Source organism: Equus asinus, chromosome 23 (genome assembly GCF_041296235.1).
Source record: "Equus asinus isolate D_3611 breed Donkey chromosome 23, EquAss-T2T_v2, whole genome shotgun sequence".
Taxonomy (NCBI): domain Eukaryota; kingdom Metazoa; phylum Chordata; class Mammalia; order Perissodactyla; family Equidae; genus Equus; species Equus asinus.
The window spans coordinates 57,662,151-57,799,187 of record NC_091812.1 but is presented as its reverse complement, the minus strand read 5'-3'; the positions used below and the strand labels follow the sequence as shown (position 1 = coordinate 57,799,187).

Sequence of the window (137,037 nt, the reverse complement as noted above, 5' to 3'; positions counted from 1 at the left end):
GAAGTTGAAGAAGCACGGTAGCAAGTAGTAGTCCTTTGACACTCTTGTACTGAAAGTGCTGTTTAACACGAATTTTCTCTGCTCTCATCTCTGTGGTATTTGTATTCTGTACGTGCTGACAGCAGAATCTTCTGCATGGCATAAAAGGAGTTGATGCTTCCAAGTCACAATTAAGAACCTGAATTCCAGTTCTTCACAGAATGGTTAGATGTCCTTGGGCAAGTTATTCAATTTCTCTGAGCTTCCTTTTCTTTATCTGTGAAATGGAAATGTTGAGTGCCTGCTTTTCCCAGGGTCAGATATTTAGGTACCTACTAAACTAGTTTCTTTCCCCTTCTCTCTTTCTTATGAAGAAAGCTTTTTGGAGGTTAACATTATTTCCCTTTAATTTTGAGTGCTGTGGTGTTTATAGTTTGCGTTTTACTGTGCTGTATAACTTCCTCCCATATTCTTTAAATAATTGTTGGTTTCATCAGTGATTTTTTTTTTCCCTTAAATTCTCACAAATGAAAGACATGGGACAAAAGAAGATAAAGATTTTTAAGATTTTAAAAGTATGTTGCCATATTGCCTTCTAGAAGGGTAGTGACAACTTACAGTCCTACCCAGTGTTTCAGGGTTCCCTTCCCACAAACCCTTCCCAAAAATGGGTATTATAATTTTTTTAAAACCTGTAAATCTGCGTGAAATTTTATTTCCTTGTTTTCTGTTATGTTTCTTTGGTTACTAGTCAAGCAGAACATTCTTTCATATGTTCCATTCTCTTCCTGTAATGGATGTTGCTGTTCAGTCTGATGCTAGCCTGCTATTTCTCTTCATGAGTCACCTGATGCTTTGGCCTGGTTACCTAAAGGGGTCTTTAACTTCGAATTCCAGTAACTTTGGTAGAATGTGTCTTATTGTTAGCCATTTCATTAACATTTTTACTGGCATGCAAAATTTCATATGAGATTTGATTTTTTTCTCTTATTTCCAGAAAATTTTCTTAGGTGCTTAAATAGTTGTTCAATTTTATTATTTCAGTTTGTGTCCAGGAATACTCCAATTATGTGTGTATTGGGTCACATGTGGTGTTCTGAATGTAGCGATTCCAAGTAAAGTGAAATTATCCATCTTATCAATTTTTAAGATCATTTTCCTTTGTTTTATGTTGATACTCCTTAGGTTCCAACCAGTAAAGAGATCATTAGCCCATTCAGGGGACCAGTTCCTCTAGTTAGTCCCACCGGCATCCTTCGGGCTCAGCAGCAGGCAGTGCAGATAACAGCTGCCGTTAGGAGTGGGCAGGCTTTTGTTGCTGCCACTTCGGAACAGAAGAAAAACGCATTAGCATGTCCAGCCTCTCAGACCCAGAGGAAAGCCTCAGGAGGTAGAGAAAACCTTTTTTTTTTTTTAAATCATTTATGTAAGAAATGAGATTTTACCTTATTTTTTAAATATTTCCTATGAAGTCCATATGTTACCAATTATAACTGAGTCAACTATACGGAGCTTTACATGAGATCATATGATTAGCATGATATTTAAATCATTTATGTTGTTTGTCCTTAAATGCTAAGCAATAGATGGTACTATTTTGCAAGCCTTCTTACACGGAGCAAGTTGCTTTATAAATTATCTAAATTTGTTCTTCTAGATTATACTGGGGTTGGTTATTGGGATTTTTTTGTGTTTGTATTTTGTTCTCTTCAAGGAAAAAAATATATATATATTGAGCTTATAAAGGACGTGTTGTGAAATTTTGAATCGATGATTAAAATAAACTGATCATCTGAGGCTAATGTCATGAAAATTTACCTTTTTTTTCTGGTTCTTGGAAACTTCTTAGAAAATTCACTTCCATCAAACAGCTTTGATCTGGATGTAGTTCTTTCGAGGGAAAACGCAGCTGCAAAGCCAAGCAGGTCACACGTTCCCGTGAAGAGCATTGCTGCTTCCCCTGGAAAGGTATGATAAACCAAGTGTGGAGACCAGAGTTTCATTTCTAAGACCCGTCGTGTCCTGTCTACATAAGAGCCTCTGGGAAAGTGGTTGTATTCTTCTTTTGGAAGATCCCTAATTCAGATAAACACCGGACTCATTAGAGAGAAATTTCAAAAGTTTTTTTGGTTACCGTTATAGTTATTTTCATTTTATGATGGATGTGTGTCTCTGTGTCACTTTTGGCTCTTTTCGTTATCCTATCCTTGGAAATTTTAGGCATTTGTTTAGCCCTAAGACATGCTATGATTAACCTAAGCTTCCTCCTCAACTGTTTTCAAAAGCAAGTTTCGTATTGGAATATAGCTTTCAAGCTACACCCAGTGAGGGGTGTATGTATGTGATGTGAGAGACAGGCAGGCAGACTGTTAGTAAATAATGTCATCAGTGATGTGATAGCACGACCTTACCTCTTTAGTAATTTTTCTCCTACTTGTGGCAATGACTTTTTTTTTCCTGTTTACCAAATATTCTTTAGCAGAAAACTGCCTGTCAGTTTTTCCCTCCCGAAAATTTCTTTGTGCTACAAGGGAACAACTACTGAGAGGTATAATATTGGCTTTTATCCCCCAAAAGTGAGGCAGATGAACTCATTCTAGAATTCTTATAGTCTTTATAAGTCCTGCAAAAGGAATGCTAAAATTGTTTAAGCTGGGATCGTTTTAATATTGAGTATGCACAAATCCTTCATAAATTTTATTTAAGCCTGAGCATTTTTTTGGGTGAATTGGTAACTGAAAGACACTGGGACGTATATTTGTTTTAAGAAGGGTAGACTGCGCGCTTTCCTCTGTGCTGACCAGAGGACCAGATCTCAGCTCTAAGATTCTGGATCCGGTCACATCCGCCATTACGGTGCACATACAGCGGCGCTGACTCAGCAACCTCGCTTCTCCCTTTTGCGAGTATAAATAATTTTATATCTTGTATGTATTCTACTTTTAAAGAATTGAAAACTTGAAATTATTTTTAATTTAATTCTAACATAGAACTTACCTAAGATAGCTTTACTTCATTCATACACATAGTAGGAATGTTAAACAGAAACACACCTGTTCTTCTTTGCTCTCATCAACGATTCTGTGCTTAAAATGCCGAAATATAAGGCGGCTCGTCGGAAGCGGGCTTTTGTGACATCAGAGTCCTCTTCCAAAGTTCTTGAGGAAGTAAGACAACGCTATGTCAACCTCTTTTTTGAGAAGTATTTGAGAGTTTATAAAACAGAGGATGAGGCTTTTAGCAAGGTCAGTACTGAATACTGTAATTTATCTGAAGGCGCACACACACTTAGTAACCGTTATGATGAATAAGAAACTCATGGGGCACAATTAGCAAATAACTTGATTCATTTTCTCTCCACTGCTTTTGAGAAACAAGGCTGTGGGACCCATTCTTGGAAGATTTTTCTCGTCTTCTTAAGTTGTAAAAATTACCCCGATTGCTTCTGGTGATAAAAACTGTCTTAGTCCCTTGATTTTCATATTAAGATCAGTAGTATATTAATCTGAGTAGTGTCTCCTACCCCATTTATATGGGGCACATACTGTCTGGTGAGCCATAGTCCCCAGCACTCCCTATTGCTTACACCTCCTTATGCTCATTTATGGGCCATGCCTGGTCTCTTGGAGGCACCTGTGTTTGCAATTTCTACTCAAAACCTTTTTTCCAAATTGAAACCTTTCAGATCATTGGCAATAACTGTAGCTCCCACTCCCATGCCTATCTTCAAGAACCCAGGAGGACTGGGTAGATAATAAAGAGTGGTGGGGAGTATGGCTTGCTAGACAGAATAAGTCCCATCTAAAGGAGGAGAGACATTACTCAGCTCCATCTGCTTATTGCAGTTTGGAAATTCAAGTCCAATATTTACAAATTTTCTAGTCTGACAGGAATTTTTATGTTAAAATCTCTATTTTGGACACTGTTAGACAAACGCATGTCTGACCACTAGATTTTGGCCTAGTACTGCCATTCCTCTGCTTGAGGCTGATTCAGGTTGCTCTGGAGGTTATAAAAAGGACCATGGGTAGATGCCAAAAGAGGTGGATTTCAGGTCAATATCAGGAAGACCTTACTAACTGATATGCTGTCCGTAAAGCAGCTGCTTCACAAGGCATTGAGCTGCCACTTGCTAGAAATGTTTGGGATATAAGCTAAGTTGTTGTCATAACAGGAGATTCCTGCCTTAGGAGGAAGGAAGGACTAATTTAAAGATTCTCTTTATTAACAGCTGTATTGAGATATAATTCACATACCCAATAATTCACCCATTTAACATGAACAGTTCAGTGAGTGTATTCACAGAGTTGTGCAACCACTACAATCCATTTTAAAACATTTTCTTCCATGGGGCTGTCCTGGTGGTGTAGTGGTTAAGTTTGCATACTCTGCTTTGGCAGCCTGGGGTTCACAGGTTAAGATCCTGGGTGTGGACCTACACACTGCTCAGCAAGCCATGCTGTGGCAGCATCCCACATACAAAATAGAGGAAGATTGGCATGGATGTTAGCTCAGGGTCAATCTTCCTCACCAAAAAACAAAACAAAAATTTCCATCACCCCGAAAAGATACCCTGTACCCTCTAGCTGTCACTCTCTCAATCCTCCATATCTCCTAACCCTAGGCAACCACTAGTTTACTTTCTGTCTCTATTAATTTGCCTATTCTGGACACTTTATAAAAAAGGAATCATACAATATGTGGTTCTTTTGTGACCAGCTTAATGTTTTCACTCAGCATAATGTTTTCAAGGGTCATCCATGTCATAGCATGTATCATTACTTCCTTTTTATTGCCAAATAATATTTTGTTTTATGGATATACACATTTTATTTATCCATTCATCGGTTAATGGACATTTGGGTTATTTCCATTTGTTGGCTATTATTATTAGTGAACATTTGTACACCAATGGACATTTGTGTACAAGTTTTTGTGTGGACAAATGGTTACATTTCTCTTGAGCGTGTATCTAGGAGTGGAATTTTTGGGTCATAATGCTGATTCTGTATTTAGCTTTTTGAGGAAATACCAAACTGTTTTCTAAAGTGGCTGCACCATTTTACATTCCCACCAGCAATGTATAAAGGTTCCACTTTCTCCACATCCTTGTCAACACTTCTTATTGTCTTTTTGTATAGCCATCTTAGTGGGCGTGAAATGATATCTCATTGTGGTTTTGATTTGCATTTCCCTAACGACTAAAGGTGTTGAACATATTTTCATGTGCTTATTGGCCATTTGCATATCTTCTTGGAGAAATGTCTGTTCAGATCCTTTGTCCATATTTTGAGTTACTTGTGTTTTTATTGTTGAGTTGTAAGAGTTCTTTATATGTTCTGAATACAAGTCTCTTAGCAGAACATTTGCAAATATTTTTTTCTTTTCTGTGGATTGTCTTACTTTCTTGATGGTATCATTTGCAGCACAGAAAGTTTTTCATTTTGATATATTCCAGTTTATCTATTTATCTTTGTTGCTTGTGCTTTTGCTATTGTATCTAAGGAACCAAGGTCACAAAGATTTATTCCTATGTTTCTTTTTTTCTGAATTTTACAGTTTTAGTTCTTACATGTAAGTATATGATCCATTTTGAATAGATTTTTGTAAAAGATGTGAGATAGGAGTCCAAATTCATTCTTTTGAATGTAGATATCCAGTTGTCATAGCACCATTTGTTGAAAAGATTATCTTTCTGCATTTAATTGTCACCTTTGTCAAAAATCAGTTGGCCATAAATATAAATGACCATAAATTCTGGGCTCTGATTCTATTCCCTCGGTCTCCATTTGTATCCTGTGCCGGTACCACACAGTCTTAATTACCGTAGCTCTGGAATAAGTATTGAAATTGGAACTGTGAGTCCTCCAAATTTGTTCTTTTTCAAACTGTTTTGGTCCCTGACATTTCCATCTAACTTTTAGCATAAGCTTCTATTTCTTGCAAAAATCTCCAGTTAGGATTTTGACAGAGATTGCTTTGAATCTGTAGATCAGTTTGTGGAGCGTGGCCATTTCACAGCATTAAGTCTGTGAACCATGAACATGGGACGTCTTTCCATTTATTTAGATCTTTTAGTTCCTGTCAACAGCGTTGCATAGTTTTCAGAGTACAAGTCTTGAACTTTTGTTAAGTGTATTCCTAGGTGTTTTAATCTTTTTAATACTCTTGTAAATGCAATTATTTTTGCAATTTTCTTTTCAGATTGTTCATTGCTAGCATGTAAAAATACAATTGATTTTTTATCTTGTCTCTTGCAACCTTGCTGTGCTTGTTTATTAGTTCTAATAGGTTTTTAGTGAATTCCTTGGGATTTTTTTTTGTTTGTTTAAGATCATATCATCTGCAAGTAGAGATAGTTTTACTTGTTTCTTTCCAATTTGGATACTTTTTATTTCATTTTCTTGCCTAATTTCCCTAGCACAAACTTCCAGTACAATGTTGAATAGAAGTGGTAAGAGCATCCTTGTCTTGTTCCTTCCTTAGAGAGAAAGCTTTCAGTCTTTCTCCATTAAGTACAGCGGTAACTGGGGGGGTTTTTTTAACATGTCCTTTATCAGGTTAAGTTCCCTTCTGTTCCTAGTTTGTGTCTTATATTGGATTTTGTTGAAGGCCTTTTTATTCATCTCTTGAGATGTCAGGTACTTTCTGTCTTTTATTCTATAAATGCTGTATATTACATTGATTGATTTTTTTATGTTAAACTAACCTTGCATTCCTTGGATAAACCCCCCTTGCCATGATGTATAATCTTTTTTTATATGTTGCTGGATTCAGTTTCCTAGAATTTTATTGAGGATTTTAGTGTCTATATTCATCAGGTCTACAGATATTGGTCTATAGTTTTCTTTTTTTAAAACCTAATTTATATTTTTATTTTGATAAAATATGCATGACTTAAAATTTACCATTTTAACCATTTTTAGGTGCATAATTCAGTGGTGTTAAGTACATTCACAGTGTTGTTTAACATCACCACTATCCATTTCCGGAGTTTTTATTTCTTCCCAAACAGAAACTCTGTACCTGTTTTTTTTTTTTTTTTTAAGATTTTTTATTTTTTCCTTTTTCTCCCCAAAGCCCCCTGGTACATAGTTGTATATTCTTCGTTGTGGGTCCTTCTAGTTGTGGCATGTGGGATGCTGCCTCAGCATGGTTTGATGAGCAGTGCCATGTCCGTGCCCAGGATTCGAACCAACAAAACACTGGGCCATCTGCAGTGGAGCGCACGAACTTAACCACTTGGCCACAGGGCCAGCCCCTCTGTACCTGTTAAAGATCAACTCCCCATTCCTCTCTCCTACCAGCCATCCCCTGATAACCTTTATTTTATTTTCTGTCTCTATGAATTTGCCTATTTTAGGTACCTCGTATAAATGAACTCATATGGTATTAGTCCTTTTGTGTCTGACTTCTTTCACTTAGCGTGATGTTTTCAAAGTTCATATATAGTAGCACTTATCAGAATTTCGTTCCTTTTGACAGCTGAATAATATTTCATTATGGGTATATACCACTTTTTTTTGTCTATTCATCTGTTGGTGGATATTGTAGTTTGCTTGTAATAACTTTGTCTTTTTGAGTCTCTGGGTTATATTGACCTCATAGAATGAGATAGAAAGTGTTCCCTCTTATTTTGGGGAAGATTTTGTAAATGGTTGGTATTCTTCTTTAAAAGTTTGAAAGAATTCATCAGTGAGGTCTGGGCTTTGTGGGAATTTTTTTAAATTATTAATTTATATCTTGTTGTAGGTCTATTCTTGAGTCAATTGCAGGAGATTTGTCTTTCTAGGAATTTTTCCCATTTCATCTAAATTTTCTAATATGTTGGCATATAGCTGTTCATAGAAATTCTTTTTATTTCTGTAAGTTCTGTAGTGGTGTCCTCTCTTTCACTTTTGATTTTAGTAATTTTGAGTCTTCTCTCTTTTTTCTTGGTCACTCTAGCTAATGTTTTGTCAATTTTCTTGATCTTTGCAAAAAATCAACCTTTGGTTTTGTTGATTATCTCTATTTTAAAAAATTCTTTATTTCATTTATTTCCACTCTAGTTTTTTAATTATTTCCTTTTTCCTTTATGGGAGATGGGGTGTTTAGTTTGCTATTAAAATTCTAGTTTCTTTCTTTTTTTTTTTTTTTTTAAAGATTGCCACCTGAGCTAACATCTGTTGCCAATGCCAATCTGTTTTTTTTCCTTCTGCTCTCCGAAGTCCCCCAGCACATAGTTGCATATTGTAGTTGTAGGTCCTTCTGGTTGTGCTATGTGGATGCCACCACAGCATGGCCTGATAAGCAGTGCCATGTCCATACCCAGGATCCAAACCAGCAAAATCCTGGGCTGCCGAAACAGACCATGTGAACTTAACCACTGGGCCATGGGGCCAGCCCCAAAATTCTAGTTTTTTAAAATGGAAGGTAAAGTTATTTATTTGAGATCTATTTAATACAGCCATTTACAGTATTAATTTTCCTGTAAGCACTGCTTTAGCTGCATCCCATACATTTTGGTATGTTGTGTTTTCATTTTCATTCATCTCAAAGAATTTGTTAATCTCCTAGTGATTTTCTTCTTTGACCCACTGGTTATTTGATAGTGTGTAATTTAATTTCCACATATTTGTTAATTTCCCAAATTTTCTATTGTTGATTTCTAATCTAATACCATTGGGATCAGAGGACATATTTTGTATGACTTCAGTCCTTTTAAATTTATTGAGGATTGTTTTATGGCCTAATATAAGATCTGTCTATGTGTGCTTGAGAAGAACATGTATTCTGCTCTTGTTATGTGGTGTGTTCTATTGATGTCTATCAGGTACAGTTACTTCATAGTGTTCTTCTGTTTTCTTCATGATCTTCTACTTGTTGAGTCCATTATTGAAAGTAGATTATTGAGGTCTCCAACTCTTATTGTTGAGTTGTTATTTTTCACTTCAATTCTGTAAGTTTTTGCTTTGTGTGTTTTGTTATTAGGTGAATATTCATTTATAATTTTTATGTCTTCCTGATGGATTGACCCTCTTGTCAGTATAAAATGTCTCTACTAACTTGTTTCAAACTCTCTTTTGTCTGATACTAGTATAATCATTCCAACTATCTTTTAGTTACTGCTTACAAAGTATATCTTTCTTCCTTTCAGCCTATTTGGGCTTTGAATCTAAAATGCCTTTGAATTTAAACTGCCTTTTTATTGAAGTATTTAATCTACTTACATTTAATTTAATGACTAATATCTAATAATATAGGGTTTACGTCATCCATTTTTCTATTTGTTTTCTATATATCTTATGTCTTTTTATTTCCTCTATAATTACTGCTTTCTTTTGTGTTAAATAGGTATTTTCGAATGTACCATTTAAATGCCCATGTCATTTGTTTGACTATATATTTTTAGTTATTTTCTCAGTGTTTCCCCTGAGGATTAAAATTATCATCTTGATTTATGACAATCTAGTTCAGATTAAAAGTACCTTAATTTCAATACTATGCAAAAATTTTGCCTCACTGTATCTCCATTTTCTATGCTCTTCTTTATGCCGTTACTGTCATACAGATTGCATCATTATATAGTATAAGCCCATCAACACAATTTTATAATTATTTTTTATGCCATTGTCTTTTAAAATAGAAGAAAAGCATTACAAACAAAAACATTTATTCTCTCTTTTATATTTTCCTATGAAGTTACATTCACCGATGTTCTTTATTTCTTCATGTGAATTCAAATTACCATCTAATGTCCTTTTCAGGCTAAAGTACTCTCTTTAGTATTTCTTATAGGATAGGATCTGCTAGTGATGAATTCCCTTAGATTTTGTTTATCTGGAAATCTTTTAATTTCACTTTCATTTTAAAGAAGAGTTTATCTGGATACAGAATTATTGGTTGACAGTCTTTTTGTTTCAGCACTTTGAGATATCATCCCACTGTTTCCATGGTTTCTGATGAGAAATCAGCTTTTAATCTTACTGAAGCTTCTTTGTACGTGATAAGTCATTTTTCGCTGACTTCTTTTAAGATTTTCCCTTTTGTCTTTGACTTGCATCAATTTGACTATCATATGTCTAGATGTGGCTCTTTGTGAATAAATTCTTCTTGGAGTTTGTTGAGGTTCTTTGATATATAGATTAATATTTTACATAATATTTGGGAAGGTTTTGGCCATTATTCCTTCAAATACTTTTTTCTGCTCCTTTCTCTCCTCTTCCTCTGGGTTTACCATTACACATATGCTGGTATTCTTTATGTTGTCTCACAGGTGTCTGAGCCTCTGTTCATTTTTCTCTCTTTTTTTTTTTTAATTTCTGCTCCTCAGACAATACAGGTTTGCCCTGCTATCTGAAAGTAAAGCATTCCTATGAAACCTTTTGTAAACCAAAGCGGCGTAAAGCTAGGAAGCAATTACCGTTAATTTATATGGGCAAAAACTTTTGAGCATTCCCAGACCCCCAAGAAAACCTGCCAGAATAAATCAAGATAAAGCACAGATGCTCACAAACACAGTTCCAAGCTATAGAGGCTTGACGCTGTGATGTCGAGTGTAGTTCCTGGGGAAGGAGCTTGGTGGCACCCCTCTCACTGCTCATGTGCATGCTGCCTCTGTAACTGTTCCTTGCAAAACAAACACTGAATGCTATCTTTGCTTTTTGCCTTTTTTTGTAAGGCAGTTTCTTTTGGCTAGTGAAAGCAGGAAATAATGTCAGTCTTTCATAAAGCAAAGTGGCGTAAAGTGAACTTTTGGATAGTGCGGGAAACCTGTAATCTCTATTGATCTATCTTCAAGTTCACTGATTATTTGTTCTGATAGCTCAGATCTGTTGGTGAGTCCTTACAGTGAATTGTCAACTTTTGTACTTTTTAACCTCAAAACTTCTAAAAGTTTTCTGTTTTCATACTTTCTCTTTATTGATGTTCTCTATTTGGTGAGATATCATTTTCTTACTTTCCTTTAATTCTTTAGACATAGTTTCCTTAATTTTTTTTTAGTATATTTATAATAACTGATTTAAAGTCTGTGTTTACTAAGTCCAAAATTGGGCCTTTCTCAGGGACATTCTCTCTTGGCTGCTTTTTTCCCCTGGATGTGGTATACTTTCCTGTTTCTTTACATGTCTCATGATTTTTTGTTGAAAATTGTACAGTTAAATAATATAATAATGTGATATAATAATATAAATATAACTGTAATGACTCTAGTGTCAGATACATTATTTTTTTTTTTTTTTTGGTTTTTGTTGTTGTTTTTCTTGTTGCTACTTATTTGTTTAGTGACTTTCCAGGAATAATTCTGTAGATTTTTTATTTCTTCCAGTGTATGGACACTAATTGTATGATAGCATTTTTTCTTTTAAGTTCTTGCTTTAATTTTTTTATTTTAAGGCTGGCTTCATGGGGTCAGTATAATTTAGTGTCAGTATAATTTAGTGGTCAGCCAAGGATTGGCTAGAAAAGTTTCTTAAATGCCTTATCTACATGTCTTCCACCCCTTGCCACAGGAACCCATGTGAGAAGGCATGTCTTCAGGCTTGTTTCAGTTTATAAGACAGCCTTGGCTTTTACTTCCTGCTTGTGCCAGGCTTCAAGGTCAGCCACTAGGGAGTGAATGGGACCTTCTCTTTTCCCGGATCTTTCCTGGGCCACCTTTTAAGCCCCAGGAATATCCCAGAGCTTTTCAAGTTTCCTTATGGTCATCTAGTTCTCCAAGATTTTCTTTTAAATTCCTGGCCAGGTTCTTGTTTGCCCAACTGAAATCATAGCATTGGGTTGCTGCCATAATGCCACCCAGCTGCTGTAGTTTTGATAGGGCTCTGGGGATAGGGTCCCCCGCCATGAGCTGAGCTCTGAGTCAAGTTAAATACCCACAACACCCTGGGACTAGAGATATTCCAGGGAGCTGCTCGTTCTGACAAAATGTTGACAGTGTCCTGGGGATGGTGCCCTTAGTCTAGCTCTACAAGAGGTGTATCCTCTCTGCCAACTTTCTACAGCTATGGTGCCACCAATCTGGGGAGGGAAGGGGTGATGGGAATAGCCTCAAGCTAAAATGGTACAGACCCCGCTATCTTACCAAGGTTCAGTAGTTTCTCTTCCACAATTTTCAGTTTGTTCTGTGGCTTTGGTTAATTTTCAGAGCTTTGAAATAGTTGGTTTTGCCAGTATTTTCATTGTTTTTGTGGGGCAACAAGTTCATGAAGGTTCTCACCCTGCCATTCTGGAAGTCTGTCTCCTCTAGGATTCTATATAGATTAAAGAATAAGGGCAAAACAAAGACAAACAAAAAAGGAACCTCTTACAGAGAAATGTTACCCTTTTTCTTCTAACTTTGTCTTTTTCAGCATCTCTGTCTGTCTTCTCTGCTCCTCCCAGCCCTATGGCTTTCTGTCGGTGATGGTTACTGTAGGGAGAAGAGTCTCGGCGTTGGCATGTGGGCGCACCTGGATTCAGTAACTAGCTCTGCAACAGTAAGCGAGATATTTACCCTTCTTGAGTCTCAGTTTCCTCATGGAAATTGGTGATGATGGCACCCATCCTTGTAGAGTCCTAGTGAAGATTAAGCGAGAAAAAATGAGCTTATACCAAACCTGTACATACTAGGTGCACAATAAATTAGTAATATACTATTTATTGTTGTTATATTCCTTTTGCTTGTATCTCTCACATTTCATCCCTTTTTTCTTTTACTGAGCTACTGTCATAAGTCCTGGTATAAAAATAGTAATTACTTAATGGTTTTAGGAAAGTAACTTATAGAAGAAAGATAATGAAATGAAGACCGTGTCTTCCCTTTGTTGTGTGATCTTAAGCAAATTGTGAGGCCCCTTTAGCCTCAGTTTCCTCACTTTTTAAGTAAGAATAATAGTATGTGCCTCTCCCAATAGGCACATGAAAAGATGCTCATCATCGCTGATCATCAGGGAAATGCAAATCAAAACTACACTAAGATATCACCTTACACCCGTTAGAATGACAAAAATATCTAAAACTAATAGCAACAAATGTTGGAGAGGTTGCGGAGAAAAAGGAACCCTCATACACTGCTGGTGGGAATGCAAACTGGTGCAGCCACTATGGAAAACAGTATGGAGATTCCTCAAAAAACTAAAAATAGAACTACCATACGATCCAGCCATCCCACTACTGGGTATTTATCCAAAGAGCCTGAAGTCAGCAATCCCAAAAGTCCTGTGCACCCCAATGTTTATTGCAGCACTGTTTACAATAGCCAAGACGTGGAAGCAACCTAAGTGCCCATCAACAGACGAATGGATAAAGAAGATGTGGTACATATATACAATGGAATACTACTCAGCTGCAAAACAGAACAAAATCATTCCATTTGCAATAACATGGATGGCCCTTGAGAGAATTATGTTAAGTGAAATAAGCCAGCAAGAGAAGGATAATCTGTGTATGACTCCACTCATATGAGGAATTTAAAATTATGGACTAAGAACAGTTTAGTGGATACCAGGGGAAAGGTGGGGTGGGGGGTGGGCACAAAGGGTGAAGTGGTGCACCTACAACACGACTGACAAACATTAATGTACAACTGAAATTTCACAAGATTGTAACCTATCAATAACTCAATAAAAAAAAAGTAGTATGTGCCTCTGATACGGTAGAGGCTTGCTTTGAGAATCAAATGAGTCCGTGGACACTGTCAACTTCGTATGGGCTTTGCACCGTGCACTCTGTATACATGTACCGTGGTCTTTAGTTTGTGAAGATAGGTATTTGGTTCTTGGGTTGGATTTATGGGATTAAGTTCATTTTTTTCTTTCCTTCTCAAAAAACAGAAATACAACATGTAAAATAAGTTGCTTTTTATATGTGGCACCATTTTTCCCCATCTGTTGAGTTAGATACATATTTATCCATTATATTGCAGATGACATTTATGCATAGACTTTGGATTTAATATTTTCATTTAATTGTTCGCTTTGTGATCTAGGCTAAAATAGAAGAAATGGCTGTTTATGAACGCTGTGGCAGTAAAAATATGTATGTGAACATAGCGATAAATACTCTTAAAAAGCTCAGAAATCAAGGTAATTTCTTTTCAATTAATCAAGTAATAAGGTAAAAACTTGTGATTAACTGACACTGAATGTGTTTTCTTTGTTAGCAGGGTCATTTTTAGATCTTCAATGTTATGTATGTTTTAAATACTCTCTTGAGTAGAATGTGCAGCAGGCATTTTTGGTTGAAAATAACAAATTAGATATGAAATTGGAAATATAAATATAACCTCATTGAATGAGGTTGTCACTGAGATATTTAAATTTGGTTTTAGTTATAAGAGTAACTCACCTCCATGTAGAATAGTAGTTCTCAACTTCTGTTTTTAAATTTTTGTCCCCCTAAGACATCTTTTTAGACATTGTTTTTTCTATTCTCACCCCCCCCCCCCAAATAAAATTAAGTCCTGAGGGATAATATTTGGTCAGGTAAGGTTGAGTCCTGGAGAGCCACATACCGCTGCACTATCTAAGATTTTTTTCATTCCTCAAGAGCAAATTTTGCTCCCCTGGGGGCAATACCACACCACTGAGAATGCATAGCGTAACTCAAATAAAACAGAAAAGCGTTAAACAAAAAAAGCCAAAGATAACTCTCTTCCAGATGTCTTATATAGACCGTTCTATGCGTGTCTATAGAGATGTATGTAATTTTAATGAATCAGTCATTTATATACGTATAGTTGGTCTACCTTTTTTTGCTGAATAAGGTATCATAGAGGTCTGTAGTCAGCTAATTAGAATCCATGTTAACATCTAGATCTATATCATACTTGTTAATGACTACATGATACTCTATTGTCTAGAACCTATACTGTGGATGTTCCATTATGTGGAATCTATCATCTAGATGAACCAAGCACATTTGAGTATTTAGATTGCTTATGTTTTTTTCTACCATGAATTTTGTGATCAGTGTCAGTGTAAACTCTAACATTTCCTCGTTGTCGAGCATATATGGCCTCAGCATAAATTCCTGTGCAGAGAAGCTAGCAGAAGGGTCTGCATGTTGAAAATTGGTAAATATTGTTAACTGCCTCCAGAAAGGGTTTGTCCACTTACATTCCCCACCACTAAGATAGGAGTTGATGTGTTTTTCCTCACAGCTTACTGAACTTTATCATTCATTCTCTTTTGGAGTGCAAAGGTGTAGACCAAAAATAAAGTTAGTCTTTTTTTTTATTACTAAGATGTTGAAGACTGTCTTTTTTTTCCCCTCTGTCTCTTTAAATTCCCTGTTTGCATTCTTCTGTCCCTGTTTTTAATTGGCCTGTTCACTTGGGACTTTTTGCATATCTCCTTCTCCTCAGTTTGTCACTGTGCTTCAACCTTATTGATGAAGTTTTTTATAATGTAGAAGTTATTTACAAAGTATAATCAATCTCTTCCTTTTTGGTTTCTGGATTTTGTGTCATGCTTAGAAAGGCTATTCCAATCTCAAGAATATAAAAATTGATCATCTATGATTTCTTTATGGCGTTTTTAATGTGTAACACTTTAAGTAGACTTACCTACATGTATTAAAATATGCAAGTTCTCTTAGGTTAGTATTTTCATGGTATTTTAGGTTTTCCCTCTTCACATTAAATATAGCACATAGAAACAGAGGTCTAAGTACATATTTTCAATATCCCCAGTGAAAACAGAAATGGTTTGCAAGCTGTTAGAGTTGTGGTAAATCATGGTGCAACTTGTTGACTCAAATTAGACATACTCCATCCACACTTGATCTTAGCCAAAAGGCCGAGAAGCGATAGACATGCTCCATCCAGTATTCAAAAGATATTAGCTTTGGCAAGTATGAAGTCCTGACCTTTTTAGTAGTTCTCTAGATTTAACTTTTTTCTCAACTTGGAATTGGTTGTGAAGATGTTTGGTCTCACATGCTGGGCGCCTGTTTTAAGATAAGAACGAATGTTTACTAAGCCATAGACCTCATTTATATTCTATATGTTTTTATGAAGCAGACAAATTCTTTATCTCAGGAGAAGAATTCTTGTATGTTTTAGGTGTGTCAGGAAGCAGTAATGATAGCAAGACAACTGGATTGAAAAAGAATGAAAAGAAACATGGTAAGCTTACTGGAATCATGATAGACCTTTGTAATTGTTACCTTAAAGGGGGAGTGAATTTGGTATAATGCAATTATTAAACCATTATGTTTCTGAAGGCTCAGCTGCATACCATGCATATTTGTTATCCTTTTAAAAAATTAGTATAAACAGAAGAAAAAGTGGACTTTTATTTAAGCAATATTTAGATTGAATTCATGACTTTTTTTTTTTTTTTTGATGACATATATCCAGTCAAGAAGAGTTTCTCTTGTAAGGTGCTTCTCAAACTTTGCATATGTGGAATTACCTGGGGAATCTTGTTAAAATGCAGATTCTGATTCAGTAAGTCTGCGAACAGCCTCAAAGTCCGAATGTATAACAATCTCCCGGGACAAGAAGCTCGAGCAAAGGAGTTCCTTGAATTTGCTTTCATTTTGAATAAAACTGGGTGGTGGTGCCCCTCCTCTAAGAAAGCCTTAGCTGTAAGAATCCAAACAAAGTAGGTGCTTTTAGAATCTCCTGATACTTCTCATACAGAAGCATTTTTTCTTTTACAAAAGGGTTTGCCCAAGTGTGTCTAGCCAATTCTTCTAGAAGTTTTAATAACAGATTAGAGAAACTTTCTTAAGAATCCATTAGAGGAAGGGATCTGGATCTGGGTTAATGATGTTGGAAAGAGATCCTTGGGCTTGAGCTGTTTTGCCCCTGTGAGAGTCGTCGTGATTCCCGTTGTTTTCTGCTAATAAACTTTTCTGCTGTCCTTATCTGGGTGAGTGGTAAGAATCAATCAGCATGATTTGGAACCAGAAGACCTGGGTCTGTGCATCAGCTGCACTGTGTAACTTTGGTCCTGGGTCCTCACCTTTCTAAGCCTCATTTTCCTCATCTGTAAAAATGGAAGTCAGTATATTTGTCTTTCTGGGCTAATATAAGTTTTAAATCAAAATCCCTAGAGCGGTTTTTGACATGCTTAGTATGCAGCAGCTGTGACTGATAGAATTCTTCCTCTGCCTTCTCTCACCCAACGCACAGGGCATCACGCGGTGCAGGGAACAATACTGATTTCTTTTGTTGTTGAAGGATGTGAAGACTTGGGTTGTTTTAGGCTATTACCTTACTTAATGTTAACCAGAATCCTAGCATTTCGTATCTGACAAGGTTAGGAGACTCAACTCACCACTACTTAAGAAGAAGAAAATGCTATTTAAATTTTATTGAACGACTGTTCTTTTTGTTAGTGCTCACGGGAATTAGTCTCTACGAACGTCTTAAAGACTACCTTCCAACTGAAGAAGAGTTACGTAAAAATAACCACCCCCAACCCGACCCTGACAAACCAGGAAGTATTCTTTTAAACCCAGGCGTGGCAAAAGCTCTTGTCAGTGATGGTAAGCGTATGGGACCGGAAGTTATCCTCTCTACTAAGGATACTAAGACTGGAACCCTAACAGTTATTTCCTTTTCCATGTCATTTCATTTCCATTATCTAAGTACTTGATTTTATTTACATAGTCTATTTTATTAAATCTTCTTAACAACCATTTCAGGTAGGTACTGTTATTACCTCCATTTACGCAAATGAGGCTCAGAGAGGTCAACTAATGTGTCACAGGTCCCTCTGAAAATCTGAACCAATGACTATGGCGTTCCTATTGTTCACCACCACTTACATACATACGCAATGCCATGTTTTGAATACTTCACACCCTTTCATGAGGAATTCTTATAAAAAGATTTATAATTAGCCTTATCATTTTGCATTTTCTCCAAATACTAGGCATAGTTAACATTCATCCCCAAACCCTCCCAAAAAAGAGAAAAATAGGATATTTAACGTCATAACTGTCACATCTTAGGTCCGTTGGAGTTTGAAATGCAGTTCCAGAAATATTTTTCAGTGACTAGAAAATATTTATCTTCATCTTTTTGGTTTTAGAACTTCTCTTGGGATTATCTTCACTATTTGCTTTCCTGTTTTTTTTCTGTAAACCCTCTCAGTGGAAGGCAGTACACTTAGCAGTTAAGAACATGGGTTCTGAAGGAGAAAGTCAGGCAAATGTGGTTTGGATGCTGGATAGGTCATTTAACCTCTCCCAGCCTCAGTTTCCCCATTCTGAGTAATGGGATAATGGCAGCTTCCCCATCAGGTTGTTGTGAGAATCAGTTAAAATAACACATGTGAAGTGCTTGGCCCAGTGCCTGCCTCATGATCACACGTAGACACTCAAGTAAGAGTTACTATCCTCATCATCAGAACCAGTCTGAGGGTTATTAATAAAAGACAGATACTCATAAATGGGTCTAGTGAAAAGCCCAGCTGTACTCTCAATGCCTTAATAAACATACAGATCACTGTATGTCTAAAAGGGATGAAATAATCAGGAAGACATGGGTCCTGTTTCAGGAGCTCCTGTGCCCTGGAGTTGATGACTTAGCAAGTTGGTTGTAGTCCAGCTGTGGTGCTGAAACTCCCTCTAGTGGGGGAGGCAGGAGTCTGCCTGTGTGAGCAGGTGCGGCCCTGGAGCAATCAGCAGGCCACCTCTAAGTATTCCTGTGAGTCATCCTCTATTTCTGTTACTTCAGGTCTCACTGGGCATGTGCTCACTACAGATCAAGAATGCAAGGCAAGACCCTGCGTTCGGGTCCCTTTTTCTTTTCTCTTCCATCTATTCATGAATAATTCTACTTTCAGTTCTGTTTTAGCTTCTAAGAAGATATGTTGTCGATGTGGGAAGATATATGGTGTGGCTCCCGTCGGCAGACATGGCAGGGTGGACCAATGTAACTACCACTTCGGCCGAGTGTCGAGTCGTAAAGGCAGGTATTTGGTAGTTCTGTTTCATTTATTGGACATGCCAGCACCAATGTTATTCAGAGAAAAGTGGAATAAAGTATTCAGTTCAATATCTATTTGTTAAATACAGTCCAGCAGAGAGAAACGGGATGGACGCTGACGTTTCAGTTACAGACACCTGCTTCTGAGCACCACCACTTTCCCGTGCAGCCCACTGGCCCAAGAACTCTCAAAGTTCTGCCTTTTTAAGACCTCTAGTCAATCAGCTGCCTCCTGATGTCACCTGCTTGCCACAGGCCAGCATTGTAATACTTTCTCTGCTAACGGCTTTAGTTCCGTGCCCCCTGCCAGGCACTGAGTGAAGAGCACACTTGCTTCCTTGCCCCGCCAGCCACATCTTCTCCAGCACAGTAGGTTCCCTCCAGTCCATTTGGCTGGGTTTTTTTCCTACTCAAACAAAAAACCTGGGCACCACCATCGTCTCCCTTTTGGACACCCTTTCATCTAAGCAGCATGCACGTCTCATTTTTCTGCCTCACAAATGTATCCCGACCCTGTCTCTTCTCCACCTCTGCTGCCACCACTCAGGTCCGCCTCTGTCCTCAGTTGCTGCGGCGTCCGCCTTCCCAGCCGCCCTGCTTCTACTGTGCCCTTTTCTCTCTCCACCCCCCCTCCCTGTTTTTCACCCAACAAACCCCAGAATGATTTTTTTTACATCACATTTCTGTTCACATCACTCCCTGCTTTAATTAAAACTCTTAGGGACCAGCCTGGTGGTGCAGTGGTTAAGCTTGTGCATTCCGCTTTGGCGGCCCAGGGTTCACCAGTTCGGATCCCGGGTGCGGACCTGTGCAGCACCCATCAAGCCATGCTGTGGCAGGCGTCCCATATATAAAATAGAGGAAGATGGGCATGGATGCTAGCTCAGGGCTGATCTTCCTCAAAAAAACAGAACAACAACAAAATGCCTTTCAATTACTTTGTCGACCCTGCCTAATTTGGCCTCTGCCCCCCTATCTTCTAGTCTTGTTAGCTTCACCCAACACTAGCCAACTTTCTGGAGCTGCCCTACCTCTTTCCCTCTGTTTTTCATGTGGCTGCTTCCTTCTCATCCTTTAGGTCTCTGCTTAGATATTGCCTCCTCACAGCGCTTCCCCAGCCCCACCGTCTAAGATAAGGTCCTCCCGCTTCTGTCACAGCTCCCTGTCTCTTCTTTCATGGCACCTAACGACATTTTGTCATGGTTTAGTAATTTATCTGCCTTCTCCAAAAGACTGTAGGCTTTTGGAGGAACCATCCATCTTTTTTCCTCTCCATTGTCTCCCCAGCACTTGACATAGTACCTAATACATAGGCCGTCAATTAGCATTTGGATAGATGGGTGGACAGATGATTGATGTAGATATAGACATGAATATGGATGATATTGTAATAAATGCAGTGAAGAAAATAAAGCAGGACAAAGGAAATAGAGAGGAAGAGTGGGTACAATTGAATGACAGAATAGATAACGTGAATAATGTAGTAACGTAAATCAGGCGAGTTTGACCTGAGTGTTTAAAGTATGGAGGGCTTAGTTTTGGAGCATCAGGGACTGCGAATTCCGAAGGAGAAGAACAGAGAAGGAAGAGCCTGAAGAAGCATAGCAGACGGACCAGTTGGGCTAACGAGACCACGCAGCGTAATGAACAGAACGGGGACTTAGGCGCCAGCAGACCTGAGATTTGGGGCTGTTTTGCCAACTGCTTTCTCTGAGACATTGGGCAAGTTACCTGAGCTCCCTGAGCTTTTGTTACCATGTTCATAGGATGAGCTTTCTGCGGCAGTTCAGTAAGCTGACCTGTCAGATTCCTGGCATATAACGAATGCTCTGTTAGTACTGGTTCTGTGTCTCCCTTTCTCATCACAGGAGAGGTAAGATAAAGCTCTGTGATGCTAAGATTGGGTGAGTAATAAAAGACAGGTAAAGCAAGAGCCTTCAGCGCCAGCCCGAGAAATTTGCATTTGATCAGTAATGTACAAGTGAACCACTTGAGGAAAGTGATATAATGACAGTGCACTTTGGGAAGATCAGTCTAACCACGTTTTATAGGAAAATTGATGCGGAAACCACTGAAGACAGAGCAGTTTATTAGGGAGCGGTTGGGAGAACATGACCTTGGGCCATAGACAAGAAGGGCTCAGGGCAGGTAAGGGTACAGATGAGATAGGAGATGGGAGTGGGGTAAGAAAAGAGAATTGAAGGCTTGGGATTATTGCCGTGAAAAGGCAAAGTGCCTGGGCAAGGATGCAAAAGAAGGAGGAGTCAGGATTTTGGAGATCCAGCCAAGGTTGGACACAACATCTGTGTTGTGCCTTCAGTCTCCATCACTTGGTAATGTTTCTTGGGTCAGATCCACAACTCAGATACAGAAAAGGAGAAGGTAGTAGTTGGAGCTGGTCATCCAGAAGGCTCTAGCAGAGAGAAAAGGGTAGGGAGTAGATGATGTTGAGAGGATGGTTGAAGTGTAGTCAAAACAGGATAAAGAAGTGACACCAGAGGGGAGCTGAGGGACCATGGCAAATGATGGAGGAAAGAGAGGACGAAGGAGATGAAAGGTGTACAGGACATGGGGTAATTGTAATTCACCTTCAAAATGCAACCCCTAAGGACTCTGCCTCCAGGGTCCATTTTCCTGTTCGTTGTGTGATATCTAAGCAACAGCAGGTCACTTGCACAGTGGAGTCCTTAAAGCTCTTTGAAGGTAGGATAAGACACATGCTTTGGGAGTTAGCCTCCCTGCCTTGTAAACCTGCTTATTTTTATTTTTATTTTTCGGTTGGTTTGCAGTCCGCGGTGGCTTAAATCTCAGTACAGCTGTTGTGAAGATGTCCTTGGATCCCCTGGGTGTCAGGTTGCCAAGGTAGGGCTTGTCACCCAGAGGGCTGCAGCTTTCAGAACCAGAGTTGCTGCCGGCACAGACCTTGGGGATCGATAAGCATTTGAAAGAATTAATTCGCTAATTTTCAGTTGATGACATTTTTATGAGCTTAATTGCTCTTGCAAAAACGTACCGTAGTTCATTTGGCAATGTTTATTTCAGCTTCACGTCCATAACCACAGAGAAAACCTAGAGGGCTTTGTGAAGACTTCTGTCAAGTTCCCACCCCGTGCTGGCACTCACGGTGTTTTTGCTGTGAATTGTGAGGTGGTACGTCAGTCTTAGATCTTATCTTATTGCAGTATTTACAAGCGAATGATGGTGAAATGCTCTGTGTTCTACACCGCACTTTTCTAGACTTCTCTCTCAGTCCCACCTAGCTGTGTGATGTTGTTCACGTATTTTCAGATGAAGTAGTTGAAGCTGAAAACAGGTGAGTGCGCAGAATTCTGTTCTTCGTAAGTGATGGAGCCAGGAGCTGGTCCATGACCCTCTTTTTATTTATTAATTTTTCTTTATATATAACCTGTGGTGGTTCTACTCACCAAATTGCTGATATTATATGCTGGAAAATGTTATGAATACTATATTATCTCCCAAATCAGTATAAAAGCTTTGCTAAAATTTTAAAAACTGTTGTTTATAGAGATAGTAAAATATTGGTAGAGATTTATCTTTCTTTGTATGAGAATCAGTACTAAAAAGGAGAGAAAAAACAGAACTCGGAATCATGGGACCTGGGAAGCTCCACCACTTACCAGCTGTGACTCCTGGGCAAGTCTCCTGGCTCTAATGTGTAAATTACGGGGTTAATCGTAACTCCACAGTGACCGTGAGAATCAGATCCACTAACATACGGGAAAGCGCTTTGTACGTGTCAAACATCCTGCCAACAGTTGTCTTTAACAAGACATACAAAATTAAAATTTTATTCCCTGTAGTATATTTGGAAAGCAGATTTGTAGTGTTTGTTTAATTATAATAAATACAGAAGGGCAGTGTTCAGTTTTCAAGATTAGATCTTCAACTGGACACAATGTAGGCTGCTTCTGGCTTAGATATCAAGCATCCTTGCCATGTTGTCCTCTGCCAGGCCAGGTTCACATAGCTATGTAGGGGTTTTCCTTTTTTCACTCAACGAGTTCTATAACTTCATTGTGTAATGTGGTAGCTGCTAGCCACATGTGGCTATTTAAATTTAAGTAAATTAACATTAAAAATTCAGTTCCTGGGGGCCAGTCTGGTGGCGCAGCAGTTAAGTTCACTCGTTCTGCTTCAGCGGCCCAGGGTTCATTGGTTTGGATCCTGGGTGTGGACACACGCCCTGCTTACCAAGCCATGCTGTGGCAGGCATCCTGCATACAAAGTACAGGAAGATGGGCATGGATGTTAGCTCAGGGCCAATCTTCTTCAGCAAAAAGAGGAGGATTGGTGGCAGATGTTAGCTCAGGGCTAATCTTCCTCAAAAAAAAAAAATTCAGTTCCTCAGTCACACTAGCCATATTTCAATTACACAATAGCCACACGTGGCTAGTAGCTACCACATTGGACAGCACAGAAAGAGAACATGTCAGCATCACAGAGGGTTCTGTTGAATAGCACTGATGTCTAATAAAAATAATTGTAAAGCTAAGCCAAGAAAATGAAATTATTCTACTAGCAGAAATATTACAAACATTAAGGAAGAAATAAAGCTTGGAACATCCTTTACAAGGCTGTCATATCCACAGACTGGCTTTTGTTAGCAAACCGAATGATAGGATTAAATTGTACACTCTAGTTAAGAATATCCCTTTAAGATATCCCAGATGTTAAAAGAGAATATATTTACTCAATATGATATACAAATTTAGTATTTCCCCCTTTGTAGTGCTATACAGCCAAAGGTTTGGAACTTACTCGAGTGACAGTGGTTGACCCCAGCCTCCAGGTGGTCTGTGATACATTCGTGAAACCAGATGAAGAAGTCATTGACTATAACACTAGGTATGCCGTATATAAAGGCGTTTATTTTTGAGACTGTAGAACATTCAACTTATAGTTTATGTGAAGTGTTAGCTGGGGTACTTTTATTGGAGTCTGCTTTCAGCATAGGTTACACTATTTTCCTTTAATTTATTCAAAAACATATTTTATTGAGTCCCTTCTGAAATTACGCAGATAGTATCTTAGGCCTTGGGTTACAACCCTAAATAGGGGACGAGGCCTCAGGCCTCATGGTGTTGAAGTGGTAAGTGGGAGGCCAGAGAGATGGGCAAAAATATTGAATACATTATTTTATTCATTCATTAGTTCAATCATTAATCGGTTCCTTCTGAAAAATGCCATATTATTATTTCCTTAGGTAAGAATTTCTGTGATCTTGTAGACATGTCCCCGAGTATACATAGCTTTGATGTGGCATGCAGAATACTGCTTCAATGCACATTCTGTTTTATTAATCATTATTATTAAGGTATGATATATTTCTGATCCAAACTCTGTGCTAACGTGAGATGGTATGATACAGATATGGGTTTAATTTTTAAAAACCTCCTATGAAACACCATTGATATCACTGATCAATTTAAATTTGTTTCCTAAAGGCGTTTGAGCCATATGACATGATATGTTTATATGTTTATTTTAATGTAAAATCGAAGGCACTGATCTTATTCTGGAGTGAAAATTTAGAAGTGTTTATTACTGGTGTGACTATATTTATTGCTCAATTTTCTTTAAATGACAAACTCTCCAATGGCACTTAAAATATGACTTGTTTTTATATATGTATATATAAACATGACTTGTACACACATATACCATATGTGTCATATACACACATTATATATGATGTATATAATACATTTGATATAATATGTCTATGTCTGTAATTTTAGAACACAATAAAGCAAGGTGGCCATGTAAATTAAAAGTTGTTTTGATGATAAATATTGAGAATAATTATAGAGAATTCTGTTAACAACATTCTTTTAACCTAAATTCCCTCACAGTTCAGAAAAATTGTTGTAGTCATGAAAACAGTAAAGGCTGCAGTTCTCAGAAAATGTATTTTATGTACTAATCTCTCTCCTGACCTCATTTGATTTTTTTTCCTACTCATTTTGGCTATATCCTAACAGCCTCATCTATTGTACTTTTTGTTTCAGCTTTATTGAGGTACAACTAACAAATATAACAATACTATATTTAAAGTTATTTTACTCTTACTGGTTTAATTGCATCTTCCCTAACTCCTTTTTGGAACAAGTCAGGAAATACTTTGGTAATTATTGATAGTTCATAGTGGCAAAATGATAACTGAAGGGCTTGCATTATAAATAAAAGAACGTTTGAACCTTAAAAAAAAAAATGGTTTCAATGCATTGTGCTTTGTGTGTGTGTGTGTGAGGAAGACTGGCTCTGAGCTGACATCTGTGCCAATCTTCCTCTACTTTATGTGGGACGCTGCCACAGCGTGGCTCTATGAGTGCTGCTAGGTCTGCGCCCAGGATCTGAACTCACAAACCCTGGGCCCCCAAAGCAGAGCCTGTGAACTTAACCACTATGCCACTTGGCAGGCCTCATGTTGCATTTTTTAAAAAAATGTTGAAAATAAACCCAAGTACTCCATCCATGATAATTTCCTCTTAATCCAAATATGTGATTAACTATGTATCATATGCCCTAACTAAGCCAGATGATGCAATCGGGTATCTTTTGCTCCTTACAGGAGACAATAATATCAACATGTAGTTTAAGTTGAAAATATCTTTGCATTATTTTGATCTCTTGCTTTTCTCGTAAATTGCAGTGAAACGCTGCAAGAGTCATGTTTCTGAACACTTATTTAGTAGTGCTCCAGGAAAGCCACTGGAATAGTCAGTTTCTTGCATGTATTTTCATTGGGTTCTCATAAAACATTAAGATTCCTAATTAACCCTACTTTACAGATGAGAAGATAGAAACCAGAAGGTTAAATAACTTGCTGAAAAGTCAAATATATTAAACGGCAGAGTCATCACACAGGTCAAACTTAGGTCATCGCCTGGGGCTCCATCTGCTCTGCATGCTGCCCACAGTCCATCTTCAGGCTTCCGTAATGGGAGATAGGCAACTTAATTGTACTTGACAAAACTCAGATTATACAGAGATCAGAGTTCAAAAGGAACTCTATGAACTTGTAGTAATGTCTCCCCCTCAGCCTCACATTATTGATCCAAACTATGTTTTACTCGGTTACCATGATAATAATGGGGTAAGTTGTAGTAATGGGGTAGTTGATGTCATACAAGTAAGTCATACAAGTAAGATCTTTGTTTTCTTCAGCAAATGTTTGTCATGTTTGGTCAGTCATGGTTTCTAACTGATGACATCCACTGAGTTACATTCTTTACTTATACGCGTTATGTGTCTTATTGGGGTAGGTTTTCTGGAGTGGGGGAAGTTGCCTTGAGGAACACTAAAACATCAATCCGTGATGTGCAAGCCGTCTTGTTGAACCTGTTCAGTGCCAACCCTGTACTAATTGGACATAGCTTTGAACACAGTCTGTATGCTCTTAAGGTAAAGAATTATTGGCTCCTGTTTTTGCAAAACTATATGTGTTGTATTGGTAGTCATTATCATTGTGTTATCATTGATGCTTAATTTGCCCTATTAACCAAGAAGACAAGAATTGTTGTCTGTGCTGATGACATGTCCAGTTGTCACACACCAGAAGCAGGAGAAGATCTCTAAAACCATTTGGCTCATCCAGATTAGAAGGATCTGATTCTTCTGCTGATGCAGTCCATCAGCAATTAGGATAAAACCAAAATCACTGTTTAGACAAACTTTTAATATTCAAATGAGTAAGACTAAGTTTAGTTAATAGATTATTTTATTCACATACTTGGAGATACTTTTTCACATTAAATTGGGTAGCGCTTTATAGGCAGGCTCAAAATCAAATGTCATGTTCATTTTCTTGGCCTGATAGACTTAAAAATCTTCCCCTTAATATACTCCAGATTAAAATTGTCTATTTCTTGCTCTGTGTTTTAGAACAGGAGTCAGCACACTATGGCCCATGCCAGCCACCTGTTTTTACAAATATTTTCATTGGAACAAAGCCACCGCATCCATTCATTTATGTATTTTCTGTAGCTGCTTTCACACTACGATGGCCTTGTTGATTGGTTGTGACACAGACTGTGTGCCCTGCAAGCCTACAATATTCACAGTCTGGCTCTTTAAGAAAGAATTTGGTGGCCCTTTCTGTTCTAGAACGGTCCTATGGATTAGGACTTTCTATTCAATATTTTCACTATCCACTATGGTAGACACTATCCACATGGGGCTGTCGAGCACGTGAAATATGTCTTAAGTGACTAAGATTTTTAATTTTTCTTAAATAGCCATAGGTGGCTCGTGCCTACCATGTTGCACAGCACAGCTCTAAAACTTTGGCGACCTTTACTGAGTATTGTTTCGGTCACCCCTAGGACTTACCTTCATGCAGAGAAGGGCTGGTTCTACTTCAGTGCAAGAATACAGGTCAGGCCATTTATTTTCATAGGTGACGGCCAGCCTTTTTTTCTGTAGAGCTGGTATCCAAAGTATAGATAGCTGTTTCAAATAGCAGTGTTGTCTCTGCAGGTGACAGATAAGACTGGAATGTGCTTCCATCCAGATCCTACCAAACTATGGGAAAAGAGGGCTGAGGACATAAGCTTTCTGTAAGAAAGGGTCTCAGGGATGTACTTCTGTCACCTCAGAGACATTACGTCTCAAACTGAACCTGTCATCCTCACTTTCCTCTCATTTTCCAGGAACCATTCTGTTTTGCCTCTCACACCAGGAAATTTCAAACCATTGCATTTCTCCATTCCTTGCCATTAGTTTGTTTCTTCGGCCCGATAACTCATGGATTTTCCTATTTTTCTCTATTTCCATTACTGCCTTCTTTTATTTACTCAATACCCTGCAGCCAGGAACTGGTGGCTAGGTGGAGGTTGACACATTAAATGACAATTTAAAGTGTTTATGGATATGCAGAGTAGGTGCTAAACATTAAATTTCAAGTTCCTCAGTTCTCCATCAGTGTTTAAATTACTCTTGTCCTGAGGCTAATCTTTAATGCTTTTTCAAAATGCAGCTCTCCTAATGAGGACTCCAGCTGACACCTGACTTTCTAGGCTCTGGGTTATCTGACCCCTCTCCCCCCATCTATTGTACATATTTCCCGCTTTATCAGACTGCAGTCAAGATGTAGTCACCTTCTTCCCTGTGTAAGCACAGGAGATGTGGACTTTGGGACTGCGCCCTTGCCTGTGCAACTTCCCGGAGATAGACAACTAAACCACTGAAACGTGTTAGGACCGAAACGTGAGAGCTTTGCCCCCATCAGCTGAGCCACCAGTGGGAGTTGCCTGGCTCAAGTCTGTTGGAACCTCCCTGCAACCCTGCTGCCCCTTGGTGGTGTCTCACGGTAGGAAGGTGGATCCGGAAGTCAGACTGCATAGATTTACTTTCCGTTTTAGTCTACTAACTCAGCTTAGGCAACTTTCTTAAACTCTCAAAGCCTCAGTTTCCTTGGCTGTAGAAAGGGACAATAAGATACCTTCCTCATTAGGTCACTCTGCCAGTTGTAGTGGGATAACCCAGGTAAAGTGCTCAGTTACTGATTGATCGCGACTGCCCTGTTACTTGCTGTTGTCGCGTAGTTACTGCAGCTACAGTTATGGTTGCTGCTCTCAGTATCCTTACGCTTTGCAAGAATTTCTGATAGGTTTCTCTCTTTCATTTGACAGTTAATTCATACGTCAGTCGTGGACACCACAGTTCTGTTTCCTCATCGGCTGGGCTTGCCTCACAAGAGATCCCTTAAGAGTCTAGTGGCTGACTACCTGCAGAGAATCATTCAGGAGGATGGTAAGAGCCGCTTGCTCGTGATTAATATCAGGATCCTAAGTCTGACTTGACTGAACGAACCGAGAGCTCCATGGTTAAGGTCTGCTGTCTGAAATGCTTAGGGTAGGTTCCCTCTGTGGGTTTTCTCCTAGGATGAAGAACCCTAAAGCACCTGCTTGTGTAAAAAGCATTACATGCCCACTACCTGGGATAGTCTGGGCTGTTCCACAGGCATCAAAACAGCTCTGACACTGAGAATGGTGCCCAGACAATCGTTCAGCAGGTTGCCTAGCCTTTGGATTCATGTGTAACACTTTTGTTGGCGGGAGATCTAACTCCATTCCAAATTTTGCTGACTACCACTTTTCATAGGTGCTTTTCCTTAAACCAAATGAGATTCTAAAATTGATTGGGTCAAGGTTATCTCATGCAGAGTGAAGAGAGTGTGTGTGTGTGTGTTGTGTTAGGAGACGCATAGCTCAAATTTAATAGATTTATTATGCATGCACTTGCTTTATACCGCATTAACATATCTCATTCTCAGAACCTTTTGTTTCTTTTTGGTTTTTCTGATGAAAAATACCCAACATTAAACAAGTGAATCAAGTACAGCCAGCAACTACCCTGTTAGTAGCATTGCCATGTGCACAAGTTACCAGCGTCTGGTTTGGAGTGGAGGTTCGTTACTCCATACATTTGTGCATAGCCATAGGGGCCCCTGTTCTGCACAAGACAGAAGAGAAAGTTAATTTTGAGCATGTTAAAATTATAATGCTATATGTTTCTAAAGATACTTACGATATGGGATGGTCCTGTATCATGTCATTAATTGCACACAATTCAGATTTTACCCCATGGTCTTTATTCTTTCATTCTGTGTCTATTAGACACTAATACCATCTTGCAGAGGGTCTATAATTTACATTATCTGCTTCGTTAAAAAATATCCATATCTCAAAGAATTCCCGCAAAATTCTATTATGAAATTTGTAATGTGTTCTATTGAAAATAATCTTGAATTATGGCCGCAAAAATATTTCACCTAACAAAAAAATAGACTATATAAAACAAAATCTTCCAAAAATTATATCATACCATCGTTTCTTCAGAATAACACAAATAAAGAAAAATAGGATACCATTTTAGAAGTGTTGACCATATGACTTTATTCACTTAATCTCAGACATTATTTATTATTCTCACCAGAACTGTAGGCTTTATATTTTGGGTAAATTTCATCTACTTTTTAAAACCATGTAATTTTGTACCTAAGGTCATTTATTTGCTTAGAGAGGAGTACTTTTTCTGGCATCCCCTCTTTCTGGCTTCTTGCCTGTCTGTGTCCTTTAGTGATACCTGGAAGTTTGTTGTTATATGTCCCTGGAAAAGAGATCCGTGGAAAAGATACTGATGTGCTATCCACTCACAGCAAGATAGTGACAATGGGACTGAGGACAGGCTACACAGAAAATGGGACATGTTTGTTAATCTAGATTTATGTAAACATTTATAAAGCAGCCATTAGCGGTTGTTATAGGTGTTCAATAATCATATTTTGGTAAGTAGCCAGTGTCAATTGTGTTATCAACATAAACTCAAGGCCTCGTCTTGAGAACATCCCAGGGTAACATCCCAGATACAGTCTTCGTGTGTCTAATGCATTGTTTTATATTCTGGACTATTTGGAGGTCACGATTCCAGTGAAAATGCAACCGCCTGCATGGAACTGGTCCTCCGGAAGGTCAAGGAAGACCTGAAAGGGAAGAAGTAATCACTTTGCCCAAGAATATCTTAAACCTCTGCACTGTGGCCTCAGGGACTCCTCTGGCCTCCGGTGCTGGCCGTGGAGTTTGGTCTATAAAGGTCTGAGGTTTCTTGACACTTTCAAAGAGAAGAGGAAGAGAAAAAACACTGTTGAGGTTTATTTTATTACATTTTAAAGGTTAAATTTCCACATCAACTTCTGAAGTTGTGACTGGGGGTGGGGGGAGGAATAAGTTCGGTGGACTTTTCCACTCATCTTCGTGGGGAGTGTGTGAATAACAGTGCAAGATGGTTAAAGTTGAAGTAATGGGTCCATGACCTTCACAAAGGTCATTTCTCAGGTTACTTCTATTTCTTTCTCTGAATCCCTAAAACCATCATACTGCTTGGAGTTAAAAACATTTTTACCTAACAAAATTGTAACAGTTTTCTTTAGATCTCCTATATATAAATAGAAGTTTTCTTCACAAAATATATGGAAGTAAATGTAAAATGTTCAATGCACTCTGTTAACATAAAGGTTTTGGTCATTTGGCTATTGTGTAATGTGTGTTTATTCTAACTGATGTACTGTTACTTGATTTTAATTTATATCAACAACTCACCTTTTTTTTTTTTTTTTTTTGCTGAGGAAGATTAGCCCTGAGCTAACATCTGTGCCTGTCTTCCTCTATTTTTTATATGTAGGATGCCTGCCACAGCCTGACTTGATAAGTGGTGCATAGGTCTGCACCTGGGATCTGAACCTGCAAACCCCAGGCTGCTGAAGCAGAGCGTGCAAACTTAACCACTACTTCACAGGGCCAGCCCCAATCTTCCTCTTTTTTTTCTTGAGGAGGATTAACCTTCAGCTAACATCTGTACCAGTCTTCCTCTATTTTGTATGTGGTCACTGCCATAGCATGGCTGATGAGTGGGGTAGGTCCACTCTTGGGATCCGAACCCGCGAATCCAGGCTGCCGAAGCAGAGAGCACTGAACTTAACCACTACACCATGGGCCCAGCCCCCACTGATATTTTTTTTAAAGGCAGTGTCCTATGGATCTTCTAAACACACTAAATTCTAATCTGTATTCCCAGTAGTTGAATTGACTAATCCTTTCAGGGGTTGGTTCTTTCTATCTTAATTGCTCCTTGGTAATGTGGAAACTACATGGCTTGATTCAATTTGAGTCTTGCCTTTGAGTGAAAGTCCATGACTTTTCAACTTAATGCTGCTGACACGCTACAGAACTCTTTCCCAGTGGAATAGATAAGTCACAGAGGAATCAATCGTGTGGCCTTTGTGCCAGGAGTGAATTAGTTGCCTTCTGACAGTTGATTGTGACAGTATGCTCTCAATAAACATACCGCACGTTGGCTCCCTTGAATTGTGAATTTACAAATAAATCTTAATGATCACTGAATACCTTTTTCTTCCTACCCCAAGTACTTCTTAGTCATCTCTCTTGTTACGTATTTGATGTGAGAACAATTCATAATGATGTGATTTTAAATAAGGTATACTCAAGAAGGCCAAACTATTATAGAAAAAACTTACCACGCATTCCAAAGCCATAGCCAAAATTTGGAAACATTATCTACATCTTTAGATCATCCTTGCTCTCGTTCAGTTCCATCTATGTGCAAATAGGAGTTGTCAGGAGTATCGTCACAACATCTGAGTAACAAGCAAAAGTAACTCATATATATATTTGGACCTATTTTCAATGGCTCTTCATTGAGTTTCCACTTAGTCGGTTACATAAATGGTCCGCCAGCAGCCCTGCTTCCGCTCTGTCTCTGCTTGAATATGCGGTTGTGAATAAAGAACGCACGGGATAAATTCAGTTTCATGGTCATTGTTTCTGAGCACATCAGTTTGGTTATATGGCAGGGATATGAAACTTTATGCGGTATGTTGAACTATTTAACATTGTAACACAGTTAAAAGGGATCCCAATTCTAAGCCCTCAGTTCACATTGGCACACCACCGAGCTGTGCCGCCCTGGTGCAAGAAAATGGACTAGACAGGAGAACACTTCTGGAAGATGTTTCCAGCCTTGTGAGCTTGATTACCATGTCTGGTGGCGTATACCCACCAGCTGCTCTACCTGTGTATTACTGACAAGTTAGAGGATGATAATTTAAGGTGTTTTTCCATAGAGTGTGTTAAAGACATTTGGCAATACCTGTGAGATTCCTGGACGGAAAGTGGGTAGGCAAGACATTTATTCACTCACTATATGATTTCAGTGCAACATGTGCCTACAGTATAAATGGGAAGCTCACACTCAATCAAAACTAAAACTTTTTACAATGTGCAATACATGTAAGAATGTTAATTTGATAAATGTCACATGTCTCCCAAATGTAATTCCAGGCTTACTAATTTCTTAAAATACACAAATCATTGTTACCAGAGAAATTAAAACTAAATCCCATTAATTTATCTATTAAACTTATTTATACTTCTCCAAAGGCTCTTGGGCTTCTAAGGACTGAGATGTCAGTCTATTTTTAAATGTTAGTCATTCTGCGTTGACTTGTGGGCTCTGGAACCACATGACAAAGTTGTCAAAGAACCAAATGCAAGCGGGATGGCTTCAGCAGGTGAGGGAGAACATTTATAGGTAGAAGAATCTCTTTTACCTCGCTCGGGTTTTTCAGTTTCTTCAGCGTTAACCTGTGTCCTGTTAGAACGCATACATTTCCCCCACCTTTCTCATCTGTCCTATCAGGGTCAGTGTTAGGTTTATTCACAATATTTTAGTGCTACACAGCAACCCATTTTATAGCACTCAATATAAAGGTAAATATCAAAAATATCTAGGACAATAAGGAGTCATGCATTACAGTAATTGTACTCTCACACCTTCCTGTAAAGTCCACACTTTTAGAAAAATATATTATTGCATATGAAACCACAAACAGGCATTCTGATTTCAGCACATTCTTACTCAAAACAGTATATACAGTCCTATTGGAGTTAGAGTGTACTATAGGTTCACGCACGGGGGTTTTTGTGGTGGAAGTCCAGACACACAGCAATATATATACACTTCTATATACTATGTCACCTCTCTTGGCAAGGGCTTGCTTGCTTGCTTTCTTGGCATCAAGGTATCCAGGGTCTGTCATGCCAGTGAAGGGGAGCGGAATATCGCGATGAAGATGGTCTGCCTAGGCTGCTTCCTCAGCAGAGCAGTCGATTCCTGCGTAGGTGAACTTCTCATACAGCGTGGTGTTCACGTAGGTCTAGGACAGCAAGAGTGGTTCAGACACAGGCTGCCTTAGTGCTGCCCCCCTCAGGGCAGTCACGGTAAAACCTTGTTTCCTTAGCTTGCTACACTTCAAACACTAGATAATTCGGGACGTTTTTCTGTCCTCAAGCCCTCTATTGTATCTGACGACTTTCTTCCTAAAATGCATCCCCTGACTTCTGCAAGTAAGATTTCGTTCTCTCGCTTTCCTCAGTCTCTGAACTTCTCTTTCTCATTGTCTCCCATGGTGTCTCCTGAAATGGTCCCATTCTCTAAGGCTCCTTTCCCTGTCCACCTCTCGTCTTCATATCTCTCTGTGTGATCTCGTCCACATCTCTGTTTTAATTACCACTTGGGTTTTGATGACTTCTGAAATCTATTTCCATAGCCCATATTTGTCTTTTAACCCCAGATAGGTAGAGCCAACTTCCTTCTAGCAATTTTTATAGAATTCCTGACCCTCCCCATAGTAACCTGTTGTCTACTGGCTGTGTGTCCTTGGGCCAGTCACTTTCCATCTCTGTTTCTTCATCCATAAAGGGTCAGGCTATATGACTGATAAGATTCCTTCTGGCTCCAATAGGCTAATTCCATATATTGTTCTACCATGTATGACTATATCTTGTATAGCAATCTTACCTCCTCCAAAACTGTAACTTCCTCAAAGTTGGAGGCCGCATCTTTCATCTCCCTGTAATACCTAACACTACGCCCAGAAGAACTTGTTGAATTTTATCAACTTTTTATTAACCACACTGGGCACAAGAGGAATTCCACAGAAAGAGCCCCCCACTTTGAAATCTACACTCACCTTTCGCTCTTCTAACATCCTATTTAAGGACACCAATATCTGGGCAAATGAAGGCCTCTCGTAAGGCTTCTCCCGCCAGCACTGCCTCATCAGATCATACCTTTGAAAACAAAGAGTTAAAGAGATAACACCTGTGATTCAGGGTGGGGTGGGGTGGCGGGTGGGGATGCAACATATGGTCACTGCGCCTGGCCAGCAGAAGACAAAACGAAGATCTAGGAATTTCTGTGAGGCCTCCCACCTCCATATCCAAGCCCACATTCTTCTCCTGGCGGATCTGGTGCCTACCCTGGGTACGACTCCTGCAGGATCTTGGTCTGAGCTATTCTGATGGTCTGGCAGGAACTGAGGTATGTTTCTAGGGCAGCATTTGATACTACGTCTCTCAAAATGTTCGCGTTTCATTAAAAAAAAAAAATGAGTCCATGCTCAAATAAATTTGCAAAATGCCACCTATTGCATCTCCTTCTTAGGGAGCAGCATAGTGAAATGTTGAGAAATCCTGCCATTAAAAACAAACAAAAAACCTTTTTAACCAGATTTCACATGAAGCTTCTCAAACGTGATTGACCACAGAACTCCTTTTCCCTTGTATCGTGTGTATATCTTGCATGTTCCGTGAACATAGTTTGGGGAGCACTGGTCTAAGGCAGTACTTTCCCAAATGTGGCTGGAACTACTTGCATTGTTAAAACCGGGATCCCTGGGACCTACACTAGACCTACAGAATCAGAATGTCTGGGCGTGGGACCCAGGATGCTCTAGCTTTGAGTGTCCTGCACCAGTTACGTAATTAATAGCATCCTCTCTCACTCTCGGAAGTGGCTCAGTCCGGGCAATATGTTATTTGCTCAGTGTAGACTCTTCCATTCTCCAAATCGTGCCAGTTAGGCAGCTTCTCCCTCAGCCAGCTCTGGGAATGGCAGTATCACTGAAGTGAATCCTTCTTCTCCTTGGAACAATTCTTACTCGTGGAAAATAATCCTCGCAGAGGCGGGATTGATGAAGAAAAGTCCATCTTCCTTAATGTAACCCCTCCATCCTCAAGGTTAGTCTTGCGGTTTCATACATTTACTTCTTCATGAATAATTTCATCAGCTTAGTTCAGATCTTCTCTGCATTTGTTGCACTTCCTGATTTCACCCTTCCCGAGAATCATCCCCTTAAATTCCTCCTGGATTTCTATGCCTGCAAAGCTGTTATTCACTGCCCATTGCATGACAGACTTGGTTTAAAGAACTTTCCTCTGGCTATTTTTTTTCCAGCTTTTTTTCCTGGCTATTTGGCATTGTGTGTGTGTGTGTGTGTGTGCGTGCGAGCTCACATACAAGTATGGGTATATGTGTCCGTATCAGATAACTCCTTCATTAGAGTCAGTCTGACCAAGAAACGCACAGGAGGAAAAAATTAAGATAAGACAGCCCCAGGGCGAGGCCTGACTTACACCTCGTCATCACAGTTGAGGGGCTTCTCCAGTCTGTAGCCCTGGGGCAGCTTCTCGTAGAGTTCTGCACACGTCATCCCGCAGTAGGGGGTGCCCCCTGGAAGACAGGAAATGGTGCTGCCCTAAGCCCCCCAGGTGGAAGGCAGTGTGTCTCGCCCAGGGGCTCTAAAGTCAAGGACAGGGAGAAAGACAGGGTGTGCCAAGGGCAGGCGAGCCCCCAGTGGTCTTTCCTCTCTGAGCAAGCCCACTGCCCATCAAAGCTGGACTCAGGCCACAGCCTGCACCACAGTGTGGCCCTTCCGTCTGTGGAAGGATCCACCGTCCACCACAGGTTTCTTACCCAAAGTGCTGGTCCTCCTCCCTAAGTTTGTCCACACAGCACATCTACTGGACCAATGAAATCTATCTTTTTCCTAATGAGAAGTCTATGGTTATGTTATGCAATTCCTATTTTATCTGTAAGAGTTCCTGCCCAGTTTTAATTATAAAAGCAACCCATGTTATTGTAGAAAACTTGGAAAATACAAAAAAAAAAAAAAAAAAGCATGAAGAAAAAAAAACCCACAGTAGCTTTTATTACCTTTCTGTGTAGTCCTTCCAGTTTTTTAATGTGTAATATTCATAAACTGGGATCATAGTGTATAGGAAATGTTTCTGTTTTCTGGTTCGTATATTTTCACATACTATTAAATGGCCTTCAACAATGAGACTTTTCATGGCTGCATAATGTACCATCTTCAAGTGGGAAAAGTAAACTTGTGCTAGCTCAGTGCCAACTCTGCACAGCAGAGACAATTAACCTACAACAAAGTTCACGGCCACCAGGTTATTAGTGTTAAATATGACATTAGATACAGGGCTTATAGAAGAAGAAACATGGGAATAAAGATATTTATACATGGAAGCCCAGATGGTTCCGTTTCCAAGTCACAGCTGGTGGCCCCACAAACACATGGTACCCGTGGCATTACACAGAGGGGAGCACAGGCGATGCCGAGTCTCGCCTGGTAGATAAACACGGACACTCACCTAAGCTGACGATCTCCCAGAGTAACACTCCGTAGGACCATCTGCAGACGGGACAACAGGGAAACCAATCATAAGCAAACAGGGGGACCCGTCAGTGTTCTCCCCCAAAGCCACATAGCTGACTCCTTGTCAGAAAAGGAAATGTTACTATCTGCTCGCTAGGATAGGGCCTTGCACACTGCGTGTGTTATCTCCTCCTGGGCCAATGGAAGGATGGTAACAGGGGACCCATGTCAGCTCTGCGAGAGCCCCCACTCACGGGAGGCAGAGCATGCGAGGTGCTCTGTGGAAAGCAGGCGAGATTCTAAGCTGGAGAGATCTGAGTTCAATCCCATCTCTGCCACCTAATACTCGTGCGACCTGGGACGAGTTACCGAATGTCTTGAGGCCTCTTAGTATGTTCTTCTGAATGTGGGGACAGCAATTTCTGCCTCAGAGTTACACAGAGATGACGTGAGATAACATATTAAAGGCACCTCGTACACAGTGAGGACACAGTAAGTGCCAGCCCTGCCCGCCGCCCCCCCAGGCATAAGCAAAACCCCCTGGACAAGTCACCTCAACCCCCTGGACTCAGTTTTTCCCCCTGAAAATAGGTGGTGTGGGCAAGATGGCCTAAGTTTCAGTCCCAACCCTTCCTTCCCTGGCCAGCCTGAGACTTGTCACTGCAGGTGGCAAGCAGAGAGGTCTCCCTGTGTGGCCTTCCTTCTGTCGCTGCCGCCTCCGACCCTCAGCAGCTTTTCTGACTCCCTCCTGATCTGGGCCCTGTGTACCCAGGTCAGTCTGGGAGGTGGAGCCACGGGAAGGCAGGTGCGCCCCTCGCTCCTCTGAGGATGAAGAATTCAGCCCTTCTCCTTGACATGCGGAAGGAAAGCCAAAGCTTGCCGCCACTGATGCTACACCTGGAAATCTGTCCACTCTGGGCTCACGGAGCCTATGAATTTCCTCCTTGGGCTTATGGATTAGCTTTCTTCTGCAGAGGACCATGATATTCTTGCTTCTCTTTAAGACTTCTGTCAAATGTATATTTTTCTGGGAAAAAAAAAACCCTCAGTAATAAGAGGCTTACTTACACGTCACTGTTGGTTGTGTAGACGCTGTAATTTAGCGACTCGATCGCCATCCAGCGCACTGGCAGCCTTCCCTGGGGATGGGGACAACAAAGCGAGAGACCACTTAGGCAGGACAGGGACCCTTCACGTGGCTTGCAGCTCACCAGGAGCCGTGGCTCGCTTAAGTCCGCAGGGAGCCCAGTGTGGAATCCCGCAGACAAGCTGTGGCAGGCTCAGGAATTGGTTTGTGTGGGTCCCACCCACAATTGTGTTTTCACACTCAAAGACATGCGAATAGCATAAGCCCTACTTACCTCAGGGGGTCCCTACAACAGTCTTATATAAAGAAAACTGATAATTACGTGTGTGTGTGAATATGGGTGTGCATTTGGTAGTCATTCATTGATTAGTTTGTTCACTTTGTGGCTCTCAGAGGCACTCAGAGGTCTGAAAGGGGAGACAGGCCTAGAAGCCCGTGGGAGAGGCTGAGGCCATGTGGGGAGACCGACTGTGCCCGGAGGGGATGGGGAAGATTGTCCAGAGGGGAAGCTGAGCTCGGCTCTATAGGCTGTGTGGGCACCCTCATGGAGGGGGAGGAAGGGGCCGAAGGGAAGAGTGAACATATGTATGGAGAAGAGGAATAAGTTCTAGGCAATGCAGTCTCCCCTGGCTTTGGAGATCAGACGTGAGACGCTCACTGACCCTCGCATGCCTGGCCCTCACTCCCTCCAGGTTGTCCATGCTTCTTGGCTTATTGAGTCCAGCCTGGGAAAAAGGAGATGTGGACTGGACACTGGGAAGTTTGACTTCGGAGTTTTATTTTCCCAGTTTCTTCCAATTTGCTATGATCTGGGGTTCTCTTCCTGTCGACCCCCCCAAGAATCGTAGGAACCCTACGGAGATGTGGACACTGCCTCCCGGGGGTTTGTCCCAGTCCACCAGTGGCATTTCAGCCCACATTAGCCAGTGGTGGGGCAGAGAATCAGGAGTATTCAGGGGATCTTTCACAGCCCCCCTGGAACCGGAGTGGGCATTCTCCCAGACCACCCATCCCTGGGACTCCACTGCTGTGGACCCCAAAGATTGTTCCTGAATGTGCAGTTCGCCCCCAATTCTTTGTGAAGAGGCGCTATTTTGAAGCTCTTTCTGACCACAAATCCCAAGTGGTAGTTCTGAACTTTCCGGTTCAGTTATGAAAGTCTCCTTTCTCCCATCTCCACCTTCAGTGTTCTCCTCGCAGCCTCACCTCCCTTCTCTCCGTGTCCACCCCACCCCGCCTCCGGCCTGTCAGTCTAGCTCTCTCTGCTCATTAATTCGCAGCTGAGGAATGGAAAGAATTGTCTACATTTTCTGCGTTGTCTTTGCTTTCATTTGCCTGCTGGCTTTGGACCTCATGTCTCCTGAGTACCAACTTCCATGTGCATGTTGTCATTTTTTTCTTCTTTGACTTCTGGATTTGTCCAATTCTGTCTGTTCCTACTACTCTCACTGGGGTTCAGGCCGCTGTCTCTCACCTGGTCTCTTGCCCCTGGTTTCACCCTAATGATCTGCTCTCACACCACAATCAGAAGGATCTCTCTAAATGGCAAATCCCACCACATGGTTCCTTCCATTAAAATTCCTTAATGGCCCTATTGTCCCAAGATCCCAAATCCTCAGCTGAGTCCAAAATCCTTAGCTGGAATTCATGGCTCTTCAAGAAGACCTTATCTCTGCTTCCACCTCTGACCTTGAATTGTAACTCTTGCTTTTTTCTACATTACACTCCAGCCAGATTGAATTACTTAATCCCCAATGTTTCATACTTTCCTTCGTCTCTAGGCTGTTATATTTTTATATATATTGCATCCTCTAGGTTATCGAATTCATTCTCACTTCTCCAATGTCTATTTAATATCCACTTTAAAGCGCAGGAGTTAGCCTCCTCCAGGAAGCCCTCCAGGACTGCCCACAGGCCCGGTTCAGGGTGCTCCCTCTGTGTTCTCATGGTACCGGTGCCTTCCTTGCCCTCAGCACTTATCAACTGTTACAACTGCTCATTGTGTGTTTGTCTGTGAGCACTTTGAAGGTGGAGACTTTGTCTTACTCATGTTACCCCAAAACCTAGCACAAGCATGAAACACTGTAGTAATAAATAAAATGATTATGAGGGGATGATATATAAATCAATGATACTAAAACCCCAAATCACTGAGTACATTAGTTGGCAACACTTCCAGTATTAGAATCACCTGAGGGACTTTAAAAACACACAAACAAACTTGATGCAGGGACCCCAGCTCAGAACAACTGAATCATAATGTCTAAGCAGTAGGCTCTGCATCACTATTTTTTGAAAGCTCCCAGAGGATTCTGCGGCACAGTGAAAGTCGCGGACCTAAACCGCAGGCCGGAGGAGGGGGCCACTCTGCCTCCTGGTGGTGTCTCGCCACACTGCGCCCATCTTGCCGAAGCTCGCTCCTCTCCAAGCCTTCTCCTTTCTTCCTTCCTCAGCCTGTCCCTTTCCTCCCCAGACCCCAAGCTGCCACAGAACACTTTAGCCTGCAATTAGGAGATGCAGTGAAGCCCTGACCAGTGCTCTGCCCCTCTAAGAATTCCTCCTGAGCGCCCCAAGTCTACAGAAATCCCTGCCCTTTACTAAATGCCAAGCAGACCAGCTTGGGGTTCGCCTTGGTGATTTGAGGAGAGCATTCAAATAAAAAGCGCAGGTCGTGGGGTAAACTGTTTTCCTCCATTCGTTCCCTCATCCAGGGCACCACTTCCCCCAAATGTCGCAGTGCAGCAGGGAAAGGATTCTGTGGAGGAGACAGGAGGCTTCCAGGGGACCCAGGAGCAGCTGGGAGAGCAGAGTACCTGGGTGAGTGGCGGGTCCTGCTTCTTTAAGACGAGCCCAGCCCCTCCCCAGAGAAAGGGAAAAAAGTATTGCCTGGAAAGCAGCCCTGAGGGCGGCACCCCTGGCTTCTGAGAGTGTAGATGTTGATAAGTGTCAGGGCCAGGCTGTGTGGTGGTCCCTAAGAGCCAGAGGGGCCCCACCCCACCTTTATCACAAAAAGGAGTGGAAAGATCTAAAATGGTTATGTTCACTGTGATCTTAACTATGTAAAAATGCGTGCGCTTGTGAAAGGCAATAAGTAAAAACTGGAGAAAAAAAATGTGTCAAGGTAGTGAACTATGGGTCATTTCCTTTTCAAAACATTCTCGAAGATTGTTTGTGTTATCTTGTCGGCAACTAAGTATGTTGAAATAAGGATGTTGAAAAGAAAGGAAACCTGAATTTGAGGATAAAAACAAAAACCGGAGCCTTGAGGAGGCAATTCTGTACCCACAAGAGTAAAAGGACCCTCTGTATCATAGGAAAACTGGAGTCGCCCCAGGAAAGCTGAGCCCAGACCTGGAAAGGGAGAGCCACGCGCCTCAAGTGGACCCACCAAACACTCGCAAAGACTAAGGGTTTGTCAGCCCCAGGCCCTGCACCTGCTCATCCCACAGGGAAAGCAGGGGGTGGTGGTGGCATGTTGTAGGCACAGCACCAATGTCCAGGGATGCGGCATTTCCAGGGCTTTATGATCCCAGTGAGGGCAACAAAAGCAGAACGAGTCCATCTCCTCTCTTCTCCTAACACTGTGTTTGGGTTCTCCCGGGATCTTGTACTTGAAGATAAATATTACTGTTTGGAACAGCAGATATCATCAGGTGAAAGTGGATTCAATCTGGGCTTGAAGAAGGCCTCGAGAACTTTTGGCAAAGAGGGAAATCTTACCTGGGCCTTTAGAAGTGATGAGTTTCTGTATAGGGCCTCCTGGTCACGTGGAAACCTCATTCATTTATTTCCTTGATTTTATGGAAAGGATGTTAAATGTCTTTTTTCCCCTGCTATGTTTGCTGTGCATAAAGGGGGGACTGTGGGAGCTGCCCAGAGGTTTGTGAGTGAGACACCGAGGAGTCTGGACAGGGTACGGAACCAAGCTCCTGCACCACAGGGCGCATGTCCTGTTACTTGGCCCCGTGTGACAGAACCTTCTTCCTAGGTAAATATGGACCCTCCAGTCATTTGAGGAGTCAAAACTTAGAAAGGATGTTTGCTGGGCCAGGACAATATCCACTAGGATACCGGTCAGATGCCTCAATAGAGCAGTGGGGTTCTAAGAGAAGCCACACAGGAGAGGAACGTGGGCCTAGAAAGGATGTTGTCAACATCACATTCTGAACTCACCATCGTCTTCTTCACGTAGACTTCTTGACCTCGGGACAATCCGAAATCTGCTATTTTAGCTACATAGTTTTCACCAACTAAAATGTTCCTGGCAGCCAGATCTCTGTGGATAAACTGAAATTTTTGAAAAACATCATGTATTTTCAGCCACACATTTGCTTTTTCACTTCATTTTGTTAGCACAAAGCCACAGGGGCAAGAACTTCGGGAACTAGAGAAGAGAGGATAGTAGGAAAAGACATTCTGAAAAGTCACCAGAATCCAGTGCCCTCCAAGTTCTTTTCCAAAATCCTCAGTTAGTGGGTTCTGCCAGTGACCCACTGCATCCTGGGAGGAGCATTTCGGGGAAAAAACCCAGATCATTAAAGCTTCCGGTTATAAGGTAAGGCCTCTGCTATGGGGCCTTATCTGGAGCCACACGAAGGTCAGATCTGTTAGGGCCCCTCACCCCATACATACAATGCGATTCACTAGATAAATGTATTGTCAGTATTGGGCGTTAATCTCTATAAAAATAGATGAGATATGCACAAAGAGATTAAAATTAGGGAGGTGGTAAGAAGGAATTAAGAGAGGTTGACTGAAAAAAATGTACAAACCTCTAAACCCCCACTCTAGAGAGAACTTGAGTGGAAAGATATCCAAAGCAAGGTCTTCAGAACAAACCTGTTTTTGGCTCAAGTAGTCCATACCGCGGGCCACGTCTGCGGCGAAATGCAGGAGCTGCTGGGAGGACAGCGTGGAGGCGGTGCTGTTGGCAATGGCGAACGCTGGGTCGGTCTCCAGCACTCGGCTCTTGCGCAGGAAGTCCAGAAGGTTTCCGTGGGGCGCGTACTCGATGGCCAGGTACAGGTAGCCTGTGGGGAGAGGGAGAGACACCAGCGCGTCAGTAGCCCTGAACAGCTCTGACGTTTCTGAGACGTGCTGTGGTCCTTGGGAACTGCTTATAAAACTCCATTTTATCTGAAAGTAACGTGTGTAGTGGTGCCAACCTCCATCATGCTGGGGACAGGAGGCAGATCAGGGACGTCCTCCTGCAACACTTAAAGGGGGCCATGCTAGAACTTGGGGTTCTCCTCCTTCCCCATCCCCTCCCCTCTCCTACCAAGTGTGGACAGACATGGGGGGCTTCCGGAATGCTTTCACCTACTGGATAACAATAGGAGAACGAGAGCACAGCATTTGCTGCCAGAAGATTTAGGACAGCTAGTCCATGTGGTCTTTTGTTTTTTATTCAATATTGACTGAGAACCTAACGTGAGCCAGGCATTCTATTCCAGTCTGTCTCCAGCTTTTCTTGAGGTTATTTTGTGTTTGTTTAAAAAAAAAAAAGGATTACACATCCATAGCCCAAGGACCCACAACAGACAACTCTCTCTCTCCTGTGCCTTCTACTCTGCCCTAAAACCCATGCTGTGTCACCATATTGCCGATGAGGTCACTGGTCAGCAGAGTCTAGTGTCAGAGATGGCATGTTGCTTACAGAAACCAGAAAACTCAAACTTTTAGGAAAAAAAAAAAAACAATAGTTCCTGTAAGAAATTGTAGTCCACTGCCTTATTTTTAATCCAAATTATTTTCTTCTTCTTCTTTTTTAATTAAAAGTAATCTTTGATAAAAACATGGATCTTCAGAGCCGGTGAGAAGTAGAGTGGTTTTACTGTCTTTTACAGATAAATTTGTTTTGGTATACCATTTTTTTAAATTTAAAATGTTGAATGAATTTGGACTTCAAAGATATTCTAAGAAATTGAAATTCTGGCCAAAGAAAAGTCTTCTTGAACCCTGTTTTACTGTCAGGAAAGATGAACCTCAATTCTGGTATGAATGTGCTTTCTCACTTCTTTACTGAATTATAATTTTTTTCTTTTTCTTTTTTTTTTTTGGTGAGGAAGATTGTCCCTGACCTAACATCTGTGCCAATTTTCCTCTATTTTGTATATGGGATGCCATCACGGCATGGCTGGATGAGTGGTGTGTAGGTCTGACCCCGGGATCTGAACCTGCGCACCCCAGGCTGCCAAAGCAGAGTGTGCGGACCTAACCACCATGCCACCGGGCCAGTCTCTGAATTATAAATTTTAAGAGCCAGCCAACCAATTATGTGCTAATGTGCTGACAGAGCAAAATTTTAAAAGATACATATTTTTCTGTTGGTGGTGGTGATTTTTTTTGACTTTCGTCTCCTGCTGTCCCATGCTGATTACTGTTTTCAGGAAACAGCTCAAAAATAAATGTCATTACTTTGTTATTTAACCTACGGGACATGATCTGGCTTTCAGAATTACACCCTTATTGGATCTCAAAATGATATATTGTTTGAAGTACCAGTATTTTTAGTTTAATAAATTGAGGAAAAGGAAGTAGTCTCTTTTCTATTGTTGGTGTTTGTGCCGCAAAGTCAACAAGAGGCTGTCAAGTTTGTAAATAATTACTGTGTGGAGCTTTTTTGTGGGAGCAAACTTTTCCATGAGAAATCAAGTTGAAGCATAGATTCAGAATTATAAATCCAGGTAGCAGGCAGAGGTAAACCTATAGAGGTACTCAATAAATATTTGAATTAATAACATAAGTTGAACTTTAAGAGTATGTCATCGGTTTTTTTTGAGGAAGACTAGCCCTGAGCTAACATCTGCCAGTCCTCCTCTTTTTGCTGAGGAAGACTGGCCCTGAGCTAACACCTGTGCCCATCTTCCTCTACTTTATACATGGGACACCTACCACAGCATGGCGTGCCAAGTGGTGCCATGTCCACACCCGGGACCCGAACTGGCAAACCCCAGGCCACCAAAGCAGAACGTGCGAACTTAACCGCTGAGCCACCGGGCCGGCCCCTAAGAGTATGTGATCATTTTAAAGCTCCAAAGTAATCGTACAGGAAATCATTTTGGAAAAAAGCAACACTCTGTCAGATATAAGCTTATTAGTGTTATTATTATTTTACCCTAAGCATCACCAGTGCTTTCATAGTACAGTAGATTGTTGGCATTCATGGATTTAACATTCAGAGTATCAGTTTCTTGGGTCTGTAGGAAAATTAAGAAGACAGGCAATTAAGAAGAACCAATGCACTTCACTGTCTCTGGCGCTGAGGGCTCCCCCTGTCCACCTTCTAGTGGCGGCTGAGAAAGCCTCTGACTCAGCAAGGATGGGGGCATGCAGGAGCCGTGGATGCCTCTGGGCAGTAACAGCTGAACCATATCACAGGGCAAACGATCCAGCATTGGGACCTACCTCCAGAAAGACACCAAACCGCGGCCCAATCTATAAATGGAACTAGACGTTGAGATTGAAACTGCGACTTAAAAAAATAGGTATCATTCTTAAGATTATTCTCTTTCCTGATTTCAATATGGAAGGTGCTTGTTTCCAAAAAAAAAAAATATTCTGGCAGGAAAAGGGCATCTTACCACGATGTTCACACGCTCCTAAGAGATTGATGATGTTGGGGTGGTGTCCAAGTTTACAAAGAACCTCCAGTTCCCCCGCGAAGTCCCTGTGGTCGTCTTTGGAGGCGTATTCTGGGAAGAAAGGCAAGAGTTGTGACCCCTCTCCATTACTCCTCTTCAGAAACAAGTGACCCCTCCTGCTCCCCAGGACCTTCAGGTGCACTCAGTCACCGTCAGGTCTGGAAAACTGTATAGAGTCAAAGAGATTACTCTAACGCAGAGTGCGTGGCACTGTGGACGCCTTGGACTGATCCTTTGTTGTTAGCAGCTGTGCTGTGCATCTCCAGCCTGTACCCACTGACGCCAGTAGCCCAATAAAAACGTGTGCAGACATTGCCAAATGTCGCCCACAGGACAAAATCACCTGTCGTCGAGAACCACTGCTCTGAAGTTTTCCTGTTTAAGCTCTCAAATGCCCAGGGGAACGACTTGGTGGAGACGGAGCTGCCTCCACTTTGAGACTCCAGCTCTACCAGCTAAAGCTACCATCCAGAGGTAACTACGCTGACGAAGAGAATCAAAACTTCGGTAAAACATCACCAATAATGCATCCATCTCACTTTATTTATAATTTTAACCTGCTTTTTCACAAATCAGCCCTGCTAAAAAACTCAAATCCCGATGACGTTTTTATAGAACTTGCTTGGTAGCGAGAAACTGAGCTGTCTCTCTTTCTCTTCCCGTCATCCCATCTCTCCACCAGCGCTCGGATCAGAGGGAGAACGACCAGGCACCGGCCAGCCTGGAGAGAAGGCTCTGTGATGCACAGACTGACTGATCGGCCTTGAGTCGATGACACTGTGCAGAGAAATAACACTGGGTGCGGGGTGGATGGGACCGGGGTGCTGGCGGCCGTGCGCATGCCTGAAAGGCTCGGACGTTGTGGGAACGTTTCACGTGGGGACCCGCTAGACTGATTAGTGAGCAGCTCCAACTGGAGAACCCTGTTCAGACGACAGGAGCCTGAGGGTCAATGCCTTGGGAGCATTTTAAAGATGAAGTTCTTTATGATGAGGCTGTCCCCGCACTTTGGTAACTGCCCTCCTTGGGATGTGTTTCTGTCCCTGCAGACATTGCCTACCCTGGCGCCCTTTGAAGCTATTTTACCTCTTTACAGGGGCATGAGACAGACAATCAGCTCAGGTCAGCTCCCCAAAAAACTGATTTTACAAGATGTTATACCCTCTCTCCTCTCGCTCTCCTTACTGCTCCCCAAAACTCCCTGTGACTAAAGTAGCAAAACAGAAAAGGGATTTCGTGCTGGCAAACAAGGGGGGGTATGTGCATGCGTGTGTGTGTTTTAAACATATTACTATCTCTAAGCATAGATAATATTTTGTTTTGTTGGTTTTCTGATGTGTTTTCTAACAATGCAGAAAGCAGCGATGATTTCATAAGACACAGCATTCATTCTCATCTTTGGCTTGATATTGCAGTCAAAAAGAAGGAAACCCCATCAGCAACCTCAGGGAGCCCTCATTGTGAGCTGCCCGACAATAGCAGTTCACAGCTTTCCCAGCTCTGACACACCACTTTCCAAGTCGGGATGCTGTCAAAGCGACAGTGCCGCTTCACCATCAAGCCGTGCATGAAGTGCTGTTTCACACAGAAGAGGAGACGGCTAGTACCGCCAGGGACTAGTCATAGTCATTCTGCTTTCTCAGAAGACGTTTATCACCCAGGATTGTTAAATGGGTGGGCACCCAGCAGTCTTGAAATGAACACACTGGAAAAGGTTTCGTTCCTGGGACCTTAGATCAATGGTTTTCAAACTTGAAACAGTGTACGGTGTACAGAAGAATCACTGAGAAAGCTTGTTAAGAACACAGATTCCCCTGGGCGCCCCCACTATGAGATCTGAATCTAACAGAACAGGGAGAAGCAGCTGAGCAGAAGCATTTCCAACAAGGTCTCCAGGAATTTTGATGCAGACAATCCACGGAGGCAGTGGTTTGCAAAGTAAGGTCTCCGAACCCTCAGCAGCAGCAGCACCTGGGAACTAATTAGAAATGCAGATTCTCTGGCCCTCCCCCAGACTTACTGAATCAGAAACTGTTGAGGGGGGCACGGGGGGCAACAAGCCTTCCAGGCGATTCATGCATATTCCATTTTGAGAACCACTGCATTAAGAGAACAATGCCCCCCAAAAGTCAGCGGCGTGCGCCAGAGAATCTGCATCCTCATGTCCCCAGGAATCAAGACAGTGGTGTTTAAATAGCTGGTGCCTTCATGTTTACATCCTGACCGCTCCCAGCCTGACCTCAAAGGAAACATCACCTCCAGTTGCACAGAACAGCTACATCCCACAGCATGCCAATTTTTTGTTTAAAGAGTATAAGACCTTAGAGGAAAGATTCAACAGGAAGTCAGATTTTCTCCCCACCCTAGTGAAATGCTGACTCGATGTGGCCGAGCACTGACCTTTCATCCTCTTGATGGCAGCGTCCATCCGCAACCCATCCTTCTTAATGCGCGCTTTCAGAACCTGGCCAAAATTGCCCTCCCCAATCACGTCTTGAAATTTGATGTCATTCCAGTCAAGCACTGGATAAATTGTAGGATCTGGGTTGTTTTTGGCCTTCCTGTTCAGGGCCAGAGTTCCTGAGTTGAACTGCACAGCTGGTTCTTCCCTCTGGAAAAATAATTTTTTCATTGTTGTATGTCAGTGTTTTTCATAATTTGAAGGCGCATAATACCTCCTGGTTTGTATCCACACTAGGTAAAAAAAGAAATATCTAATTCTAGAATGAAGATGGAAATAGGTGTCATCTAACAGGCCCCCTCTGATGAGCTGGCTGTCCATACAGCTACATGGGCACAGTTTCAGGCCTCAGTGGAAAGCATGCCACAATCAATTAGCAATGTCTGCAGAGGGCAAGGGAAGGCAGAATACCAGCACGTGTGCCATGGCACGGCACATACCCAAGTTAGTCACACTTGAGTTTCTACTATGCTGTGGAATGAGCAGATGTTCAGTCCTGGTTTCAGAAAGAACTTGAGGATCCTATCTCTGGAGTCATAGGACGTGCCTCAGTGAGAGCTTTCCTGGCATCACCTTGGTCTATTCTTGGCTCTCACTCACTCTCTCTGGCTTGTCCTAAAGCTTAGACTCTCTCAAGCCCACTCTGGAGCAGCCTCTGGTCCAGAATGACTGACGCTTAGAGCAAAGCCCTCACAGTGTCTCCTTTTCTCCCAAGTTGAAGTGACTGCTGATGGAATTATGACAAAGCCCGGGTGTGAGGATGAGCTCCAGCACTCCTAACCCCCTCGTGGTCCTTCCTCTCCAGTGACAGCCCAAGGTGATCCAGCTGTGGCGTGAAGTCAGATAACAAATCTCCCCTTGTCCTAAACTGAGGGGGGTCTTGGGGACTTGTGTACAGCAAGGTATACATCAGTGGACCATGTCATTGTACTCAATGTTTTATATACAGAACCGATAAAGTCAGGTGCAAATTAATTGTACAGAGCCTGAAACCACAAACTAGAGAAACGTTCAGGCTGTCATATACCAAAAGGACGCCAAAGGGGTGCCTTTTGGTCAAGTGTGATTTTGTGGACCTTTGCTACTGGTCAAATTCCCAGATGAAAGAATGAGGCACTGCCAAGTGCCATGAGCCGTGACTGCAGACCGAAGGTTCACAGGAATGGGAGATACACCAGGTATATATGGTTCTTATAAATATATGAGGTATGACAGGCTTGAGGGAGATATTAGATGTAGGAAATGGGAACCGGAAACTTGTCCAGCACAGCACATCATTACACATCACACTGAGGTCTGCTTACCCTCAATGTCCTTCCCCACCAAAAATGTTCACTTCTTTATATGGCAAGATTACTATCTGGTGACATCACTAGGATGATCATACGTCTCATTTGGGTGGGACAACAGGCCTGTGTTAGGTCTAGTTTCCTGCATAATTAAAGAAACCTTTTCACTCTCAAAATTGTTTCAGTTTGGACAAGAAATTATATAGTCATGCTTCTTATCTCCCATTTCACAATGGAAGCCAAAGGGAAGATGAGACTTGCCTAAGGGAACTACTTGCTTTACAAGTAAATTTCCTGGTCCACATCCTGCAGTGGAGGTTCTGCATGTATGTGGACTCGCCCTCATGAGCTAGTAGGATGATGAGACATACCCCGTTTTGGAAGGCTTGGGCCATTCTCCTTTGGACGTTTGCCCTCTTCAGTTGCAACATGATGAGAAAGGCCAACAGCACCGTCAGGCAAGTCATTCCCGCCGAGCCAAGGATGGCTATAAGCAGCATCTTCCCGCCTCCGAGGTCTGCTGGTGCTGTGCAGGGGAACACAGGAGAAGCGGGTTAGTTTAGGTAGAAAGAGAGGCCAAGACCATCTTGGGAGAAGTTGCGGTGTAGCGGCAGCTCTAGCTCTGCCACCTAATTGCTAGGTGACCTGGGGATGCTCAATTATTTTCTGAAACTCAGTGCAGGTGAGTCTGACTCAGGGGTTGTTACAAGATTTAAAAAAAAAGTGCAAGAATGCTTTTTAAATGGCAATGTGCTAATGATTAGTTCAACTTTTACTTCCAAGTAGAGGCCCAAGCAGATGCACCTTGTCTAGTAACAGTGAGAGTGACTGACTTATGAGATATGGGACTTTGGGAAAGTGACTAAATCTCCCTGCACAATTTCCCCACCTAGAAAAGTGTTGAAGTTCTAGGATGCTAAGAGCTTGGAGTCCGTAAGATATTTGTTTCAGATTTTTTCTTGTTTTAAAGAGCTGATGGAGAAAATCTGAGGATACCAATGGGAGAAGGAAGGGAAGAAGGAAGGAAAAAATGACGGAAGAGAAAAACCATTAAGTTTAGGGCTTAGGTCAAAATCAACTATTAAAGACTATGGTCTAATCCTTCTACTTCTTTGCAAATAAAATGAAATTAGATATATTGTTATGAAAAACAGGATGTAGAGCATAATCTCATCTTCTTACAAGGATTCTTTTGTGACTTTCTATCTTTCCTTCTGTCTCCACACATGTGTGCATAAGGAGACATCTAGAAAGGAATGGTGAGGGTTTTTTGTTTTGTCCTGTTTTGTTTTTAAATTTTTCTGTTTGTATTTTATGTATAGCTTGGATTTAGGGCCTGTATACATTTTACCCAAACACAAGTAACTATAAAAATGATGCATTTATTAAGGATGTGATCTGAAAACTACGATGTTCTGTAGTTGGCGGACTCATCATCCCTTCGACCCTTCAAAAGTGTTCCAAAGGGTCAGCCCTGAAAACAGAGCTTGTGTGATTTTATTTCTTAAGCCTCAGATAACCCTCAAGAGAACTCAGAAGTTTTTAGTGCTACAAAATTTTCTGTAAAAATAGACCCTAGTCCAAATTATAAATTTGCAAAACTCGCTGTTTTTCTCTGATGTCCCGCTCTCTACATTCTCTTGCACACGTGGCACAGTGCAGAGGGCTGGGAGATGCCATTTCAGACAGACTTGGAAGGGCAGGAAGGCCTTCCACGTGCTGCCGTCCCGTCCACCCCAGGCCCTCGTTCACTTAATTACGTTCAACAGGTTTTCTCCATCACAATTACTGAGCATCGTGGGCTCGGCACCCTGAGGGGTCTCTATCTGTCTCAAAGAGCTTACTCTCTCTGGGGTGAGGGGTTAGCGGTGGATGTGGAGACGTAATAACCTGGATCTGAAAAGTAAAAGAAAACTCAGGATAGCATGGTGTCATCCAAGCTAAAAGAGGAGTTGATTTTTGTGAAGGTATGGAGAGTGTTCTTGGAGCCTCCCATTGAAGCACCTGCACAGGCCAGCCTCCACGAAGCAGGGTCAAATTCATATTCCTCAGAGCTGCAATGGCTGGATGGGGGTTGCTGATAGGCTACTTTGGTCTATGGTTCAATAATGGAAAATGGATCCACAGGGTATCCTTCTCAGGGCATTTTCATTTTAAGGACCTAATCTAGAGAGGGTAAAGCCTGTTAGGACAAATGAAATACGTCACATGATACGAATAGGGAGTAAATATCTTGACAATGGGGCTTTGCTGATACTCTCCAGAAATACGGAAATACCTGTCCACTCCACCAACCTTGAGATTTGGAGAGTGTCGTCAGTTCATGAGAAAGCTCTGGGTGGCTTGACCCTATGTTGTTCTCTGCAAAAATGTCCACCTGGTAAGCTGTTTCGGGCTCTAGGCCCTTGAGCTGATACTGGGTGATGGTGGCATTCTTGATTTTCACATCAATGTGCTGGTCTTCATTCTTGCCCTGAACTTTGTAGCGGATGGTAACAGAAGAAATAGAATAGCCATCCAAGATGGTCCAAGAGACCACGGCAGAGGAGTCTGTGATGTTGGAAATCTTGATGTTTCCTGGTTGAGGAGGGAGAACTGGAAATTTAAAAAAAAAAACAGTATTTCACTTCAGATGTACTACCGTCTCTTAGATCATCATGCTTCTGAGAGAGAGGTAATGTGAGCTCGTAAACCACGAACGGCTAATAGACACTTTCTCAGATGGTACTTCCAAGCAGTTGGTAGCAGACTCCTGCAGAGTCAACAGAATGGCACAAGATGCGAAAATGGCAACACATATATCACATATTTGCATCAAATTACACTAAATAAAGGCCTCAGAAATTGTTACTCCAAAAATCTACATTACCCTGTTCTTGGTGCTGGGAAGGATAGAAAGATTACGAGAGCCGACATTTATATAGGCCCTTCCATGTAGTAACTCATTTCCTCTTCTTAATAATCTTACCACAGGTATGGAGGCCCAGAAAGGTTAAGGGACTTGGCCAAGGTCACACGGCTATTAAGTAGAAGAAATAGGACTCGACTCCTGGCAGTCTGACGGCATGGGCCACTGTCTTAGCCACTGTCCCATGTGGCCTATCCTTGCGCTAAGCGCATTTATGGAGCACTAGCAAGTCAGGGTATACATAAGAAACTGGTTAAGCATCTAGCTGACAAAGTGCTGTAAGGATTTGGGAAAAAGAGAACATTCCGTTCAGGGGCATAGGGAGGAAGAGAGAGAGGTGCTTGGAGGTGTTCCAGATGAAGACGGCATGCAGAATCATCTCTGCACTCAAATTCCCTCCCGATAAAGGGCACGGGCTGGAAGGGAACTCTGTGACTCCACAGAGCCTAAAGCTATGGGACTCAAGGAAAGAAGGAACCCACAGTCTTGCCCTTGATAGTAACTGGAGCTTACATTTGTGAGGCTGTTTACAAGCTGCTTCCAAATGCAGGCTCTCTCTTGACCCTCATAACCACACAGGCAGGGAGGTAAGCAAGGCTGAGATTTTTAATTATTCAAATTCCTAGAGATGAGGAAACTAACACTTCAAAAACGTAAGGGACTTGTACTGTCCTGATAAGCAAGTAGCAGAGCCAGGCCACTTCACGCCATATGAAAGTTACTGCTTATAAGCAAATTAGAACCTTCTGGAAATGTTTTAACGTACATTCTTTCTATTCTCAATTCTCAGAGATTCTTCTTCATTCTAAATTTCCTCTTTCCATGATGTTGATTCCCCATATCATACTCCTTAGGTAACTGTGGCAATTTATGAGAATTAGGTACTGGATTTTGAGCCCTCCAAATCTGATTGTCATTTTCTATGTCTAACAGGTGGTAAATTATCCAAAATCACAATTAATCAACAGTATAATATCTTAACTTCCTTTGCATCCAGTACCAAGCTTTTGTATATCCTCACAAAAATATAAAATAACCTTCCTTTACACAAGGAGATTACAGAATATTAGGAATATTAACATCTTCAGATTACTATGAACATATATTTAATATTTGTATAACAGTGCCTCAAAAAAAATTCACCTTCATAAACCAGTGGGATTCCAAGCCTGTCACAAAAAGAAGCAGTGCCTTGCAGACACCTGCTGGAAGAATAATTAATATAATTTTGGTGCCAACTAAAAATCATAAATTTGCATGTGCCAATTTATCCACTTTATGCCTAAAAGAAGTCACCCTTTGGGATAGCTCAGTGGACGTCTGATTCAGATTCAGTGAGACTGAGCCTGATAATCTACATTTTATCAGGTCCCCCAGTAACTCTAAAGTTGATTCTAAAACACTTTAGCAGATGCTAATCAGATTGTAAACGATTTGGAAGTGGGATACGCCTGTGAGAGGAGCTTCTCCAAGAACCGACCTTGCTTTGAAGCTGTCGGTTGCCCGTTCAAAGAGACAAATGGGTAGCATGGTTTGGCAAGAACAAACAAAACATAGAACTGAAATGTGATTGAGAGTCCTAGCCCACAATTTACTAGCTGTTCACCTTTGGTCAGTGACTGATCCTTCTTTGTGCCTCAGGTTCCTCATCTGCTAAATGTCATGATAATTCCGACTCTACTTTCTTCATAAAGTCATTGTATCAAACGAGATACTCTGCATACACATAGACAGGAACACATTATACACATGTATTATTTTTTACCTATGTTTGGGACCATATACCAAATCTAATTCATTCCACTCCTTACACTTGGTCCAGTTGGAATTGCTAGGCTGGACATTAACATAAACTTTATAACTAAAAGCATTAATTTTATTTCTGAACAACCTATATGCAAGATCAGCCAATGACAACATAGTATATTAACAAATATATCAGTTAAGACTGAAATGTTCTCATCCACATCCTCCTTGCCGTAATTTCCTGACCCTGTAGGGACGGGCTCCTCCCCTGCCGATCTCAGCATCTCTACCACCACCACCAGCACAATCCTCCCCCTAGTCAAACTCCACTCAACCTCCCTCTTTCAGTGACTACTACCTGGTTTTCATTTAATCCTATAAATATGATTCTGATGATGTGATTTTGATAGTTCAATATTTAATAGTTTGATATTTAATTCTAATGAGGGTAAAACTTATAGTGCTTATAGTGAATGAACATCTAAGACAACTTTGGAAAAGAAAGTAGTGATTCACCCTACTGTTATCACGACATTTAATAAATCTATAGTAATTTAAAGAGGTTGGAAATGGTGCAGGAACACACACAAATCAATGGAAAAGAACAGAGTGCCCAGAAATAGATGCAAAACCAATATGAGAACTTGGCATCTGATACAGAAAGCATCACAAGTCACTATTCAGTGTGTGGCATTGGGACCACTGGCTTGCCATATGTGAATAAATAAGATTAAAACAAAAAAGGTTAAAATGTTTACACCATACCCCAAAATAACATCCCTATATTTGGAGACCTAAATACGCAAAAACAAAACACTAGAACTAGCAGAAAAAAATACAGACAGTGTATTTATGACCTTGGGGTCATAATTCCAAATCAGGGAATAATTCTAAAACAGCAAATAATTCCAAAACAGGGAATAATTCCAAAACATAAAAAGTACAAACCACAGAGGTAAATATTCACAGGTCTGATTACATCAAAATGTAAACTATCTGTAGGGTAAAAGATACCACAAAAAATAAAGAGATTAGGAGAATTTACTTGCAATATATATAATAAGATTAGTGTCCAAACTGTATAAACAATTTTACAAATCAGTAAGAAAAGACAATCATTAGCAAATGTGCAAAGTTTATCAACAAATCTATCAAATGAGGAAATCGAACTGCCCAACAAAATGCCCAAGAAAAGATGCTCAACCTTGCCAGTTATCAGGGAAATGAAAATTGAAATTAACTGTGAGGCATCATTTTTTATCTTTGAGATTGACAAAAATAAAATGGTCTGACAATATCAAGTGATACAGATATAGGAACAGGAGAGAGATACAGAGATGGATGTAGGGAAAAATGGTACTCTCATATACTCCTGGACATGGTACACATTGAATAGCCACTTTAGAGGGTAACAGCCCATCAGTTCCTCTTCTGGACGTGCTCCCTAGAAAAGCCCTCACACCTCTGCACATGGAGGCATGTATAAGGACGGCCATTGCATTTTTGTTTGTGATAGTGAAAAAAAAGAAAATAACCTAAATGTCCAGCTAAAAGGGAATGGATATATAAGATACTATGTTCATAACATAGAATATTATGCAGAAGTCCAAAAAGCACATCTAAACAAATTAGATCTAATCAGATCTAAATAAATTAACATAGATAGATAAAAATCATAATGTTTATTCACAAAAGCAAGAGGAAGAATAATATGTATATATGTACATTTATGGATGTATATAATGTATTAAAATTATACGACATTGAATGGGAAGATACTTAACAAACAATTTTAGTTGTCTCTGGGGAGAGGGGAATAGAATTAGAGTAGGGATGATGGCCAAAGGGGATTTGATATACAGTCATACATTGCTTAATGATGAGGATAATGTATATAATTATGTATTTGAATAGGGGGAGGGTTATTTACATTCTAAGGGGACGTATATTCTAAGAAATGCATTGTTAGGCAACTTTGTCATTGTGCAACCACCATAAAGTGTACTTATACAAACCTAGATGGAATAGCCTACTCTGCACCTAGGCTACATGGTACTTTCTTACGGGACCACCATCACATATGCAGTCTGACATTGACTGAAATGTTGTCATGAGGCACACGACTGGATCTGTATTGTGTTATTACTCCCACAAATCAACAAAAAGGCTGGAAGCAAGTATGAGAAAATGTTAACAGTTGGTAATTCTGGGTGGTAGGAATGTGAGTGTTTGTTGTATTATCCTCTGCACCATTCAGTAACTTTTAAATTCCACAGAATTTTGAAAAATAATGAAGAATCTCCAAACACTGACAAAACAGTGGAGACTTCCGCATGTCACTGCTACCAGAATAGAGTAGCTGGAGAAACACTGAGCCAGTTTCTCCACCTGTCACTGAGGAAATAGAGACACAGCTGCAGAAGAGAGCCTCAGACGGGGGGCGCTCGGAAGGGACCACACGATCCTGACTCAAGAGGTAGTTGGTGGGGCCAAGAAATATCTAGTCTTTCCAAGGGCTCAAAAATGCAAAGACACAGTTCTAATGCAGTCAATCAAAAAAGAACTCTCTGCTCAATGATGAAAAAACTTTCACTGCTACAAAGAAACCCAAGAAGTTCCAACTAATTTTAAATGACCAATCTAAAATTGAGAAAAGCCTGAATTACAGAATGTTTTGAAAGAAAAGTGGTCTGATTACTCTGAAATATATATTGTAGCTCCAAGAATTGTCTGTTAAAAAGATTTTTTTTTTAAGCAAAGTTATTCGGCTTTTGCCATTAGGAAAGGCTCATCTATAATGAATTGGCATCCATGTACGTGTAGATACATGACAGTCCTGAAAACTGTCCTGGAACAGATTGAACAAGCCCTAGAAAACGTTATCCATGTTATTAAATTATTTAATAAGTACCTCCATATGACAGAAAGGTAAATTTTAGTGCAGTCCTGCCTGAATTATTGCAAATTCAAATACATGGCGCTTTCTTATATATTGCAGGTTATTAAAAGGATTTGATGTGTTGGGATGGGGGCACTAATTAGCCTTTTACAATTTCTAATGAACAGTCTTGAAGTGCTGGTAGCTAAGTCCACGTGGCAGTAGCCAAATGTTCAGGCAAGAAGGGGCAGGAGAAGCCACTTACCGTCGCTGAGGGTCCAAGCGGTGAGATCTTCACTCCATTCCCCCTGGGCCTTGGTGTTGACTCTGGCTCGGACTACGTACTGCTCCCTGGGGTGTAAATTGTTAAGCAGCACCGAGGTCAAGTTGCCTGGCACTTTAATATTCTGCTGATCACTATTCACTTGCACAGACCTCCTCTCCACTTCCACATAAAAGTCATCTTCTGAGTTTGGAAATATTGGTTGCCAGGTCAAATTTAGAGTGGTCTGACTTTTCGGTAGGAGACTGAGACCCCTTGGAGGAGGAAGACCTGGGAGAGACCAGAAAGATCATTATTTTTACATAGGTGGAAGGTAACAGCCCCAAAGGTCAGCTTCACAGAGTCACCTTGGCTTCTAGAATAATACACAACTTCACAAGCTATCAAAGAAACACAAGCTGGTAGCCATATTTTTTTCTACCAAAATTGCAAATCTTTAAAAAAATTCTAACACGTAGTTTGAATAATTATAATATAGGAATACAAGTCCTTTGGAGAATAGTTTGGGAATATTTTTCAAGAGTCCTAGAAATTACATATACTTTGGCCCTGTAATATCTGAATAAATAATGTAAAGGAAGAGAAAAACCTAGGTGCATGAAGATGTTCATTACAGCATTATTTATAATAACAAACAACTGGAAGAAATCTAAAGGCTCAAAATAGGGACATGCTTTAATAAATTGTGATATAGCCATCCAATAGATTGAAATAGATAATTGGGAGAAGGATGGAAGCCCAATAAAAATATTTATAATACATGAGAAAAAACTCTCATTGGAACTTGGTAAAAGTCATGTCTATAAGTGGTGAAAGGGAGGAAACTGATAAAAATGAAAACAGTGCATTTCCTGAGGTTGTGGGGTTCCTGAGTTTTTAGGGTTTCTCTCACTACTCTGAGCAATACATTTTAAAGCGATTTTGGGGTTACTTCCCCCTGGCAAGGAGAATTTCAGACATCATAGCAGCTGTGACGGTAGGGCCAGGCCTGGCCCCGCTCTGATCACATTGAGGGATTGGCTACAACCACAGCTGCCTGGTCATAATTACCCAGAAGAACCTGGGCTACTGCAGAGGTAACTGAACGGAAACACTATAGGTTTTGAAATCAAAGAGACAGGGGCATGCTGCTTTAGTTCTGTGGTCTTGGGAAAATTCACAACCTCTCCAAGTTCACATGTAACACTCATCCTCCAGACTCAGGAGGGGTAAATGAGAAAATGGGGCTCTATTAGCGTTACCTCCCTCCTTCCTTCTCTTCCCTCCTTCCTAAGATGTCTTATCTTGTGTCAACAGACAGAGGAGGAATGTTTGTTTTCAGTTAATAACAGTAAATCTATTTTTAAATTCCAGATATGAAGTATTTTCAAAACATAGAAGAAAGATCCTCTAACTTATGCAGTCTCAAGGGGGACATTATTCAATTAAAATCAATTAAAAATTGGTTCTTGGGTATGAGAAAACTTTAGATATTGCAATGGTTTAGGAAGGGCCACAATACAGAACAGATCTGTGGTATTAAAATTCATGGCAGAGAGACATTAGGACAAAATAGATATTCTGCCCTAAAGACAAAAATATCTAGAAAGCTCTTTTGGGGGTGGTAATTTAAACAACAAACAAACAAGTTTGAGAAACACTGCTCTAACTCTTCGTTGGAAGTGAGAGGAAGTCTGTCCATCCACCAGGAGAGCGACTCTCACGGACCAGCTCTGACTGCTCTTAGACTAGGGAGAACCAGCAACCAGGTCCAGCGATTTGCTTGGCATTTTGCTAAAGGTCTTATTGGTCCTTTCTCTATAACCTTTGCAAATTGAGAGCAGTGATGTCAACTCCTTTTGCTCATCTCTAAAGTTTAAATTCCAGAATACGCCCCCCAGGGTGGTTAGGCACACTTACGATGACAAAGCAGAGCAGAGGGATGATGTTTTGGAGCACGCACGTAAGCCTAAGCCTGGGCCTGGGACGGCGGAGTAACTTGATAAATGGGCCTTTTCCTTCTTCCTTCCCTCTGGGAACATGATTTGCCCTTCAACCCTCCCTACCTGCCCTCTTTCTGCCATGTGTTCAGATGTGTTCTCTTCTCTCCCCCCTGGCCTCCCTGGCCTTCACTACTCAATCAACCCACATATAAATAGTGCAACTGCCAGAGATGAATTAAAAAACAAACATCAGCAAAATTCAAATGATGGGAAAAAAAGAGCCTTCAAGAATTCCCTTCCCGCCCAGCCCTGAGAACTACTTTGAAATATTCCAAGAGACTTCTAAATACATCCTGGCTGGAACATATTCTGAGGGCTGAAGACAGTGCAGCGTGGGTCTGTGAAGTGTTTTATGTTCTGTTTCGTAAATACTTTCCATCTGAGTCCGACTAAGACCTTCCCTTTTGGATTCATCAAAACTGGCCAGAGAGAGAATTAACTACCATTTGCCTTTGTAGCAGCAACCTGACAACGTATTGGGGACAGCTTTGATCAGAGCCATGGAGATCTCTGGACCCTCTAACTGCTATTTTTTGTATTCACCACCCGGTGGGGTCCCAGGAAGCCATTTCTGCCTTGTGCAATGCTCCTACGAGTGCCAGAGTAGCTCTCGAGTCCATTTGGTTCTTTAAGGATACTGCTGGTCAGATGAAAGCTAGGTAGGGGTGTCAAGGGGGGTCTCTGCGAGGAGAACACAACCCCTGCAGGAGAGCTAGATGCTATTCCTCGTCTCTCACTGCGTCATTCCGTATCCTTCTGCCTTTGGTAAATGGACTAAAAGTAGGAAAATTTATCAAATGGGATAAGGAAATAGTGCCTGTGGGCTCCTAGGTAAAAACAATAATAATAATAATTGGACAAACAAAAGGGTATCAAGTCTGAAGATCTAGTATGGTGATGCGTAAGATGCATCACTATGGGCAAGTTATTAACCACTCTGAGACTCTACTTTTCCATCTGTAAAATGAGGAAGATGATAATTCTTACCCTCCAAGGTAGTAAGAATTAAATATATGTGAAGTTGAAACTATAAAGCGCTGACCAGGAGATAGTAACAGAATAATCATACCCAGTGGACACTAGAAAAGAGAACTTTACAAGGGATCACTCTAACGTTTCAGAGGAGAGTACCTGATCTCAGAGAGCTGGGGTCCAGGTTAGCATCAAGAAAGCTTCACGAATTCAAGGGCTCCTCGATTAACACAATAGAAGGTCAATCAACACTGACTAACATCAATCACGAAATACTCCTACATATATTATTTAGAATGTCTGGACCCAGGACCAGCAACATCAAACATCACTTGGGAACTTTCTAGAAATGCAGACTCTTGAGCCCTACACCCAACCTGAACCTATTCAATCTGAAATGCTGGGGATGGAGCCCAGAAATCTTTTTTAACAAGCTCTTCAGGTGATTCTGATGGACACGAATGTTTGAGAACCCTTGATTTAGAAACATGGAAGTATCTATTCTAAGAAATCGCTTAAGGAGATTTAGCCAGCCCCTTCCTATGGGAAGCAGGACCGGGAGGAGGAGGGGTGGAGCGGGGGACTGCTGTTCTTTGCACACGAGCCTTTGATTCTATTTGATGTTTTAATTATGTCCATGAATTACTTTGAAAAATTAGAAATTATTTTTAAAAATAAATAAACTGGGATTTCTGAAGTATGTGTGCTGCAAGAGCCTAGCCTGGGCCCTTAAGGTGGAAACAGGAAGCTGGTGGTAACCCTCGGGAGCCAAGGCTCAGCACAGTCGCTACTAAGTACATCCAACTCCTAAGGGATGGCCCTGCCTTCCTGAAGGCTCATCTGCTTCCTTCTCTGTCCCCGTGGAGTGCGGCAGACCCCCTCCCCCAGGGAGAGAGACCAGGAGTGCAGCCCAAATAAAGGGCCGGTTTGGCTCCAAATTGCTACCCTTCCTGTCACTTTCCCACCCATTCAAAAGCAAACTCCTTCCACCTCCATCCCCACCCACCCACTCACCCACCACCACCCTTCCTGGTCTTCCTTCCTCTTTCCCCTTCCTCCCCCTCCCACCCAGCTCAGGAATAAATGCTGTTGACTTCAGCTGACCGATGGAAGCTGTTGTGAAGCGTCTCACGGGGCCAGGATGCCCTTCGCCGCCCTCTCCCCGCCGGACCAGCTGCACGCAGAGCTCATATTCGGTTCGAGGTTCCAAATGGTTAAGGGTAACGATCTCATTTGTCACTGAGGAGAGGGAAAGTCCAGGAAACTTAAGTTGGCATTCGTTAAACTGGAATATTGTTATTGTCATGTGAACAAATGTTTGGTTTTTAAAAATACAATGTCTTAGTGAAACACTAACAGAGGCAATTCCATCTTCAGGGCCTCATCATTCCTAAGATAAGGAAAATGAAGCTTTTTAAAGAAGTTTCCAGGTCACGATGTATACATTCATAGAAGTATCTTTGTACACTTCTGCTCAGTGTTTCTATCTTTTCATTCGTAGAGTAAAACGGCACAAATCTTTGAGTATATGGAATACCAATCAAATTTAGGGAAAAAAATCTCATTCAGAATAATGTAAACTAATTTCCACTGTTTTCAAGTACATACAGAGATTGCAATCAAGCTATCAAGAGAGGGGACTCTGAGAGTTTGCTTACAATGACGTACAATGGATTAGTATCACTACAAATGAAGGGCTCTGAAGGACTTGAAAACAGATCCCATTAACAAGTGATACACGCTTCTTTCCTCCTTAGCTATCCACTTTAGCCAGCCCCTGTTTCTCCATGGATATTGCAAAGGCAGATTTTTGCCTTAACCATAGGATAAATTCCCAATTGGGAAGAAAAGAATTGGGCTGTGTTTAAGAGTTCTTAGAAGACCCCTTTGTGGGTGTCCACTTGTAGAAAGAGTTGATGGATTATTACCACTCTATGAAAAAAAAATCTGCTTTTAAATAAGACCTAACCATTGATGCTAGGAACAGCAATCCAGCAAATCAGCCCTATGCTGCTGGGGTTCTGAATTTTGGCTGAGTCTACAATAGAATGTGGACAGCTCAGGAATGATACCATGACTTTATTCAGCATACCCAGGTCAGCTAGCATTATTAAACCAAAACCCCTCATTTTTTGTAATTTCCTCAATTACCTACACATAGTGGGTAGAGGGCCCTTTTTAGGAAATCACAGGTGAGATGAGACTCAAGTATTAGTGGAAGGATGCATGTTACCTACAAGCCTAAGAGTGGCAGATCTCCGTCCAAGATGGCACGATTAAAGCAGCATGGCCAATGATAATGCTCAGTTTTCTTTTTAAAAATTGTGATTTTTACATCATCATGCAACAAATAGAACTGTAATTTGTATGAGATACATTTAATAAATAAACAACTGTTTTCGTAAGCTTTTGATATTTTATCACATTTCGTTGAATTATTTTTTTCTTTCAGGAAGTTGGGGGAGGGGGACATCGTTCTCTTTGCCCACACCCCTTCCTGCCTCCACCCCAGTCCCATCTGCCACAACCCAAACTTTTCACGTCCAAATTCCTCTTAAAATCTCTGTGCATTAGGGGCCTGCAGGATGGGGCAAGGTTCAAATGAGAAAAAGAATAAATGACTCCACATGGCAGCAACAATCACTCCTCAGATTTATGAAGATTGGGCTCTGCCTTCCCAGCCGACCCTAGACTTTCCCGTTACCATATTCGTGGCATAAACCTGTGTCTTTCAACATGACCAAGCAAGACAGAGTGACTAAAAACAGGATTGGAGATCCAGGGAGGCCTGGAAAGGAAATGTTGACATAGAAGTAACTCTTGACACAGGCTGGTTCTAGGTCCCACAACTTCCAGAAAGTTAGCCCGGAAACCCAGAGGCCCCTGCACTCTTGACTGAATACTCTGAAACAGAATCCTCTGTACAGATGCCACCTTGGGGTAGACCATTGAGACTGGGAGAAGGGATTTCTACACTTGGGGACAATTTTTTTCCTGGTGCCATATCTGCAGCTGCAGCCTTTCCTGTCCAAACCTTACCTTGAATGTCCCGCCAGGCCTCATAATGATTAACAGGCTTGTATAGAAGCTTCTTGGATTTGATTGGTCCATCCCCGAAGTAAGGCTCAGAGCTGATGTTGATGACAGCAAAGTTATGTCCAGTGTCGATCACATTTGGGGCATTCAGGGGCTTTGGAAGAACTGAATAAAATTCCAGCAATCAGATTAGTCCTTGGATTTGGGGCTTCATCATCGTCCTTAGGTAGGAAAGAGGGTGAATACCCTTACATTTCCAACAAAGCCCTCTTAGACTTCTCTGCTGCGATTCAACACAATCATCTGCTCTGTGAGCTTCTCGCTTGTTCTTGCCCCTTCAACCCCTTAGTCACAGTCAAAGTGCTTTCATAAAATATGAGCACTCCTCTGCTGAAGACCTTTCAATGGATTCCCATTAATTCAGAATAAAGTCTAAATTCATACCATGACCTGCCAAGGTTTTGCACGATGGAGCCCCAGCCTCCTCTTCTCCTCACCCAATACCCTCCAGTCGCACTGACCTCCTGTCAGTTCATCCAACTAACAATGCACCAAGCTGCTTCCTGTCTCAGGTTCTTTATAGATGTCCTCCTGCAAAGAACGCTCCAGACCTCCTGCTATTCTCCCGTTAACTCTTACTCATCATTCAACTCTCAGCTCTGATGTGACTTCTTCACAGGTGCTATCCCCGAACCTCATTTAGGCTCAGGTGTGTCATACACTTTCACTTTTCCTTCATTGTAATTTTCAGATTTTACTATTCTTTGTGATTTTGTGTGATTATTTAATATGTCTTCCCACTAGACTATGTGTTTTCTCTCTCTCTCTCTCTCACTGCTTCAAACAACACAAATTTATCATCTTACAGTTCTGGAGGTCAGAAAGACCTGGGTCTCAGTGGGCTGAGATCAAGATGTTGGCAGGGCTGTGCTCCTTTCTGCAGGCTCTAGGGGAGAATCAGTTTCCCTGTTCTTTCCAGCTTCTAGAAACTATCTTCGTCTGTTGGTCCATGGCCCTTCTTCCAACTTCAAAATCAAGAACACTGCATCTCTCTGATCGTTCTTCAATGTGATATCTCTTTCTGACTACACTCAGGAAAGGTTCTCTGCTTTCAAGGACTCGTGTGCTCAGAGTGGATCCACCAAATAATCCAGAACAATCTCAAAGACCACATATTCTCAATGGGGGCAATAGCACCCTCAAGGAGATGAAAATTGGTCCTTGGGGGGTGAAAATATCTTAGTTATTACAATGGTTTGTGGTCTTCCAATGAGCCACAGTACATAAACAGATATATGGCACGTCTATGACATAACATTTTATGGTGATGGGAGGAGAGTTTTGAATAAAATGTCTAAAAGGGCTCCTTAACAGGAGGATAATGATAAAAATATTGTAAAACACTGCACTAAACTCTAAACTCCACTAGGGCAAAAACCATGTAGGTTTGTTCACAGTGAATCACATTGAATAAACGTCAACTGAATTTGCAGTGTACTCTATAGCTCCATTAGCTTGACCTTCTTAGGAATGCATAACTGTTGGTTTTTTCTCCCCAAGAGTGTATGTTACATAATGTAGAATCTTCCAGATTTCAGGGGACAAGTTTCAATAATTTTACTTGACCTCTCTGTCTCAATATTTTGACTCACTATCAGTAATAATTACCTTCAAGTCTTTGCTCGGATATCATCTTCCCCGCAAAGCCGGATCAGCCTATTTACAATTACAGTCACCCCTCCTGCCTTGCCCTAGCATTCTCTGCCCCCTTTTCTGCTTTGATTTTCCCCAAGATACTTAGCATTTTAGCGAACTATACATTTTACTCACTTATTTGTTCATTGCTTATCTTCCTGTGGGAATGTGAGCTCCGCGATGGGAGAGCTTTATTTTATTGTTTGCTGTTGTATTCTCAGTGCTAGAACAGGGCCTGAAACATCATAGGCCCTCAATAAATTCTATTGACTGAATGAAGACGTAGGAGGAAGTTGTCCAAGGTCAGGATAATAAAGCCAGTAAGAAGCCTGATCCAGCAGCATCCTGACTGGAGGCAGACAATGCCAGCGCAGAGTTAGGTTAAGACTGGACACACATTTCACTCAGATCAGTTTCTGAAACGAGGTCATTGTTGTGAGTAAGTTCATTCATTACGTCATGCTTTCTTTGTGTGATCAAATAAGATCACCTGCTTGTTTAAACCATCCGATGCATATTTTATTATAGCCATGAATTCCAAAATCATCTCTTTTACAAGAGTGACGAAAATCGCTCCCAAATCTTTCTCTTTGTAATTTATATTTTATTTTTTATCTTTTAATCATTTTTATTGAGATAGACATATTGTAAAGACCAAAAATCTTAAGCTTATTTAGCTCAAGGGACTTTACCACATACACACCCATGTAACCACCACCCAGACTGAGATGGAGAACACCTCCAGCGCCCCAGAAGGCACTCTTGTGCCCCTTCCCCGTCAATGGGGAACTACCCTCCTGACTTCTGTCACTGTAGATTAGTTTTGCCTGTTCTTTAACTTTGTATAAATGGAATCATAAATCACGAACTTTCCTTTACTTATTTTTATGTCTGTGAGACCCATCCATATTGTTGTAGGAATTAATTCTTTTTTATTGCTGTTTAGTATCCCATTGTATGAGGAATGCTGAACTGTGTTCCTCAAAATTCATATGTTCAAGTCTTAATCCCCCCAGTGCCTCACAATGTAACTGTATTTGGAGGTAGAGTCTTTAAAGAGGTGATTAAGTTAAAATGAAGTCATTAGAGTGATTCTTAATCCAATCTGACTGTCATCCTCATAAAAATTAGGACACAAGCACACACAGAGGGAAGAAGGAGTGAAGACAGTAGGAGAAGACCATCTACAAGCCGGGGAGTGAGGCCTCGAAAACCAACTCTGCCAACACCTTGATCTCAGACTTCCAGCCTCCAGAACTGTGAGAAAATAAATTTCTGTTGTTGAAGGCACCCAGTCTGTGGCACTTTGCCATGACAGCCCTAGCAAATTATTTCATATGAATTTACCAAAATTTATTTATCTTTTCTAATGTTGATGGATATTTGGGTTAATTTCAGTTTTGGGCTATTATGAATAAAACTGCTTGGAACATCCTTGAAGATGTCTTTTTTGAACATATGCACTCATTCCTTTTGAGCATATACATAGGAGTAGAATTGTCAAGTCACAGGGGAGATGCATGCTTAGCTTATTAGATATTGCCAGTTTTCCAAAGTGGTTATACCAACTTGTACTCTGATAGTGAAGCCTTGTATCTGTTTTTTTTTTAAATACCATGGTTAAAGACACTGATTAATTTACCTAATGGCTATTTCCATTTTATAGATATCAGTCAATATGACAGTGAAGAGGCATCAGTGACTTAGGCCCAGAGATGCTTTTTATACATTGATGTTGCGTACTGTATCTTTCATTAAAAAATAAAAATTAGAACCAGTGACCCCTGAATCTTAGCAATATGGTTTGTTTTGAATTAATATTATTTATTTTCCATGGGCAGTAAACATTTCAAAAAGCTTTAAAAAAGATAATTTGGGGCCAACCCCATGGCCTAGTGATTAAGTTTGGTGCACTCTGCTTCAGTGGCCTGGGTTTGTGTCCCAGGTGCAGACTTACACAGCTGCAGCAGTGTCCCACAAACAAAACAGAGGAAGACTGGCACAGATGTTAGCTCAGGGTAAATCTTCCTCAGCAAAAAAAAAAAAAAAAAAAAAAACCAAGACGAAGAAGGTAATTTGTCTTGTCTGCATATCATTTCCTTTCTTCAAAGAACATGCAATTACTTTCCATAAATTATTTTGATCATGTGAATGTTCTACTGAATAAAACAGATCCAGGCTTTTTCCAGTAATCCAAAAAATATTAAAGATTCTGAGGTGGTTTACATGATTCTCAGGGCAGAGAATCCAAATCTATGAGGCTATATTTGTGCTACTGTTGTTATTATTGGCCTTAAAAAAAAAAAAGATTATGTTCTGGGTATTTACATTCATTTCCTTTATAGAAATACCTCTGGGATTGCCCAAAGATTCCTAATCAAGTAATGAAGTGGGTAAAATATAAATCAACTTTGGTTATCTTGCTTCCTCATCTTTAACACAGGAGACTCAGGAAACAAAATGGTCTAGAAAAGATGGTGCAGGGTTTGGGAGTCAGGAGTCCCAGGTTCGAAACTGGGATTTGCTGCTCACCAGCTGTGCTACCTTAGACACGTTAACTAAACTCTCTGAACCTGTTTCCTGACTGGTAGAGTGGGGATAACAACACCTACTGCTCATGGTTCTCATGAAAATTAAATAAGGTGGAGTATGTGAGGCACTCAGCTTGCTGCCTTTCTAGAATATACACCAGAGAGCTGGTAGGTGTTTTTGTCTAATGAGTTCATAAATAACTTCCAAATTCAGAATTCCTTGTTGTGTCTACGTACACCAGCCAGGCTAACTTGAATTTACCTCCACTTTATTTCTTCCCCTCAAGCCACAAATGTACACACATCCGCTTAGATTAATTTGAATTTTGAAATACTAATGCATAGCAGGAAGAATACTTAAAACCCTGAACATTTAAAAAAAATCATTTGTGTTGATTATATATCATAGCCTGGGCTTCCTATTAAGTGAGCAATCCTCAAAAAAAGATTCCCCAAATTATTCCCTACAATCATGCAGAAGAAGTCGCAACAATGATGAAGCCAAACTTTCTGTGAAATGTAAACATTACCAGACACGTTGTGCCAGACACAATTCCAAGTGTTTTATATATTTAACACATCTTCACAATAACCCTGAGTGGTAGATAAACTCCGCTTCATTTCCAAATAAAAAAAGGCTCAGAGAGGTTAAATGCATTTGCTCAGGGCCACACACAAGGTTACTAGCTGTTAGGGACAAAACTCAAACCCCGGGCATGTGACTCCAAAGGTTACATACTTAATCCCTCCTTTCCATTTTCACACATATAATTTTTTTTAAAGAGGGTAAGTATCCTGGAAAATATCCAGAAAGCATTTTAGTGGCCAGATAGATAGCCTTTCTATCTAGAAGCAGCCCCCAGCGGTTACATAAATACAGAGCATCAAGGATACGAGCTCTTCCTCTGGGAAAAGGAGTTTACCTTTAACAGAAATGTTGAAAGGCTCTTCCACCATCCCAGCCACTGTGTTTACACTGCAGACCCAGACTCCGGAGTCAGGGGGGAGGATCCGGTCAATGGTGAACGTGGCCACTGAGAGATGACCCGTGTGGTTAAAGTCTTTTGGCTGGAAAGGTTAAAGACAAAAAAATAAAAGCTTCTAGGGCGGCATAAACACAAAGGTCCATAACGCTGACCCCATCTCATTGTTTAATGAGACGTTTTCTAGGAGAGATTAAGAAGCTCAATGCAATGCTAGTATAATCATTGGCTTATTTCCAAAGCTATTGTCGTAGCCCTGACCGTTTATATTGGATTGACGCCCTCTCAGATCCTGCTGTTGTGTTTGTGTGTTTGGGAGTGTGGGGTAAACACTTACGAGCAAGGAGTCTAATTCCCTTTAAACTGCTTCTGGTAACGTTTGCTCCTTTCCGGTCTAAGACAGAGATGGCCGGGGAGAGGACAAAATGGCTCCCTGAAGTGTTTGAGGGGCTGTGGAGTGTGGTATCATGGAAAAAGCCAGGGCTCGAAGACACATGGACCTGAGTTCACATCCCAGCTCTGCCACTTTTGACCAATTCCCTTCTCACTTAACTTCACCCAGCTAGTTTCCACTTCTGCAAAAAGGGGACAAGTAGTATGAAGTGAGATGTTGTATACAGTATGGTCAGCTCTCACTCAATGGTAAATGTTACTTCCATTAATGCATGAAAAAGCTGACGAGATTTTGGAAGCTGTCAATTGGCCTCTTTTACCTAATTTGAGTAGAATCAGGAATATCTGATGTGTGGACACTGGTAACGGCATGTTCTATATAACCTGCCCCCAACAAGTCACAAGAATCTGCCTTCTGATCAAGTTGACTTTCAGTCACCATTGAGAGAAAAATAAGATAACTATTTCAAAATCTTTAGACAAGAAAATGCATCAACTTCCTGAGGCTCACTTGTGACATGGAGAAATTTGGGGTGGCTCCTGTCTGCATTTGGGATCGTTGGGAGACAGAAGGGAAGCGTATTGGAAAAGTGGCTTAGTCCTTTCCAGCAAAGAATAACCGTGGTGATGGTGGCCTAACCAGTGTTCAGCACAAGCAATGAGGGCAAAGTGAAGAGGCGGGTGACCCAGGGAATGCATTGAGACCTAGGGAGTCCGGGATCGTGGTTTCTGAACTGGAGATGTGGGAGCAGGTCTATCTGGAGACAAATGGACTATGCTGGACTCTCCTCTTCTACACTCCGCTAATTGCTGCTCCACAGAACATGCTAGGAGGAGGCCAATGATCACAGCCTCATGTGCTGGTAGCACCTGGTAGGTAGCACATGAGTCTCCTGCTGACTCACGGGTTGCAACCCTCCTTCATGGCCACTGGACACCTCTCCCTTCCTGATCTGAGGAGTCAGAGATGAGGGTATGGTGGGGGCAGAGCCTGGCACAGGCTGACACACACATCTTACCATACACAGCCAGACAGTTCTGCAGAGTAAGTGCCATCCTTGGCACTCAGTTCCACCACTTCCCCTGTGGTGGCGTATTTCCAGCCTTCACTGCAGGGCTGGCCGTGCAGGGGAAACCACTGAGGCTGCAGCCAGTCTGCTCTACTCCCCAGGGATATGGCATGTTGTCAAAGCTAACAACACAGTGGCACAGGAGGATGCAAGCTTCGATGGAATCTAGCCTTTGGGGGAGTGATGACTACACTGAAAGCATCCAGTGATGTCAGGAGGTCAGGTTAAGAATAGCTCTTACATGGAGCACTGTCCCATCCGGCTTCACGAGGGTCATTTCTTCATTAGCAGGTAGTGGCTGGCCAGAGGCTTTGCAGATGGGGTTGAATTTCCCACTGTTTACTTCTGTGTGATCTGGCAAATCCTCTATCTTTGGGGTCATCCTTGGCATGCCTGAACGAAGAAAGTAGCACTGTAAAATCTAATCTGTAACACACCAGCACAGTAACAATAAAAGCAGCTAACATTTAGCAAGTCACGCACCGGGCAAGAACTTCGCAACTTTTACATTGTTTTATCATCACATAATAAACTTGTGAGGTGGGTGCTATTGTGGTCCCTATTTTATAGTTGAGGAGAATTGGGCTCAGAGTCTAGATTCAAGCTCAGATCTTTATGAATCCAGAGTCCACACTCTACTATAATGCTGTGGTGGACCTGGGAGGTACAGTCTCAATATTGAAAAGATCATCTCCGCCACATCTCCGCAGACCGGATTGTTCAGTCCCTCTCTTCTTCTTTTTTTTTTTCCTTTTCCTGAAGAAGATTGGCCCCAAGCTAACATCTGTTGCCAATTTTCCTCTTTCTGCTTAAGGAAGATTGTTGCTGAGCTAACGTCTGTGCCAATCTTCCTCTATTTTATATGGGATGCCACCACAGAGTGGCTTGACAAAGCAGTGCTAGGTCTGCACCCAGGATCCAAACTGGCAGACCCCAGGCTGCCGAAGCAGAGCATGCAACCTTAACTACTACATCACCGGGCCGGCCCCCGCCTCTTGCTTTTTAAGACAAGTTTTACAAAAACAAAAGCAAAAAACAAAAACTAGTTCTTCTTCCACTCAGCAAGCAATACCAGGGATGATCCTTGATTTTGAGATATGAGAGCTGTCTCATTGATTGGGAAGTCTGCAAGCGGCGGGTGATTAAAAATATTCACGTTTACATCTAAGAAGTAAAGTGGAATATAACTCCCCCAAATCAATTCCTAGTCAACAGCCAAATCAAAAATGTTGCTGCCAATGTTGAAAGGAGAAAAAATGTCTCTGATATCAACAAAGCCATCAGGATTCCCTGTCTAATATCTGCATAGTAGAGAATGAATAAGCCTGAAATATAACAATTTTATTCTGAACTGTAGGGTCTTAGAGAAGCTCGACCATTTGTAACTAAATGTGAGACATGGTTGAAAACAGTCCAACATTCTGTAAGGAATGTAGGAGAAGGAGCTGTTTCACTCGCGTGCTGCTTCGTAGGGGTGCTGGGAGAAGGTGGGGTTAAGTAAACACACCAATATTGACAGTTTATATGGCTATCCTATTTCTCAGGCCTGTAATGAAACAGGCAAAGTGTGTGGAGCAAGAGAGAAAGAGGTCTGATACCTACAAAGGTAATTCCTTGCTATATCTGTAGACGTGGAGAGCTTGTGATTAGAAAATTTACAAATCTTTCAACCTTATTAGTTATTTGCGTAGGAATTTTTATAAGTGCTTTGAAGCTTTTACGGTATTTCTTTCCTTCCCTCTGCCCCTGCATTTTCTGTAGCTGGATGGAGGCGAAGGTAGATGCACAGGTGGAGGCGGGGATGGGGTGCTGGGGACAGGGGGCTGCTCTCTGAAAGCCCAGAGCCCGGATCTAGGTCTCAAATTCTCACACCTGTTGCAACATCAGCCTTAGAACAGAAAGGAAGGAGCAAAACAAAAAATCCAAATCCTTAAGCTTTTTAGTGGCCCATTTACAATCCCAGCCTCTGGCAGCCCCAAGGCATTTCCTTCCCTTCCTAGGCCCTCCCAGATTCCTGCCCTGTAGAAAGTCCAAAGTCTGGAGAAAGAAGAAAAAGGATAAAGCTGAGAAGCCAAAGCCTTGGAGAAAACAATTGTTCGTATTTCCCCCGTATTTGCTGATTTCTAACACTCGCAGAGAAAAGGTTATCAACATCTTTCTACTCTGAGTGTAGATTTCACTGGATGTGTTCCCTTCTATGACATTTATATTTATTTGACTGAAAAAGTACTATATGTTTATTATTTTTAAATTTTGAAAATACGCTTCTTTTAATTTTAAAAAATATATTCTAGGGCAAGGGTTAACAAACATTCTGCAGAGGACTAATAGTAAACATTTTCAGCTCGGCAAGCCATAAGTTCTCTGTGGTAGCTACTCAGCTCTGCTGTGGTGTAAAGGCAGCCATGTACCACCTACTGCAGACGGATGGGCGTGGCTGCGCTCCAGTAAAACTTTCTTAATGACAGCAGATGGTGGGGCAAGAAAAAGGAATGAAGTACTGCTAGGTGCTACAACATCGATAAATCTCAAAAACATTATGGTAATGAAAGAAGCCAGCCACAAAAGACCACACGCTGTATGATTCCATTTACAGTATACAAAATGTCAAGAATAAGCCAATCTGTACAGACAGAAAGTGAATGAATGGTTCCTAGGGGCTGGGAGGAGGGAAGAGTGGGAGTGGCCCCAAGATCTCTTTCAGTACGATGGAAATACTCTAAAGATTATGGTGATGGTTGCACAACTCTGCAAATATACTAAAAACCGTTGAACTATACATTTTAAAGGGATGGACTTCATGATAAAAATTATATTTCAATAAAGTTGTTTTAAAAAGATGGGGGCTGGCTTTGGTCTGTGGGTCAGAGTTTGCTGACCTCTGCTCTATGGTAATTTCTGACCTCTGCTCTATGGTAATTTCTGCACTAGAATTATTTAAAATTTCATTTTGAGGGCAATCTTTTCTATTTCTATTTTTTCTTTTTTTTAGGACTTTTTTTTTTTGCTTTTTTTTTGGTGAGGAAGATTGGCCCTCAGCTAACATCTGTTGCCAATCTTCTTCTCCCCACACCCCAAAGTCCCAATACATAGTTATATATCCTAGTTGTAGGTCATTCTAGTTCTTCTCTGTGGGATGCTGCCACAGCATGGCTTGATGAGTGGTGTGTAGGTCCGTGCCCAGGATCCGAACCAGTGAACCTCGGGCCACTGAAGCAGAGCACAAGAACTTAACCACTCGGCATGGGGTTGGCCTCCTCTATTTTCTTCTTTCTTACTATCTTTTAAAAAATACCTTTTGCCCCAATCTCTCCAAAGCAGTTCTTTCCCTGCTGTACATATCCAGGGCAAAGGGTGGTCCTAGAGAAGGGGGCAAAAGAGGTGAGTGGAGCTCTCAGCTGGCCTGTCATTACTCACTGTGCTACAAAGAGCATGTGGTTTATTCCTAGTGGAAAGAGAAATGAAGGCCAGCATTAGAGTTTGTAGAAAAGAATCAGAAAGCTGTCCTGTAGGAGTTGGGCTATATTCTTCCCAACTTGTGGATGGAAACAGAGTGGTTTGAGAATTTGGGGTACTGGGGCAGGAACTATACCAGCAAAGCCTGGTTCAGACACGCTTAACATGGCCCTGACCACCGTGTTACCTTGCTTTACCTTCTCTCTCACACTGGAGCCCTTGGCGTCCTGGAGCGCAGAGGCACCCTTGGAACCGATCACACGTCTCCCCATTGGTACACCTGCACCTGAGCTTACAGTCTGGCCCATAATAACCAGGCTGGCAGGCTGTAAACAGAGACACCAAAAACCAGAGTTAATCCAGGGGAAGGGAGAAAACTCAGGGTGTAGGTGGCTAGTTTTATTTTTCTCTCCAAGTTATCAACCTTGCTGATTCATGGAAGGTAGTATGTGATTTATCAGCATTATTTATTGGGATTCCCAGGAAATTAAAGGGCTGGTGAATTCTGTTTCCAGGAGAGTTGAATAAGCTCCCACCAAGCCAGTCTTCTGATAAATAAGAACTAATATAATTTCATTAATAACAACTATAAAAAGACAGCTACCTGAAAGCACTGAAGAGTGGGGGAACCAGGCAGGTTCTGAAGGGGAATTGAAATTTGGAAGACAGGAATGGCATGCTTCCCAGTTTCCTGCTTTTAGTCTCACAGTTGGATACAGCTAACGCTATGTTGGGGACCTAAAACTCCAGAGAAAACCTGTAGTCTCACTGACCTGAAGAAACAGGGGACAGACTCAGGGCAACCAGCACCACTGGAAAGTGGCAAGGACAATCTAGAAAGGAGAGCCAGAGCAAGGAAGTCCCAAATCTTTGCCTGGCCCCTGAACCACGCACGCTAAGTACGGATTCAAAGCAGCCCAAGGATAAAAGCACTGAACTGAGTCTGAGCCGATGCCTAAGAGTCAGCATTTGCAGTTTGACTCATACCAAGTTGATTGCCCACTAAATCATAACAAAACAAAATCAACATTCCCAAAAAGAATATATCGTACTCCAGAGTCTCCTCAATGTAACATCACAATATCCAAGATACAATCCCAAATAACTCAACACAGAAGAAATGGAGAATTACGATCTAGCCTCAGGAGAAAAGAAAATCAATAAAGACCAACCTTGATGACCCAGATACTGGAAATAGTAGACAAGAATTTTAAAGCAACTATAATAAGCATGCTCAGTCAGGTAAAGGAAAATATGCTCACAACAAGTAAAACAATGAGGAATCTCAGCAAAGAAAAACTATAAAAAATAAAAAAAGACATTCTAGAACTGAAAGACACAATATGTGGAATAAAAATATCACTATATGGACTTAGCAAAACAATGGAGATGATAGAAGAAAGAGTCAATGAACACAAAGTTAGATCAATAGATATTCAACCTGAAGAACACAGATAGGGAGAAAGCTACAAAAAATGATTAGAGCCTCAGGGACCTAGGGGACAATATCGAAGGGTGTGACACACATGTAAGTGGAGGTCCGAGGAAGGAGTCTGAGAGAACACTAAAATACTTCAATTCATAAAATCCTAGTAATTTTTTGAGCTTCATGGGTTGGAGTGAGTTAATAAATGTGCTCTTATAAACCTGGGTCTGGAGACACATTGACTGTGTAGCTGATGAAGCTTATGGTCTAGACTCCTCGCATGCATGCATCCCTTCCTGGGCCCTAGCAAAGTGTTCCCATATGAACGTTTTTTTTTTTTAATTTGTGTATGATTTTTTAATATTCTCTCTTGAAAGAGGGACTGGATCTGCCCCTACCTGGAGGCGCCTTTTACTTTAAGGTATACATTTCTGAGGCCAGGTAGGATTCATCCACTGCTGTGGCTCCCTCAATCTTCCTTGGGGGCCAGAGGCAGCATTTAGAGCGAGCCGAGTGAGGTTTTGTGGGTAGCTGAAGCTGACTTTCATGTAATCTCCTCTTTTCCCTCTTACTCAGCCCCAGCACTCTGCCATCCAGTATGGCAGCTGCTAGCCACGGACGGCTACTGCGCGCTCAAAATAGGGCTAGTCCAAATGGAGATTTCAAAGCCTTAGTATGAAAAGAGGAGTGTAAAACATCTCATTCATACTTTTTCTATTGATTTCATATGGAAGTGATAATATTTTTGATATATTCAGTTAGATAGATATTAAAATTATTTCACCTGTTTCTTTTACTATTTTAATGTGGCTACTAGAAAAAAATTGAATTACATATCTGGCTTGCTTATATTTCTACTGAACTGCTCTGCCCTAGAGCATTGTTATCAAGTCACTGGGGACCCCCTCACAGCTCCCAGTAGTGCCAAATGTGGATAAAGGTGGCTTTGTGAGGTAATGGCTAATTCACGCCTTCATATTCACTAGGGGTGGTCTGGCATATTTGGCTGCAGGTTCACGTTAAGCTACTGTGTACAGGAGATGTGAGGAGCATACTGGAAAACAGACATGAAATACACGCCTTTGAGCCCTATCAAATGTGAAAGTATATTCGAGAAAGGGCAGAGGGCACCTCTGAGTAGGTGAAGTTAGGACTGTTTGAGTAAGTTCCACAGAAGATAAGATGTTAACTTCCTTGATTTTCAAATCCCAAATCCTGTCTGGAGGTGACCTAAAAAGGGCTGATATTTATGACGTACTGAAAAAACAAGTCTTCTGTGACCTTCCAACTCAAAGTGTGCTCTGAACCCAAGAGCATCAGCACCACCTGGGAGGTTGTTAGAGATGCAGAACCCCAGGCCCCGGTCCAGACCTATGGAATCAGAATCTGTGTTTTAATAAGATTCCCAGGTGATGTGTATGAGAAGCAATTTCTATGAGGCCCAGAGTCTAATGTAAAGGCATAAGTAACTTCGGATGAAAACATCTGTGATTCAAAGCCCTGTGGCTCAGGGACGGATGGCTGACTGAGCAGTCCAGGTATACCCCACACGATGATTGGCAGCCAGCTGGAGCTCCTTGGGACACCTGCTAGAACTTTTTCTGCTGGAGAGTATGATTGGTGCATACCTTCATTGCACTGCAGACCCTTCCAGCCTGTGGCACAGGAACACCCGTAGGGGTCTGGGAGACAGAACACGTAGGACTTGCATCCCTCTGGTCCACTACACCTTTCTTTACAAGTTCTGCCAAACGTGTGCAGTCCACAAGCTTTGAGGGGAGAAAAAGATGATTCAGAGTGAAATAGGCAAGTCCTTGTCATGCATGATTCTTCTTTTAAAGGATCTCTCCTAGGTGGAAGAACATGGAAAATTATCCAGTCTCAGCTGTGGCATGGGCAGGGTGAACACCCCCTTATGGCCTATTTTACAGATAATGAAACTGCCCCACAGAGAGGACATCAGAGCCACCACCCACAGTTGTACAGGTTGTGTACTGCACAAACCTAGGGGGTGACATTCATATCACACACATCATAGATTTATATACTTATTACAACTTTCCAGTAGTTGGCAATAAAGAACCTTTAGGAAAGAGCACCTTTTTCTAATTCACACAAAGGTACCATACGGCCTAGCAGGGGCCATTTAGCTTCCATTCCCAACTTTGTCCAGATCTAAAATTCTAAATCCAACAATGATGGCCTTTTAAATCCACGACTTACTCATCGAGAACTCTTGACTTACCCTTCTCACATGTTCTCCCCATAAACCCAGGAGGGCAAATGCATTCTCCAGTATCTTCATGGCAGACAGCGTTGTTCATACAGGCGGTGCAGACACGGTTACATTCTGGTCCCCACTTCTGAGCTTCACATCCTTTTGTGAAGGAAGACAAGGCTGTGGTGAGTGGAGCACATTTATTCAACAAACCTTTACGGAGCACCTGCAACGTGTCAGCCATTTTAGCTGACACCGGCGAATAAAGTAAATCTAACACAACCTCTGCTCTCTGAAAGCTAACATGTGAAACAGATACACCAACAGAAAATAACGATAGAAACAAAGACAAGGAGTACTATTCCTGTCTCGGGGATGGAAGATGGCATGAAACAAGGCTTCCCAGAGGATGCTGATACAGAGAATGCGAGAACCTCTGGTCTAGAGTATGTGGAGAAGGGATACAGCTAAAAAGGGCAGCAGCAGCGGTCACATCCACCTACTTTTCAGGTAGAAAACATATAAGAAGTGAAACAAGATACACAAAACCTCAAGGAGAAGGATGGTAGAATGCTTCTGGAGTCATATTTCCCAGCTACTTCTCTCCAGCACTTGGCAATTTTAGATTGTCAATTAGTCCATGGATACCTTCCAATATAAGGCAAACCCAGTGGGGTTGGGGTGACCGTTGTGGCCAGGAATTTAATTCAGTTTCTCTCCTGAAAGGAAGTAGTGTCTTTGTCCCTGAACGTTAGTCTCACAGTGGTAAGTTTGGACCTGTGCCTACAGCTGATGTAACCTCGTAATTTCTTTGGCAAGAACCCCTGGTTATCAGTATTTTCTCTAAAATAATCAGGAAGACTGTCAACACAGACCCTTTTTTACAGGCTTCCACATACAAGATAGAGCTACAGAATGTCTAAAAGCTAATATTTACATATACAGGGAAAAATGCTTCTGCACAATGAGTAATTTCTTGAGAACCAGACCCCAGGTTATTGGCACACGTTGAAAACTAATGATGGCAGACACAGGAGATGAGAATGGGCTGCATGTTACATTAAACTATGTCTCTCAGCCTGTACGTATCTGTGGACCTGTCCCAGCCTCACTCCTAATCCTAGGAAGGAGGAAAGAATAAACCTTGAGAGAATAATTGGGGTGATTTCTTGGGGATGGAGAAATCGGGGAAAGAGTTTGTTGATAAGCAACAAGTATGTAATTAGGCTTCTGGTATTTTCTTCAAAAGCCTTGTGGTTTTGTATTTTAGGAAACCATACATTCATGAAATACAGAGAGACGTCCTATAAACTTTGTGCTTGTGAGAAATCTTTTGTCAGGAAGAGAATGTGCATTGGGAAGGATATCGATTCTATAAATACAACCAGTGTGATTTTTAACACACAGCTTTAAGTACTGACTATTCCTAGGCTTCAACTCATCCTGGAAAGACACCCTACAGTTATGGGGAATGGACAAATGCCTTCAGTTCTACCTCATTCCTTACTAAACATCAAAGAGGACACACTGGGGAAAAATACTTTTAAATGGGATGACTGTGGCCCGACTCAAACTTTCTTAGAGTGATTTTAGATATTGGCTGTGCTTCTCAGACAGTTCCACTGAAATACTCCTAAGAGCAAAAGATGATAAACGTGTGCTCCCAGCAATCTGAAAAGAGACAACGTGGAGATCGAAATGTGTTGAAGTCTTTTGCTTTATCTTAAAAGTTCAAGTGAATTTTAAATTCGAGTCTACGCTAAGTCAGGTAGACTCGACTTTGTTTTGACATTTAAAAAAAAGCTTTAAACCTTTTACTATATATCAACATCTGATGTTTCTGATATTGCTGGAAAGTCTGCCATTTGCCCCAACTCTGAGTACCCCTGGCAGCTGGTGCTGTATCAGACTGGAGAAAAACTATCCAAATGAAATGAATGCAAACTGTATCCTTGCCACTCAGACTCTCCATGAGTGCAGTGGAACAAAAGGGGATTTCATCCGCCCAAACTAGATGAATCACACTTTTCATAATCGTACTGTCATATCGCTATATCTGTTTGTCTATTTATAAATGTACCTGTTCTGATTTGGAATTACCCAAGGGACAGTGATTCATCTTATCATCCTTGTATTCCCAACACCAACACAATGCCTGACACAGAGGTACAATCTACACATATTTGTTGAATGAATGAATGAATGAATATAATGCAAAGCAAAATAAATACTCTTCGTGCGTTAGAGATAACAACCTTTAGAGGAATGACAGAGCATCCAACTACTTAGACCCGAAGGCCTGAATATTCAACATCATTACTACCTGGCATAGCTGGGGAAAATTCAGGGCAAATTTTTTATTTTTTGTACATCAAGTTCTTGTGAAAACTACTGGTGACAGTAAGTCTCCATTTTGATAGTTACGATAAGGGAAAAAATTGTTTTCACTAGTTCTAACTTTTGTATTTTTCAAACGTGAAAATAGAAATCACATTAGAGAGTTAAATGATCTGGAAAGTGTGGGATTTACAGACTAAATGTTTGACTAGATATTAGACCAACCCAGAAGGCCCAGCTCATCCCTCTGTAGCAGACACCTGGCAGGGAGACGCCAGCTCGCTGTGATTCCCACTTTTTCTAGGAATGATGCTGCTATTCAAGCGTGAGGTCCTACTGCCTGCACTGTAGGATGTGGCCCCATCCTTGTTTACAGCTCATTGGTCTAGGCGAGTAGATATGCAATATATGTTAGGCCAATTTGCTTCTCTCTCCTGGGAATTCAAAATTTGGAATTCAAAGAAACATCACTGAAGCTAAGTTAGCATCCTTGAGAGAAAGCCCACCCTCTCTCCCACAGTGCTGAGCCCCAGATCTTCCTTGGAGCCTATCTTTTCTAGAAACTTGCTTGTCAGCTTTTCCATCAATTTTCTAAGAGTCCTTAGTAAACTTCCAACCAATCCCTGGTTTTTGATTAAGTAGCCAGAGTCAGTTTCTGTTACTTGCAACTGAAAATCCTAACAACTATACCATCACAGATGGCGGGCTCTCAGTCACTTACTCCGGACTATCAGCCTGGTGAAGGCCGAGGTGAAGAGGTTTCCTCCTATGTACCTGGCCGAGTACACTCCAGCATCCTGGGGCTGGGCATGAGGCAGATGCACTTCTAAAATATCAGGTACTTCGTGCCGGGGCACTGAATGGATGAAGGAACCTGGTAAGGGAGGAGAGCGGAGAACAATGGTCACACTCAAACACTCCTGTTTCCTTGTCTGGTCCCTCCACTCGATCAGCTTTCCCTGACCTGACATGGAAAATGTGCTCTAGCATATTGGATGTGGCTGAGGAATGAAAAGGCTGAGCTATTTGGTGCTCTCCTGACAGTCAAGAAAGCTATGGTGACTGAGCAGATAGGTTAGTCTATGGGACCCACTACGAAACACATGAAACAAGGGTAGGCTAGAGTTCTTATCTTCTGCAGGGAGAGCTGAACAGGCAAAGCTGGTGGGAGATGTCAGGTAACCCTGCCAACTAATTGATTAACCAGGAGATACCTAGAATCACTCCAATCTGGAAGCCCTATCCCTCCACAGAACTCAGAATAATCCCCATAAATATTTCAGCTCAACCAGACAACTGCCACCAAGGGATGCCAAACCGTAGTTGGCCCTCGACAGATTTGGATTGCACACTTGGACCCCCAGAACTACTGCCAATTGGCTCCCAGGTTCGCTCTGGTCATTTCCTTAAACTTGCAATCAAACAACCAAACATTTTACATGGCAGAAATCACATCAGGATGGGGTTTTATGGTACATCCATAATTCATATTGTACATCCATAAATGTACAATATATGCACATTCATGTATGTATATGACTCTCCACTTTAATTTATTGGACTAAATCAACAAACCTTGCCTGGGAGAGCTTCTATCACAGAATTGCCTTAGCCTGCCTCATAGGAGCTGTGCTTCAAACGTCTGTCCCGAAGACTGCAATAGGATAACAACTCGATATGTTTTGTGCTATCTGATGTCTCACACCATCGTGCTGGAAGGAAACAAAACACATACTCACCATTTTTGTAAATCACTGCATCCTCTTCTTTAATCAACACCTTTTTGAAAGATATGTTCACATTATCTCCCCTGTCCACAGTCATAGTTAGTGTAGCTGGTAGGAAGGAAGCTTTTAAAAGAGCGAGAGAAAACAAATGAGAAAAATCAGATCGCACACTTTCTTCAAGAGCGACTGAACTTTGAACTTTAGAAGATGAGGGCTGGCGATAGGCAGGAGTCAGCTGGTCTTCGTATTAAAAACAGTGGTAGCTAAGGTGTTTTAACCTTTCTTGAGGTTATATACCTTCTGAAGAATCAGATGAAAGGAATGGTCACTTCCTCTGTAAAAAGGTAAATATATACACACAATATACATATACACAATTTTTCCACGCAATTGTTTTGGGGGGTGCTGAGGACTTTGTGCCAATTAATATCTATTACCAAATGAAGACCTGATATTAACTATAAACTATATTAAGTATGAATCTGCCAGCATTCTTCAAATCCCTACCAAGTTTCCTCAAAGTGGAAAGGAATATGAATGGCCAGACATTTGCCAAATGGCTTGTCCCTTTGTCCTTTTGGGTTATTGTGGCTCCAAATAATTCTCATTGCTTTAGAATTCCCCAAGCATTTCTCAAACGGAATCAGCACAATGCTATATTTATTACTAATGCTGTAAATATTGGAATATTGAAGAATAAGTCAAAGATGGGATCCAATACTTGCCTTTTACCTTTTAATTATCTGTATATGAACTGGCATAGTCATGGGACTGAACAGTACTAGGAGGAGACTGGAGAAGTTACTGTATATTTGTCTTATAAGATCATTTTGGAAACTTCTGTCTCTGTGTCTGGCTTGGAACACCACATTGCCTGAGTTCCTTGGTTTATTGGACAAGATGTGTGAATAAAATCTTCTAACGTACTTCCAGCCACAACATTTTCTGAATTCCTTTAACTGACACCATAACCTGCAGAAAGCCACAACTACAAGAATAAGGGGGGATTAACTTCAGGCTTTATGAAGTTAAGCCAATTTTTTAATGTCAGCTTTATTGAGGTATAATTGACATATAATTTAAGTCAACGTAAAAAATGTACGGATCACCAATAAAAAAAGAGAAACAGAATTCCTTCTGCAGCTGGAGCACAGGAGAGAATGAAACTAAACAGAAGACATAAAAGGAGGGGGGGGAACCCCCCACAACCCAAATCATGGAACACAGAAAAGACAGAACAAAATGGCAGAAGCCAAATCTACGTTAAAAGCTAGAGACTTTCAGAATGAATTAAAAAAATATATATAACTATGTGCTCTTTTCATGAGCTAAACATAATGACATACACACAAGATTGAGAATAAAGGGATAGAAAAATATATACTGGACTAATAACAACTGAAAGAGGCTGATATTGCAATATGTATATCAGAAGAAAAACTTATTCTAAAGCCAAAATAAAATTTTAGGGATAAAGATGGTCTTTACATGATGATAAAAAGGACCCATCCACTGGAAAGATATAATAATCCTGAACTCATATATGCATCTAACAACAGAGCTTTAAAACCCCTGAAATAAAAACTGCCTGGATTAAAGGATGAAACGGACAAATCCACAAGCATAATGGATACTTTCAGAAACTGATTCATCCAACAGACCAAAAATACCAAGGACAAAGATAGATTTAAACAACACAATTAAAGGTCTGTTGGATATTCATGGACCCTTGTACCCAGCTATCTGAATACATGTTATTTTCAAGCATATTGCTTCCCTGTTAAGCCATAAATCACATCTCCATGAATAACCAAGAATCAATATCCTGTAGAACAAATTCTCTGACCAGAATGCACCTAAATTTGAGACCAATAGCAAAACGCTCTGTGCCCTAAGGTCTGAATTCTTATAGAGTTTCAGCCTAGGACCAAGTCTTGAGGACCAGAGAGACTCTCGCTGAGGACCGTGGGTGAGTCAGCCTTCATTCTTGTCTCATCTGTGACTTTCCGACTGGTGGCTTGAGAGAGGCTGACCAAGTGCCATGTGCACTGCTGGCTTAGAGAGCTAACCCAGGAGGCCAGAAGTTGCCTCTGACCCACACTCAGAAGGACCAGGGCTTTAGGTTCGCCTGCTTGTTTTCCTCTGTGCCTACTGACCCAGGCAGAGTGGCCTGCCAGGACCCCTACATAAATGCCTTGGTGCAGACAGTGACATGGGGCAAACACAGATGGGAATGGTGTAGATCAAAGGGCACTGTGAGCCCTGGGATAAGATAGCCCTGGGCTTGAGGCCACCCTCTACCACTACTGTCCTTCTGAGTGAGTTACTTCACCTCTGAACATCAGTTTCCTCATCTGTCAGGTGGAAGTAAAAATATTTACCTTAAAAGATTGTTAGGAATATTAAATGATGTATGCCAAGGCCCCAGGTGCTTAGAAGAGGTCAGTATCCTTCCCAAATATAAATAAACAGCCACACTGTTGTGCTGACATTGGTAATATGGACATGAGTGGCAGCCTTCTCAGCAGTACTCAAATGGACCGGCCATATAGGGAAGGCAAGCAGGGGACTGTGTGAGGGGACTTTTGGGGTCTCCCTGTCACTCTGACAAGGTGCTGCATTCAGCAATTCTAACGTGGGCAGCTCTTGCTCCCTGTGACATGCCCCTGGGCCCCTGCGCTCCTGGGCTCCTGGGAGAGTTTTTCTGACCATGTCACGCTGTTGCTCCTTTCTGTGCGGTTTGTTTATATTTTCTGACCCTTTGTATGAAAATTGTTTAGGTGACCGTGGGATTTCTCCCTCAGCATTGTGTTCTGAAAAGGAACTGAGATTCCCTACTAGGCACAACTCCATTGTGGCTTTTCTTTTTCCCCACACTGTGGCTCTTTATTATTTGAGACTTTGTGCCTTTTAAGCTCCCTGTTTTCCTAGGTAGGAACACAGTCACCCCAGAGTTCCACTGGCTGTCCAGCCTGCCACCTCCTGCATTAATGTCTCTCTGTTGATTGTTCTCTGCTGAGCACTAAGGAAGGGGTCCACAGCCTTGATGTTATACTTTGGAACCCAGGAGCCCAGCCCATACACAATGTGTTGACATAGACTGATGTCACATGACTTAACTGGATCATGAAAGAAATAAGCACATTTCAATAGTGCCTACTAGGGACCAGGCATTGTTCTAAGCACTTTACATATATTTAATTTTCATACTATCTCTATGAGATAGGAACTACAATTATTCTAATTTTACAAATGAGGAAATTAAGGTACAGAGAGATTAAGTAACTTGTCTAAGATTACACAGCAATTTCATGAGACAGCCAGGATTTGAACCAGGTAACTTGGCTCCAGAGACCTCTCATCGGTTGTATAATGCTAGCCCTCAAAAGGCTTTAAAGGCCTACCACCTCACTTTATAAATGAGATTGCTGAGGCCTAGGTTAGATGACTTGCTCAAGATCATTGGGATGGGCTAATTAGTCGACAGAATTTAACTAAGAATACAACTCACTTATGCCTTAAGGACTGGAGAAGAGAATAGATGGTAGTAAACATTATAAACAAAGATGTTTCTCATTGACGAAAAATAATTGAGCAAAATTTCAGTTGTTTCCTTTAATTTAATGATAGATAAGGACTAAGAGTAACAGCGTAGTTTTACGTCCATTATTATTTTCTATAGTTTCACAACAGCCCCGTGAAGACAGGATATCCACGTCTACTGACGTGGGAAATGGAGTTAAAGGCGACTAAGTCCCTTACTCAAGGCTTCCTGACAGTGAATAAGTGTGAAAGTTGAGACACAAACTCAAGACCTCCCCACTTGTTCCACAACACCAGCTCTTCAGACTCATCCTCCTCCAGGCCTGCATCCTTAGCTCTCAGTTCCAGCCATTCTGATTCATAGATCAGTTCCGCCAACAGACCATGTGATCACTCACGTCCAAGTCATGAACTTCCTGCCTTCCCTTCTGCTCCTTCTTTTGTCGTACATCCCACCAGCTCCCACTTATGCATCAGTTTCTATTTAGATGTCACTTTCTCCAGGGACCTTATATGGCCCTGGAATCCAGGTTAAGTGCCTCATACCTGCGTGTTCCCATTATAGCCCCACTCAGTGTATCTCCCCTACTGGACTGAGCATTCCAGGAAGGCAGTCTGTCCTGAAAGGTAGCACAGGGTGGTAGGTAGGGCTTGGCCTCTGGGATCAGGTGAGTGTTACCCTTCCCAGGGCCAACACTGGGAGCCAATGCTGGGAATGCCCCTAAGTTACAACTGCTTTTAGCCTCATCTATTAATATGGGGTCATAATAGTTCAAATCAGACATGCATTTGGTAAAGACTAAATTATACAGTAATGTATATCCAGTTACCAAGGGAACATCAGGCATGCAAGAAGTATTCAGAAAATGTTAACATCATTGCATTTCTTGAGTGAGGCACAGAGGCCTAAGAATACTTGTGAAATGAAAGAATAAATGAATGTCTGACTTCAAATTTTCCTATTTTCTTTATGCATTTTAACATGTTTATTTGTGTCATTTAGATACAAATGGCTCCTCTCTATAAACTTCACAAATCATGCGTGGGAATTTTGGTGTTCTTAAAGTACAGCTATTTCTTAAATGAAAATAGGAAGAAAGATAACCTATGTTTCCTCTGATGGGACACTCTGAAACAGATCTTGGGGTGTGAAAACATTTCAAACTTCATTTCTGCCTCCTTACCCCTGAATGAAATCACCATTGAGGTTTGAACAAATTGCCTTTGACTTTTTTGGATGATGCCATTGATAAAAACAGTTTGGCCAGTTGGGCTATGCGAGCCAACTCAAGCCATGTTTTGGCACATGGCAAATGGATTTTCCACTTCCTCCCCAGATGCGGGAGTCAGCAGCGAGCAGGAATATATGGATGTTTATCCTGTCCTGCTGTGTCCCTGGGCAGGCACTTCTGAGTTCCCACGATGATTTACTAGGCAATTAACAGTGTCATGAAGACAGAGTTTTGGAGGTTTTCCTAATTCACCATAAATGATATCACTTTCCTCGCACCATATTTCAGCCATTGGATGGTCTGCAAAAGAAACCGAATCAGCTCAACAGCCTGATGCTGAGGTGTCGTTATTATTAAAACACGAGAGAGAAAGTACTACCTATTTTTCTATTTTGTATAAATCTCCACAATTATGTTAATAGATGATGCTAAAATTTTCCACAATTGAGTAGGAAAATTAACAGTCCCAGTAAATTATTGCTTATTCCAAGGCACTATAATAATGATAATCATTGAACATTTACTGTGAGCCGGATAATGTTGATGATCTCATTTGATTCTCAAATGTATGTGGTAAAATCTCTTTCCCCATTTTTTTTTCAGATGCGAAAACTATGATTTCAATTAAGTAACTTGCCCTAGGTCATAGAGTTCAGGTGCAGAGCTGGGCTCAGCCACATGTCTGGCTGACTTCCACTCCCATGCCTCTCCTCTGTGCCCTGGATTGCTTTCTTAGTGTTTCAGTTGGACTCACTCTACTTTACAAAACACATGCTCAGAATGGGGGAGGGTGGTTAACATTAAGTGAGAGCGACATACAGAGGGCAGGACAGAGTCATATGTACAGGCTCTGAAGTCAGATCTGTTGGCATCAGATCCCATTCCCACCATTTACAAACTGCTAGCGTTATTATTATGTAACTTATTCTGCAAAGTCTCTCTTTACACAAGCATTTAGCAAAACATCTATTATGTAAATCAAATCTTATCTTAAATGCACTCATGGGGACTGGCTTCTTGCATATACCATCTTATTTAAAACAAGACAATTTTGAAGATATTATTATACCCATGTCACAGATGATGAAAAATGAGACCAATGGAGGTTAACTTGCCGAAGGCTACACAGCTGGTAAGTGGTGGAGAAAGAATTCAAACTCAGGTGGATATAAATCTAAAAGCCATCTTCTCTCCACCGTTGCTGGCTATCCACGCCTGCCTTCGCCTCATTTAACTGAACTTGAGCTATCCTTTATCTGTGGTGACCTGGACTCTCAGTTTGGAGGGATCACTACAGTTGGCTTTTGATTCCTAGTGTTCCGGTTTAATATTTTCTACAGGTTCTTATTTATACATTGTCAACGACAGCCCCAGGACAGCCCAGAAAGGGCACCGTGGCACTGCACATTACGTTCCTATGGAACCACTGGCACAAATCTCAGACCATCTTCATTCAGAATGTGGAAACATCAGCAGAAGGACATAACTCTTTATACAAATCAAATCCCAACTGAAATATGAAAAATAATAGAGCTGCCTTGTCAGCCATGATAGCTTTGGCACACCTCACATCCTTTGTTCAACCTCTCTTTCCTCACCGGAGAGCCGCATTCCTGGGAATTTCTGCTGTGCACTTTTCCCAGTCGCCTAGCGTCATTTAAAGGTGAACATCACAGTTTTGCTAAGAAAACTCTTTCCTTTATTTCTAATCTAATGAATAGTGATTTTATCACTTTTGACCTTAAAATGAGTTTGCTGCCTTCAAATCTTTTAATTACCACCACTGGCAAATTCAAAGAAATGTTTACAGGTGGACCCGAGCTAGGGGCTAACTCTAAACTCCTGCTCCTTAAAGTCTGGTCCACGGCTCAGGGGTACCTTTTCACTGGGACCTTGTTAGAAATGCAGAATCTCAGGATTCACCCTAAGGACCTACTGAATTAGAGTCCACATTTAACAAGAGCCACTGGTGATTTATAAGCACTTTCAACTTTGAGAAGCACTGATCTAAAAAACTGCACATTCTTATATAAGAAACTGCCAATCAGAGAAACGTGCAAAGGTATGTTACTTATCTGGATCAGTTTCGCAATTAAAAATTAAACCCTGAAGAACTTACATTGTCATTATCTCATGAAACGACACACTCAGTCCACAGCCTCCTGTGGTTACGATGATGTTAATTTGGTAAGGACTCCTTCATTCTAGGTAGACCAGCCAGAAAAGGGGGCTGTGGGTAAGGGGCCAGATCATTCCAGTGAGAACAAGCAGAGGTTATCTCTGCTGAAATCTGTACCTTCCTCCCAGCAGATAGCATCAAGAACACTAGAAGGCTACCTCCCTGTCCAGCCTTGGAGCCTTAGAGCAGAACAGAATCACTAAAGAATGTTTTCAATGCTATCTCCTCCAATAGCCATCCATGGACTGGCCTAAAGATATTGCTTAGGACACATTTCTATTATGGGAGAAAGGCTCACCACATCACTGCCTCGTGAGGCAGAAGCAAGGAGTAACACTCTCCCCTTGCAGAAGGCTCTCAACATCCTCCTTCAAAGTTCTGGAGTTCTGTGAGCTAGGCTTGGGGACCTGACTGCTAAAATTAAATTATGGTCTCTTTCCAAGAATAGTAGCCTGCAAAAAGGGTCCCCATTCTTCATCCCTCCCTGTATCCTTACTCCTTCCATTTAACTTGGTAGTACCTCCCATTCTGACTTTAGGTTCAGCTATTTGACCTGCTTTGGGTAGTAAAATTAGGTAGAAGTGAGAGTGTACAATACTGAGTCTAGGGTTCAAGAAGCCTCATATGCTTCCACCACTTGTTCTCTTGCACCTCTGCCATCTCCAGGAGAACTCAGCTTGGTTAGCCTGCTAAAGGATAATGGAACAGAACCAAGTTGCCCCAGCCAAGGTCAGCCGAATAAGGCCACAGCCAGCCACCACCCACACATATGAGAAAGCCCAGCCAAGATCAGCAGAGGCCCCTAGTCAACCCAGCTGACTTAGACTCACAAGCTATAAACTCTTATTATTGTACACCACTGTGGTTTGTGGTTGTGTGTTACACATCATTATTGTAACAACAGATAACTGATATACCAAGTAACCAATTAGATTGAGTTATTGATAGATGTTTCACTTTTTGATTTTTTACTATATTTTTTCCCTGAAAAACTTAACTATATTTAGAATACTCAGGGGCAAGCAAAACAAAAAATCAAACGAAAAAGTTCAAAAGAGCCAAGAGGCAATGGAGAGTTGTCTTCATTGCTGTGATTTTTATACCACATACACATAACATGTTCATATCTCTGTAAGGATCCCGGAGCCCTTAGTAGAATATATGATATATTTCATTTCATCTCATGAACTAGGCACAGTGTCTAGTGCAGGGGTTGAAAGTGAGGGAGTTGCACTGATGGTCTCTTTGATCTCTAATGTTCTGTGTACCAGAGACAGCAAGCCTTGGAAAGAGGCAGACAAGATCTTCAAGCATCATACTCAGGCAGCTCATGTTCAGCCTCTGAGTGAGCAGCTACTAAAACAAAAGGCATGTGTGTGTGTTTGTGTGTGTGTGTGTCTCAGTGGACCTCAACTGCCCACAACTAAGGGGTATGTTACCTTGTTGGCGCATCTTCATGGTCCGTATCCTTATTGCCTCTCCCCGAACTCGCCCTTCACAGAAGTAAGCACCATTGATTTTACTAGCCTTTTCTCTCTTCCAAACAACTTTTTTAGCCCATTCTCTGGTCACATCTTGAGTAACTTCCAGTGGATCCTGGTGCTGGTTCATTAAGGCTTCAAAGTCTCTTCCTATGGTGATGGGCTCGTGGTGGCTCCATCCAGAGGCAATGCAGGTGAGGGATGTTTCAGCATCAGACACAAGAGGTAGGGAATTGATCAAGATCAAGTCCATGGCACCATCCACTGTTCCTGAAAAGATAAAGGGAGCACAATGTACGATAAAGGTTATCAACATGACCTTACAGGATAAACTGGTGCTTAGAAAGCCTTGTCTAAAAATAGCTATGTGAGCAGTCTTTCTAAAGTGCTACTCTGATCATGTGCCTATCTTTCATAGGACAAGATCCAAAACTCTTTATCATGGCATCAAGACCCTTCATCAGCTAGAAGCTGCTAACCACTCCTGCCCCACTGCACACCCTAGCTGCAGTGAACTATCAGTTATTCTCCATGCCCAAAACAAGCGGTGCACTATGTATCTCTACCCACTATAATACCTGAGATGTACTTAGGTATTCAGTAAGTGTTTGTTGAAATAAATTCATGACAATGGCATTATTATCATTGTCAATTGTAATTAATAATTATCATTATTATTTATCATCATTAATGACTAATCAATTAATGATAATGTGGTACTACCACAAGAATAAGGTGTTTTAAAAAACTATATAACTACATACACCATATACTAACTTCATAGACTTTCATCATTATCAAAGAATTGTCCAATTCCATACTAAATTCCACAAGATAAGAGAGGGACTGAGTGAAGTCAGTGTTTCCCTCTGAGCCTCATCTTCAAAACGAGGCTAAGGAGACCTGTCTTGCAGGATTCTTGTGGAGATTAAATGAAATAAAGTGCGTAACTTGCCAAGCACTGTGTCTGCCATATACTGATTACCCAATGGGGATACTCAATGACTACGATTTCATTTCTCTTTATTCTGTTTCCTGAACACTAGTTCCAAACCTCAACCTTCCTCAAATGTAAAAACAAAATCCTACCTGACCTTTACAATGTATTCTATAAATTTATTTCATAAGTAATGAAGCACATTTTAAAAAAGAAAATCCTCTCATTTCACTTTCTCAGTATTTCTCTCTCTCTCTTCTCTTTTGATTTCCAAAGTTTATAAGATGAGCAAATGGAATCTGTGCCTATTCTCTCCTCTTGTTGAGTGTGGAAAAATCAGAGATGGAGGACGTTCTTTGGCTCCAGTGATGATTGATTCCCAAGACTACATAAAATGATTAGGAGACTAGACAGGTTGAGCACATTGGGTCATGAGGACCAACTGGAGTCTCAGAGACCTTTGTGTAGATATAAAGTGATTCAAGTAAGCTACATGTTATCTCATTTAATACCCACTAAATTCTCCCAACAACCCTGCATGGTATGTGCCATTAGCTCATTTTTAAATATGAAGAAATGAGGGCTCAAAAGATTGAGTAGCCTATTCAATCTTCCACAGCTATTGAAGTCAGAGCTGGAATTCAAATTCTCACCAGTCTTTCAGTTCCCTTGATATACTATGCCCTTTCCTACCTCAGAGCCTTTGCACATGCTGATCCCTGCACCAGAAATGATCTTCTCAACTCTTTGCATGGCTAAATTCTGCTCATCCTTTGAGTCTCAGCTTAAATGCCTTTCTCATAGAGGGCTTCTCTGCCTACCTTATCTACAATATCTACACACTCTCATCCCATTGTCCTCTAATTCAGCCTCCTGTTGGTTTCCTTCGTAAACATTACCATAATCTTTGATTATTTTATTTAATCTCTCTTCTCCTAGATGGTAAGTTCCATGAGGATGAGAAGTGAAGCTGTTTTGTTCACATTGATTTATACAGGAATATCCTGCCTAGTCTCAACATATAGAGGATTTAATAAGTATTTGTTGGAATGGATGGATGGGCAAATTTTATTCCAGATCTTCCTGAATCAGTCCATCTATTCACTTGGCTCCCACTTCTAGAATGGGGTTAACAATGAAAGTGCTCTCCTGAGACTAAATTGACCTTTTTGCCCATTTTTAAAAGACCGTTTTGACAATTACTGAATTTATAGGGGAAGAAGCAAATATTAGCTTTTACAAAATGCCATAGAAACATGATCAATCGTTGCTGAGCATTTGGGGCTAACTGGTATTTATTTACCAGACCTTTTTTGAGCACTTACTTATGCCAAGCACTGTGCCTGCCATGAAGTCCTCAAACAATTTGTTCTTAATGGCCATTGCCAATGTTTGATGTATAAATGATGTTTTGAGGATGATCCAGCTAGGAGTTGCGTTTTTATCTAATTAGTTAAGAAGAATTTCAAAAGTCAAGTCTTAATATGAGTGGGAGTTAAGAGTTGCATTTTTTCTGGTAATGTTAACTCAATACATGGGATTGTGTGAGAAAATTGTGACTAGAATGGGTTTCCAAGACTGACCCCTGAACCATCTATCTTGCTTCTAGCTTCACTGAGAACTTCAAGATCTCAAGAGAGGGGACGGAAGTTAGGATAAGAAAAATGTTGTAAGAGCAGATGAGCTAGGAAACCTAGCAGTGGGATTACAGCCTCCCAAAACAACACCGGAGCACAGCACTGCCTCCACAGGCACACCCAGCCCTGCCTCTGAGCGAACACCACCTCGCCTCCCACACTCACTCACTCCAGGCATGTTCCCAGAGAGAGTCATCGAGAGGAAGGAAACACTGTAATTCTTTCAGCTCCGGTTCAATCCAGCCCCATTTCTAGGGCCAGGTGAGTGACTTGCCAAAACCAAGGGATCTGTTCTGAATTCGCTGAACTGCACCGGCACTGGTCATGGTTTATTTAATGACTTCAGGAAATAATAGAAAAAGCAGTTGATTTGAAAAGGCAACCACACTTCATCTGTAAATTGTTTCTGGGTATGGATCTGTTGCTCCTCTGGCTCTCTCCCTTTACTTTCAGTGACAGAAAGGGAAATTGTGTACTCTGAGAGTCTGGACTTGTCTACACTTTGCTACCCTTGTTCAGCATGCCAGTTATAGGAAGTCCTCTTCCACCAGTGAGTTCTCTGTACTTTGTAACACCATTTACAATAAAATTTCAGAAGGATTTGGTAGAAGAGCTTTGGATATGAGAAGAAACACCTACCAGGTTCCTGGAACAGATATTAAAATCATCTGATTAGTTTTCCTAACACAAGAATCCATATTTATACTTGTTTGTATATGGCTAAAGAATTTATGGAAAGTGATACAGGAAACTACGAACAAGAGTGACCCATTGGGGAGAATGGGGTAGTTGGAGGACAATGATGGAAGACTTTTCACTGTAAACTTATGTATACTGGCTTTTGAACCATTTGAATACTACCTATGCAGAAAAATTAAATGAAAAAAGTCAGTGTTATTGCCTTTCCCTTAAGAAGGTGCATTTGGAAGGAAATCAAGATCCATAGACATATATATATCTCTCATCATTTATTCCTACACTTGCTCCAAATCTCCTTGGATTGCATCCAAATAATGCTTTTTTTCTTTCTCTCTTCTTTGGACTAATAATAGGAAATGTGATGTCATTCCACAGTGCTAAAAGAAAAAAACATGGATTAAATAAAATTTTTAAAAAGGGAAGAGGAGAGTGGCCAAACTTAGTCTTTCAAAGAGAATAGAGGAACAGAGGCCTGTGGCTTCTTGAAAGAGTCTGCTACTGACACTGTGAAAGGTATGACTTCAACTGTACGGCTGGTGCCACCAAAGGAATCTGCCAGTAGGAACATTTTCCTAAGAATGATTGCCAAAAGATAGATCCCATCTGGCTCATACCAATGATAGCCCCTGTGCTAACATCTTTCCTTATATTACTGCACTATCCCCCTACCAGCTGGGGACTGGTATTGAATTGTTTCATCACAACCAGAGCCGGAAGGGCTCTGATCAAATTTATTAATTAATTCAATTTACGCTTCATCATCAAGACTAAGAGTTTTCTATAAGTAAGTAAGATGCATATTGAATTTCATACATCTTATATGTTTGGGGGATTGATACTATTTTTCCTTAGCAAAGACCTTGCGAACACTTTTCAATATTTGCATAAAAGTGTGTCTTGTTTGTAAGGAAATACTTGCCATCATAGCATGGCATCAGCCAAGTTAATAAATGATCATTCATCACAATTGAAGCATAACAATATCCTGAGATGTTGTTTTGCTCATTATATTTTCTGTGTGCTGTACTGAACAGCATCTAATCTTTCACAGAAACATTTTCTCACTAAAGCCCATTGTGGTGAACTCAAAATGTTGTTTAAATCTTGTTTCTTATTTAGATTTTCTTGTATTCAGGATTGCTTTGAATAATGACCCATTATCTAAGACATGGAAATATCTTTATTTAAAAATAAAAATTATTTAAAAATAGAAACAATTGTGGACCTAAATCCACACCCAAATAATACAACTAAATTGAGCTAGAAATTAGAGACTAAGCCATGCTTTTCAAACTGTGTTGCAAGGAGTTATTTCTCATTTTCTAAAACAGCTGTTCCAGAGGTTTCTGAGAGTGGTGGAGATGAAATCAAGAGAGTGGACTCCAGAGACCCACACACACACATATACACTCTCACCCAGCAGCTCAACTTTCATGTGTTTTTCAAATTTGGGCTTCACATAAGTTTTCATCTGGAAAAAAAGAATGATTTTGCTTAAATAAAAACACATAAAACCTCAAAGGTCATCATCACTTTTAACTATTTTTTTTAACAGATGAGGAAAAGGAAAGGTTAAACATGAATATCAAGGAAAATACATTGCACTGCAGCACAACTGCTTCCTCCAATTAGCCTTCTGTCCCTCCCATTCCACATTCAAGTTCAGCACAGCTGCAGATGGTCTGCATCTGATTACCCCAGCTCCCTGATGTTCTCAGCACTGGCAAGCCACAAGGAAAAAGCAGGTTAAATTACTGCATGGTGAGGTTATTCCCTGGTGCTTCTTATCACTCAGAATTGTAGGGTTGGGTGGAGTTCCACTAATATGTGCTTGGAATAAGTTATCATGTCTTCAGAACAAGTGGCTGTATGGTTTCTTGGAAATTTGGTATTGAGCACATTTAAAATTTTTCCAAGGTGTTCTTGATCATTTCACCTTTGTAACAGCAGTAGAGATCTTAAAGTTCTAAATATTTAAAATGGCAATGAGCACTACCTTGGCCAAAAGCATTCTGAAATCAGGAGATTGGCAATGAACTGAAAAAGTTGTAGCCAAAAGCATTTCTGGAATCAGAGCTGTGGCAATGTGCCAAAGAAGCAAAGACAATCCCAGAACTATCCAGGATACTGGTGGAATTGTTTGGATTTTAGTTGGTTATTTTTTATGCTGTCCAGAAAAGGAAAATCCTCTTCAGTTTAAAAAATACTCATTAAGTCCTTTAGATGTCCATTCATCCATTTACTAAACAAATGTATCGAGTACGCGCCATGTGCTAGGTACTGCACTTGGCCTTAGAGACACGACATGAATAAAGCAGATATGATCTGAATCCTTTTGGCTTACAGGCAAATGTGGAAGACAGATATGGAAAACTAATCACATAAATAAACGTGACACTGGAACTATGATAGGTACTATGGGAGAGAATTACAAGGTGCTATGGGATAGCATAATGGTGAACTTAACCAGACTTGGCTGGAGTGGGGAAAGGTTCGTGGATCAGGTAAGTCTCCATGAGAAAGTGACATTTGGCCTGAAGAAGAGTTGGAGTTACCCAAGCAAAGTGAAAGGGATATGAGAAGATAGTCAGAGAAGTCTTTCCCCAAAAGGTAACAACTGAGCAGGGTTTTGAGTAATGACACTAAGTGTTTAATAGGACTCACTTCTAGAATGTTTTTTCTAAAGTCTATCCTTAAGTTGGCATTAATTTCTTTTTATCAAATCCTAAGAACTACTGGCACCATTTCTATGTGTCTAACCTATGTTAAAGCATTTTTAGTATCTTTGCTGCCTTCTTGTCTCCCCTGAAGAAATCCAGTTCCCAGGCACGCCTCCAACACTTTAATCTTTTTTTGTTCTCCATGATCCTTTTATGTATGTAGTAAGTCTCTGAGCAATAACTTTATCCTCAGGGTTCCTTCCAAGAAGATACTGGGCAATTAACAAGAAGATACCAAATTGAACAAGACTGGAAATAACTAAAGGAAGTTGCTAACTTTATTGTATAGTTGGGAGTTTGAAGTTAGACAAGGACATCCTTGATGTGACTAGGCTGTGTCTCTCTAACGACAAATTGTTCTGACCCATGATTTGTGCCAAGCCGGTATTCCCAAAGGGGATATCCATTTCCCATCACTGCCTCCCAGCCAAATAGGGCCCTTTTCTGTCTGCTGGAGGAAATGGCATCCTCTTCCCACCTTCGAACTCCAAAAATTTCCCATCCAGGATAAATACCACATGTCCTAGTTAGAACATTAGAATTAGCATGAGGCAGTTGGCAGGAAACTTTTTTATTTCCAGGGAATAGGCAGAGCATCTGCACAGTGAGACTTCACTAAACATCCAGCACACATGCACACTTACATGCAAACTCCATCCTGTGAGATGAGGTGGAGGAGACACGGTACCATCAAATCAAGGATTGTTTAAACTGGAAGGGACTTAGGAGAGCACGTGGTGCAAGCCTCACGCTTTATAAGGGCAAACTGAGGCCCTAGCAAAGAGACTGGTCGGTGGTCACACGAAGAGCAGTGGCACAGCCCCTACACTGAGTGCTGATTTCTCTCCAGGACCCTTTCTGTCACTCCAGCGTAGCAGTGTAAATTGGCAAATCTTTAATGAGAAGGAATTTAGACTGCTTACAGATCTGGCAGCATGGTACCTGGATAATCCTGGAGCTTGGTAGAAACTGGGGCAAGGGAGGAAAGACAATGAGGAGAGGCAGCCAAAAAACTGGAAAAGGAACAGGACAGAGAGATTGGGAATACTCGGAAATGAGGGTTGCCCATCTCACAAACTCCCCCAAGCCTTACAGTGCTGCCTTATAATCTTTCCTGTCCGCTTCCCCCCAAGAGAAGGAAGCTCTCTAATAGGAGCATGTTCACTCAGTGCCATGAAATGTATCTGGTGTGAGAAGAGTCTGTCTTTGGAGCCCAGCTGCCCTCTCTTTCTGCATTCTTCTCCTCGTTTGATCACCTGCCAAGAATCCCTCTTCCCTTACATGCATACCTACACCCACAACCAAGTATCTCTGTCCTCCAAGACCGAATTCCACAGAACTCTTTAACTCCTCACTGCCCTGCTCCCCAGCTACCAACAGAGAAAGCAATTTGATCGATCTGCTTGCACAAAAAAGAGAATGACCAAGAACAGGTTAAAGTGACAACCCTGCGATCTATCAGAAGAGCAAACCAAAGAAATGAGTGTAATAGGAGAAGTTCAGGATTCTGGTAGTTGCCAAGAGGAGAGCGACCAAGGAAGAAGGCCAGCCTTTGCAGTAGGCCTCAGATTATGCACCACGTAGGGAAGAAAGCTAACACTGTTTATTATATGCTGCATCATAGGTACTACGCTAGGTGTTACCAACATTATCCATTTGAATTCTCACAATAATATTGAAGGAAGGTATTCATATTCTATTTTATAGGTTAAGAAAATCTGAAACTCAAGGATATTCAGTAATAGGTGCCAAGGTCACACAAGTAGAAAGATGGAATGTGAACCCATGTCTCACTGATATTAAGTTCCATTACTACCCACAATGCTTCATTCTAAGCACCATGAGAGAAGTCTCTTTTGCTTTTTGCCCACCATTGTCTCTCTAACAATTAGCACAGTTCCTGGCACCAGATAGATATTCAATAAGTACTGATGAATGCATAAATGGATAAATAAATAAGTAAATGAGACTGGCCTTCAGGAATGAATTCATTCAATAAGCATTTACTTAATAAGTACTATGAACTGGGCTCTATGTTGCATTTTGTAGGTGAAGAAAAGTATAAAATTTGGTTTCTGCCTTCAAAAAGCTTACAGTCTGGTCATCCAAAGGCATGAATATATTTAAAGCCACAAAGGAAAACACCGACGGACTTCACTATAGAAAAAGCCAAAAACTTCTACACGGCAAAAGATTACTTAAATGAAGTTAAATGACGAAGTGGGAAACGTTGTTATATGTAAAACTTAAAGAGTTAATATGTATACTATATAAATAAATTCTGTAAATCAATAAATCAGTGGCAATTTATAGAGGACGAAACATAAATAGCCAACATCAGTAGATTGGGGAAAAAAATGGTCACAAGATTTTGCATTTCCTTCTATTGAGAGAGGAGTCTACTTCTCCACCCCCTTGAATCTAGGCTTGGCCATGGGACTATCCTCGATTAATGAAACATTACCAAATGTGACACAAACAGAGGCTTTCAATGTGCTTTCCCATTGGACTTGCCCTCTCTTGCTGTTCTGTGGAACCCTGAGATCACCAGGAAGAGAAGCCCAGGCTAACCTGCTGGAAGATGAGAGGCCACACAGAGGAGACACGAGCCATTCCAGCCAAGGTCCAACAGAGCAGCTGCCAGATATGTAAGTTAACCGTCCTAGACCACCCAACCCTGGCCAAGCCATCAGCTGACGACGGAGAGCAGCCAATCCAGCCCAGACCAAAGAATTTTCCAGCTGACCTACAGAATCATAATATATAACAAATGTTTGCTGTTTTACCACTGTGTTTTGGGATGACTTGCTACTCAGCAAAATTAAGTGATACACCAACAAAGATGAAAAGATGATTTACTTGCCTATAAATCCCAAAATACAAACTAAAAGGACATCTCATTATTTGTCTATCAAATTGACAAAGAATAGAGAGGACCATAATATCTAGCACTGGCAGATAAATAGGAAGATCTACACTGTTGGTAGGGAATGTGATTGATAAAACATTTTTACAGGACATGCTTGCAATGTCTACAGTAATCGTAAAATTACACAGACCTAAGCTTAAATCATCACTTATTAAACATCAGGCACTGCTCTAAGTGTGTTACACATTATAACTTATTTAATTCTCCTAGCAATCTTAGGGTAGGTCCTGTGATTATCTTCATTTTATAGAAAAGGAGACTAAAGCAAAGAGAGGTTAAATACTTTGTCATTGTAACACAGGTAATTAGTGGAAGAATTGGGATTCAAATTTATGCAGACTGGCTTCAAAACCCATTCTTTTAACAATTAAACTATACTCATACCAGCTCATATAAAAATGCATCTTCCAACAATTCATTGAAGAAAGCCTGGTCTTTTCAACAAATAGTGTTGGAACAATTGGACATCCATATCCAAAATAAAAGAAAATAAAACAAGCTCTGAACTAAAAAAACCTCCCACTCTATACAAAAACTAACTGAAAATGGATCATGTAAAAGGTAAAAATACAGAACTTTTGGGATATGGAGAAAAGTTTGAATGACCTTAAGGTTAGGCACTGAGTTGCTAACTATGACATCAGAAGTATTATCTATAAAGAAAACAATTTAAATTGGATTTTATCAAAATTTAAAATTTTGGTCTATGAAGGACACTATTAAAATAAAAAGACAAACTATAGACTGGGAGAAAGTATCTGCAAATCACATATCTGACAAATAACTTGTATCCAGATTGTATAAAAAACTTTCAAAACTCAACAGTAGGAAAGCAAACTCAATTTTTTAAAAAATAGGCAAAAGATTTGAGACCCTTCACCAAAGATATACAGATGGCAAATAAACACACAGAAAGATGGTCAATATCAGTGGCCATTAGGGAAATACTAATTAAAACCATAATGAGATACCACTACACACCTTATTAGAATATTTCCAAAAAACACCCCCAAAACGAAAGAACCCTGATAATACCAAGTTCGAGCTAGAACGTGTAGCAACTGTAAGTCTTATTCATAACTGGTGGCAACATAAAATGGATGATCCAGTCACCGCAGCAAATGATTCAACCGTTTTTTACAAAGTTAAACACAAATTTACCTTATCACTCAGCATTCCCACTTCTGGTATTTCTCCTACAAAAATAGAAATTTATGTTCATACAATGAATATTTATAGCAACTCTTTATAATCACTCAAAACTGGGAACACTCAAATGTCCTTCAACAGATGAATGCATAAATACGCTGTGGTGCATCCACACAATGGAATGCGATTCAACACAAAAGGGAATAAACTAGTACTACCTGCAACAACATGGCATTATGCGGAGTTAAAGAAGCCAATACCAGAAGGCCACATCCTGTATGACTGCATTTATATGACATTCTGGAAAAGTCAGGCTTATGGGATGAAAAGCAGATGAGTGGCTGCCAGCGATTAGGGTTGGGAGAGATTTGACTATAGAGGGGGCCAAAAAAAAGACTTTGGGGTGATGGAATTGTTCTGTATTCTGATTGTGGCAGTTGTTGCATGAATCTACACACGCACTAGGATGCATGAAGCCATACACACACCAAAAAAAGTCAATTATACTGTATGTTAACTTTTAAAATTATAATAAAAATGTATCTTCCATAATTATCAGTTAAAAAACACAAAGATATTATGGCAAGAACATTCACTGCAGCGTATATCCACAAATTAGAAACAACACAAAGTTCAGGAACAGGAGCGTGGCAAAATCAACGACGGTTCATACATATAATGGCCTATTATATAATTGCATGGAATTATGTCCTTGGAATATTAAATGAAAACAAGATGCAGAACAGTATTATGATCTCATTTTTGCCAAAATATAGAGAAAAACGGAGCAGTCCTACACCAACCTGATATAATGGTTATCTCTGGCTAATGTTCTTGCCAGGCTTAGGGATTAAGGGTGGTGTGAGGAAGACGGTAAATGTTCACTTATTGCTTTATACACTGAGTATTGTATTTTTTAATAATTTTAAACTATTTTTATTTATAGAAATGCACACACAACTAATCTAATCTAATCAATTCTAATTAATTACTGACAGGTCTGTCTCCTTCCTTAGACAATGAGCTCCCTGAAGAAAAGAACTCTATTTTGTTCATCTTCAACTCCCTGTGAAGTTCATCATCAAGCACTGTGTTTGACAGACTGTTCATATTTTTTCATTATCAAGCATATTTTTAATGTATTTTTAATATATTTAAGTTGAATTGGAAGAATTCAATAATATTTGAAAGTAATACACCTTAAACCTGGGGGACTATTTTGCGAATTTACTAATTGTCTGGCACCATCAATAGGATAGTGAAGTAGTTAAGAGCTTTGGTCATGAAGTTCTGTCTCATCTTACTCATCTGTGAAATGGGGGAATAACGTTGAAATCATTGACTTCTGTGTGAAGGGCTATTTGCATCAGCATGGCCTGAAGCCCGTTTGATCAAGGGGATCTGTGTGACACTATGGTCTGGGTCAGCCCCAGAGGAAGGATTCTTTTAAATTTTTATTTATTTTATTTTATTTTTGAGGAAGATTAGCCCTGAGCTAACTACTGCCAGTCCTCCTCTTTTTTTTCCTGAGGAAGCCTGGCCCTGAGCTAACATCCTTGCCCATCTTCCTCCACTTTATATGTGGGACACCTACTACAGCATGGCATGCCAAGCGGTGCCATGTCAGCACCCGGGATCTGCACTGGCGAACCCTGGGCCGCTGAGAAGTGGAACATGTGCACTTAACTGCTGTGCCACCAGGCCAGCCCCGGCTTTTTTTTTTTTAAGTTGTCTTGGAGCTAAGGCACCCACAGTAGGAAGAACCGCTAATGGCTTTGTGTCCCGCCGTATGCCTACCCTCCCTCACACTTCAAACCCACATGGGCAGGAAACAGGCCCATCACAAGCTAAGGAAGATTCTCTGTTTCCTTCAAACTCCTTTGATTCTTGCCCTTTTTTTTTACAAGACTGACCTTAACAGGAAGCCAATTCTCTGCACATGCAAGTGATTCTGGCAAACGAGTTTCACAACCAGCTTGGTGGTATGATGGCAGCCTGGGGGGGATCAGGGCTACTCAGAGATGAAGATAAGCAGTTGTTCAATGGGGTTTTGCCAGCTGACCCCCAGGGAGACCACTCACCAAACCCAAGGGGCCCCCGTGTGTGTCTGTGGGCAGAGAAGCTCCCTTCCAGTTTCCTCATTACCTGTAGAAGTCAGTCTATGCACAGTCTATTGTAAGTACAGACCTTTACTTTGCTTCTCTTCACTCTGGAACAGGACAGTAGCTCTACATTCTGAAGCACCAACCCCTCTGGCTCACCAATGGGGTCACAATCTTAACACACTAGTGGAAGAGCGCTCAGGGGCCCTCCAGCTTCATAGCACTGTCCTCCAGGCCTTACGTGAATTATTTCTATGACTATTAGTCACCTATTTGGGAAGCAGCTTGTCTGGTCATATTCCCTCCCCTCTGTTAAAAAAAAAAAAAATCCTGTATACTTCCAAACTACAGATACATTTGCCAGGTGGAATTCCAACTAAACTTTATGTCAGTTTTTCCCCTATCAAATGCTGGCCTGAAGATCTCACAAGATGCTAGTCTCTGTGTCTTTGTTAAAAGAGCGTTCTTGACAAACACTGGGTGTCACAGTGCAATCCCCTTGGGCCCCTGCTAGTCCCTATTTATTCCAGTGGCAATGACATCATTCAAAGCACGGTGGGAGGTCTTCTTAAGAAATTGTCCTCGTAGTCTTTGCATGAGCTATGCTTACCTGTATTGCCCTCCTCCAATGCTTCTCCTCTTTCCTCCTTCAACTGGCTGACTGACTCTTGTTTAGCCTCCAAGGCTTGGCTCATGCTCTCACATGCCCTGGGAAGCCTTCCAGATGCCCCAGGACAAGGGCTGTGTCTTACCAACTGCATAGATGTGGTGCCTAGTAGGTATGGCAGTGTGATAGGCTGTGATCCTATACACAGCAGCTGCCAGGCATTTTATCGCTTTAGCAGCTTAGGAAAACAGCTCCTCTTTTATCTTCCCAAGCAGACAATGTAAAATCTGCTTAGACTGCTCTGGCAGCAAGGAGACAGAGCTTGTCTGTACAGTTACTTGAGAGAAAGCAGTCCAAAAGCACAAAAACCGGAGAAGTGATTTCATGAAACATTTAAGTCAGATATCCTGGGCATGGGCTGGGTCTGTTTTCAAGTCAAATTTAGTATGCACATGTAAACATTAGAGTGTAAGAGTCTCACTTTCTATGGCCAAGCTACTCGTTGGTTCTTCTCCTCATTTTAACAAGGTGTGCCCCTCTCCAGCTACTCTCCAACCTCCTCCACCCAGCTCTGGTTCTTGGGGGCAGCTACGTCCTGCCAGGCTCAGCTAATAGGAAACACCAGGAGGAGACAGGAGGGTGGAAGGAGAATGGAGCAGGATGTTGATTCTCCCAGCTCCCTCCCTGCTGAGCCATCAACACAAGCCACAGCTCTGGCGGATAGTCCTGCCTTGCCACTGCTCTATCTTGGTTATACTGTTCCTTCCCCTTGCACCTTCAAATCTACACTAGGTTCAAGAAACACTCATTTTTCAGTCGATCCCTTGATGTAAATGAAATTTTGCTCTGATGTCTAATAACTAAAACAGAGAAAACCATGCTTCCTGTGGCTTGACAGCGAGATGGGAGCCCAGCTTTGTACCAACTCCCCCAACCTTGAAGAGTCCCTTGGGTACCTCCCTAGAGCTGTCATATCTTTAAGGAGCACAGTCTACAAATAATCATTACCATCAAGTATTTACCAGTTCTGTTTTTCAATAGCAGTGTGTCAATCACACATGAATAATTACCAAAATTATTAGTAGTAACATAATTGCTACACTTATTAAGTACCTACCACCATTCAGACACTTTCCATGCATTGTTTTACTTAATACACACCACATCCATATGAATTAGTCATTTATATCTCCATATCACAGATGAGGAAACTGACTTAGACAAAATAAGCAACAGTGATGACTAAATGAGACCTTAATGTAAAACATCCGGAAAAGTGTTAGAATTCCTAACTCTTCTTTTTCCCTGACAGACAGCTTGGCACAGGGGGTTCACCAAATGCATTGTTTGACTGAGTATCCATTTGCCTAAGTACTTTGATCATCCCAGCAGAAATACAAGAGTATTCTATGTGTAAGACCATCAATCTGAAATAGCCTGTTTCTATTGGATCTAATTTCTCATCTACCCTTCTTGCCAAAACTCAGCCAAATGGCCATGGCCTTAGCTCAGAGATTATGGCCTGGCCGGTGCTACGGAAGATGGCATTTCCATTTCCACCAGTGATCTCAGCAACTCTCAAGGCTTCAGTTATCACCGTTCCAAATCCAGGTCTCTAGTTCTAACTTCTTCCCTGCTATGAACACGTGTTATGAAAATGCTTCCTGGACACCTAGATAGGCAACTCAAATGCAGTATGCCTAGAATGAACTCAGCATCTTCTCATGTCTTAACCTTTTCTTTCTCATTATCTCTTAAGCCTCCACCTTACCAATCACAAATGCTTGAAAACTCTGAGTTATAGTCAGCAACTCTCTCTCCCTCACTGTTTACATCCAATCACCATATTCTGCCCATTTTACTCTTTACTGTCTCTCACTTTCACCTCTTTTTCACACACTCATTCTCTCTCAATTGAACTACTGCAAAATTAGAATGCCATCAGTCTATTTAGCCCCAAACCGTCTGCAGGCTTTCTTTTCCTGACCATTGCTGACATTGTTCCTTTTGCCAAGGATGCTCTTCCCTACGTAAATTTATCTGTTCAAGTCCAATCTCTTCCAAGATTCAGTTCAAATCTCAATGGTAATAGGAAATTGTGTTCCCCTATTTTGCACAACTCAAAAAATAAAGTTCAAATTTACAGACTCTCATAACTGAAGATTCAAACTCACTACACTTGTTTTTTGAATTAAAGAAAAAAAAAGGATTTTAAGATACACCAAATATGAGGTCACATTTAATTAACAACATGAGATGGAAATATATCCTCTTCATACTAAAGTCTGGATCACAAATTTAAAATGTCTGATTTGTTAACTAGACATTGTGGTGACTATTTCTTGATGTATACAAATATTGAGTCATTAGGTTGTACACCTGAAACTAACATAATGCTACAAGTTAATTATCTTGATTTATAACAATTGTTTTTAATATGGAGAGTAGTTTGAGAGGTTCCAAAATATATTTAATAGTGGGTGAATTATTACATGTGTTATGTGAATTATATCTCAATAAAGCTGGTCAAAAATATATCTATACTTACCTATATATATCTATGTCTAGATATATAGGTGTTCCAGAAGAGAACAGAGGGAATAGTGGAGAAGTGCTACTGAAGACACAGTGGCTGATAATTTTATAGAACTGAATAAAGTCTTAAGTTCTCAGAGACAAAGTGCTAACCACACTCTAATGAATCTATCAAAATAAATAAATAAATAAATAAATAAATAAATAAATAAAATGTTATCTGTCTAGCACCTTTGGTGTAGCCTCTCACAACTTCCCACTAAAGACAAGAAAAAAATGAAGAATAGCAACCAGAGTGCTCACTAAGACTTCCAATCAGGGGGCCAATGTCAGCATTATGGTGGAGTGACCTCTTCCCTTAGACTCTCCCCCAAGATAGAATGAAAAGGACATTCATAAACCAACAGAGGACCATTAACACAACACAAAAGACATCTGAGAGACCCATACAGTCATATATCTGAAGGTGGAGGTGCTGAACCCCTTGAGAGGAAGTGGAAGGAGGTAAAGGGATCTCCTCTCCCTCCCTGAATGGCAGTGACCCAGGGCACAGGACTGCACGTGGCTCTGAGAAAAGAAGGAGGAGGGGCAGCTCTCTGTGGGAACACCTTTGCTCTCCAAATTCCCTCACAGCCCCTGGGAAAGCCCCACACAGAGGTGGCTAAGCTATTGTGGGGGTGTCTTCGTCAAGCCAGTACCCCAGGAGAGAAGACAGTGAGGGCACAGTGAGAATGCCCTGGGGATGCATGTGAAAGAAAGTGCCCCTCCTCCTAACAGGCACTCCAGCTCAGCCAGTCGGCCAGAGTGCCTGTGCATACATTAGAAAAGCAGCAGCTGTGAGCAAGCAAACCTGCAATCACAGACAGGACCTGTCAGCCTAGATTCTAAGGACAGGCACATATGCCAGGGATCGCAGTGGGCTCAGAATACACAGCTCTTGATGCCCCACCTCAAGTGACGGCAGGTGGAAACTGCAACCAGATACTACCACTATGCAAAGGCACAAGTTCACACCATAAAATAGTATGAAGAAATATATTAACACTCCAGGCCAGAAGGAAAATGACAAGCACCTAGAAATCAACCCTGAAGGCACATAAATTTACAATCTAAATGACAGAGAATTCAAAATAGCTCTCATAAAAAAACTCAACAAGTTACAAGAAAATACAGATAGAGAGTTCAATGAAATCAGGAACAAAATTAATGAACAGAGGGAATTCTTCACAAAAGAGATTTAAACTTTAAAGAAAAACCAATTCGAAGTGTTGGAGATGAAAAACACAATGGATGAGATAAAGAAAAATCTGGACTACCTGAATAACAAAGCTGATATTATGGAAGACAGAATTAGCAGCCTGGAGGATGGAAATATAGAAATGCTTCAGATGGAGAAGGAGAGAGAACTAAGACTAAAAAGAAATGAAGAGATTCTCTGAGAAATATCCAACTCAATTAGGCAATGCAAATAAGGATCAGAGGTATTCCAGAGGGAGAAGTGTGGGAGAATGGAGAGAAAGCTTGTTCAAAGAAATAATAGCTGAGAACTTCCCAAACCTGGGGAAGAAGCTGGAAGTACAAGTAAAAGAAGCTAATAGAATTCCTAATTATATCAGTGTAAAAAGACCCTCTCCAAGGCATATAGTAGTAAAACTGGCAAAAGCCAATGACAAAGAAAAAATATTAAGGGCAACAAGGCAGAAGAAAATAACTTACAAAGGAACCACTATCAGGCTTTCAGCAGATTCCTCAGAAGAAACCTTATAGGCTAGGAGAGAGTGGAATGATATATTCAAAATTCTGAAAGACAAAAACTTTAAGCCAAGAATACTCTATCCAACAAAATATAGCCTTCAGATATGATGGAGAAATAAAAACTTTTGCAGATAAACAAAAGCTGAGAGAGTTCATTGCCACAAGACCCACCCCTCCCCCACAGCCCCAAGAATTGATCAAGAAGGCCCTCATACCTGAAAAAAAAATAACGATTTACAAAGCCCTTGAGAAAGGGGTAAATAGGCAGACAAAATCAGAAAATTGCAGCTCTCTGTCAGAACAGGTTAGCAAACACTTAATTAGAACATTAAAGATGAAGGGAAGAAAACATCAAAAATAAATATAGACTTGTTGTTTTAACCACAAACTCACAACACAAGATGGAATAAGTTGTGGCAACAACAAATTAGAAGGGGAAGAGGGAAGGAATGGAATCAGTCTAGACACAAATGATAAATAAAGAGAAAAGTGAGGAAACTCTCAAACTAAATTGGCAGTCCAAAATAAACAGGATGACAAACTAGGGAAACACAGAAAAACTGGAAAACAAGTGATAAAATGGCAGCATTAAGCTCTCTTATATCAATAATAACTCTAAATGTAAATGGATTGAATTCTTCAATCAAAAGACACAGAGTGGCAGGATGGATTTAAAAACAAGACCCCACAATATGCTGCCTCCAGGAAACACGTCTCAGACCCAAAGACAAACACAGGCTCATAGTGAAGGGACTGAAGCTGATACTCCAAGCTAATGGCAAAAAAAAGAAAGTAGGTGTTGCCATACTTATATCAGACAAAGTAGACATCAAGATAAAACAGGCAATCAGAGACAAAGAGGGGCAGTATATAATGATAAAAGGGACACTCCACCAAGAAGACATAACACTTATGAATATACATGCATCCAACACAGGAGCACCAAAGTACACAAAGCAAGTATTAACAAACCTAAAAGGAGATATTAACAACAACACAATAATAGTAGCAGAGCTTAACACCCCAATTACACCAATGGATAGATCATCCAGATAGAAAGTCAACAAGGAAATAGTGGATTTAAAAGAAAAACTAGACCAGATGTACTTAACAGATACATATAGAACACTGTATCCAAAACAATCAGAATACACATTCTTCTCAAGTGTACATGGAACATCCTCAAGGATGGACCATATGTTGGGAAACAAGGCAAGCCTCAATAAATTTAAGCAGATTGAAATCATATCAAGCATCTTTTCTGACCATACTGCTATGAGACTAGAAATCAACTACAAGAAAAAAGCTGGGAAAGTGACAAATATATGGAGATGAAACAACATGCTACTGAACAACCAATGGATCATTGAAGAAATTAAAGGAGAAATCAAAAAATATCTGGAGACAAATGAAAATGAAAGTATACTAATATATACTAAGCTATTTTGCTTATATATAAGCTATTTTGCAATATGTATAGCTATTTTGAATTCTATTTTGAATTCTCTGTCATTTAGATTATAAATTTCTGTGCCTTCAATATATACCAAGAGGGAAATTCATAGCAATACAGGTCCATTTTAACAAACAAGAAAATCTCAAATAAGCAATCTTAAACTACACCTAACAGAACTAGAAAAAGAGGAACAAACAAAGCCCAAAGTCAGAAGAAGGAGGGAAACAATAAAAATTAGAGCAGAAATAGATGAAACAGAAACGAAAAGAAAAAAAACAGTAGCAAAGATCAATGAAACAAAGAGCTGGTTCTTTCAGAAGACAAACAACATTGATAAACCCTTAGCCAGACTCACTAAGAAAAAAATAGAGAAGCCTCAAACAAATAAAATTAGAAATGAAGGAGAAGAAATTACAGTGGATACCACAGAAATACAAAGGATTAAAAGACAATACTAGAAAAAACTATATGCCAACAAATTGGACAATCTAGAAGAAATGGAAAAATTCTTAGACTCATACAACCTCCCAAAACTGGATCAAGAAGAAATAGAGAATCTGAATAGACCAATCACATGTAAAGAGATTGAAACAGTAATCAAAGCGTTGCCAAAAAATAAAAGTTCAGGACCAGACGGCTTCTGTGGAGGAGTCTACCAAACATTGAAACAGGATTTACTACCTATCCTTCTCAAACTATTTCAAAAAGTTGAAGAACACAGAACACTTCCTAACACATTTTACAGGGCCAACGTCACCCTGATCCCAAAGCCAGACAAGGACAACACAAAGAAGGAAAATTACAGGCCAACATCGCTGATGAACATAGATGCAAAAATCCTCAACAAAATATTGGCAAACCAAATACAGCAATACATTAAAAAGATCATACACCATGATCAAGTGGGATTTATACCAGGGATGTTTCAACATCTGCAAATCAATCAATGTGATACACCACATTAACAAAATGAGGACTAAAAACCACATGATCACCTCAACAGGTGCAGAGAAAGTATGTGACAAGATCCAACATCCATTTATGATAAAAACTCAATAAAACGGATATAGAAGGAAAGTACCTCAACATAATAAAGGCCATATATGACAAACCCAGAGCCAACATCATACTCAACAGGGCAAACTGAAAGCTATCCCCCTGAGAACAGGAACAAGACAAGGGTGCCCACTCTCGCCACTCTTATTCAACATAGTACTGGAGGTTTGGGCCCCAGCAATTATGCAAGAAAAAGAAATAAAAGAAATCCAAATAAGCAATGAAGAAGTGAAACTCTTGGTGTTTGCAGATGACACGATTTTATACGTACCTAAAGAATCCAACAGAAAACTATTTGAAATAATCAACAAATATAGCAAAGTTGCAGGGTACAAAATCAAATTACAAAAATCAGTTGCATTTCTATACTCTAATAATGAACTAACAGAAAGAGAACTCAAGAATACAATCCCATTTATAATTGCAACAAAAAGAATAAAATATCTAGGAATAAATTTAAACAAGGAGGTGAAAGACCTATGCAATGAAAACTGTAAGACATTATTGAAAGAAATCGATGATGACATAAAGAAATGGAAAGATATTCCAAGTACATGGATTGGAAGAATAAATATAGTTAAAATGTCCATAATACCTAAAGCAATCTACAGATTCCATGCAATCCCAATCAGAATCCCAATGACCTTCTTCATAGAAATAGAATAAAGAACCCTAAAATTCATATGGGGCAACAAAAGACCCCACATACCTAAAGCAATCCTGAGAAAAAAGAACAAAGCTGGAGGCATCACAATCCCTGACTTCAAAATATACTACAAAGCTATAGTAATCAAAGCAGTATGGTACGGGTACAAAAACAAGCACACAGATCAATGGAACAGAATTGAAAGCCCAGAAATAAAACCACACATCTATAGACAGCTAACCTTCAACAAATGAACCAAGACCATACAATGGAGAAAGGAAAGTCTCTTCAATAAATGGTGTTGGGAAAACTGGACAGCCACATGCAAAAGAATGAAAGTAGACCATTATCTTTCACCATACACAAAAATTAACTCAAAATGGATCAAAGACTTGAAGGTAAGACAAGAAACCATAAAACTTTGAAGAAAATATAGGTAGAGACATTGGTCTCTAGAAGGATCTCTTCAAGTACCATGTGTACTCAGGCAAGGGAAACAAAAGAAAAAAATAAACAAGTGGGACTTCATCAGACTAAAGAGCTTCTGCAAGGCAAAGGAAACTAGGAACAAAATGAAAAGACAACCCACTACCTGGGAGAAAAGATTTGCAAATCATATATGCGACAAAGGGTTAATCTCAAAAATATACAAAGAATTCACACAACTGAAATACAAAAAACAAACACCCGAATCTAAAAATGGGCAGAGGATATGAATAGATATTTTTTCCAGAGAAGATATACAGATGGCCAATAGGCACATGAAAAGATGTTCAACATCACTAATCATCAGCAAAATGCAAATCAAAACTACACTAAGATATCACCTTACAACCGTTATAATAGCTATAATCACCAAGGCAAAAAATAACAAATGGTGGAGAGGATGTGGAGTAAAGGGAACCCTCATACACTGCTGGTGGAAATGCAGACTGGTGTCGTCACTATGGAATACAGTATAGAGATTTCTCAAGAAATTAAAAATAGAAACACCATATGACCCAGCTATTCCACTACTGGGTATTTATCCAAGGAACTTGAAATCAACATTCAAAGAGACTTATGCAACCCTATGTTCACTGCAGCATTATTCACAATAGCCAAGACATGGAAGCAACCCAAGAGCCCATCGACTGATGAATGGATAAAGATGTGGTATATATACACAATGTAATACTACTCCCCCATAAAAAAGACAGAAATCATCCCATTCACAACAACATGATGGACCTTGAGGGTATTACATCAAGCAAAATAAGCCAGACAGAGAAAGACAAACACTGTATGATTTCACTCATATGTGGAAGATTAACACACGGACAAAGAAAACAGTTCAGTTCAGTTCAGTTCAGTTCAGTTCAGAGGGGAAGTGGGTCGGGGAGTGGGCATAACGAGTAAAGGGGCACATTTATATGTGACTGACAAATAATAATGCACACTTGAAATTTCACAATGTTATAAACTATTATGATCTCAATAAAACAAAAGAAAAAAGACTGTCAATCAACCTATTGTCAGCATCTAGTAACCACAAAGGCCAACAGAACTGGACTGAACAATATATTTCTTTTCATTATTAAAATATTTTTCATGTCAAAAATTCCTCTTAAAATTGAAAATATGTACCATAAAAAGTAACTTGGATTTCAAATTCCATATTAAGTAAGCAAAGATTTAGAAGGGATACAAAAGGGTGGGAGAAACTTAAAATGTGCTGAGTCCCTCACTGATAGAGATGTCCAAAATATGGTTTCAGTAATTATTATTATAACTAGAGAAGTATAGGTCAAAGAGAATTTTTGAAAAACTTAAGGGTAACCACTAATATCCATCTGCGTGTTGCTGTGATGCTGAAAGCTACGCCACCGGGATTTCAAATACCAGCAGAGTCACCCACAGTGGACAGGTTTCAGCGGAGCTTCCAGATTAAGACAGACTAGGAAGAAGGAGCTGGCCACCACTTCTGAAAAAATTGGCCATGAAAACCCCATAAACAGCAGCGGAGTATCATGTGATATGGTGCTGGAAGGTGAGAAGATGGTGCAAAAAGACTGGGCAGGGTTCTGCTCTGCTGTCCACAAGGTCACTAGGAATCAGAATCAACGTCATGACACTAACAACCACTGCCACTAATAAAATAAAAAACAAGATGTATACATCAAAAATGACTGGAGAAGATTAATGTAAACAAAATGTAAGTCAAATAAGCAAAAGACAGAAAAAAAACCTAAAAGGAAATAACAGGGAAGTATAAAAAACAAAGCATAAAACAGTATGTTAGACATTAAGATTAAACATATTATTTGTGATTTAAAGATAAGTGTTTAAAGTCACCTATAGAAAGAAAAATACTCTCAGAAAAAAATTAAATCTCCAAGATGATGCTTATAGGAGACTCACTTAATATCACAAAATCTTAAAAACAAAGAGATGGGCAAAGAATCCATCGAGAAATGAAAAGAAAAAAGAATGAAGGAAAAAAGAACACAAAAGTAATAATATTAGTTTCAGTCAAAGTGGAATTCAAGATAGAAGGCATGAAATCGAACAAAGGCTATTATATTATGTTGATAGAAATGGAATGATATGAATGAAAGCATAGTGGTTGTGCACTGTTGTGCTCCAAATCATATCAAATCAAATACACAAAGAAAAACAGGTAAAAACAAAAAGAACGAGAGGAAATTACCATAGTTTTAGAAGCTAGCATCACATCTCTCCCAAATTTTGACTGATGAAGTAGATTAAAAATCAAACATACAAATTAATAATTATTATAAATAAGTGTATATATATGTATGTAAATGTATCTTTCAGGCATCTATAACCCTGTACCTTAAAACAAGGCATCCCACTTCTTTTTTTCCCCAATCATCCACGTAGGTTTTACCAAAATTGAGTACACCCAATGGACCAACACATTTAATAGGAGTCAGAATTCAATAGACCAGTGCCTAAAGAAAAATTGTAGATGACAAAACTCCCCTCGACAATCCTTTAAAGCAGCCATAAAGGATAATATGCAACTATATCATTTATCCACAAATGTAACAGCTGGCTTTTCCTCCGGCACTGGAACAGATCACCATGGCTTTGGGTGAGAACCAGAATAAGTAGTTGGCTGGTGTTCAGGAACCAGGCAGCACAAAAAGTATGTACCTCCGAACATTAGTGGTCACAACTGGAGCGTGAGAGGCCACAGAACCAAGCTCAGACTGGGGCACTTGTCCATGAAGTGGAAAAGCAAGCAAAACAACCTGCACTATTTTATATTTGTATATCTTTTAGACCAAGCATATACAGGTGAATTTGCCTGACTTGAATAAGTTTGCTTCGACTCAGAGGTTGTATTCAAAATATTAACAACCTGGGCCAAACAAATAATAATGGACACTGATCTGAGTACCACAGAAGGTTCTGCAAGACCTTGATAGGCCAGGCATTAACCCTTTAGTTATCGAATTGTTGGGCAGTCTGGAAGTCCTAAGGGAGGGACCCAGCCAGCCAAGGTGGCAGGACAAGGGGAGCTTAGGAGAGCCCAGGAGCAGTAATAGACCAAACGGTACAGAATTATTTCACTCTTTTAACCATGAGCACAGATGAACCAGTACAAAACAGCGGAACATCAGCCCTGCTGTAATTCATGCTATCCTACACACACACACACTCGGCACACAATGCAGTCCAATGAAGGGAAATCGCCCAGGCAGTATTCCCAAACCACAAGAAAACAATCCCACACCACAACGCAATAAATCAAGTTTAACAATACATCATCAAACAAAAAAAAGAAAACCAAATCCTTAAAAATCATAAAGCAGTCTTCCAAACGATTATTAATTCTCAGAAACCATCATAACTAAAATGACAAGATTTCTAGAAAATAAAAGATAAGAATCCTACTTTCCAAACTGCTACAACGAGTCCAAAACTGCTTTCAAAGACAAATTCACAGCCTCAACTACTTTGCTTATTAATGAACATTTAAAAAAACCAAGAACTCTACTCAGGAAGCATGTAAAAGAGTAAATAAGACTTAAGAAAGGAAGGGAGAAAGAAAAAATAGAGCTGAATAAGGATATTAATAAACTTAAAAATAGAAAAATGAGAATTCCAAGAGCTGGTTCTTGGCGCAAGTAGAATTCACATGAGCAAGCCTTGAAATCTAAAATTAAGAGTGAAACAAGAGGTAAAAGAGCTCCTGTGAAAAGCTGCTTTAAATCATAAAAAATCCCATGTTCAATTCTCAGCTAATAAATTTGAAAATATGTATGAAATGACGTTATTAGGAAATATAAATTCCTAAAGTTAAATTTTAAAAGTACAAAGCCTGAATTATCCCATCAAAAATTCACAGGGCCAGCTGATTTTGCTGATGAGTTTATGTATTACACAAACATTTTTTAAAAGATAGAAACCTACCAATTCTTTTAAGGTAGTATAATCCTATTATCTAACCTAAAATAAATAGCTGAAAAATGAAAACTACTCCTTATCTCACTTATGAAAAAGCAAATTTCCCAAATAAAATATTAGCAAATCAGTTCAGCAGTTTATTAAATGATTCATCTTCTATAAATACTTCTATAGATCATCAGAAGGCAAGAATGGTTTGTATATCACAATTGTATTAATATATCACTTAATACTTAATAGCCCAACATGAAATGTGTAGGACCTATATGAATATATCTATGAAATTTTACTAAAAGATTTAAAGACATGGAGAGATGTTCTGTGTTCTTAAATGAAAACGTAAAGTGTTGGACATTAATTAATTTCCTAAACTAATTCATAAATTTAACATCATCTCAATGGGTGGCACAGAAGTAAGGGGAGAAGAAAAGAGAAAGGCCAAGCAAAATGATGGGTAGCTGAAGGACTTTAGGAAACAGGCATGTCTAATACTCCACTGCCACAGTATCAACCCATCTTTGTCTCAACTCATCAGTTAAATGCATTATACTCACAAATGCATTATCTGTCTGTGGGTCTCTTTGTTCATGACTGTGTCTATGTGTGTGTCTGGCTGTGTGTAGAGGAATTGTTGCCATTCTTAGTTTTAATCGAAGTGAAAGGCTGAGAAGCACGTCTTGGTTGACACGAGGTTAAACAGAGACTGCACGGGCACGAGTGAGCAAGGGAGTGCACGAATTAAAGTAGATCAAAACTGGAGCCAGCTCAGTGGAGGAGGTGACCCTGAGAAGGCAACTGCCCTGGGAATTCACGGGGGAAACCTGGCAGAGGGCATTTGAATCCCACAGCGAGAGAGATAAAATTCAGTCTTATCTGGGAAATTTTCACAGTGGTTATCTCTGGATGGTGCTATTGTACACACAGAATAAAAAGATAAACATTTTAAAAATTGAATTCTTTGGAAGAAAAGCAAGCAGCTTGTGCTCTGCACGCCAGGCCTTGGACCTACAGTTGTGCCTTTCGTCGTGACGTGTCTAAACGGTCTTCCTCACCTCCAGCTGCCTTGCGGGGCGCTACGCCTGTCGCAGAACAGATCACATCGCAGTGGAGGGCCAGGAAGCTTAGCCTGGCTGAGCAGCTGAGCCATGCGGTATGTGGTCAGAGCCTGGGGAGTCAAGCCATCCTAGGTTTGATTCCCAGATGGGCCATGTATTACTTACGTAACACAGGACCATACACAAGGTACTTAGCCTCCTGTGCTTCAGATCAGTCATTTGTAAAATGGAGATGATGATGCTAACCTCTAAGCATTTTGCTGAGGATGGATAAATGTATAGATCTAGGCACATGTGAAAATACCTTTTGTAAATTCTATGAATGATGCGTTAAGAGTGTGTGACAAATAGTGGAATATTCAATAAACGGTAATGATGATGATGGTGATGATGATTTATGATTCCTTGAAGTTGTGAGAGCCATGAAGAGAAAACGGGGTTTGCTCCCTTGCAAAATAGTCACAACTAGACCTTCCCAAGGTGTGATCCTGCCTGCAGAGCCCATCACAGGGAAAAGTTAACATTTGCAGTAGCATTTTTATCTTCCATCCTGAGAAAATGAGGTCCAGAGAGCGAGCTAATTATCCAGCACAATAATGGTGCAATAAGACAAGGATCCTTTATAAAATGTATTTTACACCCCTTTTGTTCCTTTTTCCCTGTAGTAACAGCCCAGAGAAGAAATACAAAAAAGGGCAAGAAATGAGCTCAGTTAGCATATATGTTTCCGAAAACTGAGAACCATCTTCCTTGCAAGTCCTGGCGTCCTGGGCTGCATTGCTAAAGCTCTCCTTCTCTTAATCTGTTAGATCTTTACATGGACTTGACTTCTAGTAGGGACCATGAAGTTTTAATTTGTGGTTTCTTTAATGATGAAATCTGACTCCATGTAAGGATGCTACACATTTCTGGTCTAAGGTCACCACTGGAAAACAAGATTTACCATGTGTTCTAGGAACTAAAGTCCCAAATCCCTGGATTCAGAATTCTAAAATATGACTAATCAGCCAGAGTCCTAAGTTTCAAATAGAATTGTTGCTACTTCTAATTTGGGCTCCTCATGGAGTTAAATACTAGGTTAAATTGGCTTTAGTTCTGAGATTATATAATGTAGAACGTATTCAAAGAAATCCAACATTTTGCTCTATTGTGTGTGCTTGATATTAAAACTTGATGGCTGAGGTCTGTGTGGCTGATTTCAAATTTTAATGTTTGAAAGGGAGCAATACTCATATGTCAGCGTAGAAGGAAATAGCTGCCCACATTCAGTAGATTCCCCAAGCTCCTACAGAACTTCAGGTTTTAGGCAGTAAATCTCACTGAGTCAATGAGATGATGGTAACTCTCTAATTTAAGTATACACAATATTAACATGAATACAGCAACAGTTCATCCACCCAAAACTCTGCTTTCTCGCAAATAAGCTTCACCTTGACACTGACAAAAATCAGTGTTAGTAAGTTCATGACTTAAAATCATCCTCTTTACTTCTAGAAGAGTCTCTCAAACCTTCTATCAACATCTTGCCAGCCTTGATATACAGACATGATTATCAAGATTATCTGGTTTCCAATCTACAGCAAATAGAAGAAATAAATCAGCTTTCCATGCCTCATATTTCAGTTTCAAAACCTGTACTTCTAACCACTATTGGCTCAGCCAATCATTCCTCATACAGAATATCCATCTATCGTTCCCAGCTCCAGGTGGTCTTTGCCAGAGCAAATCCTAACCTTATGTCAGCAGTTTCCCAACGTGCTTTTGTTTAAGCAAAGCCATCCTTTTACCAAATGAAATATTATATGGACTATATTAACTAAATAAAAGTATAGCTGCTCTGGTTGAAGTTGGGGTGAAGCAGGGGCACAGGGCCCAGAGACCGACAGGCATAGACCTCAACCTCCCTCTCACCAGCTGGGGCAGCCACACAAACGCTTCCTGGGAAGCCCCAGAGCTCTAAAAAGCAAATAAGAAAGCCAGTGGCCTACTGTCTGATGGGAGATTTGTAGAAAGATCAGACATGCCCTGGTAATTAGTTTTGATACAAATATGAAAGGGCAGCAATAAGCTCAGGACACGAGCCCCCAGGTTTGAACATGTCATCTGGCCACTGTAATGACAAGTCTTCCCTAGTGGAAGATTGTGGAGGGCAGTGGTGGCCTGCAGTCCTCACCTTACTCAGACTCAGCTCACTGTGGTCTCTAGGGTTCATAAGAAAGACAGCGAAGTGAAGAGCGAAAGAGACAGAGCCAGAAGTACATGACATTTTGAAATATGCCCTCTGACATGAGGCATTCTTGGATATTCCCAACTATTTCATGACCCTAAAAACAAGCCATGACTCTTTCCTTTATTACCAAATAATGTGTATATGACATTCCCACCCCATTTCTGATATTTACCCTCATTCCTCACACTTCCCCGAATCCTCACTCCATCCCTGAGGGTTAAGTCCAAGTGATGAGAGAGGTCCAGGGATAAGAGGAAAGTATGTGTTTCAGGCGTTACTTGATTATAATATGGAAGCACCAGCAGACCTGGATATTAGTTCTGTGACTTCACTTTCCACGGGGTCCCTTCTGGTTTGTGGCCATTGATCCCGTGGTTGAGACCTTTATTTTTCTCTCTCAGCTCCCATCATAAAAGAGAGCGTGCACAACTGGTTTTATGTTTAAAGACTATAATTAACAGATGTTTAAACCAAACAACCAAAACCTGTCTCTCCGTCTCTGTCTTTCTGTCTCTCTGTCTCTGTCCCTCTGTCTGTCTCTCTGTCTCTGTCCCTCTGTCTCTCTCTCTCTCTATATATATATGTGAACATATATATGTTATATGTCTTATATCATTGAGGAGCATGTCTAGTTAACTCTGGTGGCTGGATGTTTTTTAATGTTTTTCTGTGTATCCAAATTTTCCTACATGAACATGAATTATTTTTATACTCAGAAAAATATACATTTTAATGAAGCTAAGCACACAAATGCCATAATCTGAAGAAACTACCCAGAGTTTCAATTTGTATAGTAGTTTTTACTCCTAAACTTTAAAAATCAACTGAATATTGTGAAAAACATTTCTCACTATCTTTCCTGGTCTTATTTCAACAGGCCATCTGAGCGTGCCAATAAGGAGATGTCCAAGGAAGAGATGTCTCTGGATTCTCTTTTTTTCTGCAGTAACACTGCATTAATTAATATCTTGACAGTCATAAACATGTACTCAAAATAGACAGCAGTCCCGATAAATGTGGGTCATTTTATATTTATTTTTATCCTGTTAGGTGATAACAACTTAAGAATTAACAAAACCATCAAAGAGTATCTCTAAAACTAAAAAATAATATACTTAATGGTCTTTTTAGAGCATTCAGAATATAAATTATTTAAAAATATATTTTCTTATTATGAAGTCTTTCTTTAAACATCAAATCAGGCCTACCCAAACACAGTGAGAAGTGAGAAATGCTTAGGAAGGAACATTTTTATTCTTAACATTTTGATGTATATCCTTTATTTTTTTCCCCAGAATATATATAGAGAGAAACTGTAGAAACCAACATACATAGTTTTGTCCTAGGTTAAATCCAAATATAATTTCATATCCTGAACTTTTACTTAATCTTATCATAACATTGTAAATCTTATCATAACATTTTGCTTTGCATTGCCAAATTTCTATCTAAATCTACAGTGTACAAGAGTGAACACTTCACCAACACCAGCTGTGTGTTACTGAGTATTCTCATTTGGTTTTTAATCTTTTCCAGTTTGATACAGAAAAATGGCATCTTATTTTTATTTGATTTTAATCTAGAGGGTGAGCTTTTTCACACATGCTAACCATTTGTGTTTCCTCCTTTCATGCATTATTTGTTCCTCTCTTTTTGCATTGTATTAATTTTTTTCTATCAATTTCAATGAGCTTCTTTCACAAAAATGCTTTAATCTCTTATATACCATATTTATTGCAAGCATTTTTCTCATTTTGTTCTTTGCCTTTTAATTTTGCTTATTGTTGGATTAACAGTTTAAATATTTATGTAACTAAGTATATTGATTTTTATTTTTGTGGTTTCTTCAATTGTTTTTAAACTTAAGAAGTCCTTCTCCATATGAAAAGTCAATAAATATTCACTTCCATCTTCTTTTGATGGCTTGATTTTTTACATTTAATCCACTTGAAATTTACTTTGGTGTGTGGTAACAGATGGGTTTTTTAAACAATTCTATTTTCCAAACAGAAAACTAATTTTCCCAGAACTTTTATTCCTTTTCCCACTGATTTGCGTCCTTTAGAGGATATTAAAATTTTATATAAACTCGGGTCTGGTTCTGGCCTTTCTAGTCTGTTGATCTGTGTGTCCGCGCTCTTGGACTGCACCCCACTGTCATTACAGTATTACACCCTGTCTTAAGGTCTAGTAGAGCTATTCCTAAGACATTACACTTTTTTTCCCATAATTTTCTCAGCTATCCCTCCTGCTTATTCTTCAAGATAAAATTCATAACTATTTTGTTAAGTTTTGATAACAGTACCTTTGGAAGTTTTGATGAGAATGAGGAAGAAATGTTTAGAACTTAATGTGATGAAACTTTCTAACCCTTGCTGTGGAATTTGTAAGAAAACTACAATAATTAAAATTACATATCAGTTGTGTGGAAGAAAACATTACAAAGATATCTCTTTTCCCCAAATCATCAGTTTAGTGGAAATCTCTTCATTTACTGAATATGTAGTGTGGCTGGGGCCTGGACCAGCGTCTTTTGAAAATGCAGAAACCCTGGATCATGGGTCCGAGATGAGAAAACACTTATTCGGTCAGGGATAACTGGCAGAGGCAATGAGAGGGAGTGGTAACTCATCTGCAAACTTGGACTTATTTATTGCTTATGCCAAAATATGGAGAAAATAGTTTACTGGGTGAATATTTAGATAAGCCCCTTGGAGTGGGAAATGGAGGGTAGAGGAAAAATTCCAAAAGCCATGCCTGAGTAACAGCCCAGGGCTCTTGCTAAGAGTCTAGAGGAGATGGGGGTGGAAATCGGCTGGCTTTGGTTTTGCAGAGTGGTGTACGCAAAGGGTGAAAGTGGAATTGTCTGGAATAGCAGAGGCAATGGAAGGAAGGGAGGAGCAACGAGGAGGCTGGAGAGGAACTTAGCGGGAGGAACAGAGAGATGTCCGCTTGTGAATTTATTAAGTTTTGCACACTGTACAACACAAACCATCTTCTCCTTTGACCACAAGAAACCCTTTGTTACATTTGTTTGACGTCTCAGAGTGCTGGGTCTTCCTTCTAAAAGGATGTGGGTGGGAAGAGGCCTGCTACGGGGCAGCCAGTCAAAACTAGGCTACATAGTCCAGTGCTGGAGGCAGAAATCCCGTCACCCAGCAGCCCCACTCTGGCCAATCTGGCTGCATCTATCCACTTACTTTCATCCTTCTGTGTTTCCATCCCTACTGTCTGCTCTGTCAGAGAAGTCCTTCTGAATTTCAGTCTGAGTTGTCAGTGGAGGCCGATCGCCCCAGACTGAGTCCATTCCTCTCTCTCTGTTGTGCTCGCCCTGTACTACTACAGAAACTTTATTGCTGCCTGAGATGTTAAGTCAATTGTATGAACAGTCTATCCTCATTATTTGTTGATTCCATACCTGGGAATTTGCCTACGATTTATTTATAACCTCAACATTGATAGTCATTGTGCCTTCTCAGTCATTTGCACACACGTCAGAGCAGGGTAAACCCTGAGTCCTCCCTCACACGCAAATGTTCCCAACCGAGGTGAAGCAGCACCACCCTGTTCAGCTCTCACACTGTAACCAGTGTCCTTTTTGCGATATATTTACTGCCACTTTTTCACATTTTTGTGCTTTTTCTCAGCAGTTTCACCATTTAAAATGGCTCCCAAGCATAGCGCTGAAGTGCTGTCTAATGTTCCTAAGCACAAGAATGCTGGGACAGGCCTTAGGAGAAAATATGTGTGTTAGACAAGCTTTGATCAGGCAGGGGTTATAGTGCTGTTGGACGAATCAGCCACATACATTAAATGATTTGTCTTTAAACAGAAACACACAAAACTGGATTATGTATTGAACAGTTGACAAAAATGTTATGGTTTGCAGGAATCTAACCCTGTTTCGTGGTTTGTAGACCATAACTACTATGAATAATGAGGACCCAATAATATTTATCTGAAACTTACACCCCAACAGCAACTTCCTTAGCAAGGGCTTCCTTTTATTCATCTTTATACCTGCTAAGTATCTGGCCCAGTGCTGGGCACAGAATAGAAGCTCAAAGAATATTTATAGAATAGAATGGGCTGGGAAGGGATGAGAGAGGTTGAAATGGGATGGACTGGAATAGAGCAACATTTACACAGATTCTTGGAGACAGGGTGCTCTTAGGGGCAATACTCTAATGGCATAGGGAGACATAAGAAATAATAGTGATGGTTAATATTTATTAAGCATTTCTTATGAACCAGCACTTCACTAAGCATGCGATCTGCTTATATCATGTAACCTTCACAACTTTTTAGTGTGGGCAACCTTACGATCCCCATTCTGTGGGATGGTGAAATGCCTTGTCCAAGGTCACCCAGCCCTCACACTGCTGAATGGGGCTCTAGTCTAGATTCATTTGCCCCTAGAGGCTGCGCTTATAACCCCCAGGTTAAGGGTGAAAGGTGGGCTTGGGAGCGGTTATAAGCCATGAGTTCCATCAGAAAGTGAGCTCTACAAGAGGAAAAGAGGCCCTTGAACAGAAGGTAGCCTACATTACCGGCTCTCCTCAGCCTTAATGGGAAGACACTGATGCAATTAATGGTGATTTTTCTCCCCATGGCTGGCAACGACACTGTTTTTTGTTGGATTCCAGAAGCAGCTGGCAGAATTCATGTATTACTCATGTTACCATCGCACTTTGCTGATGGCTCACGTACTTGAGACTCACTCAGTGGTCAGGGCTCTGTCCAGGCCCTTTCAGAGATTACTACAGGCCTCTGAATGTGGCTGAGCTCCTGCAGCTGCTGTGTGTTTCTGGCTCCAGTTCCACACCTCTTGGCAGATGGTTTGTGTGAAAAGCACTGCTGACTCTGGGTGTGAGATATCCAGGGCAAAGAGGCTGGGACAGCCAGGCAGTGCAAAGCAAGCTGCCAGGGGCCTTGCATCTGTGGCCATTAAGCACTTATGAGAGAAAGAAAGGAATTTATAAATGAGTGATTCAGGGGCTCTGCAGAAGGTCACTCCTTTGAGCCCTCCTGCTGGTGGAGAATGGCTGATGCTGGGCTAATTTGTGAAGTCAACTCTAACCCGCCCATCACCACGCTGGTGGCAAAGACCCCAAATATCCTCCATCATGCATGGGTGGTGATGGTTGGGTGGATAAAATTAGTAACCATATTAACATCTGCCTAGTGTTGTCTAAGTCGAAGCATTGTTCTAAGTGGTTTACATGAACTAACTTATTTAATCCTCCCCCAAGAGGTAAATGCTATCATGATGCTTATTTTACAGACAAAGCCAAGTACTTACACCACAGCACAAAACTAGTAGTGGTTGTAGCAGATCGAATTGTTGGTCTCAACTCTTCAACCTTCCCTGCATCTATACACTCGCTTCAGCCTCATCACAGGCACAGTGTACCTCCCAGCCCTTGGCTGTGGGCATGGCACTTGACTTTGGGATTGACGGTATGCTAGTTCTGAGCCTAGGCCTTAAGAAGCCTCACTCGTTTATTAGTTTCTCCTTAGCCCTCTTGTGTTTCTAACATCACCGTGAGAACAACACACCCTGGGTAATCTGCTGATCCAAGAAGGATGAGATACATGGGAGCAAAGTCACCAGACAACCCACATCCCTCCAGCAAGAAGCAGAGCTGCCCCAGCTGCTGCAACCTGCCGCAGAACCATCTTCCTGCGTTAAGCATAGATCAGCCACACCTCAAATGACCCAAAGACATGTAGTAATGATAAATGTCATTTTAGCCACTGAGTTGCGGGAGTCATTTGTTACACAGAAATAGCTAACTACTACAATGAGAAAGCTGGAACGCAAGTTCAGGCAGTCTGACTACACAGGACATGCATTAAGCTCTAATCTACCTTGCCTTTCACACTCCCTATTAAAGTGAAGAAGCTTAGTGTCTGCTGAGCTGAGTGAGCTGGAGCAAAGTGCTGAACTCTCTGGGCCTGTGTGGGCAGCTGTCAGACGAGCAGGTTGAATCACATCAGCATTTCATGAGGTGCAGGACATTAGTTCCACATGATACTCAGTTAAAAGGAAGAAAGGACTCTACGCTTCTCTTGGAGTTAGTATTCTCTGGGACCCTTCAGAACACTGGACTAGATAGTCTTTTAAGCTTTGACAGTTCTAATATTCTGTTATTCTAGAGATCAGTGTGTGGCCCCTCCATGAAAACATCTACCTCCATTACCACATATTTGTGAAACTAAAATAATTCCCTAATTCAGGTCATTTGGGGACCATGTCCAGGGGAAGGGCAGAGTGTCTGTGATGGCAGAGGTCTTTCCCCAGTTCCTTCAAACTTCTGCATATCCTCCTCGCACCCTGAGCCAGTGATGGCAGAGAGGATCTCACCTCTTCTCCTACCAGATCACCCTGCAATCAAGCTTCCAGAAAAGCACATGGAAAGAGGAAGCTGCCAGGACATGGGACATCTCTCAGAGGGAATCTTGGCCTGCCTACTCCACTTCCCTTCCTCCCTCTTACTCCTCAACCCTAGCTCTGCCCATCTACTAGAAACGATTTGCATCAGCACCTAATTGCCAAATTCTCCAGTCCCTCTCCTTACCCTGCTCCTGCCTCTGTAATTTTTGGTGTGGTTGAAACTCCCTCCTCCCTTGGCTTGTCTCATTGAATGCCTTCAGTTTCCTCTTCCTCTACCCATATCTCCCCTTGATATAGGTGTTCCCAGAACTATCCTGCCATCCTCTTCTTGGGTAATCTCATTCCCTCATAAAGCTTCACCCTACATCCTAACAGCTTCCATAAGTGTCTCTGTCCCTGCCCACTCAGCTGATCTCAAACTAAATTGCCTTCTTCCCAACCCATCTTCCCAGCTTCATCTCCTGCCACCTGCTTCAGTGTAACCTACAGTGTAGCCAAAAAGAACCACGGCCCACGTGTTTCTTAAAAATTTTATTCCTCATTTTTCATGCTTTTCCCTCTGCCTAGAATGCCTCAACTTCTCACTTCCACTCCTGATTTTCCACAAAGCATAATTCTACTCATCCTTGTCAAATGTCGCCCTTTTGGTGAAACACCTGTTCTCTTCCAGGATTACTCACTCCAGCTTCCATGCTCCCAACATACATTGTCTGCCTCTATTAGAGCAGAACTTCTCACCCACCAGACTGCAAGCCACTTGAGGTCAGGTCCTTTTCTTAACCATCTTTGTAACTCCCATGCCTAGCAGATTCCCAGGACACAGGAAGGGCTAAGTAAACGTTAGCTTGAATGAATGAATCTAACTGACCTACCCATTCCTCTACCGGTGGGCATTGCCCACTGGTTTGGTGGCTGATTGCTGGGCCTTTTTGGGGATGCCCAGTATGCCCAAGGGGGAAACAGGTCTTGTTTGTGCTTTATTAACAAATGTCCACTTTCCAGGTTTCCTAGGAGAAGCAAGATTAGAGATGAAGACAGTGTTTTGAGACAGGTTGGTCACCATGAGAATCTCCTTCACTTTGTGCGTGTCACTAGGATAGTATTAATTACATGGCCAAATTACTTTTCTGTTTTTCATTTGTGCATGCACATGTGTGCGTGCGCATGCTCACACACACACACACACACACACAGAGTTCTAAAGAGGATTGGCTAGCTTATTCGATTAGAGCAGTGTCTCCCAAACTGCGTTAATTTACGCATCCCTTTCATGATTCTTGCTGAGTCTACGTGCTACCTGTACGATTGTTCTATTGACCACTCTCTTTAAATTAACTCAGGTTTTTTTCCTTAGCCTCATATTAAGCTATAATATTCATGAAGTTAAATGATTGATATGATACATATACACACACTTTTGTCTATATATACAGACAAATAAATATTGTAATTAAAAATATTCTTCCAAGCATCACGTAAAATCACCTTTTTGGCCAGGAGTAGTATATATAGCACACTTAGGGAAGAACTAGGTCAGAATATTTAATCCAATGCAAAACCATTTATTAAAGCATTTCTCTGCCAGCCAGGATACTATGTCCGGTGCTGAGAACATTGAAATGTCAAACACAGTGCATAGCCTAGTGGGCAAAACCAATAAGCAAACTGTTGATTGTAATTTAATGTTCTAAGTCTTATGACAGAGGTAAGCACAAGGCTGCCTGTATCAGACATCTCTTGAGCTCGAATGCATCATCCCCATCTCAGCTCTGGAAGCAGCTGCTTCTGCCTAGGCCACTTCGGAGCAGGCCTCCACCAGCTTTGAGCAGGTGTAATCTCAAAGTAGCTCCCCCAGAGTCCACGCGAGAATATCTCACTTCCTCCCGTGGGACTTTCTCTGGCACACCAGCATAGGACACCTGCGGGAATTCACTAGCTGCTTACATCTACATAACCCTTGTGCAAAGGTGGAGGGTAGCAATGGATGAATGCCTCCCCTTCTTCCTCGCAGGTGAAGAGTTCTGAGTCTCATTCCATAAGGCTCCTCGGAAGGTCTGGAGCACCAAGGCACCTATTGCAGCAGCCAACATGGTCCTGGCACAGTTCCATTTCCCTAGTCCCTCACTCTTGTTCCCTGAAGTCACTTCCCAAATAATCTACCTGCACATACGCCTTTGCCTCAGGCCATGTTTTTGGTGGAATCCAGGCTAAGGCAAGTCCCTAACCCCATGCAAGGAGGTTAAGGAAGACTTCTTGGAAGAAATGACGCCTGAGATAAACCTTGAAGCATGAATAAGTCAGACGGGTGAAGAAGAGACTGTGAAGAGGCCATTCTTGGTAAAGGCAACAGCAGACACAAAGATGTGGGGGCTTGAAAGTGAAGTTTCAGAAACCACAAAGAACCTGGTGTAACTGAAATACACTTCCACCATAGCATGAGGGACAGAAAATCGCCAGAGCCTGGGGAAGTGGGCAAAGACTGGCTCCTGAATAGCTGTTGACCACAACTAACTACCATTACTGCCCTGCTCTTTGATGCTGAAGTGGTAGCAATGAAGTAAAACAGGGGGGTGTTTAAATCAACCCCGGAAGATTAGAAAGTGCTTTCAAAAGGTACTGGACGCAAAGAGGAATGGAGACTAAAAGGAGGAGGAATTAGAGGAAAGACGGTGGTGAAATGAGGACAGAGCTATTCACACACACAGACACACAGACACACAGACACACAGACACACAGACACGCACACACACACAAACACTCCAAGATGGGGCCAAAAATCCAATAATGAGCTTGGTCAGAAGTGAGGCATATTCCACCTGGAAGTGACAATTCCACAGTAAATTGTCAAGAACTAGGAATTAGATTTGGGATAAATGAGATGGGGACCCACAGATGACAAATCATCCTAGAGCCTCTGTTTGGTCAAGACCAAAGAAAAGAGGAAATTAGGGGCTGGCAGGAGAAAAGTAGGGAGAAGCATCTTGCCAGCTGGTAGGGCCACAGGAAAGAATTCTCCCACCTGACACTCCAGATTTTTAGCAAAAGCCCAAGAATGCACAGTTCTAAGCTTTGCTCTCCTTGTCCCTGAGACAAGGTATCAAGGTTGAGTTTCCCCAAAGAAAGCGAGGGAGCTCCATCTGGCCTAGAATATGAATTGCCTGCCCTCATGGATGGAGATGTGTTTTGAAAGGACTGATGTAGGTGACATAAGAGTCCCCAGCTTTGTTTATAAGCAAACAACTAAGATCATCTGATTTTTATCAAGTATTCATCATGTACCAACACTGTGCTAAGTACATTTAAGTAGTATCTCTTAAAATCTTCTCCCAAAACCACATGAGTAAGTACTGTTATCAGCCTCATTTTCTAGGAACAAACCTGAGATGACCATGCAAAGTTAGAACACAGCACAGCGAAGTGTTTGAAAGAGCTAAGGTTTTGGGTGCAGGTCATTCTCAGTTTACCTCTTGTCTCCAGCACTTCCCATTGAGACAATGTGGTCACTCAGGACCATTCACTTTCAAGAGACAGAAACCAACTCAAAACAGCACAAGCAAATAAAAGTAACTGGTTCCCATAACTGGAAGGGGCAGATGGGTCCCTGACCTAAAACCACTGGACCCAGGGCTCAAATAAAATCACAGTGCCTGTCTTAGTTCTGTTTTCTCTGTTATTGTTTTCATTCTCTTCTACCAAAGACATGCTTCCATCAAGTGCCCAGGGAAGCTGGTAGCTCCATGTGTACAGTGTCCTCACTGAAAAAAGAGAATATCTTGCTCATAAATGCCCAGAGAAAGAATCTAACTGGCCCTTTTGGGTCATGCATCCTCCAACTGAACGAACTGTTCTAGTCAGATGGACGGTATACTCTGAGATCAGTGATAGTCCCATCAGAATCACATGGAGGGAAAGCATGGCAGCTCTTGAAAATTAGGGATGTTAGACAGTCCAAAGTAATGGATATCCACTACATTTTAACCTTGGGCAGGTCACTTAACCTTCGTGAGTCCCAGTTTTGCCATCTATTAAAAAAATGAATAATACCTATTGTGCAAGGTTGTGAGATATTAAAAATCATATTAGGGGCCAGCCCAGTGGCATAGTGGTTAAGTTTGTGCACACCGCTTTGGGAGCCCGGGTTTCACAGGTTTGGATCCTAGGTGTTCACCTGCACACCACTCATCAGGCCATGCTGTGGTGGCATCCCACAGGCATAATAGAAAAAGGCTGGCACAGGAGTTAGCTGAATGACAGTCTTCCTCAAGCAAAAAGAAGAGGATTGACAATGGACATTACCTCAGGGCCAATCTTCCTCACCAAAAAAATGAAAAAATTAAATACTTGCCAATAGAGGCATTCAATCTGTGGTAGTCATTTTTGTTATTACCGGTACTGTTATTGTTTTGTGGTTGTTTTTGACACAGGGATCGGAATCTGAATCCCATCCCAGATTCCCAGATGTCTAAAGCACTCCTGTCCCCAGGGCGGAGTCGCCTTTGGCTCTGCAGCCAGACGCCTTGCACAACTCAGACCCTGTGTGCCAAGGTTAAGCTGGTTCACCGTCTGACGGCCGCAGAGCAGTGAGTGCCTCCCCAGGCCCAGCAATGTCAATACTGCCTTCCTGACTCCGCCTATTGTATCTGGAGGAAAGTGGCTGAGCATTGTCTTCCAGCACTCCCCCCAGGAAGCATGATATCACCCTCTAACAAAAGCGGGAAAGCTGACAGATCTGCTGAGATGGGTGTGACCACCACACACACCTCACTGGTCAAGCCCTAGGCAAGGGGCTGTGACAAGCAGAGAGCAAACAGCAGCCGCCCATGATGCCCCTCAACTGGCTGCCTGATGGGCACCTTTGGCTTGTCTTTCTTACACCCACACCATGTTAGACACAGAACCACCAGGCAGTGGGAATGCACTCCCTCTAATCAACAGATGTGTCGAAGAGTCAAGACTCTGTCCATCCGGCAGATCCACGTTTCCACACCTGCCCCTGCAGCTATGGGAAGGGACAGGGGGAGAAGGATGGTCAGATTCCTGAAGAGACAAAAGGAGGCAGTGGGGGAGGGATGGAGAGGGAAGTAGGCATGGCTCAATCTAAAAAACATTCTGCACATGTGATGTGAGTTAAGGAATATCTGGCCAGACTGGTGGGAACTGGGTTATCTGTTTCAAATTCCAGCAGTAAGAGAGGCAACTTTCGACATTCCTCTTCCTGAAGGCTGAGAGTGATGCCAGCTGATCCTCCGACATCCCTTCCAGCTCTGGTTCAGTAATGCCATCAGTGCAGCTGGCTCTCTGTAAAACAACACACCTGTAGTCTGGTGTCCCCACTCCAGGCCCAGACGCTGACACTTTGCTGGCCCCATCTTACTGTCCCCTTCGGAAACTCTCTCCTTCCTTAGCTACCACAACACCAATTCTCTAAAATCCCAGGAAAGGAGTCCGGGTTTGCTTCACCTGTTAACTCCCTGACTGCTTCTTCACAGAACCCATGGCTGTCTCCTCTTTCTCTTCCCTTCACTTAAATCTTGGTATGCACCCATGCCCATGGCTTCACTTACCATAAACCATAATTTCTATGTCTCAATTCCATGCTCAATCCTCTTCTTCTGAGCTTCAGACCCAGAGAGTCAAATTTTGCTAAATATCCACCTTTATGTGAAAATTCAAAATCAACATGTACAAAATAATTATTTGCTCCAACCCAGACCATCTCCAACAAGTCCTGCAGCCATGCTTCCCAGCACACTGAGCGGCACAGCTATTGCCCAAAACAGAACCTTGGAACAATGCTCATTCTCCCCCCTTCTCTCAACTTCCCACATGCAACCAATCACCACCCGGACAGTTTCACCTCCTATACTCTCAATCGCTCTCTTCATCCCCTTCTTCAATCCGCCACTTCATCGAGTCCTTCCTGCCTGGAGCATTGCGAAGCCAAATTGTTCCAGGCTTACAGTCTCTGCCACGTCAATCCATCCCCTACACTATTATCAGAGTGAATTTTCCAAGGCATAAATCAGATATGATAGAACAAACACCATACAAAATTTCAACAGAATGAGGGACAAGCTACTTAAAATGGCCCACGAGGCCCTTTCCGATCTGACGCCAACGTTAGTCCTCCACCTCCGCCCTGCATTCCAGTCTTCCTTGACTTCCTCGAGCTTGCCCCGCTATTTCACACCCCCTGCTCCCTCAAATGGAAAGCTCTTTTCTCCCTTTTTCCTTTTCATCCTTTTAGTTTTAAAATCATTCAGCTATGAGTAACTCATAACTATAATTGGCCATAATTTTGGTAATATTCATGACTATTTAGGAGTTCTTGCAAAGTGAGGAAAATCTACCCTACAGATTGTTTTCAAATATTATTAATTTTATTCATACTAAGTTTAGCAATTAATGAAGTTGACATTATATGTTTTTAGACATTTAATTATTATGTTTAATTTAGATTTTAACGTTTCATATTTTATTATTGGAGCCAATAAGAATTTTTGTAGCTCTTGAAAAACCAGATTTTGTACGTACCCTAATATAGCAGTTATCACAGCATCTTATAATTCATCTGCTATAGTCATCTTTCCTACTAAATGTGAGTTTAGCAAAGGCAAAAAAATGACTCAGCCTTTTTTGCATTCCTGGTGTCCAGTACAGTACATAGCACAAAGTAAGTCCTCAATATGTGTTCATTGATTGAAATGAGAGTTGAGTAAATGAATGAATGAATGATAGGCAGGTAACAACTCAATAAATGTGTACTGAGTAAAAAGTATGCATCTCTTTTGGGTAATATTCAACAATTGTACAATACCTACTATTAGATAAAGGACTGGTTAAACCCACTTTCATGAGTGTATCTTTTACATTTCATACCTAAGGGAAGAAGGGGGTTTTCTTTTGGCCTTATTTACATCAAATATTTAACATAAACCAACCTTTTAAGATATGAGTGAATAGTACCTGCCATGTTTATGAAATTGATTTATTATTATTTTTGTTATTATCATTATTATTACTTCAACATGGCTAAAACTCTTTCCACATAATTCCTCTTTCTTTCAGGTCTGCTGTGGCATCTCAATGGCTTCTTACAATGGAATATTAAATTTCATTCAATAAAGATTACTGAACATTAAATACATGCACTAGGGAGAATAAAAAAGAAATAATATCCCTTGTCAAAATGTTAGAGGCTAATTGAGCTAAATCTATGTGCCCAAAGCTCAAAGACACAGCCTGTGTAGAAAGGAACTCAGAATTAGGGGAATAACATCATGAGGAAGAGCTGGCCTAGGCAAGTTGAGTTGAATTGTGTTTGCAGAGTGGACCTGGACAATGTCATTTCCAAATGGATGGAACAGTGTGAACAAGAGCCAAGAGGAAAGAATGCATAGATTGTGGAGATGGACCTGGTTGAAGTAGAAGGGCCATAAGCAGGGATACATGGAGAGGTGAGGAGAGGCACTGGTTAGCGGGCCAAGCGGGCTGGCTGGCCAAGTGGTAAGTGACCAGCACAAAATTTGAGGAACTGGATTATGGGGAGGTCTTTTAGAAGGAGACTGCTTCTGTGAGTGGTAAGTGACTCCCCTACGTCCTAGGAAACATTAGACCAGTCTTGAACTAGCCCAGTGGTCCTCACAGCAACACGCCTCTTTTGATTACACCGGCTTCATTTAAGAGAGTTCTTACTGGTGAAGCACTTTACATGCACTATCACACTTGAGGCTTATAACAACTCTGGGAAATAGGCATTCGCATCCATAAAAGATGAGAAAACTGCGACAGAGAAATCAAATAACTTGCCCATGGTCATCCAATTCAAGCTTAACCCCAGGTCTGTGACTTCACAGTCCACACCCTTCACTTCTTCTCCTGCCTTCTTGATTAGCCCTACCTTGGTCCCACAGAGCAGTGGCTTCAAAAGAGTCATCATAGCACACGCACATGTGCTTTTTTTTCTCATAAGGCAGGTTGATTGAGTTAAAATTCAGTGTAAATTGACCATGCTAGGGTCCACATTCAGGAAACACACCAGTTTGATATCGCTGGGCAAAGATCTTTGTGACTTTTCTGAACCCTTATCCACCTGCCAAGTGATCCGTGAGAAGCCACAAAAAGACAGTGAAATGAAAAGGATGTGAAAGGGAGTAACCGTCACACTCCACATCCTCTTTTCACATCCCTAATAGATGATCACCTGACCTTTGCCTGAACTCTCCTCCCGGTGGAGGTGATGGTTCAATTTTTAGAAGGTTTCCATCAGTAAAGCCAAACTGTCTTTGTACAACTCCTTCCATCCCCAGATCCTAGATCTGGCAAAATCGAATGTCAATGAAGGATGTCTTCTATATGGAAACCCTTAAAAACACTGCTCTTCATTTCTTTTCTGCTGGCTAAATATTCCCATATGACATGGTTTCTAAAGCACCTACCTTCCTCTTTGCCTACGCCACTTGCTGTCAAATTTCTCAAGTGTCTTAAGTGTTTAATGGATATGCTTTGAGGGTCGGCCCAGTGGCACAGTGGTTAAGTACGCATGTTCCACTTCTCGGCAGCCCGGGGTTCGCCGGTTCAGATCCTATGTGCGAACATGGCACCTCTTGGCAAAAGCCATGCTGTGGCAGGTGTCCCATGTATAAAGTAGAGGAAGATGGGCATGGCTGTTAGTTCAGGGCCAGTCTTGCTTAGCAAAAAGAGGAGGATTGGCAGTAGTTAACTCAGGGCTAATCTTCCTCAAAATAAAAAAGGTAGTAATGGATATGCTTTGAGCAGTAGTGTGAACTGAAGTGACTGCCATTTCTAACTTGGACCTTATGTTTCTACAAATGCAAACTATTACAACTTATTTTACATTTTCAGCAAGCACAGTATGTGTTGGCTCTCATGAATTTTGTGTATCACCAAAACTCAGGGGTCATTCACTATAACTTGCAACAAACCTAGGTCTCACTTTGAACATACATAATTCATTTATTGAACCCAAATGCACGACTTGATGTTTACCTATTATGAAGTGGTATTTTTGGGTTTGGTCCCACCCTTCCAGCCTAGAGACATCTACTTAAATCCTGATTCTGTGCTCTAACCAATATGCCATCTACAGGGAATAAGTTAAGTGACACAATCACATACATATCTTCTTACGGGTAGAGCCCCAGAGGACAAATTGATAACGTCAGAAAAATTTGGAGCCCACCCCTCTGAATCCCCCAGACGACACAGCATGGCCTTCTGAGATGGACTTTGAAGAGTCCTTCCCTCCTGGAGGGATGTCTTAGAAGAATTAGACCTTACAGGAAGCTCTCCAAGGGTAGGGCTGAAAGGGAAATGCTGAGACTTCCCAACAAAGACAATGCTTAGAAGGGAGCATCCATGAAGAAAGAAAACTCCTCCCTCTGAGAATAATTCCTAGGTGTGTCTCTGATCCCAGCTTCTAGACCTCCACCCTTGATTACTCAGACTTGATACTGGCCTTCCAAGACCAGCTCTAACAGGGAGGTTCCATCTGGGACCACTTCCCTGATCTTATAACCGAATTGCCTCTGCCACTCAAACAAGCTATCCACTCTCTCTGAATCCAGGTTGTTACTTAAAATGTCAAATAAGACAGGAAAGAAGGCATGCTACTAGAGACTTCCCACCAGATCATGGTGATCACATAGGACATACGATGATAAAGCAGAAAGAGTGATTTGTTTCATTTTGTTCTTCTGTACATATGACCCTTTAGAGAAAGAAGCCTGGTTTGGTGAGGATGCGGGAGTAGGGAAAAGCTAGTGTGTTTATTAGAACTTGTTAATAAGCTGAAATTGGCCACAATTCTCAGTTGGATGAGAATGTACCAGAATCCAGGTGGGTTTAGGGGGAAGGCTTCTGAAAACTACATACCTCCTCCAACTCTCTTATGGGTCAGCATCTGCCACCATGATTGAGGCAAATGTGATATATTTTTTCAGTTCTATTTGTTCTGAAAAAAGGAATGAGAACCCACAGGACTAGAGAGATAAACCCATAAGCCATAAGTCCCTTGCCCCACTGCTGTAGTCCACCGGTGGAGTCTGGTGTGAGGAATGGGCCCCTATGCCTGTGGACACGGTCATGCTGGATTCTTGTTATTGCAATTGCCAAGCCTTGGATATTCATGTTCATAGAGGCTTAGACCAGGGATGTAAGGTAGGATTCAACACAACAGACCTACCCCAGAAACAACCTTGTTAGTGTCACCCTTCCTTTTCAATAGGAGCATGAAGCCCTCTCCTTGGGCCTCTGCCTGCTGAAGTCAGTGCTGTGTTTTCAGGGATCTAAGGTCTAGACACGGAGAAATTATTGTGGCCACAAAACTTTTTTGTTTGATTATATGACAGCTCTTCTGAGCCTATATTGCAAAGTACCATAACATAGTCACTCTGAGGAAAAGAAGTGAATTAAAACTTGTGTGTGTGTTTCTGTGTGTATGTGTTTTATTTAACCTAAAAAGTATCTCAGAGCGACTGTAGACTGTTGGGCTTTGCATTACTGCAAGCCCTGGTGTAGAATCAGTTCCAGATTTCACGTCACTGATACATACGTCACACAGAAAAGAAACAAACCCAACATAGAATTGTGATAATTATTTGGTTTAAAGGTACATATTATTGGAGAAATCAACATTTCTACGTTAACATAGACAACTTCTATGTAAATATTGAAACCATCTCAGATAATCTTTCACTTTCAGCAATGTGTATTATACATCATTAGTCTTAAAAATATTATTAAATCCTCAATATAATTGGTTGTTGAAAACAAACTGAAGAGCTATAAACAAGTTACTTTACATGAAATTCTCTTAGCTTATTGGATTTAGTTTTTGAATATTTAATAATATTTCAAAGATACGGAAAAATATAAAAATAATATAGCAGATATTTATGTATATTTGGCTCAAATTCTAATAATATAATAGAGCCGGCACCATTAAGTTCAGTAAAGTTTCCCAAGTTCACTTCCCATATCAATTCTATTTTCAGTACAATAATTAGAACGCTTTCAAAGTGAAGGGGAGAGATTGATGGCGATCATGGCTGTGGTTTGCGCTTCAGGTTTTGATAACCCTTTCAGCCAGTGTCCCATAGGGTGAATGAACGACAGAAATATGCCACTATCTAGGGAACCTGAGCAACAGACGCACTAAATCTGAAAACATTCAGGCCAACCGGTCCTTAACTCCACAACAGGTTTCGATACTCTCCTGCGCCCACGGGTCTCCGTGACTGCCTAAACTTTCGTTTCATTGGGCAATGAAGACTTTATGAATTACCATATGCCAAATATTTTTTAAAAACACAATAAAAATTATATAGTGCTAATCTCTCTGACCCCCAACTACAAGAAAAAACAAAAAGCTTAGCATTTGACTGCTTTGACTCAAATAGCATGCCGATATGAAATCTTGATAGAAAAGGATTTTTGTTCTCATTTAAAAATGACAATCTGTACTCTGTCTGAAGTGGGTCCCCATAATTCTCAGCATGAATTTCATTTTATAAAAATTACTGAAGGTTTTCTTTGGAGCAGGTAAAGCCAAGTTTCTTCTTCTTTTTTTTTTCTTACATAAGGAAACAATCACAATTAAGGAGCAATAAAATAAAGTACCACAGTAGCATGTCTCTTCAAACAAAGTGACCTAATCAGCCCTCAGGGTCTGTGGCAACACAGGGGGCAATTACCCAGAAGAGAAATTCTAGAAAAATTACTTCACGCCTCGGGGACTTTGCATTTCAATCCTTACGTATATTAAATGGAGAGTCCCAGAGAAGTCGCCCCTATGTCACAGCTGCCCCTTATTAACCAGCACTAAGAGTTGATAAGAGAGCCCAGAAGCACCAACTCGGTTTAAAACAAAAAAACTAAATTAAAAAAACAAGGCCAAACCTTACCAGAAAGGAGCAAGCTGACTCCGTAGAGAACTAAGCCAGCTAAAGAGTCCATGCTTCCCCAGATCTCTCCATCCAGGTTCTGCAGATGTGCATGAGGTCCCAAGGATCCTTTCAAACACCCAGAGCTTTCCGACTTTCCATTCGCGTGTTCTACTAGGTCTTGTTTACAAGTCAGAGGCAAGAAGGAGCAGCACAGAAGCAGGCTGTAACAGTCTCATTTCTGTCTGAGCACAGGGAGTTTTAAGTTCCTTTTTCCTGTTTCCTTTGTAGATTAGGATGGGAAAGGCTGTATCTTAAAGGCATTTGGTATCAGCAGAGCTGGGGGCACCGTGAGCCCTATCCATCTTGCAATTCATCAAAACACTTATCTATTGCTGTTGCTTCTGCTGCTGCTTTTGCTGCTGCGGTTGTAGGGGTAGAGGAATTTTTGTTGGAAGTGTGGGTCCTGGTCAGCATTTTCAGAAACAATAGGGGTATCCTCTCGTGGGCGGGAACGGCGAATAACAAGCCCTCCACCTATGTATGGTATGCGATGATGGCCCCTCTCAGCCTTCTAACGGCTCTCCTGGGTCCCCTTGGGAGGCCTGACAGAGGGGGCTTTAGGGTGTGGGAGTAGTTTTTGCTTTTGTTTTCTCATTTTAACCACATGGTTTGAATTGGGAAAAGAAGTTTTCGTGTGAGGAGAAAACACAACCCAAAAGGCAATTAATTTAGGTAATTACCGGTGAGGTCAACGCTCAATGTGGCCACAGAGACCAGAGTCCAAAATTGTTAGTCTGTTTTCTTTCACACAGATGGTTTATTTGTTGGCCAAGAGCCCAAAGATATCCATGCTACTGGCTATTGCTTTAGTTTTTATTAACAATTCATCTGAAGGTGATCTAATCTCTTAAAGAATTTGGCATAGAAATCAGCAAGGAGAGGGATTTTGTGGTTATTAGCCAAGGGTGTTTCAGGAGCAAATTATATCCAAAACTTTTTAAAATAACCTATGTAAAAACCAAATATAAGTGATTGGATTGGGATAAAAATATTATTCATAAGAGCAGAGAGAGGCCAAAAGGAAGATAGCTATCTGAGTCACCTTACCTAAAATGAGAGCAGACACCCCAAATTTCTCCAGATGGTAATTTCTCCATAACACAAACTATGACCTTAGAATAGAGTCCATACTCTGTCCATCACCCTGCCCTCATACTTGAGCAAAGAACCGTCTACTCCTCCTTTTCCTACTCACCACAGGAAAAGGCAGAGGCTGCTACTCTTGCCTAATTTCTGTCCCAGGTTTTAGCACA

The 137,037-nt window shown here is 41.0% G+C and overlaps 1 protein-coding gene across 1 annotated transcript; it reads right to left on the bottom strand.

Moving 5' to 3' along the window:
• Window positions 1-29,779: 29,779 nt before the first annotated feature.
• On the bottom strand, window positions 29,780-136,296 carry TEK (TEK receptor tyrosine kinase). The gene is made up of 23 exons (XM_014853381.3): window positions 135,743-136,296; window positions 89,450-89,761; window positions 81,069-81,179; window positions 80,051-80,203; window positions 77,020-77,151; window positions 76,403-76,543; window positions 73,546-73,674; window positions 70,134-70,285; window positions 68,370-68,514; window positions 63,224-63,385; window positions 61,289-61,423; window positions 57,213-57,500; window positions 51,711-52,010; window positions 49,787-49,941; window positions 48,066-48,276; window positions 45,606-45,716; window positions 42,862-43,052; window positions 42,196-42,309; window positions 38,004-38,074; window positions 36,931-36,971; window positions 35,902-35,998; window positions 34,458-34,557; window positions 29,780-33,641 (listed from the first exon to the last, which is right to left on the bottom strand). The coding sequence occupies exons 1-23, from the start codon at window positions 135,792-135,794 to the stop codon at window positions 33,567-33,569; spliced, it is 3,378 nt and encodes a 1,125-aa protein (XP_014708867.1). The 5' UTR covers window positions 135,795-136,296; the 3' UTR covers window positions 29,780-33,566.
• Window positions 136,297-137,037: the final 741 nt, after the last annotated feature.

Coding starts and splice junctions, on each gene's coding strand:
- TEK (XM_014853381.3), bottom strand. CDS start 135,794: ATGGACTCTTTAGCTGGCTTAGTTCTCTACGGAGTCAGCTTGCTCCTT. Junction 57,501..61,288: donor CTTCACAACAGCTTCCATCG/GTCAGCTGAAGT, acceptor GGTCTCTCCCAG/GTCTTCCTCCTCCAAGGGGT. Junction 33,642..34,457: donor GGATGTTAGAAGAGCGAAAG/GTGAGTGTAGAT, acceptor TTGCTGTCCTAG/ACCTACGTGAACACCACGCT.